At 49.3% G+C, this 144,179-nt stretch overlaps 1 protein-coding gene across 2 annotated transcripts; it reads right to left on the bottom strand.

Annotated features, from left to right (window-relative positions):
- Positions 1 to 51,215: 51,215 nt before the first annotated feature.
- PUF60 (poly(U) binding splicing factor 60) lies at positions 51,216 to 133,433 on the bottom strand. 2 transcript variants are annotated; one of them, XM_068238203.1, is made up of 11 exons: positions 133,302 to 133,433; positions 109,757 to 109,852; positions 93,533 to 93,622; positions 87,742 to 87,792; positions 66,249 to 66,410; positions 62,424 to 62,516; positions 62,132 to 62,345; positions 60,308 to 60,498; positions 56,720 to 56,855; positions 55,701 to 55,936; positions 51,216 to 51,626 (listed from the first exon to the last, which is right to left on the bottom strand). In XM_068238203.1, exons 1-11 carry the CDS (start codon positions 133,320 to 133,322, stop codon positions 51,327 to 51,329), a joined length of 1,590 nt encoding a protein of 529 aa, XP_068094304.1. In that variant the 5' UTR covers positions 133,323 to 133,433; the 3' UTR covers positions 51,216 to 51,326. The 2 variants fall into 2 exon arrangements, with proteins under 2 accessions (XP_068094304.1, XP_068094305.1); XM_068238204.1 differs by lacking the exon at positions 87,742 to 87,792 and having other exon boundaries at positions 133,302 to 133,432.
- Positions 133,434 to 144,179: the final 10,746 nt, after the last annotated feature.

The following is a 144,179-nucleotide window of genomic DNA, read 5'->3' as shown; positions in this document are numbered from 1 at the left end:
CCTCTGTAATAGTTCAGGCCTCTGGCTCTGTAATGGTTCAAGCCTGCCTCTGCAATGGTTCAGGCCTCTGTAATGGTTCAGGCCTCTGCCTCTGTAATGCTTCAGGCCTCTGCCTCTGTAATGGTTCAGGTCTCTATCTCTGTAATGGTTCAGGCCTCTGCCTCTGTAATGGTTCAGGCCTCTGCCTCTGCAATGGTTCAGGCCTCTGCCTCTGCAATGGTTCAGGCCTCTGTAATGGTCCAGGCCTCGGCCTCTGTAATGGTTCAGGCCTGCCTCTGCAATGGTTCAAGCCTGCCTCTGCAATGGTTCAGGCCTCTGTAATGGTTCAGGCCTCTGCCTCTGTAATGGTCCAGGTCTCTGTCTCTGTAATGGTTCTGGCCTCTGTAATGGTTCAGGCCTCTGTCTCTGTAATGGTTCTGGCCACTGTCTCTGTAATGGTTCTGGCCTCTGTAATGGTTCTGGCCTCTGCCTCTGTAATGGTTCGGGCCTCTGCCTCTGTAATGGTTCGGGCCTCTGCCTCTGTAATGGTTCGGGCCTCTACCTCTGTAATGGTTCGGGCCTTTACCTCTGTAATGGTTCAGGCCTCTGCCTCTGTAATGGTTCAGGCCTCTGCCATTGTAATGGTTCAGGCCTCTGCCATTGTAATGATTCAGGCCTCTGCCATTGTAATGGTTCGGGCCTCTGCCATTGTAATGGTTCAGGCCTCTGCCATTGTAATGGTTCAGGCCTCTGCCTCTGTAATGGTTCAGGCCTTTGTCTCTGTAATGGTTCAAGCCTCTGTAATGGTTCGAGTCTCTGCCTCTGTAATGGTACAGGCCTCTGTCTCTCTAATAGTTTAGGCCTCTGTAATGGTTCAGGCCTCTGCCTCTGTAAGGGTTCACACCTCTGCCTCTGTAATGGTTCAAGCCTCTGCCTCTGTAATGGTTCAGGCCTCTGCCTCTGTAATGGTTCGGGCCTCTGACTCTGCAATGGTTCGGGCCTCTGACTCTGCAATGGTTCGGGCCTCTGACTCTGTAATAGTCGGGCCTCTGACTCTGCAATGGTTCGGGCCTCTGCCTCTGTAATGGTTCTGGCCTCTGCCTCTGTAATGGTTCGGGTCTCTGACTCTGTAATGTTTCAGGCCTCTGCCTCTGTAATGGTTCGGGCCTCTGCCTCTGTAATGGTTTGGGCCTCTGCCTCTGTAATGGTTCAGGCCTCTGCCTCTGTAATGGTTCAGGCCTCTGCTATTGTAATGGTTCAGGCCTCTGCTATTGTAATGGTTCAGGCCTCTGTAATGGTTCAAGCCTCTGCCTCTGTAATGGTTCAGGCCTCTGCCATTGTAATGGTTCAGGCTTCTGCCATTGTAATGGTTCAGGCCTCTGCCTCTGTAATGGTTTAGGCCTCTGCCTCTGTAATGGTACAGGCATCTACCTCTGTAATGGTTCAGGTTTTTGTCTCTGTAATGGTTCAGGTCTTTGTCTCTGTAATGGTTCAGGCCTCTGCCTCTGTAATGGTTCAGGCCTCTGCCTCTGTAATGGTTCAGGCCTCTGTAATGATTCAGGCTTTTGCCTCTGTAATGGTCCAGGTCTCTATCTCTGTAATGGTTCAGGCCTCTGCCTCTGTAATAGTTCAGGCCTCTGCCTCTGTAATGATTCAGGCTTTTGCCTCTGTAATGGTCCAGGTCTCTATCTCTGTAATAGTTCAGGCCTCTGCCTCTGTAATAGTTCAGGCCTCTGGCTCTGTAATGGTTCAAGCCTGCCTCTGCAATGGTTCAGGCCTCTGTAATGGTTCAGGCCTCTGCCTCTGTAATGATTCAGGCCTCTGCCTCTGTAATGGTTCAGGTCTCTATCTCTGTAATGGTTCAGGCCTCTGTCTCTGTAATGGTTCAGGCCTCTGCCTCTGCAATGGTTCAGGCCTCTGCAATGGTTCAGGCCTCTGCCTCTGCAATGGTTCAGGCCTCTGCCTCTGCAATGGTTCAGGCCTCTGCCTCTGCAATGGTTCAGGCCTCTGTAATGGTCCAGGCCTCGGCCTCTGTAATGGTTCAGGCCTGCCTCTGCAATGGTTCAAGCCTGCCTCTGCAATGGTTCAAGCCTGCCTCTGCAATGGTTCAGGCCTCTGTAATGGTTCAGGCCTCTGCCTCTGTAATGGTCCAGGTCTCTGTCTCTGTAATGGTTCTGGCCTCTGTAATGGTTCAGGCCTCTGTCTCTGTAATGGTTCTGGCCTCTGTCTCTGTAATGGTTCAGGCCTCTGTAATGGTTCTGGCCTCTGCCTCTGCAATGGTTCAGGCCTCTGTAATGGTCCAGGCCTCGGCCTCTGTAATGGTTCAGGCCTGCCTCTGCAATGGTTCAAGCCTGCCTCTGCAATGGTTCAAGCCTGCCTCTGCAATGGTTCAGGCCTCTGTAATGGTTCAGGCCTCTGCCTCTGTAATGGTCCAGGTCTCTGTCTCTGTAATGGTTCTGGCCTCTGTAATGGTTCAGGCCTCTGTCTCTGTAATGGTTCTGGCCTCTGTCTCTGTAATGGTTCTGGCCTCTGTAATGGTTCTGGCCTCTGCCTCTGTAATGGTTCGGGCCTCTGCCTCTGTAATGGTTCGGGCCTCTGCCTCTGTAATGGTTCGGGCCTCTGCCTCTGTAATGGTTCGGGCCTTTACCTCTGTAATGGTTCAGGCCTCTGCCTCTGTAATGGTTCAGGCCTCTGCCATTGTAATGGTTCGGGCCTCTGCCATTGTAATGGTTCGGGCCTCTGCCATTGTAATAGTTCAGGCCTCTGCCATTGTAATGGTTCAGGCCTCTGCCTCTGTAATGGTTCAGGCCTTTGTCTCTGTAATGGTTCAAGCCTCTGTAATGGTTCGAGTCTCTGCCTCTGTAATGGTACAGGCCTCTGTCTCTCTAATAGTTTAGGCCTCTGTAATAGTTCAGGCCTCTGCCTCTGTAAGGGTTCACACCTCTGCCTCTGTAATGGTTCAAGCCTCTGCCTCTGTAATGGTTCAGGCCTCTGCCTCTGTAATGGTTCGGGCCTCTGACTCTGCAATGGTTCGGGCCTCTGACTCTGCAATGGTTCGGGCCTCTGACTCTGTAATAGTCGGGCCTCTGACTCTGTAATGGTTTGGGCCTTAACCTCTGTAATGGTTCAGGCCTCTGCCATTGTAATGGTTCAGGCCTCTGCCATTGTAATGATTCAGGCCTCTGCCATTGTAATGGTTCGGGCCTCTGCCATTGTAATGGTTCAGGCCTCTGCCTCTGTAATGGTTCAGGCCTTTGTCTCTGTAATGGTTCAAGCCTCTGTAATGGTTCGAGTCTCTGCCTCTGTAATGGTACAGGCCTCTGTCTCTCTAATAGTTTAGGCCTCTGTAATGGTTCACGCCTCTGCCTCTGTAATGGTTCGGGCCTCTGCCTCTGTAATGTTTCAGGCCTCTGCCTCTGTAATGGTTCGGGCCTCTGACTCTGCAATGGTTCGGGCCTCTGCCTCTGTAATGGTTCGGGTTTCTGACTCTGTAATGTTTCAGGCCTCTGCCTCTGTAATGGTTCGGGCCTCTGCCTCTGTAATGGTTTGGGCCTCTGCCTCTGTAATGGTTCAGGCCTCTGCCTCTGTAATGGTTCAGGCCTCTGCCTCTGTAATGGTTCAGGCCTCTGCTATTGTAATGGTTCAGGCCTCTGCTATTGTAATGGTTCAGGCCTCTGTAATGGTTCAAGCCTCTGCCTCTGTAATGGTTCAGGCCTCTGCCATTGTAATGGTTCAGGCTTCTGCCATTGTAATGGTTCAGGCCTCTGCCTCTGTAATGGTTTAGGCCTCTGCCTCTGCAATGGTACAGGCGTCTACCTCTGTAATGGTTCAGGTTTTTGTCTCTGTAATGGTTCAGGTCTTTGTCTCTGTAATGGTTCAGGCCTCTGTAATGGTTTGGGCCTCTGCCTCTGTAATGGTTCAGGCCTCTGCCTCTGTAATGGTTCAGGCCTCTGCCTCTGTAATGGTTCAGGCCTCTGTAATGATTCAGGCTTTTGCCTCTGTAATGGTCCAGGTCTCTATCTCTGTAATAGTTCAGGCCTCTGCCTCTGTAATAGTTCAGGCCTCTGGCTCTGTAATGGTTCAAGCCTGCCTCTGCAATGGTTCAGGCCTCTGTAATGGTTCAGGCCTCTGCCTCTGTAATGATTCAGGCCTCTGCCTCTGTAATGGTTCAGGTCTCTATCTCTGTAATGGTTCAGGCCTCTGCCTCTGTAATGGTTCAGGCCTCTGCCTCTGCAATGGTTCAGGCCTCTGCCTCTGCAATGGTTCAGGCCTCTGTAATGGTCCAGGCCTCGGCCTCTGTAATGGTTCAGGCCTGCCTCTGCAATGGTTCAAGCCTGCCTCTGCAATGGTTCAGGCCTCTGTAATGGTTCAGGCCTCTGCCTCTGTAATGGTCCAGGTCTCTGTCTCTGTAATGGTTCTGGCCTCTGTAATGGTTCAGGCCTCTGTCTCTGTAATGGTTCTGGCCTCTGTCTCTGTAATGGTTCTGGCCTCTGTCTCTGTAATGGTTCTGGCCTCTGTAATGGTTCTGGCCTCTGCCTCTGTAATGGTTCGGGCCTCTGCCTCTGTAATGGTTCGGGCCTCTGCCTCTGTAATGGTTCGGGCCTTTACCTCTGTAATGGTTCGGGCCTTTACCTCTGTAATGGTTCAGGCCTCTGCCTCTGTAATGGTTCAGGCCTCTGCCATTGTAATGGTTCAGGCCTCTGCCATTGTAATGATTCAGGCCTCTGCCATTGTAATGATTCAGGCCTCTGCCATTGTAATGGTTCGGGCCTCTGCCATTGTAATGGTTCAGGCCTCTGCCATTGTAATGGTTCAGGCCTCTGCCTCTGTAATGGTTCAGGCCTTTGTCTCTGTAATGGTTCAAGCCTCTGTAATGGTTCGAGTCTCTGCCTCTGTAATGGTACAGGCCTCTGTCTCTCTAATAGTTTAGGCCTCTGTAATGGTTCAGGCCTCTGCCTCTGTAAGGGTTCACACCTCTGCCTCTGTAATGGTTCAAGCCTCTGCCTCTGTAATGGTTCAGGCCTCTGCCTCTGTAATGGTTCGGGCCTCTGACTCTGCAATGGTTCGGGCCTCTGGATCTGCAATGGTTCGGGCCTCTGACTCTGTAATAGTCGGGCCTCTGACTCTGCAATGGTTCGGGCCTCTGCCTCTGTAATGGTTCTGGCCTCTGCCTCTGTAATGGTTCGGGTCTCTGACTCTGTAATGTTTCAGGCCTCTGCCTCTGTAATGGTTCGGGCCTCTGCCTCTGTAATGGTTTGGGCCTCTGCCTCTGTAATGGTTCAGGCCTCTGCCTCTGTAATGGTTCAGGCCTCTGCTATTGTAATGGTTCAGGCCTCTGCTATTGTAATGGTTCAGGCCTCTGTAATGGTTCAAGCCTCTGCCTCTGTAATGGTTCAGGCCTCTGCCATTGTAATGGTTCAGGCTTCTGCCATTGTAATGGTTCAGGCCTCTGCCATTGTAATGGTTCAGGCCTCTGCCTCTGTAATGGTTTAGGCCTCTGCCTCTGTAATGGTACAGGCGTCTACCTCTGTAATGGTTCAGGTTTTTGTCTCTGTAATGGTTCAGGTCTTTGTCTCTGTAATGGTTCAGGCCTCTGCCTCTGTAATGGTTCAGGCCTCTGCCTCTGTAATGGTTCAGGCCTCTGTAATGATTCAGGCTTTTGCCTCTGTAATGGTCCAGGTCTCTATCTCTGTAATGGTTCAGGCCTCTGCCTCTGTAATAGTTCAGGCCTCTGCCTCTGTAATGATTCAGGCTTTTGCCTCTGTAATGGTCCAGGTCTCTATCTCTGTAATAGTTCAGGCCTCTGCCTCTGTAATAGTTCAGGCCTCTGGCTCTGTAATGGTTCAAGCCTGCCTCTGCAATGGTTCAGGCCTCTGTAATGGTTCAGGCCTCTGCCTCTGTAATGATTCAGGCCTCTGCCTCTGTAATGGTTCAGGTCTCTATCTCTGTAATGGTTCAGGCCTCTGTCTCTGTAATGGTTCAGGCCTCTGCCTCTGCAATGGTTCAGGCCTCTGCCTCTGCAATGGTTCAGGCCTCTGCCTCTGCAATGGTTCAGGCCTCTGCCTCTGCAATGGTTCAGGCCTCTGCCTCTGCAATGGTTCAGGCCTCTGTAATGGTCCAGGCATTGGCCTCTGCAATGGTTCAAGCCTGCCTCTGCAATGGTTCAAGCCTGCCTCTGCAATGGTTCAGGCCTCTGTAATGGTTCAGGCCTCTGCCTCTGTAATGGTCCAGGTCTCTGTCTCTGTAATGGTTCTGGCCTCTGTAATGGTTCAGGCCTCTGTCTCTGTAATGGTTCTGGCCTCTGTCTCTGTAATGGTTCTGGCCTCTGTAATGGTTCTGGCCTCTGCCTCTGTAATGGTTCGGGCCTCTGCCTCTGTAATGGTTCGGGCCTCTGCCATGGTTCGGGCCTTTACCTCTGTAATGGTTCAGGCCTCTGCCTCTGTAATGGTTCAGGCCTCTGCCATTGTAATGGTTCAGGCCTCTGCCATTGTAATGGTTCAGGCCTCTGCCATTGTAATGATTCAGGCCTCTGCCATTGTAATGGTTCGGGCCTCTGCCATTGTAATGGTTCAGGCCTCTGCCATTGTAATGGTTCAGGCCTCTGCCTCTGTAATGGTTCAGGCCTTTGTCTCTGTAATGGTTCAAGCCTCTGTAATGGTTCGAGTCTCTGCCTCTGTAATGGTACAGGCCTCTGTCTCTCTAATAGTTTAGGCCTCTGTAATGGTTCAGGCCTCTGCCTCTGTAAGGGTTCACACCTCTGCCTCTGTAATGGTTCAAGCCTCTGCCTCTGTAATGGTTCAGGCCTCTGCCTCTGTAATGGTTCGGGCCTCTGACTCTGCAATGGTTCGGGCCTCTGACTCTGCAATGGTTCGGGCCTCTGACTCTGCAATGGTTCGGGCCTCTGACTCTGCAATGGTTCGGGCCTCTGACTCTGTAATAGTCGGGCCTCTGAATCTGTAATGGTTCGGGCCTTAACCTCTGTAATGGTTCAGGCCTCTGCCATTGTAATGGTTCAGGCCTCTGCCATTGTAATGATTCAGGCCTCTGCCATTGTAATGGTTCGGGCCTCTGCCATTGTAATGGTTCAGGCCTCTGCCTCTGTAATGGTTCAGGCCTTTGTCTCTGTAATGGTTCAAGCCTCTGTAATGGTTCGAGTCTCTGCCTCTGTAATGGTACAGGCCTCTGTCTCTCTAATAGTTTAGGCCTCTGTAATGGTTCACGCCTCTGCCTCTGTAATGGTTCGGGCCTCTGCCTCTGTAATGTTTCAGGCCTCTGCCTCTGTAATGGTTCGGGCCTCTGACTCTGAAATGGTTCGGGCCTCTGCCTCTGTAATGGTTCGGGTCTCTGACTCTGTAATGTTTCAGGCCTCTGCCTCTGTAATGGTTCGGGCCTCTGCCTCTGTAATGGTTTGGGCCTCTGCCTCTGTAATGGTTCAGGCCTCTGCCTCTGTAATGGTTCAGGCCTCTGCTATTGTAATGGTTCAGGCCTCTGCTATTGTAATGGTTCAGGCCTCTGTAATGGTTCAAGCCTCTGCCTCTGTAATGGTTCAGGCCTCTGCCATTGTAATGGTTCAGGCTTCTGCCATTGTAATGGTTCAGGCCTCTGCCTCTGTAATGGTTTAGGCCTCTGCCTCTGTAATGGTACAGGCGTCTACCTCTGTAATGGTTCAGGTTTTTGTCTCTGTAATGGTTCAGGTCTTTGTCTCTGTAATGGTTCAGGCCTCTGCCTCTGTAATGGTTCAGGCCTCTGCCTCTGTAATGGTTCAGGCCTCTGTAATGGTTCAGGCCTCTGCATCTGTAATGGTTCAGGCCTCTGTAATGGTTCGAGCCTCTGCCTCTGTAATGGTACAGGCCTCTGCCTCTGTAATGGTTCAGGCCTCTGTAATGGTTCAGGTCTCTGCCTCTGCAATGGTTCGGGCCTCTGCCTCTGTAATGGTTCGGGCCTCTGCCTCGGTAATGGTTCGGGCCTCTGCCTCGGTAATGGTTCGGGCCTCTGCCTCTGTAATGGTTCGAGCCTCTGCCTCTGTAATGGTTCGAGCCTCTGCCTCTGTAATGGTTCGAGCCTCTGCCTCTGTAATGGTTCAGGCCTCTGCCATTGTAATGGTTCAGGCTTCTGCCATTGTAATGGTTCAGGCCTCTGCCTCTGTAATGGTTTAGGCCTCTGCCTCTGTAATGGTACAGGCGTCTACCTCTGTAATGGTTCAGGTTTTTGTCTCTGTAATGGTTCAGGTCTTTGTCTCTGTAATGGTTCAGGCCTCTGCCTCTGTAATGGTTCAGGCCTCTGCCTCTGTAATGGTTCAGGCCTCTGTAATGGTTCAGGCCTCTGCATCTGTAATGGTTCAGGCCTCTGTAATGGTTCGAGCCTCTGCCTCTGTAATGGTACAGGCCTCTGCCTCTGTAATGGTTCAGGCCTCTGTAATGGTTCAGGTCTCTGCCTCTGCAATGGTTCGGGCCTCTGCCTCGGTAATGGTTCGGGCCTCTGCCTCGGTAATGGTTCGGGCCTCTGCCTCTGTAATGGTTCGAGCCTCTGCCTCTGTAATGGTTCGAGCCTCTGCCTCTGTAATGGTTCGAGCCTCTGCCTCTGTAATGGTTCGGGCCTCTGCCATTGTAATGGTTCAGGCCTCTGTAATGGTTCAGGACTCTGCCTCTGTAATGGTTCAGGCCTCTGCCTCTGTAGTGGTTCAGGCCTCTGCCTCTGTAATGGTTCAGGCCTCTGTAATGGTTCAAGCCTCTGCCTCTGTAATGGTACAGGACTCTGCCTCTGTAATGGTTCAGGCTCTGCCTATGTGTGAAGGATTGCAGAGAAGCCGCCGCTTGTGCCGACAGTGAGGCGGTGGTTTCCGCGCACAGAGCGGCGGTTTCCTCACAGCAACATGCGTCTGGGTTATTTGGACCAAGTAGTGCACACAGATGGAGAGCTACACGCGCGCGCGCCGCAAGACAGGCTCTTTATGCCAATAGGAGAAGGGTCAGCTGATCGGGACGGTCAGCTGACCCCAGCTCAGCAGATGATTGGTTGATGGGAGCTGGGCGGCGCTGAGGAGTAAACATTATTGTAAACATTTTATTTGGGTAGTTTTGGGAGGGTGGGAGGTAAACAATAGATTTATAATGTAAATGTGTGTTAATTTTAATTATTTTTTTTTTTACAGGTGTAGTATTATTTTTTGGCCACATGATGGCGGCCATAAGTTTGTTTACATGACGTCACTCTAAGCGTAACATACGCTTATAGTGACACATCGGGGAGGGAACGGCCAGAAAAGGCGCAGCTTCCGAGAGAAGCTGTCGCTTTTTCAGCGGGGGAGAGGAATCAATGATCGGGCACCATAGCCTGATACATTGATTCCCTGGCTACCGAATCCGCGGCCGGGAGTGCGCGTGCACGCGCGCGATCGGCCGCGGGAGCGCGCGGTAGCGCGCATGGTTCCTGGACGTAGAAACTACGTCCAGGAACCAAAATAGGTTAAGGGGTATTCAACCATCATCGCTCCTCTCACCAGCCTCACCAGGAAAGGGGCTGACACTCATCACTGGTCACCAGAGGCTCATGCGGCCTTTTCGAACCTAAAGAAACTGTTTTGTTCTTCCCCGATACTGAGGCATGTTGATGTCGCCTTCCCCTTCATTGTGGAGGTTGATGCCTCAGAGGTGGGGGTGGGAGCTGTGTTATCTCAGAAGTCAGGCTTCTCTGTAATGGTTCAGGCCACTGCCTCTGTAATGATTCAGGGCTCGTTCCCACTATCACGAATCCGCATGCGTCCAATGCATGCGGATTCGCACATGTAATGCAAGTGGATGGGCTTGTTTCCACTGTAGCGTTGTTGAGGTGCGTTTTTTTCAGCGGTAAAAAAACGCACAAAAGAGCCAACGAATTCGCCTGCGAGTGGAATGCATGCGATTCGCCGCTAATGTATTTAATAGTAAAAACGCATGCGTTTGTTACATGCGTTTTTACCCGCGATTTCGCACCTTTTTCAATTTTATTTTGCCCTGGCAGTGTCATGGTTAATTTCGCATGGCACCCTGCCATGCGAAATCGCACGCGAAATCGCGGGTAAAAACGCATGTGGAAACGCATCCGCATGCGTTTTTACAAGCGTCGGAATGCCGGCGAAATCACGTCGCAACAGTGGAAACAAGCCCTCAGGCTTTTGCCTCTGTAATGGTTCAGGCCTCTGTCTCTGTAATGGTTCAGGCCTCTGCCTCTGCAATGGTTCAGGCCTCTGCCTCTGCAATGGTTCAGGCCTCTGCCTCTGCAATGGTTCAGGCCTCTGCCTCTGCAATGGTTCAGGCCTCTGCCTCTGCAATGGTTCAGGCCTCTGCCTCTGTAATGGTCCAGGCCTCGACCTCTGTAATGGTTTAGGCCTGCCTCTGCAATGGTTCAGGCCTCTGCCTCTGTAATGGTTCAAGCCTCTGCCTCTGTAATGGTTCAGGCCTCTGCCTCTGCAATGGTTCAGGCCTCTGCAATGGTTCAGGCCTCTGCCTCTGTAATGGTTCAGGCCTCGGCCTCTGTAATGGTTCAGGCCTCTGGCTCTGTAATGGTTCAAGCCTGCCTCTGTAATGATTCAGGCCTCTGCCTCTGTAATGGTCCAGGTCTCTATCTCTGTAATGGTTCAGGCCTCTGCCTCTGCAATTGTTCAGGCCTCTGCAATGGTTCAGGCCTCTGCAATGGTTCAGGCCTCTGCCTCTGCAATGGTTCAGGCCTCTGCAATGGTTCAGGCCTCTGCCTCTGCAATGGTTCAGGCCTCTGTAATGGTCCAGGCCTCTGCCTCTGTAATGGTTCAGGCCTTTGCATCTGTAATGGTTCAGGCCTCTATCTCTGTAATGGTTCAGGCCTCTGTCTCTGTAATGGTTCAGGCCTCTGCCTCTGTAATGGTTCAGGCCTCTGCCTCTGTAATGGTTCAGGCCTCTGCCTCTGTAATGGTTCAGGCCTCTGTCTCTGTAATGGTTCAGGCCTCTGTCTCTGTAATGGCTCAGTCCTCTGACTGTGACACAGGAGACCGAGCATCGAAATTGCAGCTCTTCCTGTTCAGTAAGCCAGCACCTATTCAGTAGGAGACCGTGGGCAAGACTCCCTAACACGACTATTGCCTATAGAGTGCCCCTAGTGGCTGCAGCTCTGGCCTAACACTGCTACTGCCTATAGAGCGCCTACTAGTGGCTGCAGCTCTGGCCTAACACTGCTATTGCCTATAGAGTGCCCCTAGTGGCTGCAGCTCTGGCCTAACACTGCTACTGCCTATAGAGCGCACCTAGTGGCTGCAGCTCTGGCCTAACACTGCTACTGCCTATAGAGCACCCCCTAGTGGCTGCAGCTCTGGCCTAACACTGCTACTGCCTATAGAGCTCCCCCTAGTGTCTGCAGCTGTGGCCTAACACTGCTACTGCCTATAGAGCACCCCCTAGTGGCTGCAGCTCTGGCCTAACACTGCTACTGTCTATAGAGCGCCCCCTAGTGGCTGCAGCTCTGGCCTAACACTGCTACTGCCTATAGAGCGCCCCCTAGTGGCTGCAGCTCTGGCCTAACACTGCTACTGCCTATAGAGCGCCCCCTAGTGGCTGCAGCTCTGGCCTAACACTGCTACTGCCTATAGAGCGCCCCCTAGTGGCTGCAGCTCTGGCCTAACACTGCTACTGCCTATAGAGCGCCCCCTAGTGGCTGCAGCTCTGGCCTAACACTGCTACTGCCTATAGAGTGCACTCTAGTGGCTGCAGCTCTGGCCTAACACTGCTATTTCCTATAGAGCACCCCCTAGTGGCTGCAGCTCTGGCCTAACACTGCTACTGCCTATAGAACGCCCCCTAGAGGCTGCAGCTCTGGCCTAACACTGCTACTGCCTATAGAGCACCCCCTAGTGGCTGCAGCTCTGGCCTAACACTGCTACTGCCTATAGAGTGCCCCCTAGTGGCTGCAGCCCTGGCCTAACACTGCTACTACCTATAGAGCTCCCACTAGTGACTGCAGCTCTGGCCTAACACTGCTACTGCCTATAGAGCGCCCCCTACTGGCTGCAGCTCCAGCCTAACACTGCTACTGCCTATAGAGCTCCCCCTAGTGGCTGCAGCTCTGGCCTAACACTGCTACTGCCTATAGAGCGCCCCCTAGTGGCTGCAGCTCTGGCCTAACACTGCTACTGCCTATAGAGTGCACTCTAGTGGCTGCAGCTCTGGCCTAACACTGCTATTTCCTATAGAGCGCCCCCTAGTGGCTGCAGCTCTGGCCTAACACTGCTACTGCCTACAGAGCACCCCCTAGTGGCTGCAGCTCTGGCCTAACACTGCTACTGCCTATAGAGTGCCCCCTAGTGGCTGCAGCCCTGGCCTAACACTGCTACTACCTATAGAGCTCCCCCTAGTGGCTGCAGCTCTGGCCTAACACTGCTACTGCCTATAGAGCTCCCCCTAGTGGCTGCAGCTCTGGCCTAACACTGCTACTGCCTATAGAGTGCCCCCTAGTGGCTGCAGCCCTGGCCTAACACTGCTACTACCTATAGAGCTCCCCCTAGTGGCTGCAGCTCTGGCCTAACACTGCTACTGCCTATAGAGCGCCCCTAGTGGTTGCAGCTCCAGCCTAACACTGCTACTGCCTATAGAGTGCCCCCTAGTGGCTGCAGCTCTGGCCTAACACTGCTACTGCCTATAGAGCGCCCCCTAGTGGCTGCAGCTCTGGCCTAACACTGCTACTGCCTATAGAGCACCCCTAGTGGCTGCAGCTCTGTCCTAACACTGCTACTGCCTATAGAGCGCCCCCTAGTGGCTGCAGCTCTGGCCTAACACTGCTACTGCCTATAGAGCACCCCCTAGTGGCTGCAGCTCTGGCCTAACACTGCTACTGCCTATAGAGCGCCCCTAGTGGTTGCAGCTCCAGCCTAACACTGCTACTGCCTATAGAGTGCCCCCTAGTGGCTGCAGCTCTGGCCTAACACTGCTACTGCCTATAGAGCTCCCCCTAGTGGCTGCAGCTCTGGCGATTTGAGCCCACCAGGAGAAAAGCTCAATAGAAATGGTCTGTCTCTTCATTAGCATGTTAATCATGATACAAATCACTATAGAGGCGCCCAGGTATGTGAACTAAGAATGAACTCTACTTTGTTTTGGAATTGATCAGCACAGCTTGCGCCCTCTTGACATTGCCAGCAATTTGCAGATATCTAGAAGTGATAAGTTAATTTAGAAGCTCAGAACATCTTCAGCTGGGCACACAGGGAGGTTGGGGAAATTCAGGAAGGCCTATAACTGGAGCAGAGGATCATGGGTAGGCAGGCAGGCTGGTCACAACAGGATATAGAAAGCACTGAGTAGCAGTATCACTCCTTCCACCTCCTGTCTGTAGTATATTTATCTGTAGTGTACGGAGGAAGTGTTCCCCTGTATGATGGGAAAAGCTGTCCGGAGTCTGTTCTGAGATAAACATAATGTGAATTATTCATGAAGAAAAGTAACATTCTTTTGAATATTTTAGAAGCGGACAGCTGGTTAGGCAGGGAATGCAGGTACACGACGCCATTACCAGGAAAGAGTTCATCCAGTAACACAGATGCTGAAAGTATAATGATCAGATTAGCGGCAGTGAAAGTACTATAGAGCAGGGCAGAAAAAAATCTATTGTAATAAATGCAATCAACTCGAATCTATACAAAAAAATATCAAAAATGTATTGGATAATACATTCGAGGTAATGAGATGATAAAAGGCACATGGGACGGCCACCCCATCACAAAACGCCAGCTTCCAAAGCATGAGCGTAACAATAGGTCCTGCAGCTCCCATGGGGCCCGCTCAGGGGGGCTGGAGGGGACGCAACATGAGGGGAAAACCATGGCTACACTCGGCGGGGAGGGGGGACGGTCCCCCCCCCTCCCTCACCTTGGGCTCTCCCCTCCAGCTTAAATTCGTGTCTGGGCAGCAGTGGGCAGATACATACCTTCCTTGCGTTCCACTGGGAATGTTCCTCTTTCTAGCATCTGACGCGACTTCCTGTATAAACAGGAAGTAGCGTCAGAAGCTAGAGCGAGGAGTATCCGCGGTGGAATGCAAGGAAGGTATGTATCTGCCCACTGCTGCCCAGACACTAATTTAAGCTGGAGGGGAGCGCAGAGGGGAGAGCCCAAGGTGAGGGAGGGGGGGACCGCCCCCCCCTCCCTGCCGAGTGTGGCCATGGCTTTCCCCTCATGCTCCGTCCCCTCCAGCCCCCCCAAAATGGCCCTGAGCGTGCCCCGGGGAGCCATCTCTGCAGGGGGGCCCGGTGGCTCCTAGTTACGCCCCTGTTCCAAGGCCAAACAACAGAAAAATTGTTACTTACCTATCGGTAATTTTCTTTTCCCGATGCTTACATGTTATCAACACGTGGGTAGATGCCCCGCTCACTGTACCCCATAGGACCTCTTAATTATACATTTTAGCTGTTACCGCCCCCCTAAGTCTATGTAAGCCTCGAGCTCACCAAAGCCTACTATAAGAGAGGGAATCATGTGATAACATGTAAGCATCGGGAAAGGAAAATTACCGATAGGTAAGTAACAATTTTCTGTTTTCTCTATGCTTACATGTCATCAACACGTGGGAAATAACTAGGAAAGAATAAAGGGAGGGAATTGTAAACTGCACACAACACACTTTGTTACTAGATTACAGACTTCCAGTTAGCACAGTTTTGCCAAAAGCAAGACAACTTTGGGATGACAAGTCCACTCTGTAATGGCACATAAATGTATGTATATTAGGGTGGCCATACATGGTACAATTTTTCATTTTTTCGATTAGATAATTTAGTTTGATTATTCCGTTAGATCCAATATAAAGATTTTTCCAACATGTCTGATCGGATTTATAGAAAAAAACGGGATAATCGTTCGTTTTTACTTGGTTGAAAAAAAAAGGATTCTTTTCACCTTTCATTCGATTTGATCGTTTTGGTCTGAAAAACGGGAAAATCGAATGTTTTATTGTACCGTGTATGGGTACCATTAGACCAGTTGGCTGCCTGGCAAATCTTGTCCGCGGTACTTTGTTATAAGCAGCCCATGAGGCAGCCATACTACATGGAGAATACGCCAGTTTCCTGTAGCCTCCATGTCAGCACTAACAGTTGGGTTGATCCGCCCCTCAACCCCCATAGGACAGATTTTCTATATATGCTTTCCCTTTGACTCTGGCAGCCATTCTTTTTTCTGTCCTCCCTCAGGACAGCATTTTTCTATATTTTATAGTCCCTGCAAAAGCCCCCCAGGTTTACCCTTTCCTGGGGGAGGACACTCTGTTTGGGATGCTAAAAGCTCCCTATGAGTGTGCCCGGCCATTTAGTTCCCCGTGGTCGTGGTTTCTGCAATCTAAATCAGCTCACAATGTGGCTGTGTTGCAGTGCGCAGTAGTGGGTGTCTGTAGCGGCTTACTGTTTTTTGTTCCTGCTCGGAAGGAGTCTCCTCGACAGTTTAACGGCGGCGAAGTTTCAAAACGCCGACATCTCCGCAGTTCGCCTCTGCTCTCTCTCTTCCTAGGGGCGCGCGCGCGCACAGGCAAGTTATTTATTGTGGCTGAGTGCAGGGCGCGCCATCTGCTGGTGGGCGGTGGTAATGCCCTAAAGATTGTTCGTCCACCATCTTTGTTGTGGGCGAGCACGCTCAGTACGCGTGCGCCGGCGGCAGGGAGGGGACTGGGCTATTTAAAGTCAGTAGGAGCCGGGTCTGATCGAGGATGGACGTCTTTCAAGACCCGGCCCCACTCTCCCTGTCAAAACTACTGGAGTTATCTACCTTAAGTGTATAAGGTAGATAGAAGGCAGTACCAGTTTCTTTTGTTGGTGTATGTGTATATATGATTGCGGTAGTAATAGGTATGTATGCATACCTGAGGTTATGTAGGTATATGTGTGTATGTATGTGTATGTATATGTATATATATGTATATATGTGGATGTATATATATATATATATATATATATATATATATATATATATATATGTATATGTATGTATATGTAAAAAAAAAAAAAAAAAAACTTTTTTCTTTTTTTTTTTTTCTCTTTTCAGTCACCCACTATAGTGGTTTCACTATTTAAGTGAAATGGAGCGCAGTGAGAAGTCGCAGGGATATTATCAAAGGTATGGGGTCTAAAAAAAAAAAAAAAAAAGGAGGGTAAAGTGTTGATACTTACCTTTATTATTCTGAATATTTCAGTACTTCAAAAAAGAAGGACAAGAAGGACAAGGACAAAGACAAGGTGTATTACAGAAAGTCTCCTGAAAGATCAAGGAGTAGAGATCGAAATTCAAAGAGAAGATCAAGGTCAAAATCTAGGAGAAGATCCAGATCCAGGGATCGTTCAAAATCTTACTACAGTTATCGTTCATATTCACCCGGAACGTCTGCTCAAGATAAGCGTGCTCCTTATGATGCAGGACCTTCAACACAAAATCGACAACCGTCAAAACAATGTTGGGCCTGTGATAAGCCTGCATTGACCGACAAAAGACTTTGTCAAGATTGCTTCAAAGAGTCATCAAGGGAACGAGAACAGGAGTCCTCAGAGGCTTTAGAGCTAATTAGGCAAGCAGTAAGAGAGGAAATGAAAAAAGAGAAGCAGAGTAGTGCAGGGGAACTGTCACAAACACTGGTACAAGCAACGGATGAAGAGGAGGTACCAGCAGGTTTCGACTTTGCCATGATTCCAAGATTCATAGACGCGATCAAAGAAGCGATAGAGTGGGAGGAGAATGAGTCTGAAACACCAGCAGAAGATAAGCCTGGCAAGTATTACCCACATTTACTGAAGAAGGGCCCCACTTTTCCATTTATGTTGGAAATCAAAAGATTAATAAAGGATGAATGGGAGTCTCCTGAAAAGAAACCGTCATTATTAAACAAATGGGGTAAGCTATATCCGTTGTCCGAAAAGGAAGCTAGTTCCCTGATGTCAACCCCAGCAGTCGACGCCTCAATCTCAGACTTGGCTAAGCACGTAACATTGCCCATGGATGACTGTCTCCTTTAAAGACCCACTGGAAAGACGAATTGATGCAGATTTAAAAAAGATTTATATGAATGCAGATGGCTCTTGTCGGTCTGGGATTGCACTAACTTCATTAGCAAAAGCAATCAAGGTCTGGACACAAAATGTAGAAGAAGCTGTGCGGTCGGGAGTGGAGAAAGAGCAGATCATTTCAGCTTTGCAAGACTTCAAGATTACGGCAGATTTTGTGGGTGAAGTCGGAATCGACTCAGTAAGAGCATCAGCAAGGGCAATGCTTTTCTCCACTACGGCTAGAAGAGCGATGTGGTTGAGACCGTGGTCAGCCGATCTGGCGTCGAAACAAAATTGGGTTAAGATCCCATATGACGGGAAGTTGTTGTTCGGTCCAAAAATGGATGCAGCGATTGCAAAAAAGACGGGAGGCCGATCAGGTATGATACCACAAGACAGAAAATTCAGAACCCAAAGATTCAGTCAGAAGATACAACCACAAAATCGGTTCAGAGAATCAAAGTCCTATAGGCCAGGCAAACAGTACAGACGTAATTGGAAGAGTACTCAATCGAATTTGGCAAAAACGGTAAAATCATCAACTAACAGTCGGCAACAACAGGAGAAGTCTTTTTGAGGACACGTCCATCCATGCTCAAGTAGGTGCTCGCCTGAGAACATTCAGAGGGGTATGGATGGAAAAGATACAAGATCCCTGGACTTTAAACACCATAGCTCAGAGACATCGTTGGATTTTCAAAAAGGCACCGAAACCGCAATTCATAAAAACATTAATGCCAAAACTTCAAACGAAAAAGGATTGCATGTTTCAGTATCTAACATCACTAATAACTCAGAACGCAATCGAAGAAGTACCGAAAAATCAAAGGGGAAAAGGCCTGTATTCAAGGGTTTTCCTAGTTCTAAAAAAGACGAAAGACTGGAGGCCAGTTATAGATCTCAGAAGTCTCAACCAATACATACAACCTCAAAGATTCAAAATGGAGTCCTTACAGTCAATAATATCATTGGTACAGCCACAAGACTTCATGGTGTCCATAGACTTGAAGGACGCGTATCTGCACATCCCAATCCACGAACAATTCAAAAAGTACTTGAGGTTCCATTTTGCAGATCTTCATTTTCAGTTCAGAGTATTGCCGTTCGGCCTATCGACGTCTCCCAGAACATTTACAAAAGTGTTGCAAGCCTCGATAGCAATAATCAGACTTCGAGAAATACGAATCTTCTATTATCTCGACGATATCTTGCTGCTAGCCGATTCAGAGGTAAAACTAATCAAGCACAGAGAAATAGCCTTGGCCATACTACAGGAGATGGGTTGGCTGATAAATTGGCAAAAGAGTCAACTGGTACCCTCAAGACAAATGATTTTCTTGGGCGCAGAGTTCAACACAGTCAAAAACAAGGTGTTTTTTACGCAAGAGAAAGCATTGTCACTGACCAGTCTGATAATGCGAGTAATGCCAATGAGATGTTTGGAAGCGAGACAATTTCTCAGACTTTTAGGTCTTATGGCTTCAACGATTTCGACAGTAAAATGGAGTCGTTGGCATATGAGATATCTGCAATGGTACTTTCTGAACAGTTGGGACAAGAAACATCTGAACCAGCGGATAGCCTTGACGTTACAAGTGAAGGGCAGCTTACTGTGGTGGTCCAAAGTGGAGAATCTCCGCCAGGGAAGAACGTTGATACCTCAAACTTGGATCAGCATAACGACAGATGCGAGTGCGTGGGGCTGGGGAGCCCATTGCTTGGATCTCTCCTTGCAACGCCAGTGGCCAGCGATACAGGGGAGATTGACATCGAATCTTATGGAGCTCAGGGCAGTGAAGCTAGCCCTCCTAGAAATGGCTCCGATTTTGAAGGGTCAATCAGTGTTAGTACGCTCCGACAACAAAACCACAGTTGCCTTTATAAAGAAACAAGGAGGAACCCACAGTGGGACCCTCTTGAAAGAAGTCGAACCCATTATGCTCTGGGCAGAGAACAACTTACGAGATCTGACAGCTGCCTATATACCAGGAGTAGACAATGTGTTAGCCGACAGACTTTCCAGAGGAGCAGTGGACAACAACGAGTGGTCTCTATCACAGAAGGAATTCGAGAAAATAGTAAAGAAGTGGGGGAAACCACGTGTAGATCTCTTCGCATCCAGTTACAATGCAAAAGTAAAGACGTTCTTCAGCAGGACTGCTTGCAAAGGAACTTCAGGTGTAGATGCCCTGGCTCAACATTGGGGAGCAGGCTTGCTGTATGCCTTTCCCCCAGTTCCATTAATTCTGAAGTTTCTAATGAAGTTGAAGAGGGAGACAACAGTTGTAATTGCAATAATACCGAACTGGCCAAGGAGGATCTGGTATCCTCTACTCCTACAGCTGAACACCAGACCGCCACTGAAGTTGAAGATGTCCAAATTCCTGTTGACTCAACAAGAGAGGACACATCCAAACCCCAGCAGACTCCAATTAACAGCATGGAGGCTGAGAGGTCAAGGTTAAAAAATCTAGGCTATTCCGAGGAAGTGGTAAGAACCCTCTTAAAAGCACGCAAAAAGACGACTAACACAACCTACTCTAGAGTGTGGGCTAGATTCCATGAGTTCGCTGTGAAGAATTCATTCAACCCATATGAGCCTAAAGTACAACAAGTGTTGTCTTTCCTTCAATCTGGCTTAGATCTAGGTTTAGGATATAACACAATAAGGTCACAAATCTCGGCAATCTCGGCAGTAACAGGATCAATGTGGGCTAGGGATCCAATAATACAACAATTCCTTAGAGCTGTACTAAAATTAAAACCACCAAGAAAGAACCATTATCCGAAGTGGGACCTTTCATTAGTGTTGGACTTTCTTGCTAAAGAACCCTTTGTACCACTAGAGCAATGCTCGTTGGTAAACCTCACACAAAAGGCGGTGTTCCTCACAGCAATAGCGTCTGCCTCCAGAGCAGGGCCGGGCCGAGGCATAGGCTGGAGAGGCTCCAGCCTCAGGGCGCAGTGTAGGAGGGGGCGCAGAATTCATTCAGCTGTCATTCCTAATTGTGTTTGAAGCAGAAATAAATAAGAAAAAGGGATACATGGCAGTGACTGCATGCCAGATAAGTAGATATTAAGGTGTTGGGGAGGTTGTGGGCCCTGTGGCGCCTCTTAGTCTAATAGCAATCAGTGTGTGATAGCTGGAGTGGGAGGGATGGAGGGGCGCACTTTGGTGTCTCAGCCTTGGGTGCTGGAGGACCTTGTCCCGGCTCTGCTCCAGAGTGTCAGAGATACAGGCTATGGGGTATAAGGAACCTTTCTTAACCTTCTATTCAGACCGAATAGTATTGAGGCCTATACAGCGGTTCTTACCAAAAGTGGTTTCACCATTCCATATGAATGCAGAGTGGACTTTTCCAGTTTTGAGACAGGAAGGTCAAGAGGCTACTCCTCATCCGTTGTGTGTACCTACAGTGTTGGAATCGTATCTCAGAGCTACTGCAGAAATCAGGCACTCAGAACAATTATTTGTGATACCAACAGGTTGTTCAAAAGGGAAGCCAGCATCCTCTAGATCAATTGCCTCCTGGCTGTCCAAGTTGATTGTGAGAGCATACAAAGCTTCAGACAAAGTACCCCCTGCTGGTATAACAGCCCATACTACCAGGGGAATGTCCTCCTCACTCATGGGCATGTCTAGCAGGTGTTTCGGCTGACGCCATCTGCAGGTCTGCCAACTGGACTTCTAAAAATACTTTTATTAATAATTATAAAGTTGATTTAACAGCAGTTGCATCTGCTCAGTATGGCAATTCAGTTTTGAAAATGGCTTTTGCTGGAAAATAAAATATAATTTAAGCATCAATTGTGTCCCACCCTTATATTATCTGATAGTTAATACCCAACTGTTAGTGCTGACATGGAGGCTACAGGAATACAGGAAAATTGAATACTTACCTGTCGGTAATTTTCCTTTCCTGTTGCCTCCATGGCAGCACAACAGACCCTCCCAGGTCCTTCGGGAGGAATATAGTTATGAGAATGGCTGCCAGAGTCAAAGGGGAAGCATATATAGAAAATCTGTCCTATGGGGGTTGAGGGGCGGATCAACCCAACAGTTAGTGCTGCCATGGAGGCAACAGGAAAGGAAAATTACCGACAGGTAAGTATTCAATTTTCCTGTAATTTGTTGAGGGGGCTCTTGATTGAGAGTCCTGTACGGTGTTTAAATGGTCTTGACCAACCAGGAAGCTATTGTCCTTGCTGAAGCGACTTGACCCTTTCTGTAACCTGTAGGAACAACCCACAGTCTGTCATTTTTTCTGAAGTCTGATGTTACTTCCAGATAAATCATTAGAGCTTTGCCAACATCTAAAGAGTGAGATTCATTAGACTCTTCCATTCGAAAGCATGGTAGAGTCCCGTCCTGATTAAGATGAAACGTTGATGCTACCTTCGGAATAAACTCCTGTATTGGTCTCAAAACCGCTCTGTCCGGGTAGAAGGAGAAGGAGGAGTGTCTCTCCTACACCATAGTGAGGGCTGCGGATAGGTCAGAGGTGCCATATACAGACACAAAGTGGGCGGAGACTGATCGGATACTTTGTATTACTGACCTCAGCGGTGTTAGTATCTCTCCTACACCATAGTGAGGGCTGCGGATAGGTCAGGGGTGCCATATGCAGACACAAAGTGGGCGGAGACTGATCTGATACTTTGTATTACTGACCTCAGCGGTGTTACTGTCTCTCCTACGCCATAGTGAGGGCTGCGGATAGGTCAGAGGTGCCATATGCAGACACAAAGTGGGCGGAGACTGATCAATACTTTGTATTATTGACCTCAGCGGTGTTAGTGTCTCTCCTACACCATAGTGAGGGCTGCGGATAGAGGTGCCATATGCAGATACAAAGGGGGTGGAGCCTGATCTGATACTATGTATTACTGACCTCAGCGGTGTTACTGTCTCTCCTACGCCATAGTGAGGGCTGCGGATAGGTCAGAGGTGCCATATGCAGATACAAAGTGGGAGGAGACTGATCAGATACTTTGTATTATTGACCTCAGAGGTGTTAGTATCTCTCCTACGCCATAGTGAGGGTTATGGATAGGTCAGAGGTGCCATATGCAGACACAAAGTGGGCGGAGACTGATCGGATACTTTGTATTACTGACCTCAGCGGTGTTTGTATCTCTCCTACTATATAGTGAGGGCTGCGGATAGGTCAGAGGTGCCATATGCAGATACAAAGTGGGCGGAGACTGATCGGATACTTTGTATTACTGACCTCAGCGGTGTTAGTATCTCTCCTACGCCATAGTGAGGGCTGCGGATAGGTCAGGGGTGCCATATGCAGATACAAAGTGGGCGGAGACTGATCGGATACTTTGTATTACTGACCTCAGCAGTGTTAGTATCTCTCCTACGCCATAGTGAGGGCTGCGGATAGAGGTGCCGTATGCAAACACAAAGTGGGCGGAGACTGATCGGATACTTTGTATTACTGACCTCAGCGGTGTTAGTATCTCTCCTACGCCATAGTGAGGGCTGCGGATAGGTCAGAGGAGCCATATGCAGATACAAAGTGGGCGGAGACTGATCGGATACTTTGTATTACTGACCTCAGCGGTGTTAGTATCTCTCCTACGCCATAGTGAGGGCTGCGGATAGGTCAGAGGTGCCATATGCAGATACAAAGTGGGCGGAGACTGATCGGATACTTTGTATTACTGACCTCAGCGGTGTTAGTATCTCTCCTACGCCATAGTGAGGGCTGCGGATAGGCAGAGGTGCCATATGCAGATACAAAGTGGGCGGAGACTGATCAGATACTTTGTATTACTGACCTCAGCGGTGTTAGTATCTCTCCTACACCATAGTGAGGGCTGCGGATAGGTCAGAGGTGCCATATGCAGATACAAAGTGGGCGGAGACTGATCTGATACTTTGTATTATTGACCTCAGCGGTGTTAGTATCTCTCCTACACCATAGTGAGGGTTACGGATAGGTCATAGGTGTCATATACAGACACAAAGTGGGCGGAGACTGATCTGATACTTTGTATTATTGACCTCAGCGGTGTTCGTATCTCTCCTACGCCATAGTGAGGGCTGCGGATAGGTCAGAGGTGTCATATACAGACACAAAGTGGGCGGAGACTGATCGGATACTTTGTATTACTGACCTCAGCGGTGTTAGTATCTCTCCTACACCATAGTGAGGGCTGCGGATAGGTCAGAGGTGCCATATGCAGATACAAAGTGGGCGGAGACTGATCGGATACTTTGTATTATTGACCTCAGCGGTGTTAGTATCTCTCCTACGCCATAGTGAGGGTTACGGATAGGTCAGAGGTGCCATATGCAGATACAAAGTGGGCAAAGACTGATCAATACTTTGTATTATTGACCTCAGCGGTGTTCGTATCTCTCCTACGCCATAGTGAGGGCTGCGGATAGGTCAGAGGTGTCATATACAGACACAAAGTGGGCGGAGACTGATCTGATACTTTGTATTACTGACCTCAGCGGTGTTAGTGTCTCTCCTACGCCATAGTGAGGGCTGCGGATAGGTCAGAGGTGCCATATGCAGATACAAAGTGGGCGGAGACTGATCAATACTTTGTAATATTGACCTCAGCAGTGTTTGTATCTCTCCAACGCCATAGTGAGGGCTGCGGATAGGTCAGAGGTGTCCTTTGCAGATACAAAGTGGGCGGAGACTGATCGGATACTTTGTATTATTGACCTCAGCGGTGTTAGTATCTCTCCTACGCCATAGTGAGGGCTGCGGATAGGTCAGAGGTGTCATATACAGACACAAAGTGGGCGGAGACTGATCTGATACTTTGTATTATTGACCTCAGCGGTGTTAGTATCTCTCCTACACCATAGTGAGGGTTACGGATAGGTCAGAGGTGCCATATGCAGATACAAAGTGGGCGGAGACTGATCTGATACTTTGTATTATTGACCTCAGCGGTGTTAGTATCTCTCCTACACCATAGTGAGGGTTACGGATAGGTCATAGGTGCCATATGCAGACAAAAAGTGGGCGGAGACTGATTGGATACTGTGTATTATTGACCTCAGCGGTGTTAGTATCTCTCCTACACCATAGTGAGGGTTACGGATAGGTCAGAGGTGCCATATGCAGATACAAAGTGGGCGGAGACTGATCAATACTTTGTATTACTGACCTCAGCGGTGTTAGTGTCTCTCCTACACCATAGTGAGGGTTACGGATAGGTCAGAGGTGCCATATGCAGATACGAAGTGGGCGGAGACTGATCTGATACTTTGTATTATTGACCTCAGTGGTGTTAGTATCTCTCCTACGCCATAGTGAGGGCTGCGGATAGAGGTGCCATATGCAAACACAAAGTGGGCAGGGACTGATCGGATACTTTGTATTATTGACCTCAGCGGTGTTACTATCTCTGCTACGCCATAGTGAGGGCTGCGGATAGGTCAGGGGTGCCATATGCAGATACAAAGTGAGCGGAGACTGATCGGATACTTTGTATTATTGACCTCAGTGGTGTTTGTATCTCTCCTACGCCATAGTGAGGGTTGCGGATAGAGGTGTCGTTTGCAGATACAAAGTGGGCGGAGACTGATCGGATACTTTGTATTATTGACCTCAGCAGTGTTTGTATCTCTCCTACGCCATAGTGAGTGTAACGGATAGAGGTGCCATATGCAGATACAAAGTGGGCGGAGACTGATCGGATACTTTGTATTATTGACCTCAGCGGTGTTAGTGTCTCTCCTACACCATAGCACAGATGACTCACACAGACTTCTGTTCCCTGCACAGATGACTCACACAGACTTCGGCTCCCTGCACAGATGACTCACACAGACTTCTGCTCCCTACAAAGATGACTCACACAGACTTTCCCTGCACAGATGACTCACACAGACTTTCCCTGCCTGCACAGATGACTCACACAGACTTCTGTTCCCTGCACAGAGGACTCACACAGACTTCGGCTCCCTGCACAGATGACTCACAGAGACTTCGGCTCCTTGCACAGATGACACACACAGACTTCGGCTCCCTGCACAGATGACTCACACAGACTTCTGCTCCCTGCACAGATGACTCACACAGACTTCCCTGCACAGATGAATCACAGAGACTTCGGCTCCTTGCACAGATGACTCACACAGACTTCGTCTCCCTGCACAGATGACTCACACAGACTTCGTCTCCCTGCACAGATGACTCACACAGACTTCGGCTCCCTGCACAGATGACTCACACAGACTTCGGCTCCCTGCACAGATGATTCACACAGACTTCGGCTCCCTGCACAGATGATTCACAGAGACTTCGGCTCCCTGCACAGATGACTCACACAGACTTCCCTGCACAGATGACTCACACAGACTTCTGTTCCCTGCACAGATGACTCACACAGACTTTCCCGGCACAGATGACTCACACAGACTTTCCCTGCCTGCACAGATGACTCACACAGACTTCTGTTCCCTGCACAGAGGACTCACACAGACTTTGGCTCTCTGCACAGATGACTCACACAGACTTCCCTGCACAGATGACTCACACAGACGGCTCCCTGCACAGATAATTCACAGAGACTTCGGCTCCCTGCACAGATGACTCACACAGACTTCGGCTCCCTGCACAGATGACTCACACACACTTCCCTGCACAGATGACTCACAGAGACTTCGGCTCCCTGCACAGATGGCTCACACAGACTTCGGCTCCCTGCACAGATGACTCACACAGACTTCGGCTCCCTGCACAGATGACTCACACAGACGGCTCCCTGCACAGATGATTCACAGAGACTTCGGCTCCCTGCACAGATGACTCACACAGACTTCGGCTCTCTGCACAGATGACTCACACAGACTTCCCTGTACAGATGACTCACAGAGACTTCGGCTCCCTGCACAGATGACTCACACAGACTTCGGCTCCCTGCACAGATGACTCACACAGACTTCGGCTCCCTGCACAGATGACTCACACAGACTTCGGCTCCCTGCACAGATGACTCACACAGACTTCCCTGCACAGATGACTCACAGAGACTTCGGCCCCTTGCACAGATGACTCACACAGACTTCGGCTCCCTGCACAGATGACTCACACAGACTTCGGCTCCCTGCACAGATGACTCACAGAGACTTCGGCTCCCTGCACAGATGACTCACACAGACTTCGGCTCCCTGCACAGATGACTCACACAGACTTCGGCTCCCTGCACAGATGATTCACAGAGACTTCGGCTCCCTGCACAGATGACTCACACAGACTTCCCTGCACAGATGACTCACAGAGACTTCGGCTCCCTGCACAGATGGCTCACACAGACTTCGGCTCCCTGCACAGATGACTCACACAGACTTCCCTGCACAGATGACTCACAGAGACTTCCCTGCACAGATGACTCACAGAGACTTCCCTGCACAGATGACTCACAGAGACTTCGGCTCCCTGCACAGATGACTCACACAGACTTCGGCTCCCTGCACAGAGGACTCACACAGACTTCCCTGCACAGATGACTCACACAGACTTCGGCTCTCTGCACAGATGACTCACACAGACTTCGGCTCCCTGCACAGATGACTTACACAGACTTCCCTGCACAGATGACTCACACAGACTTTCCCTGCCTGCACAGATGACTCACACAGACTTCTGTTCCCTGCACAGAGGACTCACACAGACTTTGGCTCCCTGCACAGATGACTCACACAGACTTCCCTGCACAGATGACTCACACAGACGGCTCCCTGCACAGATAATTCAGAGACTTCGGCTCCCTGCACAGATGACTCACACAGACTTTCCCTGCACAGATGACTCACACAGACTTTCCCTGCCTGCACAGATGACTCACACAGACTTCTGTTCCCTGCACAGAGGACTCACACAGACTTTGGCTCTCTGCACAGATGACTCACACAGACTTCCCTGCACAGATGACTCACACAGACGGCTCCCTGCACAGATAATTCACAGAGACTTCGGCTCCCTGCACAGATGACTCACACAGACTTCGGCTCCCTGCACAGATGACTCACACACTTCCCTGCACAGATGACTCACAGAGACTTCGGCTCCCTGCACAGATGGCTCACACAGACTTCGGCTCCCTGCACAGATGACTCACACAGACTTCGGCTCCCTGCACAGATGACTCACACAGACGGCTCCCTGCACAGATGACTCACACAGACGGCTCCCTGCACAGATGATTCACAGAGACTTCGGCTCCCTGCACAGATGACTCACACAGACTTCGGCTCTCTGCACAGATGACTCACACAGACTTCCCTGTACAGATGACTCACAGAGACTTCGGCTCCCTGCACAGATGACTCACACAGACTTCGGCTCCCTGCACAGATGACTCACACAGACTTCGGCTCCCTGCACAGATGACTCACACAGACTTCGGCTCCCTGCACAGATGACTCACACAGACTTCCCTGCACAGATGACTCACAGAGACTTCGGCCCCTTGCACAGATGACTCACACAGACTTCGGCTCCCTGCACAGATGACTCACACAGACTTCGGCTCCCTGCACAGATGACTCACACAGACTTCGGCTCCCTGCACAGATGACTCACACAGACTTCGGCTCCCTGCACAGATGACTCACACAGACTTCGGCTCCCTGCACAGATGACTCACACAGACTTCGGCTCCCTGCACAGATGATTCACAGAGACTTCGGCTCCCTGCACAGATGACTCACACAGACTTCCCTGCACAGATGACTCACAGAGACTTCGGCTCCCTGCACAGATGGCTCACACAGACTTCGGCTCCCTGCACAGATGACTCACACAGACTTCCCTGCACAGATGACTCACAGAGACTTCCCTGCACAGATGACTCACAGAGACTTCGGCTCCCTGCACAGATGACTCACACAGACTTCGGCTCCCTGCACAGAGGACTCACACAGACTTCCCTGCACAGATGACTCACACAGACTTCGGCTCTCTGCACAGATGACTCACACAGACTTCGGCTCCCTGCACAGATGACTTACACAGACTTCCCTGCACAGATGACTCACACAGACTTTCCCTGCCTGCACAGATGACTCACACAGACTTCTGTTCCCTGCACAGAGGACTCACACAGACTTTGGCTCCCTGCACAGATGACTCACACAGACTTCCCTGCACAGATGACTCACACACACTTCCCTGCACAGATGACTCACAGAGACTTCGGCTCCCTGCACAGATGGCTCACACAGACTTTGGCTCCCTGCACAGATGGCTCACACAGACTTCGGCTCCCTGCACAGGTGACTCACACAGACTTCGGCTCCCTGCACAGATGATTCACAGAGACTTCGGCTCCCTGCACAGATGACTCACACAGACTTCGGCTCTCTGCACAGATGACTCACACAGACTTCCCTGTACAGATGACTCACAGAGACTTCGGCTCCCTGCACAGATGACTCACACAGACTTCGGCTCCCTGCACAGATGACTCACACAGACTTCGGCTCCCTGCACAGATGACTCACACAGACTTCGGCTCCCTGCACAGATGACTCACACAGACTTCCCTGCACAGATGACTCACAGAGACTTCGGCCCCTTGCACAGATGACTCACACAGACTTCGGCTCCCTGCACAGATGACTCACACAGACTTCGGCTCCCTGCACAGATGACTCACACAGACTTCGGCTCCCTGCACAGATGACTCACACAGACTTCGGCTCCCTGCACAGATGACTCACACAGACGGCTCCCTGCACAGATGATTCACAGAGACTTCGGGTCCCTGCACAGATGACTCACACAGACTTCGGCTCCCTGCACAGATGACTCACACAGACTTCCCTGCACCGATGACTCACAGAGACTTCTCTGCACAGATGACTCACAGAGACTTCCCTGCACAGATGACTCACAGGGACTTCGGCTCCCTGCACAGATCACTCACACAGACTTCGGCTCCCTGCACAGATGACTCACACAGACTTCCCTGCACAGAGGACTCACACAGACTTCCCTGCACAGATGACTCACAGAGACTTCCCTGCACAGATGACTCACAGAGACTTCCCTGCACAGATGACTCACAGGGACTTCGGCTCCCTGCACAGATCACTCACACATACTTCGGCTCCCTGCACAGATGACTCACACAGGGGGTCCCTGCACAGATGACTCACACAGACTTCCCTGCACAGATGACTCACACAGACTTCAGCTCCCTGCACAGATGACTCACACAGACTTTCCCTGCACAGATGACTCACACAAACTTCTGCTCCCTGCACAGATGACTCACACAGACTTTCCCTGCACAGATGACTCACACAAACTTCTGCTCCCTGCACAGATGACTCACACAGACTTCCCTGCACAGATGACTCACACTGACTTCTGCTCCCTGCACAGATGACTCACACAGACTTTCCCGTCCTGCACAGATGACTCACACAGACTTCTGTTCCCTGCACAGAGGACTCACACAGACTTCCCTGCACAGATGACTCACACAGACGGCTCCCTGCACAGATGACTCACACAGACTTCGGCTCCCTGCACAGATGACTCACACAGACTTCCCTGCACAGATGACTCACAGAGACTTCAGCTCCCTGCACAGATGGCTCACAGAGTTCGGCTCCCTGCACAGATGACTCACACAGACTTCCCTGCACAATGACTCACACAGACTTCGGCTCTCTGCACAGATGACTCACACAGACTTAGGCTCCCTGCACAGATGACTTACACAGACTTCCCTGCACAGATGACTCACACAGACTTTGGCTCCCTGCACAGATGACTCACACAGGGGGTCCCTGCACAGATTCAATATTCACCTTGGAAATTGAGTCGTAGCTACCTGGATTAGGTAGCACTTGCCGGTGCTCTTTTCCTGCAGGTCCACCACTCCTGCTGAATAGATACTGCAACACGATAGAAAAAGGCACTCCACAGGCTTCAAACTTTCGTTTGTGGTTTAATTGAGCATGGACACATACATGTTACGGGTCACCTGACCCTTCCTCAAGTGTACCATCCCACACACCTCCACCCTATATATAGGACTGCCCACCCAGGAAGTCCCACCCAAGTTTATGACCTAAATCATTAGCACACAGTAATAGACAATATATACAATCCTATACAGGGAACTACTATACCGTCTACCCTGCAATAAATTGTGGAAGGATCATCAATGTTTCCCGCAGCATATGTAATCCCACCAGTTATTCTTTATGGTGTTAGAGTCTGTCCCACCTCTGAGAAGAGGGGGAGACAGAGAAAAGGTATTGCTCCGTAAAGAAGTGGAGTGGATAAGGAAACTAGATTGTGTTAGCCCAAGGGGCTTGAATGAATATGTTAGTTATAAGTGTTTTCTGTGATTTTCTTACAGGAAAGAATAACTGGTGGGATTACATATGCTGCGGGAAACATTGATGATCCTTCCACAATTTATTGCAGGGTAGACGGTATAGTAGTTCCCTGTATAGGATTGTATATATTGTCTATTACTGTGTGCTAATGATTTAGGTCATAAACTTGGGTGGGACTTCCTGGGTGGGCAGTCCTATATATAGGGTGGAGGTGTGTGGGATGGTACACTTGAGGAAGGGTCAGGTGACCCGTAACATGTATGTGTCCATGCTCAATTAAACCACAAACGAAAGTTTGAAGCCTGTGGAGTGCCTTTTTCTACCGTGTTGCGGTCCCTGCACAGATGACTCACACAGACTTCAGCTCCCTGCACAGCTGACTCACACAGACTTTCCCTGCACAGATGACTCACACAAACTTATGCTCCCTGCACAGATGACTCACACAGACTTTCCCTGCACAGATGACTCACAGAGACTTCGGCTTCCTGCACAGATGACTCACACAGACTTCCCTGCACAGATGACTCACAGAGACTTCGGCTTCCTGCACAGATGACTCACACAGACTTCCCTGCACAGATGACTCACACAGACTTCTGCTCCCTGCACAGATGACTCACACAGACTAATGCTCCCTGCACAGATGACTCACACAGACTTCCCTGCACAGATGACTCACACAGACTTCTGCTCCCTGCACAGATGACTCACACAGACTTTCCCTGCACAATGACTCACACAGACTTTCCCTGCACAGAGGACTCACACAGACTTCTGCTCCCTGCACAGATGACTCACACAGACTTCGGCTCCCTGCACAGATGACTCACACAGACTTCCCTGCACAGATGACTCACAGAGACTTCGGCTCCTTGCACAGATGACTCACACAGACTTCGGCTCCCTGCACAGATGACTCACACAGACTTCGGCTCCCTGCACAGATGACTCACACAGACTTCCCTGCACAGATGACTCACAGAGACTTCGGCTCCTTGCACAGATGACTCACACAGACTTCGGCTCCCTGCACAGATGACTCACACAGACTTCGGCTCCCTGCATAGATGACTCACACAGACTTCGGCTCCCTGCACAGATGATTCACACAGACTTCTGCTCCCTGCACAGATGACTCACACAGACTTCCCTGCACAGATGACTCACAGAGACTTCGGCTCCTTGCACAGATGACTCACACAGACTTCGGCTCCCTGCACAGATGACTCACACAGACTTCGGCTCCCTGCATAGATGACTCACACAGACTTCGGCTCCTTGCACAGATGACTCACACAGACTTCCCTGCACAGATGACTCACACAGACTTCCCTGCACAGATGACTTACAGAGACTTTGGCTCCCTGCACAGATGGCTCACACAGACTTTGGCTCCCAGCACAGATGACTCACACAGACTTCCCTGCACAGATGACTCACACAGACTTCCTTGCACAGATGACACACACAGACTTCAGCTCTCTGCACAGATGACTCACACAGACTTCGGCTCCCTGCACAGATGACTTACACAGACTTCCCTGCACAGATGGCTCACAGAGACTTCGGCTCCCTGCACAGATGACTCACACAGGGGCTCCCTGCACAGATGACTCACACAGACTTCGGCTCCCTGCACAGATGACTCACACAGACTTTCCCTGCACAGATGACTCACACAAACTTCTGCTCCCTGCAGAGATGACTCACACAGACTTTCCCTGCACAGATGACTCACAGAGACTTCCCTGCACAGATGACTCACAGAGACTTCCCTGCACAGATGACTCACAGAGACTTCGGCTCCCTGCACAGATGACTCATACAGACTTCGGCTCCCTGCACAGATGACTCACACAGACTTCCCTGCACAGATGACTCACAGAGACTTCGGCTCTTTGCACAGATGACTCACAGAGACTTCGGCTCCCTGCACAGATGACTCACACAGGGGCTCCCTGCACAGATGACTCACACAGGGGCTCCCTGCACAGATGACTCACACAGGGGCTCCCTGCACAGATGACTCACATAGACTTCCCTGCACAGATGACTCACAGAGACTTCGGCTCCCTGCACAGATGACTCACACAGACTTTCCCTGCACAGATGACTCACAGAGACTTCGGCTTCCTGCACAGATGACTCACACAGACTTCCCTGCACAGATGACTCTCACAGACTTCTGCTCCCTGCACAGATGACTCACACAGACTTCGGCTCCCTGCACAGATGACTCACACAGACTTCCCTGCACAGATGACTCACACAGACTTCTGCTCCCTGCACAGATGACTCACACAGACTTTGGCTCCCTGCACAGATGACTCACACAGACTTCCCTGCACAGATGACTCACAGAGACTTCGGCTCCTTGCACAGATGACTCACACAGACTTCGGCTCCCTGCACAGATGACTCACACAGACTTTGGCTCCCTGCACAGATGACTCACACAGACTTCGGCTCCCTGCACAGATGACTCACACAGACTTCGGCTCCCTGCACAGAAGACTCACACAGACTTCGGCTCCCTGCACAGATGACTCACACAGACGGCTCCCTGCACAGATGATTCACAGAGACTTCGGCTCCCTGCACAGATGACTCACACAGACTTCGGCTCCCTGCACAGATGACTCACACAGACTTCCCTGCACAGATGACTCACAGAGACTTCGGCTCCCTGCACAGATGACTCACACAGACTTCCCTGCACAGATGACTCACAGAGACTTCAGCTCCCTGCACAGATGACTCACACAGACTTCGGCTCCCTGCACAGATGACTCACAGAGACTTCCCTGCACAAATGACTCACAGAGACTTCCCTGCACAGATGACTCACAGAGACTTCGGCTCCCTGCACAGATGACTCACACAGACTTCGGCTCCCTGCACAGATGACTCACACAGACTTCTCTGCACAGATTACTCACACAGACTTCCCTGCACAGATGACTCACACAGACTTCGGCTCTCTGCAGAGAGGACTCACACAGACTTCGGCTCCCTGCACAGATGACTCACACAGACTTCCCTGCACAGATGACTCACAGAGACTTCGGCTCCCTGCACAGATGACTCACACAGACTTCCCTGCACAGAGGACTCACAGAGACTTCGGCTTCCTGCACAGATGACTCACACAGACTTCGGCTCCCTGCACAGATGACTCACACAGACTTCCCTGCACAGATTACTCACACAGACGGCTCCCTGCACAGATGACTCACACAGACTTCCCTGCACAGAGGACTCACAGAGACTTTGGCTCCCTGCACAGATGACTCACAGAGACTTTGGCTCCCTGCACAGATGACTCACACAGACTTCTGCTCCCTGCACAGATGACTCACACAGACTTTCCCTGCACAGATGACTCACACAGACTTCTGCTCCCTGCACAGACTTCTCTGCACAGATGACTCACAGAGACTTTCCCCGCACAGATGACTCACACAGACTTTCCCCGCACAGTTGACTCACACAGACTTTCCCCGCACAGATGACTCACACAGACTTTCCCCGCACAGATGACTCACACAGACTTTCCCCGCACAGATGACTCACACAGACTTTCCCCGCACAGATGACTCACACAGACTTCGGCTCCCTGCACAGATGACTCACAGAGACTTCGGCTCCCTGCACAGATGACTCACACAGACTTCTGCTCCCTGCACAGATGACTCACACAGACTTTCCCTGCTTAGATGACTCACACAGACTTCGGCTCCCTGCACAGATGACTCACACAGACTTCTGCTCCCTGCACAGATGACTCACACAGACTTCTGCTCCCTGCACAGATGACTCACACAGACTTCTGCTCCCTGCACAGATGACTCACACAGACGGCTCCCTGCACAGATGACTCACAGAGACTTTGGCTCCCTGCACAGATGACTCACAGAGACTTTGGCTCCCCGCACAGATGACTCACACAGACTTTCCCGGCACAGATGACTCACACAGACTTTTCCCGCACAGATGACTCACACAGACTTTCCCCGCACAGATGACTCACACAGACTTTCCACCCACAGGTGACTCACACAGACTTTCCCTGCACAGATGACTCACACAGACTTTCCCCGCACAGATGACTCACACAGACTTTCCCCGCACAGATGACTCACACAGACTTTCCCCGCACAGATGACGCACACAGACTTTCCCTGCACAGATGACTCACACAGACTTTCCCTGCACAGATGACTCACACAGACTTTCCCTGCACAGATGACTCACACAGGGTTCCTGCTCAGACTTAACTCCCTGCACTTTGCATTGTTAAGACCTCACCAAAGTTGTCGGTAACTATCGTCAGGCTTACTGCTTGTTGAAGGCTTTATGAATTGACATTTGCTGACAATTTACTGACGTGTTGGAGGTAACTACAGCCAAGTCGGTAATTTATCTCACTGCTCTGTAATGTCAGCTTTTCATGCGGTAACAGCCTTTATGACTTGACACATTGCTAAGAGCTCAGGAAAGTCTGCTGTTTTCAGCATTACCGTATGTGGGAATGCTTTATGAATTTAGGCCTTGAAAGCATTCCCTGTGTGTAAAGGTGCACATTAAAGGTAAAATTTTTCACTAAATGCGATTTGAATGATCGTAACTAATCTGAAGGCAATTATGGATTGTTTACATTTACTGAACAATTCTTTCTTCAAATCCAATCAAAAAATCCATCTTTCAGATCAATTTTATCCTATTTAGCAATCGACTAAAGAATCGTTCAGTATCAATTGCCTTCATAAACAGTGAATTTTCTACACAATTTGATCATAAAAATTGCATCAAAAGATAACATTTGGTGAAAATATTGTATTGTTAATGGGCACTTTGAAACATTCCCTTTTAAGGTCCTTTCACACTAGATGGGTTGCTGGCAGTTGTAACTGAACGAACAACTGATGTGCAGCCCAGTGTCCCAGTTTCCCTGTGGCTCAGTTCACATAGATGCGTTTTAACTGAAAGCTATTCACAATATGGAATAACTGTTCAGTTTATTACGCATCCATTTTTCAGAAGCCCTTAATGCAGAAAGCAGCACTCTGCTAATCTCTCAGTACATGAGGATTCATAGGAATGGACAGCACTTTGTAAAAGTTGGTACCGACTTTTCCCGTCATTCACGCAAATGCTGCACTCTATCCCATCATCTCGATTCATCCTGGACATGGCATGTAGCACCCAGGATCAGCTCAATGTGTCTAAGTCCCCCTGCCCGGGTTCAAAACACAAAGCAACTATCAAACTATGGGAACCAATGCCAATTGTTTCTCTGCTCATTTGCAAAGGGTTTAGCCTCTGCTAAGTGCGACGTCCCCAACCTCCTGTCTGAACCGACCCCCTAAGCTCTCTGCCTGATCTCTTCACTCTGCTCCCCTCCTCCTCTGCTGCAGTGACACATCACTCTGGCAACAGCTGAGTCACTGCAGCAGAGGAAGAGGGGGAGCAGTGTGAAGAGTCTCAGCTGTTGCCAGGGTGATGTGTCACTGCAGCAGTGGAGAAGGGGGAGCAGTGTGAAGAGTCTCAGCTGTTGCCAGGGTGATGTGTCACTGCAGCAGTGGAGAAGGGGGAGCAGTGTGAAGAGACTCAGCTGTTGCCATGGTGATGCATCACTGCAGCAGAGGAGGAGGGGGAGCAGAGTGAAGATACTCAGCTGTTGCCAGGGTGAGGTTTCACTGCAGCAGTGGAGGGGGAGCAGTGTGAAGAGACACAGCTGTTGCCAGGGTGAAGTTTCACTGCAGCAGTGGAGGGGGAGCAGTGTGAAGAGACTCAGCTGTTGCCAGGGTGATGTGTCGCCGCAGCAGAGGAGGAGGGGGAGCAGAGTGAGGAGACTCAGCTGTTGCCAGGGTGATGTATCACTACAGCAGAGGAGGAGGGGGAGCAGAATGAAGACACTGTCACTGCAGCAGAGGAGGAGGGGGAGCAGAGTGAAGACACTGTCACTGCAGCAGAGGAGGAGGGGGAGCAGAGTGAAGACACTGTCACTGCAGCAGAGGAGGGGGGGGGGAGCAGAGTGAAGACACTGTCACTGCAGCAGAGGAGGGGGGAGCAGAGTGAAGACACTGTCACTGCAGCAGAGGAGGGGGGGAGCAGAGTGAAGACACTGTCACTGCAGCAGAGGAGAAGGGGGAGCAGACTGAAGACACTGTCACTGCAGCAGAGGAGGGGGGGAGCAGAGTGAAGACACTGTCACTGCAGCAGAGGAGGAGGGGGAGCAGAGTGAAGACACTGTCACTGCAGCAGAGGAGGAGGGGGAGCAGAGTGAAGACACTGTCACTGCAACAGATGAGGTGGGGAGCAGAGTGAAGACACTGTCACTGCAGCAGAGGAGGAGTGGGAGCAGAGTGAAGACACTGTCACTGCAGCAGAGGAGGGGGGGAGCAGAGAGCTTCTAGTCAACGATTGCATTTTCCAGTTAGCAGAAATAAGCAAGCTTGTACTGCCATCTGCATTGGAAGTAAATATTTTTACACACAGACAATGTCCTCAATTCACTAAGCTTTATCAAACACTTTAGCAAACGTTTGATAATTTACCTCATGGGTAAAATCTTATTTTGAATTCACTAAGGTGTTATATATTTATCGAATGCTTTATCGTTAAAACATTCAAGAAATCTGTAACACCTCAGTGAATTCAAAATGAGATTTTACTCATGAGGTAAATTATCAAACGTTTGATAAAGTGTTTGATAAAGCTCAGTGAATTGAGGCCAATGTGTCCAAATGTTCTAACCTAAAAGTAGTAACTGAAATGTTAGTTTTGTGAGTGTAATCCCACTTTTATACCCTGCGCTCAATAACACGGCCAGTCCCTGTCCAGCATCAGTTGTTTGTAAATTATTTTCATTGTTTTTTGGATGTGTCCATTGAATAAAGACTATTGCTGAAAAGAGACTGATCTGGGATTTCTTTCTTGATTTATTAGGAGGTGTATTTAGGGTTACATTTGTTTGCTCCATGTAGTTGCCCAACCCAATGTGAGAGTAATAATGTTGCCCAGTATGCATCACTAGTGCCCGCCTCCTTGATAGACTTGTGTTCGCAGGTATAATAGTTGACAGGCCGCAGTGTATCCTGAGCAGCGAATGCGCTGTTGTGCCCTTCTCTACCCAGAGACACCCCTAAATTACCACTTTTGTGGTCACTACAGGTACCTGTATGTGACAAACACCCGCTAATCCCACCTTACTATGCCACAGTTGCCATACAGGTCTCATCCACTGGAGGCGAATCCACTGTAACTAAAGTTAACGTTTGAGATTGGTGTGCCCATACATGATACAATCTCCATTGTGTGTACAATCGGTAAAATATAGTTATCAATTTGCACTGGAAACAAGGTAATTTTGCTGCCACCACTCTCCGGCTTAGAACAAGGTGAAAAGACCTCAGACTAACTATTCCTAAAAGAAAGCAGCAGATTTTGGCACGTGAGGCAAAAAGGGCTCTCCCACTGACTCTCAGGTTAAATAGAGTTTGATGGGTGCCCATCTGGAAATTTGGGCGCCTGGGGAATAACATTTACAAATATACTTACCATAGTTATCCTCTCTCTCCACGTAAAGTTTAACCACTTCCGGGTTTCGGGTGGTTTGGATGATCTGTGCTCTTCAACCCGCAGCACAGATCAGATAGCAGGCAGGGCGATCAGACTTCCCCCCCCCTTTTTCCCCCACTAGGGGGATGTCCTGCTGGGGGGGTCTGATCGCCGCCGGCTGTTTGCGCTTGCGGGGGGCTCTTCAAAGTCCCCCTCCGCAGCGCTTTCTGGCCTCCTTCCCCTTCCCTCCCCCTGTGAGCAGGCTTCAGCCTATCCGATGCCAGCGATCCCAGGCCAATCAGTGGCCGGGGATCGCCAATCTCCTCTACGGCGCTGCTGTATGTATGTAAACAGCGGGGAAGATCTTCCTCGCGTGTTTACATTTACCCTGCGAGCCGCGATTGGAGGCTCGCAGGGTGTTCACGGAGACGCCCTCCATGAACTGACATGGAACGGCCGCTCGTTTCCATGGAAACCGCTTCAGGGGCATACTTATGCGTACGCAGAATCCTGAAGTGGTTAATAACTAAAACAATATTTTCTGGAAAATACAAATACTCCTCAAATAACTAAATATATCGATTTAAAAAAATAATTTGATAAAGATGTGGGAGTTTTAGGGTTACATTCCTAGGGGAGTATCAAGGTTTAAAATTAAATTGTTATTTATCATACTGTTGTATTATTGCGGGGATTGGGCGGTCTTAAGGTTAGGCACCACCGGGGGAGGGGTTAGGCACCACCAGAGGGGTCTTAGGGTTAGGCTCCACCAGGGGTGTCTTAGTGTTAGCCACCGGAAGGGGGGGGGGGGGGTTAGGGTTAAGCACCACCAGGGTCAGGGTTAAGGATAGGTAAGGTTCTGTGTGAGAGTAGAGTAAGGTTTAGTTGTAGTAAAATGTTGGTAACATTTACTATAGTTATTACAAATGTACTTATATATTTTTTTCATTGTTATAAAAGATATGTTCTGATTTCTGAAATGATAAAAAAAGGTTATAGACAATATTATACATGTCTTGTTTTTAGTGTTATAAACAATATTTTCTGATTTTTATTTTAAAGAGAACCCGAGGAGGGGTTCTGAGAATAAAATCCCTATACAGAGGCTGGGTCTGTCTATAGAGCCCAGCCTCTGTTGCTATATAGATCGCCCCTTAGCCCCCCCTGCACTCTACAATACCCCATAAATCACAGCCGCGCTATGCGCGTTGTGTTTACCTCACTCCTGTCACTCTCGCCGCTCCCCCCGCCTCCTGCATCGCTCCGGTCCCTCCCGCGTCCCTTCCCTCCAATCAGCGGCGAGGGAAGGGACGCGGGCGGGACCGGAGCGATGCAGGAGGCGGGGGGAGCGGCGAGACTGACAGGAGAGAGGAAAACAGCGCGCTGCTACACGCTGCATGTCGCCAGCGCAGCTGTGTTTAGGGGGGTATTGCAGAGCGCAGGGGGGGGGGGGGCTTAGGGGCGAACTATATAGCAACAGAGGCTGGGCTCTATAGACAGACCCAGCCTCTGTATGGGCATTTTATTCTCAGAACCCCTCCTCGGGTTCTCTTTAAGAAGAAACGATAAAATATGATTATAGACAATATCATTACATTTCGGCTACGCCCTTTTTTCATGTACGCATTCCTAAAAAGGAAGAAATGGTTAATTGAAACCTATTTAACAAATGGACAATTTATAAAATAAGACATTGCGGTAGTGTCTCTTCTGAGGACAGAGAGCTCTAGCATGGATCAGAGATCAGACAATGCGGTAGTGTGTCTCTCCTGAGGACAGAGAGCTCTAGCATGGATCAGAGATCAGACAATGCGGTAGTGTCTCTTCTGAGGACAGAGTTCTAGCATGGATCAGAGATCAGACAATGCGGTAGTGCGTCTCTTCTGAGGACAGAGAGTTCTAGCATGGATCAGAGATCAGACAACGCGGTAGTGTCTCTTCTGAGGACAGAGAGCTCTAGCATGGATCAGAGATCAGACAATGCAGTAGTGTGTCTCTCCCGAGGACAGAGAGGTCTAGCATGGATCAGAGATCAGACAATGCAGTAGTGTGTCTCTCCCGAGGACAGAGAGTTCTAGCATGGATCAGAGATCAGACAATGCGGTAGTGCGTCTCTTCTGATGACAGAGAGTTCTAGCATGGATCAGAGATCAGACAATGCGGTAGTGTGTCTTCTGAGGACAGAGAGTTCTAGCATGGATCAGAGATCAGACAATGCAGTAGTGTGTCTCTCCCGAGGACAGAGAGCTCTAGCATGGATCAGAGATCAGACAATGTGGTAGTGTCTCTTCTGAGGACAGAGAGCTCTAGCATGGATCAGAAATCAGACAATGCAGTAGTGTGTCTCTCCCGAGGACAGAGAGCTCTAGCATGGATCAGAGATCAGACAATGTAGTAGTGTCTCTTCTGAGGACAGAGTTCTAGCATGGATCAGAGATCAGACAATGCGGTAGTGTGTCTCTCCTGAGGACAGAGAGCTCTAGCATGGATCAGAGATTAGACAATGCAGTAGTGTCTCTTCTGAGGACAGAGAGGTCTAGCATGGATCAGAGATCAGACAATGCGGTAGTGTGTCTCTTCTGAGGACAGAGTTCTAGCATGGATCAGAGATCAGACAATGCAGTAGTGTCTCTTCTGAGGACAGAGAGGTCTAGCATGGATCAGAGATCAGACAATGCGGTAGTGTGTCTCTTCTGAGGACAGAGCTCTAGCATGGATCAGATATCAGTCAATGCGGTAGTGTGTCTCTCCTGAGGACAGAGAGGTCTAGCATGGATCAGAGATCAGACAATGCGGTAGTGTGTCTTCTGAGGACAGAGAGTTCTAGCATGGATCAGAGATCAGACAATGCAGTACTGTGTCTCTTCTGAGGACAGAGAGTTCTAGCATGGATCAGAGATCAGACAATGCGGTAGTGTGTCTTCTGAGGACAGAGAGCTCTAGCATGGATCAGAGATCAGACAATGCAGTAGTGTGTCTCTTCTGAGGACAGAGAGCTCTAGCATGGATCAGAGATCACACAATGCGGTAGTGTCTCTTCTGAGGACAGAGAGATCTAGCATGGATCAGAGATCAGACAATGCGGTAGTGTCTCTTCTGAGGACAGAGAGGTCTAGCATAGATCAGACAATGTTGTAGTGTGTCTCTTCTGAGGACAGAGTTCCAGCATGGATCAGAGGTCAGACAATGCGGTAGTGTGTCTCTACTGAGGACAGAGAGCTCTAGCATGGATCAGAGATCAGACAATGCGGTAGTGTCTTCTGAGGACAGAGAGCTCTAGCATGGATCAGAGATCACACAATGCGGTAGTGTCTCTTCTGAGGACAGAGAGTTCTAGAATGGATCAGAGATCAGACAATGCGGTAGTGTGTCTCTTCTGAGGACAGAGAGTTCTAGCATGGATCAGAGATCAGACAATGCGGTAGTGTGTCTCTTCTGAGGACAGAGAGTTCTAGCATGGATCAGAGATCAGACAATGCAGTAGTGTGTCTCTTCGGAGGACAGAGAGCTCTAACATGGATCAGAGATCAGACCATTGCGGTAGTGTGTCTCTCCTGAGGACAGAGAGGTCCAGCATGGATCAGAGATCAGACAATGCAGTAGTGTGTCTCTCCTGAGGACAGAGAGCTCTGGCATGGATCAGAGATCAGACAATGCGGTAGTGTGTCTCTTCTGAGGACAGAGAGGTCTAACATGGAACAGTGATCAGACAATGCAGTAGTGTGTCTCTTCTGAGGACAGAGAGTTCTAGCATGGATCAGAGATCATACAATGCGGTAGTGTCTCTCCCGAGGACAGAGAGTTCTAGCATGGATCAGAGATTATACAATGCGGTAGTGCGTCTCTTCTGAGGATAGAGAGTTCCAGCATGGATCAGAGATCAGACAATGCGGTAGTGCGTCTCTTCTGAGGACAGAGAGGTCTAGCATGGATCAGAGATCAGACAATGCGGTAGTGTGTCTCTTCTGAGGACAGAGTTTTCCAGCATGGATCAGAGATCAGACAATGCGGTAGTGTATCTCTTCTGAGGACAGAGAGGTCTAACATGGATCAGAGATCAGACAATGCGGTAGTGTATCTCTTCTGAGGACAGAGTTCTAGCATGGATCAGAGATCAGACAATGCGGTAGTGTGTCTCTTCTGAGGACAGAGAGCTCTAACATGGATCAGAGATCAGACAATGCGGTTGTGTGTCTCTTCTGAGGACAGAGAGGTCCAGCATGGATCAGAGATCAGACAATGCAGTAGTGTGTCTCTCCTGAGGACAGAGAGCTCTGGCATGGATCAGAGATCAGACAATGCGGTAGTGTGTCTCTTCTGAGGACAGAGAGGTCTAACATGGATCAGAGATCAGACAATGCAGTAGTGTGTCTCTTCTGAGGACAGAGAGTTCTAGCATGGATCAGAGATCAGACAATGCGGTAGTGTATCTCTTCTGAGGACAGAGAGTTCCAGCATGGGTCAGAGATCAGACAATGCAGTAGTGTATCTCTTCTGAGGACAGAGAGTTCTAGCATGGATCAGAGATCAGACAATGCGGTAGTGTGTCTCTTCTGAGGACAGAGTTTTCCAGCATGGATCAGAGATCAGACAATGCGGTAGTGTCTCTTCTGAGGACAGAGAGTTCTAGCATGGATCAGAGATCAGACAATGCGGTAGTGTCTCTTCTGAGGACAGAGAGGTCCAGCATGGATCAGACAATGCAGTAGTGTGTCTCTCCTGAGGACAGAGAGGTCTGGCATGGATCAGAGATCAGACAAAGCGGTAGTGTGTCTCTTCTGAGGACAGAGAGGTCTAACATGGATCGGAGATCAGACAATGCAGTAGTGTGTCTCTTCTGAGGACAGAGAGTTCTAGCATGGATCAGAGATCATACAATGCGGTAGTGTCTCTCCCGAGGACAGAGAGTTCTAGCATGGATCAGAGATTATACAATGCGGTAGTGCGTCTCTTCTGAGGACAGAGAGTTCCAGCATGGATCAGAGATCAGACAATGCGGTAGTGCGTCTCTTCTGAGGACAGAGAGGTCTAACATGGATCAGAGATCAGACAATGCAGTAGTGTGTCTCTTCTGAGGACAGAGAGTTCTAGCATGGATCAGAGATCATACAATGCGGTAGTGTCTCTCCCGAGGACAGAGAGTTCTAGCATGGATCAGAGATTATACAATGTGGTAGTGCGTCTCTTCTGAGGACAGAGAGTTCCAGCATGGATCAGAGATCAGACAATGTGGTAGTGCATCTCTTCTGAGGACAGAGAGGTCTAACATGGAACAGTGATCAGACAATGCAGTAGTGTGTCTCTTCTGAGGACAGAGAGTTCTAGCATGGATCAGAGGTCATACAATGCGGTAGTGTCTCTCCCGAGGACAGAGAGTTCTAGCATGGATCAGAGATTATACAATGCGGTAGTGCGTCTCTTCTGAGGATAGAGAGTTCCAGCATGGATCAGAGATCAGACAATGCGGTAGTGCGTCTCTTCTGAGGACAGAGAGGTCTAGCATGGATCAGAGATCAGACAATGCGGTAGTGTGTCTCTTCTGAGGACAGAGTTTTCCAGCATGGATCAGAGATCAGACAATGCGGTAGTGTATCTCTTCTGAGGACAGAGAGGTCTAACATGGATCAGAGATCAGACAATGCGGTAGTGTATCTCTTCTGAGGACAGAGTTCTAGCATGGATCAGAGATCAGACAATGCGGTAGTGTGTCTCTTCTGAGGACAGAGAGCTCTAACATGGATCAGAGATCAGACAATGCGGTTGTGTGTCTCTTCTGAGGACAGAGAGGTCCAGCATGGATCAGAGATCAGACAATGCAGTAGTGTGTCTCTCCTGAGGACAGAGAGCTCTGGCATGGATCAGAGATCAGACAATGCGGTAGTGTGTCTCTTCTGAGGACAGAGAGGTCTAACATGGATCAGAGATCAGACAATGCAGTAGTGTGTCTCTTCTGAGGACAGAGAGTTCTAGCATGGATCAGAGATCAGACAATGCGGTAGTGTATCTCTTCTGAGGACAGAGAGTTCCAGCATGGGTCAGAGATCAGACAATGCAGTAGTGTATCTCTTCTGAGGACAGAGAGTTCTAGCATGGATCAGAGATCAGACAATGCGGTAGTGTGTCTCTTCTGAGGACAGAGTTTTCCAGCATGGATCAGAGATCAGACAATGCGGTAGTGTCTCTTCTGAGGACAGAGAGTTCTAGCATGGATCAGAGATCAGACAATGCGGTAGTGTCTCTTCTGAGGACAGAGAGGTCCAGCATGGATCAGACAATGCAGTAGTGTGTCTCTCCTGAGGACAGAGAGGTCTGGCATGGATCAGAGATCAGACAATGCGGTAGTGTGTCTCTTCTGAGGACAGAGAGGTCTAACATGGATCGGAGATCAGACAATGCAGTAGTGTGTCTCTTCTGAGGACAGAGAGTTCTAGCATGGATCAGAGATCATACAATGCGGTAGTGTCTCTCCCGAGGACAGAGAGTTCTAGCATGGATCAGAGATTATACAATGCGGTAGTGCGTCTCTTCTGAGGACAGAGAGTTCCAGCATGGATCAGAGATCAGACAATGCGGTAGTGCGTCTCTTCTGAGGACAGAGAGGTCTAACATGGATCAGAGATCAGACAATGCAGTAGTGTGTCTCTTCTGAGGACAGAGAGTTCTAGCATGGATCAGAGATCATACAATGCGGTAGTGTCTCTCCCGAGGACAGAGAGTTCTAGCATGGATCAGAGATTATACAATGTGGTAGTGCGTCTCTTCTGAGGACAGAGAGTTCCAGCATGGATCAGAGATCAGACAATGTGGTAGTGCATCTCTTCTGAGGACAGAGAGGTCTAGCATGGATCAGAGATCAGACAATGCGGTAGTGTATCTCTTCTGAGGACAGAGAGGTCTAACATGGATCAGAGATCAGACAATGCGGTAGTGTATCTCTTCTGAGGACAGAGAGTTCCAGCATGGATTAGAGATCAGACAATGCGGTAGTGTCTCTTCTGAGGACAGAGAGTTCTAGCATGGATCAGAGATCAGACAATGCGGTAGTGTCTCTTCTGAGGACAGAGAGTTCTAGCATGGATCAGAGATCAGACAATGCTGTAGTGTCTCTTCTGAGGACAGAGAGCTCTAGCATGGATCAGAGATCAGACAATGTGGTAGTGTGTATCTTCTGAGGACAGAGAGCTCTAACATGGATCAGAGATCAAACAATGCGGTAGTGTGTCTCTTCTGAGGACAGAGTTCTAGCATGGATCAGAGATCAGACAATGCGGTAGTGTCTCTTCTGAGGACAGAGAGTTCTAGCATGGATCAGAGATCAGACAATGCGGTAGTGTCTTTTCTGAGGACAGAGAGCTCTAGCATGGATCAGAGATCAGACAATGCGGTAGGGTGTCTCTTCTGAGGACAGAGAGTTCTAGCATGGATCAGAGATCAGACAATGCGGTAGTGCGTCTCTTCTGAGGACAGAGAGGTCTAGCATGGATCAGAGATCAGACAATGCGGTAGTGTATCTCTTCTGAGGACAGAGAGGTCTAGCATGGATCAGAGATCAGACAATGCGGTAGTGCCTCTTCTGAGGACAGAGAGTTCTAACATGGATCAGAGATCAGACAATGCGGTAGTGTGTCTCTTCTGAGGACAGAGAGCTCTAGCATGGATCAGAGATCAGACAATGCGGTTGTGTGTCCCTCCTGAGGACAGAGAGCTCTAGCATGGATCAGAGATCAGACAATGCAGTAGTGTGTCTCTTCTGAGGACAGAGAGGTCTAGCATGGATCAGAGATCAGACAATGCGGTAGAGTGTCTCTTCTGAGGACAGAGAGGTCTAGCATGGATCAGAGATCAGACAATGCAGTAGTGTGTCTCTACTGAGGACAGAGAGGTCTAGCATGGATCAGAGATCAGACAATGCGGTAGAGTGTCTTTTCTGAGGACAGAGAGGTCTAGCATGGATCAGAGATCAGACAATGCAGTAGTGTGTCTCTACTGAGGACAGAGAGGTCTAGCATGGATCAGAGATCAGACAATGCGGTAGTGTATCTCTTCTGAGGACAGAGTTCTAGCATGGATCAGAGATCAGACAATGCGGTAGTGTGTCTCTACTGAGGACAGAGAGTTCTAGCATGGATCAGAGATCAGACAATGCAGTAGTGTCTCTTCTGAGGACAGAGAGGTCTAGCATGGATCAGAGATCAGACAATGCGGTAGAGTGTCTCTTCTGAGGACAGAGTTCTAGCATGGATCAGAGATCAGACAATGCGGTAGCGTGTCTCTTCTGAGGACAGAGTTCTAGCATGGATCAGAGATCAGACAATGCGGTAGTGTGTCTCTTCTGAGGACAGAGAGTTCTAGCATTGATCAGAGATCAGACAATGCGGTAGTGTGTGTCTTCTGAGGACAGAGAGGTCTAGCATGGATCTGAGATCAGACAATGCGGTAGTGTCTCTTCTGAGGACAGAGTTCTAACATGGATCAGAATAATCCGGTAACAAAGGCAAAACTGGAACGATTAAATTGTTAGTTTTTTTATAAAAATACATTGGAGCTGGCAAACATATCTGACAGCTGAAAAGATTGGTTGGATAGAATAAGTAAGAGATAAGGAATGAGGTAAAATGTCTGAAACTTCAAAATCCCATGTCTGGAGTCCAATAAGCGATAAAGTCTTTGTTTTGAATAATTCAAAATGGCAATTTATGGCCGGTGCCCTGCTGGCGTATGTCACTAGATAGAATTCGACAAAAGAGCAAAGGACCCCAGATCAAGTGTGTCCCTGAGTTTTACTCACTCCTCCAGCTAGGAGTGGCAATGACATGCAAAGGTCCAGCCTTGTGTAACTGGAACAGGGGCAGTTCCCCCTTCACAGAGAGAGATTTTAGCAGAATTCCTGCTTTGCCAGTCTCTCAATGCCAGTAGGTTGTATGTAAATGGATTGCATATTTCCTTTCGGTAGGGCGTTACAAATCCATACATATCAAACATGAATATGAAACAGTGAATTATGGTTGAGAACTTGTTTTGCTCAGCAGTGGTGAATGTGCTTTATGTGAAAATCAGTCAATAAGTGCGTCAAGCTGATCTTCCTAACTTCTGTAAAAATTGTGCTGCTAGTATATACAGATCATCCTAAAAAGATTAGAAAACTATGAAAATATGAGGAGATATGGATGTGAAGGTGACTGGAAGTTCATTGTCCTCTTGTAAAACACAACTGTGTGGGGATAAGGATGTTTTTGAACCTGGTAAAGTTCTAGAGATGTTAGCATCCCTGGTGATTTGGAGCCCTTCAGGCTGGTAAGGGTCTGTCTTAACGAGTTTTGTCAATGTTAATTTATGACTTTTGTCAGGAGGGTGCTGATAAGAGCAGAGTTAATTAAGAGCTGTGTAAAGGTACCCATACACTACGACAATTTACCATCAAAATACAGCAGGTTCGATCACTGTGATCAAATCTGCTGTGAAATAGTTAACGCAGATGTTGACCGATTTCCATCTGAAATCAATCGATTTAGTCAAGCTGTCCAGGCAGAACATTTTACTTGGCCGTCGGCGGGTATGGAGTGCATCGTTAGCGGCATTCGAGACGGCGACGCAGCAATATTACCTGTCCGCTGGCGTGAGTCCCCGGGTTCCTGCTGTCTCACTTCTTACGGCAAGTATGAGAGGAATCTGCGCAGGAGACTAGGGTTCAGGATACAGCCGGTATATGGCTGATCCTGCTGCTGCACAAGTCCCGGCCGCGTTAAATACTTATCCCCCCTCCAGGCCGCCATGGATGGTGGGGAATGAAATAATTCGGCTTCCAGCAATTGGTGGAAGCCAAATTACTGTGTTTTAAAAGTAACTTCAGCTCTGTCTTCTGACGGCGCAGAAGTTACTCTCTGACGTATTCCATTATGAAATGTGGTGAGTGCGCCCCACTGCAGTCCTAGGGAAAAAAACGTTACCTCAGTAGAGGGAAACCTGTGGACAGTCCGGAGACGTCCCTGATCCAGCGCTAGATCCCTCTGATGTTTCCTGTCTGCGCTCTCTTCCATGTATGAGCACCAGTAATCCATGCATGTCCAGTACAGCAAGGCCTCTCGCACACTGCCGTTACCTGCATGCATGAGCGGGAATCACTCTACTGGGCGAAGAGAACCGGTGCAAATGCAGAGACGCATTCCTACTCAGAGGAGAGGGGTCCCGGGCTGGCAGCAGTGGGCTTCAGAAGGACCTAGGAAGCTCTGGAGAATCCTCTCATTCTGTAACTCCATGCCTACCCACCTGTGTGCGGCCAGCTCCTGTGCCCATCTTCCCCCATCTCACACCTGTCTGCCATTCTCCTGTGTGCCCGCCCATCCCACACACCCACGCCATTCTCCTGTGTGCACCCAGCTCCTGTGCCCACCCATCCCACACCTGTCTGCCATTCTCCTGTGTGCCCGCCCATCCCACACCTGTCTGCCATTCTCCTGTGTGCCTGCCCATCCCACACCTGTCTGCCATTCTCCTGTGTGCACCCCAGCTCCTGTGCCCGCCCATCCCACTCCTGTCTGCCATTCTCCTGTGTGCCCGCCCATCCCACACCTGTCTGCCATTCTCCTGTGTGCCTGCCCATCCCACACCTGTCTGCCATTCTCCTGTGTGCACCCCAGCTCCTGTGCCCGCCCATCCCACTCCTGTCTGCCATTCTCCTGTGTGCCCGCCCATCCCACACCTGTCTGCCATTCTCCTGTGTGCCTGCCCATCCCACACCTGTCTGCCATTCTCCTGTGTGCACCCAGCCCCTGTGCCCGCCCATCCCACTCCTGTCTGCCATTCTCCTGTGTGCACCCAGCCCCTGTGCCTGCCCATCCCACTCCTGTCTGCCATTCTCCTGTGTGCACGCCCATCCCACACCTGATTGCCATTCTCCTGTATGCGCACCCAGCCCCTGTGCCCACCCATCCCACACCTGTCTGCCATTCTCCTGTGTGCACCCAGCCCCTGTGCCCGCCCATCTCACTCCTGTCTGCCATACTCCTGGGTGCCCGCCCATCCCACTTCTGTACCCGCCCATCCCACACCTGTCTGCCATTCTCCTGTGTGCACCCAGCCCCTGTGCCCGCCCATCCCACAACTGTCTGCCATTCTCCTGTGTGTACACCCAGCTCCTGTGCCCACCCATCCCACACCTGTCTGCCATTCTCCTGTGTGCCCGCCCATCCCACACCTGTCTGCCATTCTCCTGTGTGCCTGCCCATCCCACTCCTGTCTGCCATTCTCCTGTGTGCACGCCCATCCCACACCTGATTGCCATTCTCCTGTATGCGCACCCAGCCCCTGTGCCCGCCCATCCCACACCTGTCTGCCATTCTCCTGTGTGCACCCAGCCCCTGTGCCCGCCCATCCCACTCCTGTCTGCCATACTCCTGGGTGCCCGCCCATCCCACTTCTGTACCCGCCCATCCCACACCTGTCTGCCATTCTCCTGTGTGCACCCAGCCCCTGTGCCCGCCCATCCCACTCCTGTCTGCCATTCTCCTGTGTGCCCGCCCATCCCACACCTGTCTGCCATTCTCCTGTGTGCCTGCCCATCCCACACCTGTCTGCCATTCTCCTGTGTGCACCCCAGCTCCTGTGCCCGCCCATCCCACACCTGTCTGCCATTCTCCTGTGTGCCTGCCCATCCCACACCTGTCTGCCATTCTCCTGTGTGCACCCCAGCTCCTGTGCCCGCCCATCCCACTCCTGTCTGCCATTCTCCTGTGTGCCCGCCCATTCCACACCTGTCTGCCATTCTCCTGTGTGCCTGCCCATCCCACACCTGTCTGCCATTCTCCTGTGTGCACCCCAGCTCCTGTGCCCGCCCATCCCACTCCTGTCTGCCATTCTCCTGTGTGCCCGCCCATCCCACACCTGTCTGCCATTCTCCTGTGTGCCTGCCCATCCCACACCTGTCTGCCATTCTCCTGTGTGCACCCAGCCCCTGTGCCCGCCCATCCCACTCCTGTCTGCCATTCTCCTGTGTGCACCCAGCCCCTTTGCCTGCCCATCCCACTCCTGTCTGCCATTCTCCTGTGTGCACGCCCATCCCACACCTGATTGCCATTCTCCTGTATGCGCACCCAGCCCCTGTGCCCGCCCATCCCACACCTGTCTGCCATTCTCCTGTGTGCACCCAGCCCCTGTGCCCGCCCATCCCACTCCTGTCTGCCACACTCCTGGGTGCCCGCCCATCCCACTTCTGTACCCGCCCATCCCACACCTGTCTGCCATTCTCCTGTGTGCACCCAGCCCCTGTGCCCGCCCATCCCACAACTGTCTGCCATTCTCCTGTGTGTACACCCAGCTCCTGTGCCCACCCATCCCACACCTGTCTGCCATTCTCCTGTGTGCCCGCCCATCCCACACCTGTCTGCCATTCTCCTGTGTGCCTGCCCATCCCACACCTGTCTGCCATTCTCCTGTGTACATCCAGCTCCTGTGCCCGCCCATCCCACAACTGTCTGCCATTCTCCTGTGTGTACACCCAGCTCCTGTGCCCGCCCATCCCACACCTGTCTGCCATTCTCCTGTGTACACCCAGTTCCTGTGCCTGCCCATCCCACACCTGTCTGCCATTCTCCTGTGTACACCCAGCTCCTGTGCCTGCCCATCCCACACCTGTCTGCCATTGTGTGCACACCCATCCCACACCTGTCTGCCATTCTCCTGTGTGCCCGCCCATCCCACACCTGTCTGCCATTCTCCTGTATGCACACCCATCCCACACCTGTCTGCCATTCTCCTGTATGTACACCCAGCTCCTGTTCCCGCCCATTACACACCTGTCTGCCATTCTCCTGTGTGTACACCCAGCTCCTGTTCCCGCCCATTACACACCTGTCTGCCCGCCCATCCCACACCTGTCTGCCATTCTCCTGTGTGCCCACCCAGCTCCTGTGCTAGCCTATACCATGCCTGTTTGCCCATCTCTCACCCTTCTCCTGTGCCACCCAGATCACCCTGACTCCCGTGCGTATGATCAGCACATGGCAGGAAGGGGCTGAAGCATACTTAGTATGCACCGGGGCGTAACTGGAAATCACTGGGCCTCACTGCTAAACTTTGGAAGAGGTGAGTTCCCCACCCGCTGCCATCATTTCTGGAGGGGAAGCCAGGATCGCTGAAGGGGGGGGCCGAGGTGAGGGGGAAGGGAGTTGGGCCCCCTCCCCACACAGGCCCCCCCTGCACCTGCATCTCTCACAGGGATGATTGTTACACCCCTGGACGGGAGTCATATGGTCAGGCTGACTTCCTGCTATCGTTACTGGTCGCCATAACAGAAAAGCCTGCAGACATCGTATAAAAAACAAACGAAGGCTTTATTTTCCATGGATCTATTGTGAGGACAATCCACAATGATATAAAATAAACAGTACAAGGACACGGGGGAGGGGTAAAAGTCCGAGAGGCTTCATGCCGACAGATCGCTGTTATCAAACCTCTCCTGGTCATAAACTTCTGCCACTACTTTCCGTCCCGCAAACCAGCGGCCGTTCAACGCCTGGATAGCTTTATGCGTCTCGCTCGCCATAGAGAATTCCACAAATATCTTCACAATGATTTCCGCATCTTCCTCCTCCCCCTGCTTCTCCTGGTAAATAATAACCCGATTCACTGCTCCGAACTTGCCACATTCCTCCGTCACTTCCCCTTCAAGGTCATCATCGATGTCTCTGGGGTCAACCATATTGCGCAAGACCATAACTGTGGACTGTGAGGAGAGAAGAGAGACAGTCAGTGAGACTGAGGAGAGAGAGAGAGAGCGCAGAGACCTGGAGAGAGAAGAAACAGTCAGCGTCACGGAGAGAGGAGAGACAGAGGAGAGACTGTGGGGAGGCGAGAAAGTCAGTGTCACAGAGAGAGGAGAGACTGAGGAGAGACAGGAGAGACTGTGGGGAGAGAGGGGAGACTGTCAGTGTCACAGAGAGAGAGAGGAGAGAGAGGAGACTGTCAGTGTCACAGAGAGAGAGGAGAGACTGAGGAGAGACTGTGAGGAGAGAGGAGAGACTGTCAGTGTCACAGAGAGAGGAGAGACTGAGGAGAGACTGTGAGGAGAGACTGTCAGTGTCACAAAGAGAGGAGAGACTGAGGAGAGACAGGAGAGACTGTGGGGAGAGAGAGGAGACTGTCAGTGTCACAGAGAGAAAGAGACTGAGGAGAGACTGTGGGGAGGCGAGAAAATCAGTGTCACCGAGAGAGGAGAGACAGAAAGGAGAGACTGAGGAGAGACTGTGAGGAGAGAGGAGAGACTGTCAGTGTCACAGAGAAAGGAGAGACTGAAGAGAGACTGTGGAGAGAGGAGAGACTGTCAGTGTCACAGAGAAAGGAGAGACTGAGGAGAGACTGTGAGGAGAGAGGAGAGACCGTCAGTGTCACAGAGAGAGGAGAGACTGAGGAGAGACTGTGGGGAGAGAGGAGAGACTGTGGGGAGAGACTGAGGAGAGACTTTGGGGAGAGAGGAGAGACTGTCAGTGTCACAGAGAGAGGAGAGACAGGAGAGACTGTGGGGAGAGAGAGGAGACTGTCAGTGTCACAGAGAGAGAGGAGAGATTGTGGGGAGAGAGGAGACTGTCAGTGTCACAGAGAGAAAGAGACTGAGGAGAGACTGTGGGGAGGCGAGAAAATCAGTGTCACCGAGAGAGGAGAGACAGAAAGGAGAGACTGAGGAGAGACTGTGAGGAGAGAGGAGAGACTGTCAGTGTCACAGAGAAAGGAGAGACTGAGGAGAGAGGAGAGACCGTCAGTGTCACAGAGAGAGGAGAGACTGAGGAGAGACCGTGGGGAGAGAGGAGAGACTGTGGGGAGAGACTGAGGAGAGACTTTGGGGAGAGAGGAGAGACTGTCAGTGTCACAGAGAGAGGAGAGACTGAGGAGAGACAGGAGAGACTGTGGGGAGAGAGGAGAGACTGTGGGGAGAGACTGTGGGGAGAGAGGAGAGACTGTCAGTGTCACAGAGAAAGGAGAGACTGAGGAGAGACTGTGGGGAGAGAGGAGAGACAGTCAGCGTCACTGTGAGAGGAGAGACTGTGGGGAGAAACTGAGGAGAGACTTTGGGGAGAGAGGAGAGACTGTCAGTGTCACAGAGAAAGGAGAGACTGAGGAGAGACTGTGGGGAGAGAGGAGAGACAGTCAGCGTCACCGTGAGAGGAGAGACTGTGGGGAGAGACTGAGGAGAGACTTTGGGGAGAGACTGTCAGTGTCACAGAGAGAGGAGAGACTGAGGAGAGACAGGAGAGACTGTGGGGAGAGAGGAGAGACTTTGGGGAGAGACTGAGGAGAGACTGTGGGGAGAGAGGAGAGACTGTCAGTGTCACAGAGAAAGGAGAGACTGAGGAGAGACAGGAGAGACTGTGGGGAGAGAGGAGAGACTGTGGGGAGAGACTTTGGGGAGAGACTGTGGGGAGAGACTTTGAGGAGAGACTGAGGAGAGACTTTGGGGAGAGACTGAGGAGAGACTGTCAGTGTCACAGATAGAGGAGAGACTGAGGAGAGACTGTCAGTGTCACAGAGAAAGGAGAGACTGAGGAGAGACAGGAGAGACTGAGGAGAGACTGAGGAGAGAGGAGAGACTGTCAGTGTCACAGAGAAAGGAGAGACTGAGGAGAGACAGGAGAGACTGTGGGGAGAGACTGAGGAGAGAGGAGAGACTGTCAGTGTCACAGAGAAAGGAGAGACTGAGGAGAGACAGGAGAGACTGTGGGGAGAGACTTTGGGGAGAGAGGAGAGACTGTCAGTGTCACAGAGAAAGGAGAGACTGTGGGGAGAGAGGAGAGACCGTCAGTGTCACAGAGAAAGGAGAGACTGAGGAGAGACAGGAGAGAGACTGAGGAGAGACTTTGGGGAGAGAGGAGAGACTGTCAGTGTCACAGAGAAAGGAGAGACTGAGGAGAGACAGGAGAGAGACTGAGGAGAGACTTTGGGGAGAGAGGAGAGACTGTCAGTGTCACAGAGAAAGGAGAGACTGAGGAGAGACAGGAGAGAGACTGAGGAGAGGCTTTGGGGAGAGAGGAGAGACTGTCAGTGTCACAGAGAAAGGAGAGACTGAGGAGAGCCAGGAGAGACTGTGGGGAGAGACTGAGAAGAGACTTTGGGGAGAGAGGAGAGACTGTCAGTGTCACAGAGAAAGGAGAGACTGAGGAGAGACAGGAGAGACTGTGAGGAGAGACTGAGGAGAGACTTTGGGGAGAGAGGAGAGACTGTCAGTGTCACAGAGAAAGGAGAGACTGTGGGGAGAGAGGAGAGACTGTGAGTGTCACAGAGAAAGGAGAGACTGAGGAGAGACAGGAGAGAGACTGAGGAGAGACTTTGGGGAGAGAGGAGAGACTGTCAGTGTCACAGAGAAAGGAGAGACTGAGGAGAGACAGGAGAGAGACTGAGGAGAGACTTTGGGGAGAGAGGAGAGACTGTCAGTGTCACAGAGAAAGGAGAGACTGAGGAGAGACAGGAGAGAGACTGAGGAGAGGCTTTGGGGAGAGAGGAGAGACTGTCAGTGTCACAGAGAAAGGAGAGACTGAGGAGAGACCGTGGGGAGAGAGGAGAGACTGTTCCTGGTGGAGAGAGAGAGGAGACATCACAGCAGTGAAATCTGCTGGGGAAATTGATTAGTGCTACATTAAAGGGATCCATAAAGAGAACCCGAGGTGGGTTTGAAGAATGCTATTAGGACACAGAGGCTGGTTCTGCTGCCTCTGTGTCTGTACTGTGCCCCCCCTGACCCACCTTGTCGCTAGCACGCCGTGTACTTTTGTGCTGCTTGTCGCCTCCTCTATAGAGCCGCTCCCCGCCTGTGTCCCTGTTTTCTGGGGGACAGCAGAGCGCAGGGGGGAGACTGGGGGGGGGGGGGGGGGCACAGTATAGTAACAGAGGCTGGAGATAGTATACAGAACCAGCCTCTGAGTCCTAATAGTGTTCTTCAAACCCACCTCGGGTTCTCTTTAAGTCAGCTGGGAAAAAAGGGTTTCACTTACCTGGGGCTTTTACCAGCCCCCCTATGCACGCTTAGCCACTCAAAGATGCTCCGGTTCCCTGCCGCGGATTAGTTTCATTATCGCTGACTCGGCAGGGCTGTGCAGCCCTGGCCATGAATATCTTTGCACGCATTTCCGTCCGCTATAGCGTCCTGCGCAGGCGAAAGCAAAACTAACCAGCGGCGGGGGACCGGAGCATTGGTGAGCGGCTACGCGAGCACAGGATGGCTGCAGGGGGCTGGTAGAAGACCCAGGTAAGAGAAACCCATTTTTTTTTCAGCTGACTTACGGATCCCTTTAAGTAGCCTTAAGTTTTTCCGCAGCCCCTCCTGTCCCAGGGTGGAAGTAACAGATCAGCAGCAGATTCCAAGTGACTGAAACAGCTGGGAAACTAATGTGGGACTCCAACTCCTGCTGCCCAGGAGATGTCATATAAACACAAACGCCCGATACCAGTGCTGAGACCCTAGCAACAGGGACAGCGTCAGCAACACAGAGCCAGTAGTAACCAATGTCACCGCAGGACGGAGGGCAGACACACACCTCAGAGCAGCGCCATGGACTATGAGGGCGCTATATCAATTAATAATCTGTATAAATATGTACAGCCTGGAACACCCCTTCAGTCTCACCACCTGCATGTGAGGGCCACTGATACTGAATATTATGGACAGATTGTGCAGGGCAGCTCTCATTGGCCAATTACAATGGAAGGTGTGTACCAGGCTCCACCCTATGAGATGCAGTCCTAGTGACAAGCCTGCAAATACAGAATATTCATGTAGTTACAGTCTTTCTCCCTGCAGAGCTATACTCACCTCCTGCTTGCGCATGAGTTTCTGCATGACCATGTGACGTGCGCTGCTGCCGGATATACTCATATGTTCCTGTTCACTCAGCATCTCCGGCCGCTCAGACTCTGGAGCCAACTCCTCCTCCTCCTTCTTCTCCTTCAGCTCCAGCTGAGCCAGAGCCGGGGGGCTGGAGAGGATGGGGTTTACCAGCCCCACCTGCGGCACGGTCACTGGCAGAGGCGGCCGCACCGGCGTCACTCCTGCACGGGAAACACAACGTTACTGGGAGGAGCTACAGCAATCATTCATTACAACATCACTTTATAGGGAAACCAACGTGTGAGCAGCTGGTGCGTCATTTAATGAAGGAAAGGAAAACTCGCTGACTAAATACTTACAACTCTATTCCTGTAACTACAGACAACCGAACAGCTGCATATAATTGGCATGATGTTTGCATACAATTGACATATTTGCATATAACTGACATGCTATCTGCATATAACTGACATGCTATCTGCATATAACTGGCATGCTATCTGCATATAACTGGCATGCTATCTGCATATAACTGGCATGCTATCTGCATATAACTGGCATGCTATCTGCATATAACTGGCATGCTATCTGCATATAACTGGCATGCTATCTGCATATAACTGGCATGCTATCTGCATATAACTGGCATGCTATCTGCATATAACTGACATGCTATCTGCATATAACTGACATGCTATCTGCATATAACTGGCATGCTATCTGCATATAACTGGCATGCTATCTGCATATAACTGGCATGCTATCTGCATATAACTGGCATGCTATCTGCATATAACTGACATGCTATCTACATATAACTGACATGCTATCTACATATAACTGACATGCTATCTGCATATAACTGACATGCTATCTGCATATAACCGACATGATATTTGCAATGTAGAAAACTTCTCTAGTAATGCTGTTATCTTAGACGGACGGTAAAGCCAGAGTCTACAGATAACAGAACAGGAAATGCACAGATCCGTCCCGGTACCCACCTGTGATAACGCCGGGGGCTTGTGCCGCCATTACCGCCTGTGGCAAGGCTCCCAGCGGCTGTGCCAGGGTTAATGCCGGGGTCACCAGACCGGGGGATGTCAGCGTGCCGAGGACCGCCGCTCCAGCCACCGCTTCCTGTACACACAAAGACGTGCATCAGTCACGGGATCTCTCGCTTGTAACAATTCACAGATTACTAGACCGTCTGCTTATTATGCTGGGCAGAGGACATTACAGTGGCTTTTACCCTGAAAGACTGTGTGTGGGCAGGCAGGGAATGTCTGACAATACTGACAGCCATAAATCAGCAGGGCTAATGCTTACTAGCTCAGTGCTGCCCTGCATCTTACAGCTTCCTGTAGGTATGGCAGTGTTCAGACTCCTCCCCCATTCACTAGAACGGTGGTGTAACTATTCCTGGTAGTCCCATTCATGAACACTAAGTCATGTGTGTATGTGCTGCCACCTAGTGTAAGTCTGTGGCCTAGCTCCTCGACATACAGCTCATTGGGCTTCATGAAGCTGGCTACAATCAGCACAAATAAAATATACATACAGTTTTTGAGATGGACTAAAGTTTTTTGATATATTCAAGTTTTTATAAACTTAGCACCAACCAAGCATGATGGAAGCTTTATTCGTGCTAATTGTAGGGGAGGCCAGCTTCATGGACACATTCCCTACACTGCAGAGTTCCCCAATCCTGTCCTCAAGGCCCACCAACAGTGCAGGTTTTGCAGGAAACCACAAGCATTTACAGGTGGGGTAATTAGTGTTGGAGCAGATCTGATTAACTACCTCTGTGGATTTCTATAAAACCTGCACTGTTGGTGGGCCTTGAAGACAGGGTTGGGGAACACTGCCCTACAGCCTAGATTCTCAACATGTGGTACATGTACTTCAGGGGTACTTCTGAGGGGTCCAGGGGGTACTCGCTCTTCATATTAAGTATAAACAATTTAGAGTTTAAAAAATATATATAAATCAAATCCTGTATAAAACACCACCACCAAATCAGTATTTTAGCTAATTAAATGCAATAGTAAACGCCTGAAAATGGTTCAGAAACAATGACCATGTACTGCTATGAAATATATGTGTGTCCAGGGACAAGAGAAGCCCTGGTCTAGAGGGGACGTGAATCCTAATAGGCTATAGTACATTCTCAAAATGAGCCACATATAAAACAAACATGTATTTATATCAAGGAATGTTCAGAAAACATGTATACACAGTTATGAGGCACTCCTGGCATACATACTTCTCAGGGGGTATGTGAGACAAGGTTACCCACAATAGGGTTATTTGGCCAACACAATCATTATTAATGGTGTACATGATATGATAAAGGTGAGAAGCTCTGCCCTATGGGGACCTCAGACTGACAGAAATAGGAATAAAGCTGCAGCCACATAAAGAGGCGGGGCCCGGCAGGGGCGGAGCATACACCTATTGGGCAGTAAGAGATGCAGGGTAGTAGGGAGTTAGTCAGCACTATTATGGCCATTTTTCTGATTTACAATTAGATGGATCTGAGGAGACCACTGGGGTGACTATGGCCATAACCAGACTCCCCTTCACCATTACCAGGCAGAGGGTAGGGGTCCTCTTTAAAGTCTCTGAGCTGATAACAGTGTTTACCGTGTCTCAAAAAAGGCATCGATCAATGAGGTAACATACTAACTGCATCCTCATTTTAGAATACTGGCATGGTACATGCCCATTAACAGTCATGTGTTTACTTATAGTGATAGCAGACTAGCTGCGGTGTGTGCTGATCCCTGCTAAATGCCACTTATTTCCACTGCTGGTAATATCTTCCTTGTGTGTCCTGCTTATCCCCTCTTACCAGAGTTTCCCCCAAAACAGGAGAGTGTCATATTCATTTTTGCACCAAAAGATGTGCTAGGGCTTATTTTCAGGGGATGTCATATATTTCTATGAACACTCAAGATCCTGTGCTGATTCTCTTCCTGTCTTTCCCACTATGCTGCCTCTTCCTCTGCTGGATCCTCCTCTTGTGTGCCCCTTGTACCTTTAGTGTCCCCCTCTGTACCCATGTTATCCTCTATCTGCTTTCCTCCTGTGTCCCCTCCTTTCCTGTGCAACACTGAAAGCACAACACTCCCTTCCTGTCCTGTGGAAGACTGAAGCTCAACACTCCCTTCCTGTCCTGTGGAAGACTGAAGCTCAACACTCCCTTCCTGTCCTGTGGAAGACTGAAGCTCAACACTCCCTTCCTGTCCTGTGGAAGACTGAAGCTCAACACTCACTGTCCTGTGTGAGACTGAAGCACAACACTCACTTTCCTGTGTGAGACTGAAGCACACCACTCCCTTTCCTGTGTGAGACTGAAGCACACCACTCCCTTTCCTGTGTGAGACTGAAGCACACCACTCCCTTTCCTGTGTGAGACTGAAGCACACCACTCCCTTTCCTGTGTGAGACTGAAGCACACCACTCCCTTTCCTGTGTGAGACTGAAGCACACCACTCCCTTTCCTGTGTGAGACTGAAGCACACCACTCCCTTTCCTGTGTGAGACTGAAGCACACCACTCCCTTTCCTGTGTGAGACTGAAGCACACCACTCCCTTTCCTGTGTGAGACTGAAGCACACCACTCCCTTTCCTGTGTGAGACTGAAGCACACCACTCCCTTTCCTGTGTGAGACTGAAGCACACCACTCCCTTTCCTGTGTGAGACTGAAGCACACCACTCCCTTTCCTGTGTGAGACTGAAGCACACCACTCCCTTTCCTGTGTGACACTGAAGCACACCACTCCCTTTCCTGTGGAAGACTGAAAGCACAACACTCCCTTCCTTTCCTGTGCAACACTGAAAGCACAACACTCCCTTTCCTGTGTGAGACTGAAGCACAACACTCCCTTTCCTGTGTGAGACTGAAGCACAACACTCTTTCCTGTGTGAGACTGAAGCACAACACTCCCATCCTGTGGAAGACTGAAAGCACAACACTCCCTTCCTTTCCTGTGCAACACTGAAAGCACAACACTCCCTTTCGGTCCTGTGGAAGACTGAAGCTCAACACTCCCCTCCTTTCCTGTGCGGTACTGTAACACAACACTCCCCTCCTTTCCTATGCAAGACTGAAGCACAACACTCACCTCCTTTCCTGTGCAAGTCTGGAGCACAACACTCACCACCTTTCTTGTGCAAGTCTGAAGCACAACACTCACCACCTTTCTTGTGCAAGTCTGAAGCACAAAACTCCCCTCCTTTCCTGTGCAAGACTGAAGCACAACACTACCCCTCCTTTCCTGTGCAAAGTATCAGGGGGCGAGGACATGGATCACACTACACCCACAGTTGTGGGAGGAGGGACAGGATAGATTAAGTGTAGAACCCCACACAGATCAGACAGCTGCACAAGAAGCAGAAAGGGGTGGCACTGCTCCACTGCACAGGGGTAAGGCCCAAAGATAGCAGTGGGGATAGGGGCACTTTTCATACAAACATTAGGTCTACCTCCATCTGACAAAAATCCCTACTTATTTACTTTGAGGCAAATTGGACCAAACTTAGTCCATATTTCAGGTAACACTCAGCAGGAAGCACTCATACTCACCTGAGCCGTGATCTTGGCAGTTGCAGCGGCAGCAGCAACTGCAGCAGCAGGAGGGAGACCTCCAGGGGTAGCGGGGGTGAGGAGAGGCATAGGCGGAGTAACAGCTTTCCCAACTCGAAGATACTGACCACCCAGATCAAATAGATTCATGGAGGAGACGGCATCTTGTGAGGACTGGGACTTCTCGTATTCTGTGAACAAAGACACTTCTCAGGACCACAAACCTCATGCCTGGATATGTATCTATAGCGAATGTATTAAGGCCAGAGAACCCCCACACACAACATCCAATTATTATCTGCAGAGAACTGACCGATTTTACTTACCACCTTCGTGTATGAGGGCCGACAGATTTTGAATAATAAAGCTGGGTACACATGATCAAAGATAAATCTGCAGATAATCTTTGTAAAGAAGTTCACAAAAGACCTCAAAAGATCCAGACAAAAGATATTTATTGTTCCGATGCAGCATGCGGTCCCATCTAACCTACTCCAGTTACCATCAGGGAATGGTCGCATCCGATGGCTTGAGAGGCTGCGAGCAAGCTGATGGTAAAGACCGGTTGCTGGATCACAAATGATGCGACGAAGCTTGCCAATCCTGTCTAATCTGCCACCATTACCATCAGGGAATAGTCGCATCCGATGGCTTGAAATACTGTAAACAGACTGGCGCCAAAGATTGGTCGCACCTCTGCCGACAATGTGACATCCACCCGCCAATCCCGTCTTACTAGGCCACTTGTTGCCATACAAGTCACATTCATTAGAGACTTCCGGAGGCCACTCCACTGTGAACTTCGCAAATATTTAAGAGGGTCCATACATGATACAATCTCGATTGTATGTAAAATCGATAGAATAAAATTATCAATTTCATGCTGGAAATTGATAGTAATGCTGCCACCAGTGTCCGGATGAAATGAGTGACGGACATACTACACCTAGCTACTCCTAAAAGGAAAAAATGGTTACTTCACAACCTAGCTAGCAAATCAACAATTTAAAATAAGAATTAGTTAGTGCGTCTCTTCTGAGGCAGAGATCTAAGCAAAAATCAGATAAGCAGAAACAGGTGCAAGTCCGAAACGATTAAATCATTTGTTTTATTATAAAACTGGTAAATATACCTGTCAGTCGGAACAGACTGGGTGGCCACTATATACAGAGGAGGAGCTTGCACATGCAATGCGAGGGGGCTATGGGAAACAGAAGGGGTGGCCACAATTTACAGAGGAGGGGCTTATGCATGCAATGGGAGGGACTATGGGACACAGAAGGGGTGGTCATTATATACAGAGAATATGTGTACACATGCAATGGGAGAAGACTATATACAGAGGAGGGGCTTGTGCATGCAATGGGAGGGACTATGGGACACAGAAGGGGTGGCCACTATACAGAGGAGGGGCTTGCACATGCAATGGGAGGGACTATGGGACACAGAAGGGTGGGCCACTACATACAGAGGAGGGGCTTGCACATGCAATGGGAGGGACTATGGGACACAGAAGGGGTGGTCATTATATACAGAGAATAGGTGTACACATGCAATGGGAGAAGACTATATACAGAGGAGGGGCTTGTGCATGCAATGGGAGGGACTATGGGACACAGAAGGGGTGGCCACTATACAGAGGAGGGGCTTGCACATGCAATGGGAGGGACTATGGGACACAGAAGGGTGGGCCACTACATACAGAGGAGGGGCTTGCACATGCAATGGGAGGGGACTATGGGACACAGAAAGGGTGGCCACAAGAAAGTTGGCCTAAGGGAGGAAGTTGTATAAATTCAGCCTTGGAAGGCCCAGTATTCTCACCTATAAAGCCATAGCCTTTGTGTTTGCCCGTTGTAGGGTCCCGTGCCAACATGCAAGACTTGATCTTTCCGAAGGCCTCAAATACGCTCTTTATATCTTCATCTGAGAGGTCTTGGTGGACTGAGGCCACGTAGATTCTGTTAAAAGAACGGGCCTCCTCTGCCAACTGGTCTATGATGGGCTGAGCTTGGCCAATATTGCTTGGTCTGCCCACCTGAAACAAGACAAGGGCAATGAGTGGTCTGAGAAGGTCACAAGTCAGGAAAATCCAGGACAAGGTATCAGGACTCACCTTAATGTTCCTCCCGCCCAACATGACCGAATTCATCTGTTCAAGAGCAAGCTGTGCCGCTTCCGGGACCTCGTATTCTACGAACGCAAAGCCCTGCGGGAGAGACCAGAGCTGATTACACAGCAGTGCCGATTATCAGACCCCAGCAAACACCCAGCTATGCCGATTATCAGATTCCTGCAAACACCCAGCTATGCCGATTATCAGACCCCAGCAAACACCCAGCTATGCCGGTTATCAGACTCCAGCAAACACCCAGCTATGCCGATTATCAGACTCCAGCAAACACCCAGCTATGCCGATTATCAGACCCCAGCAAACACCCACCTATGCCGGTTATCAGACTCCAGCAAACATCCAGCTATGCCGATTATCAGACTCCAGCAAACATCCAGCTATGCCGGTTATCAGACTCCAGCAAACACCCAGCTATGCCGGTTATCAGACTCCAGCAAACACCCAGCTATGCCGATTATCAGATTCCTGCAAACACCCAGCTATGCCGATTATCAGACCCCAGCAAACATCCAGCTATGCCGGTTATCAGATTCCTGCAAACACCCACCTATGCCGGTTATCAGACTCCAGCAAACACCCAGCTATGCCGATTATCAGATTCCTGCAAACACCCAGCTATGCCGATTATCAGACCCCAGCAAACACCCAGCTATGCCGATTATCAGACTCCAGCAAACATCCAGCTATGCCGATTATCAGACTCCAGCAAACACCCAGCTATGCCGATTATCAGACTCCAGCAAACATCCAGCTATGCCGATTATCAGACTCCAGCAAACACCCAGCTATGCCGGTTATCAGACTCCAGCAAACACCCAGCTATGCCGGTTATCAGACTCCAGCAAACATCCAGCTATGCCGATTATCAGACTCCAGCAAACACCCAGCTATGCCGGTTATCAGACTCCAGCAAACACCCAGCTATGCCGGTTATCAGACTCCAGCAAACATCCAGCTATGCCGATTATCGGACTCCAGCAAACACCCACCTATGCCGATTATCAGACTCCAGCAAACATCCAGCTATGCCGATTATCAGACTCCAGCAAACACCCAGCTATGCCGATTATCAGATTCCTGCAAACACCCAGCTATGCCGATTATCAGACCCCAGCAAACACCCAGCTATGCCGATTATCAGATTCCTGCAAACACCCAGCTATGCCGATTATCAGACCCCAGCAAACACCCAGCTATGCCGATTATCAGATTCCTGCAAACACCCAGCTATGCCGATTATCAGACCCCAGCAAACACCCAGCTATGCCGATTATCAGACCCCAGCAAACACCCAGCTATGCCGATTATCAGATTCCTGCAAACACCCAGCTATGCCGATTATCAGACCCCAGCAAACACCCAGCTATGCCGATTATCAGACCCCAGCAAACACCCAGCTATGCCGATTATCAGACTCCAGCAAACACCCAGCTATGCCGATTATCAGACCCCAGCAAACACCCAGCTATGCCGATTATCAGACCCCAGCAAACACCCAGCTATGCCGATTATCAGATTCCTGCAAACACCCAGCTATGCCGATTATCAGATTCCTGCAAACACCCAGCTATGCCGATTATCAGACCCCAGCAAACACCCAGCTATGCCGATTATCAGACTCCAGCAAACACCCAGCTATGCCGATTATCAGACCCCAGCAAACACCCAGCTATGCCGATTATCAGATTCCTGCAAACACCCAGCTATGCCGATTATCAGACCCCAGCAAACACCCAGCTATGCCGGTTATCAGACTCCAGCAAACATCCAGCTATGCCGATTATCAGACCCCAGCAAACACCCAGCTATGCCGATTATCAGACTCCAGCAAACACCCAGCTATGCCGATTATCAGACCCCAGCAAACACCCAGCTATGCCGGTTATCAGACTCCAGCAAACACCCAGCTATGCCGATTATCAGACTCCAGCAAACACCCAGCTATGCCGGTTATCAGACTCCAGCAAACACCCAGCTATGCCGATTATCAGACCCCAGCAAACACCCAGCTATGCCGATTATCAGATTCCTGCAAACACCCACCTATGCCGATTATCAGATTCCTGCAAACACCCACCTATGCCGATTATCAGACTCCAGCAAACACCCAGCTATGCCGGTTATCAGACTCCAGCAAACATCCAGCTATGCCGATTATCAGATTCCTGCAAACACCCACCTATGCCGATTATCAGATTCCTGCAAACACCCACCTATGCCGATTATCAGACTCCAGCAAACACCCAGCTATGCCGGTTATCAGACTCCAGCAAACATCCAGCTATGCCGATTATCAGATTCCTGCAAACACCCACCTATGCCGATTATCAGACTCCAGCAAACACCCAGCTATGCCGGTTATCAGACTCCAGCAAACATCCAGCTATGCCGATTATCAGATTCCTGCAAACACCCACCTATGCCGATTATCAGACTCCAGCAAACATCCAGCTATGCCGATTATCAGACTCCAGCAAACACCCACCTATGCCGATTATCAGACTCCAGCAAACACCCAGCTATGCCGATTATCAGACTCCAGCAAACATCCAGCTATGCCGATTATCAGACTCCAGCAAACACCCACCTATGCCGATTATCAGACTCCAGCAAACACCCAGCTATGCCGATTATCAGACTCCAGCAAACATCCAGCTATGCCGATTATCAGACCCCAGCAAACACCCAGCTATGCCGATTATCAGACTCCAGCAAACACCCAGCTATGCCGATTATCAGACTCCAGCAAACATCCAGCTATGCCGGTTATCAGACTCCAGCAAACATCCAGCTATGCCGGTTATCAGACTCCAGCAAACATCCAGCTATGCCGGTTATCAGACTCCAGCAAACATCCAGCTATGCCGGTTATCAGACTCCAGCAAACACCCAGCTATGCCGGTTATCAGACTCCAGCAAACACCCAGCTATGCCGGTTATCAGACTCCAGCAAACATCCAGCTATGCCGATTATCAGACTCCAGCAAACATCCAGCTATGCCGATTATCAGATTCCTGCAAACACCCACCTATGCCGATTATCAGACTCCAGCAAACACCCAGCTATGCCGGTTATCAGACTCCAGCAAACATCCAGCTATGCCGATTATCAGATTCCTGCAAACACCCACCTATGCCGATTATCAGACTCCAGCAAACATCCAGCTATGCCGATTATCAGACTCCAGCAAACACCCACCTATGCCGATTATCAGACTCCAGCAAACACCCAGCTATGCCGATTATCAGACTCCAGCAAACATCCAGCTATGCCGATTATCAGACTCCAGCAAACACCCACCTATGCCGATTATCAGACTCCAGCAAACACCCAGCTATGCCGATTATCAGACTCCAGCAAACATCCAGCTATGCCGATTATCAGACCCCAGCAAACACCCAGCTATGCCGATTATCAGACTCCAGCAAACACCCAGCTATGTCGATTATCAGACTCCAGCAAACATCCAGCTATGCCGGTTATCAGACTCCAGCAAACATCCAGCTATGCCGGTTATCAGACTCCAGCAAACATCCAGCTATGCCGATTATCAGACTCCAGCAAACATCCAGCTATGCCGGTTATCAGACTCCAGCAAACATCCAGCTATGCCGGTTATCAGACTCCAGCAAACATCCAGCTATGCCGATTATCAGACTCCAGCAAACACCCAGCTATGCCGATTATCGGACTCCAGCAAACACCCACCTATGCCGATGAATGTGGATGGACAGAGAATCGCAGCATTGGTTGGGGTGTAAACGCTACACCTCAGCGTTAAGAGTGGACAGATATGAAGTCCTCACCTTGTGTTTCATGGTAACCGAGTCCCAAGACATGTCTATGCTCTTGATTGGTCCAAACGGTGCGAAGGCTTGCCTGATTGTGTCCTCCCCCAGCTCATAGTAGATGGATCCGACATACACCCGGCACATTATGGCAAGAGCCCGCTGCCTCTGCGCTGCCATCTAGGGGAGGAAGAACAAAGAGGTCATAATGTCCGCCGTTTATCAATGTGTGCGACTCACGCAACAACAACAAGCACCGTATGTTACCTGACTGCACCTGCACTGCTCCTTTCCACCCCCCCAATCTACAGGACACCCCATTACCTGACCACCTGCCCACTCTGCCAGCCTCCAGCGGCCTTCTCCATATATATCGGCAGGACCCATTACCCAGAGGTCCTCCGCACACCATGACCTGCCCAGCCTCCAGCGGCCTTCTCCATATATAGCAGCAGGATTCATTACCCAGAGGTCCTCCACACACCATGACCTCACCACCTGCCCAGCCTCCAGCGGCCTTCTCCACCTCTCCATATATAACAGCAGGACCCATTACCCAGAGGTCCTCCGCACACCATGACAACCCCGGCTACACACACCCAATACCCAGCCTGAGAGAAAGGAAGATATGGAAGATCTCCACCCAACTGTCACCATCAAGTCCACAAATGGTTCCACCAGGAATCACTAAGCAGCTGGATGTATTCACCAGAGGGTAACCCCAGACTTCAGCCTCATCTGCAGGGTCGCGTCAGTTTGGGGGTTCTGCCGACCACGCACTGAGATTGTCTTTCAGTCAGAGGGGAGAAAAGTTAGATTGTTATGGATCACGTTTCGGCCCACAATCGTTCTGCTGAACTGTTGTCATTTTCCAACAGTTCTGATCGTTTTTCAGAGAAAGTCAAATCAATTAAGTTGATGCAAAGAAAATTAGCATTAGCTTGTATTACACAGCCAGTCAATACCCAATGGGGAGACTTACGCCGGGACGCACCATGCAATTTCCTGTCAGATGGACCGGTCGATATGATTATTTCTGACAGCTCCGATCAGATTTCTGATCATTTTTCTGATTGCTTTTCCAATCACTTCTATGCAAAATCAATCAGAAAAACAATCAAAATCAGATCGGACCTGTCGAAAACAATCGATTCAACCCGTCTGACAGGAAATTGCATGGTGTGTACTAGGCATTACACTTACCTCTCATCTTTGTGGAACAGGATTCCTACAAAGTACAGAGCACTCTTGTCACACGCCCCCTGCTGGCCAGCCAGCTTCAGCCTCCCAAGCAACTCTGGCCCACAGACAAGCCAATCCTGTGGATACAATCGTTGTGCCAGATAACTGTAATTGGGCTTACAGACAGACCAGGAGGGTTGAGCACACACATACAATGGCTACGCACAATTAACCAGTAAACTGCCACCAGCGATGCTATTCGGGAAAGAGGGAGCCGCCATCTAATCTGAGCTGGGGAAGAAAAGGTTAATACAACCTAACCTTTCTATTATTATGATTGATTTATAGAACGCTGGCCTCTTTCTAAGCAATAGAGATCTGGGTAACGGTCTCTTCTGAAGCAGGTGCATTCTGTGGTACTCAGAACAGGTCACACCCACAAAAAACGGTTTGTTGCTTCAGTGTTCTCCCCAGAATTTTTTTTCCAGCCGGGTGGCATGAAAAAGTAGCCGGTTGGGGTGCGAGGGGGAATGCAGGGCCAGTGCTTCTCTGCACAACTCTGCTTACAGCATAGGAGGAGGTGAGCCGGTGACGGCCGGGTGCTCACCAAAACTAGCCGGGTGAAGCTCCCGCCTAAAAGAGCCTGGGGAGAACACTGCGCTTATTAAAAAAGTGCAAATGGATTATTATAGAAAAAGAAATGTTATAACAAAATGTAGCAAACAGCATTAAAATAAAAGCGGAGAAAAATGAGGAAAATGTACGAGAGCGCGTCTGGGCATGCGCTAAGAAGTGCGACTCCGGCCGTGTACCGGTCAGTCCAGGGGGGAGACGGCGAGGGACCAAGTGGCCTCAAGGGGGCTGGAGGAAGCCCCAGGAAAGTATAAATTCTGAGACCCGTTTAGTCTCAGGTTTCCTTTAAGTTCCAGTAAGCGTCAATCCTGTTTTTGTGGCAATCAAAGCGAAACCGTCCATGAATTTACAAGTTCTAGCTGAGGCTCCGTTCACATTAGCGCTTTTTGCGGATCAGAAGCGGAATGTATACTGTACAAACGGAACGGATGTGAATGGATCCAATGTTAACCTATGGATCCATTGACATGCGCCCGTTGGTACGGATACGTTCCGGTCCACGGATCTAAAAATTGCTGCAGGCCCTAATGTTCCGGACCGTTCTGCCCAGAGGAACGGATCCAGACAAAAATGCTGCAGCATTGGGGGTAATGGGAAACTCAACCTTTCTTCACACTAGTGACACGCGGGGGATGGGGCATGGGCGACGCGATCCTGAGCGACGGGAGGGTGAGGGAGGGTGCAGCAGCCGGGCGGGAGGGTGAGGGAGGGTGCAGCAGCCGGGCGGGAGGGTGAGGGAGGGTTCATACATACCTAATTTTCAGTAGCAGCCGGCGGGAGAGGCTTCCGTCGTCTTCCGCTGTGCCTAGTCACATGACGCGCTGTGTAGTCACAGCGGAAGAAGTGGGAGCCCCTACCGCCGGCTGCTACGGAAAATTAGGTATGTATTTGCTGAGTGAAAACGGATCCGATCAATCATTGATCAGATCCGTTTTCACTATGTGAACCCGGGCCACGGACTGAGCCATCCGCATCGGTGAAGTAGAGACCAGATCCGCTCACCGGATGCTTTTGGGTCAGAATGCTAATGTGAAACGGGCCTTAAAGTGCACCTGAGGTGAAAAACTGATGAGATAAACAACTGTATTTATCTTCCTACTCTTAAAATTATTTTTTTTTAAAGACTACTGTAAGGAGTAGGAGAGAAAAAAAAGAAAGAAAAAAAAGAGTTGAACTTACCCGGGGCTTCTAATGGTCCCCCGCAGACATCCTGTGCCCGCGCAGCCACTCACCGATGCTCCACCCCCCGCAGACATCCTGTGCCCGCGCAGCCACTCACCGATGCTCCGCCCCCCGCAGACATCCTATGCCCGCGCAGCCGCTTACTGATGCTCCGCCCCCCCACAGACATCCTGTGCCCGCGCAGCCACTCACCGATGCTCCGCCCCCCGCAGACATCCTATGCCCGCGCAGCCACTCACCGATGCTCCACCCCCCGCAGACATCCTGTGCCCGCGCAGCCACTCACCGATGCTCCGCCCCCCGCAGACATCCTATGCCCGCGCAGCCGCTTACTGATGCTCCGCCCCCCCACAGACATCCTGTGCCCGCGCAGCCACTCACCGATGCTCCGCCCCCCGCAGACATCCTGTGCCCGTGCAGCCACTCACCGATGCTCCGCCCCCCGCAGACATCCTGTGCCCGTGCAGCCACTCACCGATGCTCGGCCCCCCGCAGACATCCTGTGCCCGCGCAGCCACTCACCGATGCTCCGCCCCCCGCAGACATCCTGTGCCCGTGCAGCCACTCACCGATGCTCAGCCCCCCGCAGACATCCTGTGCCCGCGCAGCCACTCACCGATGCTCCGCCCCCCGCAGACATCCTGTGCCCGTGCAGCCACTCACCGATGCTCCGCCCCCCGCAGACATCCTGTGCCCGTGCAGCCACTCACCGATGCTCCGCCCCCCGCAGACATCCTATGCCCGCGCAGCCGCTTACTGATGCTCCGCCCCCCCACAGACATCCTGTGCCCGCGCAGCCACTCACGGATGCTCGGCCCCCCGCAGACATCCTGTGCCCGCGCAGCCACTCACCGATGCTCCGCCCCCCGCAGACATCCTGTGCCCGTGCAGCCACTCACCGATGCTCAGCCCCCCGCAGACATCCTGTGCCCGCGCAGCCACTCACCGATGCTCCGCCCCCCGCAGACATCCTGTGCCCGTGCAGCCACTCACCGATGCTCCGCCCCCCGCAGACATCCTGTGCCCGTGCAGCCACTCACCGATGCTCGGCCCCCCGCAGACATCCTGTGCCCGCGCAGCCACTCACCGATGCTCCGCCCACCGCAGACATCCTGTGCCCGCGCAGCCACTCACCGATGCTCCGCCCACCGCAGACATCCTGTGCCCGTGCAGCCACTGTTAAAATACATAAACTATTGACTTTATGTTATCTCCTCCTGCTCTCAGAAGTTGTATTCTGTCAGGAAAACATTTATGGCTATAATCTGCTCGTCAGTGAGGTTTATTATATTCCCATCAAGCTACCAACACAGAAGCTCTGACTTGCATGCCTAGAAATACAGGCAGCAAAATACAATGAGCAAAACACCTGGTTATTGATATGTTTTGTACTGTACACACACATTTGTCTCATGTCATATCGCCTCCGGTACACTTTAAAGGACAACTGAAGTGAGAGGGATATGGAGGCTGCCATATTTACAGTGGGATGCAAATTTTTGGGCAAGCTTGTTAATCGTCATGATTTTCCTGTATAAATTGTTGGTTGTTACGATAAAAATGTCAGTTAAATATATCATATAGGAGACACACACAGCGATATCTGAGAAGTGAAATAAAGTTTATTGGATTTACAGAAAGTGTGTAATAATTGTCTAAATAAAATTAGGCAGATGCATAAATTTGGGCACTGTTATTTTATTGATTCCCAAACCTTTAGGACTAATTATTGAAACGCAAATTGGCTTGGTAAGCTCAGTGACCCCTGACCTACATACACAGGTGAAACAGATTATGAGAAAGGGTATTTAAGGGGGTCAATTGTAAGTTTCCATCCTCTTAATTTTTCTCTGAAGAGTAGCAACATGGGGGTCTCAAAACAACTCTCAAATGAACTGAAGACAAATATTTACCATCATGGTTTAGGGGAAGGATACAGAAAGCTGTCTCAGAGATTTCAGCTGTCTGTTTCCACAGTTAGGAACATATTGAGGAAATGGAAGACCATAGGCTTGGTTCACGTTAAGGCTCGAAGTGGCAGACCAAGAAAAATCTCAGACAAACAGAAGCGACGAATGGTGAGAACAGTCAGAGTCAACCCCACAGACCAACACCAAAGACCTACAACATCATCTTTCTGCAGATGGAGTCACTGTGCATCGTTCAACCATTCGGCGCCCCTTACACAAGGAGATGCTGTATGCGAGGGGGGTGCAGAGAAAGCCTTTTCTTCACCCACAGCACAAACAGAGCAGCCTGAGGTATGCTAAAGCACATTTGGACAAGTCAACTTCATTTTGGAATAAGGTGATGTGGACTGATGCAACAAACTTATTTGGGCATAACAAGGGGCGTTATGCATGGAGGAAAAACACTGCATTCCAATAAAAACACCTGCTACCTACAGTAAAATATGGTGGTGGTTCCATCATGCTTTGGGGCTGCGTGGCCAGTGCAGGGACTGGGAAACTTGGCAGAGTTGAGGGACGCATGGATTCCACTCAGTATCAGCAGATTCTGGAGACCAATGTCCAGGAATCAGTGACAAAGCTGAAGCTGCGCCGGGGCTGGATCTTTCAACAAGACAACAACCCTAAACACTGCTCAAAATCCACTAAGGCATTCATGCAGAGGAACAAGTACAACATTCTGGAATGGCCATCTCAGTCCCCAGACCTGAATAGAATTTAAAATCTGTGGTGTGCGTTACAGAGAGCTGTCCATGCTCGGAAGCCATCAGGCTAGATTCACAGTGGGACGTTGCGTTTTGATGCCACGTTAAAGTCGCACCGCAAGCTTACAACGCAACGCGCCCAAAAAGTGGCAATGCAGCGTTACCGTCGCATACAGCAGATACAGTAAAAAATACAGGCAATGAAAAGTATGCTTCCAAGTCATTACTGAGCATGTGCAAACAGTCCAACGCAGCTAATAACGTGTATAACGCACTGCATGCAGTACTTTTACTTAACGTGCAGCGTTAGTCACTAACGTAACGTGTGCACTGTGAATGGGGCATTGATTTTTCATTGCAGTGAGTTATTCTGCGTTAAATGCTGTTTTAACGTGCGACTTTAACGTCCCACTGTGAACTTAGCCTCAAACTTATTCAGGACTACAGATGTTTTGTAAAGAGGAATGGTCCAAAATACCTTCAGCCAGAATCCAGACCCTCATTGGAACCTACAGGAAGCGTTTAGAGGCTGTAATTTCTGCCAAAGGAGGATCTACTAAATATTGATTTGATTTCTTTTTGCCTAATTTTCATTAATTATTGTGCACTTTCTGTAAATCCAATAAACTTCATTTCACTTCTCAAATATCACTGCATGCGTCTTCCTGTATGATATATTTAACTGACATTTTTTATCGTAACTACCAACGATTTATACAGGAAAATCATGACATTTAACAAGGTTACCCAAACTTTCGCATCCCACTGTATTTATTCTGGGGGGGGGGGGGGGGGGGGGGGGGGAGGATAGTTTGGTTTGGTAATTAAAGTATTATTAGTCGATATTCCATGCATCACTCATCGCACACATAATAATAATAGCAGATTTATGACGCAAGAAAAAATATACGTCATTTTAAGACCAAACAGCATTTTTCTAACATGAATTATTACCGTCATATTTACTAACCAGGGTTTGTCTGCAGGTACCCAGAAGAGAGGGATATGCTCAGATTCCGCTTGATGCCACCAATTCACTGACAGAGATGGGCTTTCGAGTTCAGAAGGACTTCAAATAAAGTATAATTACTTCAGGTGTGACCACAGGCAACGGGAGTTTACTTACCCAGAAGTCTTCGGGGACGTCTGCGTTCTATTACGCGCCATAGGCATGGTTCCATGACTCACTATTGCTCTTCCTCTTCCAAGCCGGAACGTCTGGTGAAGCTCCACCTTGAGGCCTGCCCCTGCTGAATTTATGGTCCTCTGTAATTGATAATCCCATTGCAAATTATGGCTGGTGATTGGAGGTTTATATGACTGTGGCTTCGTTGGAGGCATAGAGACCCCAGAATCATGGCTGGCCAGAGGTTTTGTCAAGTCCTGGACAGGGTAATGTAACATACACTTTCCTCTGTACGCATCAGTGATGGATTTGTGTCAAGTAATCTTACAACACTTGGTATATAATTCTAGAATAAGAAATAAATAATTGGTGCCTGGACCCTCGTCAAGTAGTCCCAGGGAAGCTACAGCACTTCACCGACCTGGCCGGCCTAAATGTTGGATGTGACACATGGACCATGTCTCCCAAATAGAGATGTCAGGGAGACGAGAACCACACCTCCCCTGCATGCACCTAAAGTATATATATCACACACGACATGCAGGCACGCCATGCAGCTTATATACTTCTCACACACACCCCATGCAGCTTATATACACCAAATGTATATTTGGGAGGGGGACTGGAGGAAGCCCCAGGTATGTATATTTTAATGCTAATTTAAGAAAAGCGCAAATCCATTCCTAAACTGAAGCAGATTAAGAAGTGCTTAAAGGAAACATCAGGCAAAAAACATAATATCAGCTTTACTCACCTGGGGCTTTCTCCAGCCCCGTGCAGCCGACTGTCCCACGCTGATGGCTCCACTCTCCGTCGTCGTCCTTACTGCGGCTGCGTGAAGCCTCGCTGTCAATCATGGCCACGTTGTCCGCGGCGTACTGCGCAGGACTACTGTGTCTGCGCAGTACGCCGAAGACAACGTGGCCATGAGTGACAGTGGCGCTTCATGCAGCCGCAGTAAGGACGACCTTGAAGGTCAGCCTGAACAGCGTGCGTGGAGCCCAGGACGGCGGCGGGGAGCGGAGTGGTCGGCGTGGGACAGTCGGCTCCAAGGGGCTGGTGTTTTTTAAAGAGTCTGAAGCCATTCAAAATACTTCTTTTTACAGGCCATTTATGTTAAAGGGGCGTGTCAAAGACAGACGGGACTCCTAAAGCCACTAGGGCTTATTTTAGGGGTAGGTCTTATATTTCCAGCATGCTCGAAATATGCGATAGGTCTTATTTTAAGGGGATGTCCTACCTTCGGGGAAACCCGGTATGGCTAATCCTCCAGCTTTAAGCAATACGAGCAGTGCTGAAACGCTGCATTCCCGCAGCAAAACGAGGGCTTCATACGCCCCAAATCCCGGGGCAAAATTAAACAACTTTCCAGGTTGTGGATTTTGCTGCTGGGGAGGAAGCTTTGCGCGGTAGTTCTGCCTCTACTGGAGTCAATCTCAGCGGATCTCCACATCACTCCGCCCCTCTCAGTGAAAGAAGACAGAGGGGCGGAGAGAGCCAGCGATCAGCAGAGATTGACTCCAGTAGAGGAAGAGCACCAGTGCAAAGCTCTGCCTCTACCAGGAAGCACTACCCGATTTTTGCCCCAGGGATTTGGGGGGTATAAAAGCCTTATTCTGCCACGGGAATGCAGCATTTCAGTACTGCTCATATTGCTTAAAGAGACTCCGTAACAAAAATTGCATCCTGTTTTTTATCATACTACAAGTTCCAAAAGCTATTCTAATCTGTTCTGGCTTACTGCAGCACTTTGTACTATCACCATCTCTGTAATAAATCAATGTATCTTTCCCCTGTCAGACTTGTCAGGCCTGTGTCTGGAAGGTTGCCAAGTTCTTCAGTGTTGTGGTTCTGCTATGAACTCCCCCCTCCTGGCCCCTCTCTGCACACTGCCTGTGTATTATTTAGATTAGAGCAGCTTCTCTCTTCTCTCTTATCTTTTACAAGCTGGATAAATCCTCCTCTGAGCTGGCTGGGCTTTCACATACTGAGGAATTACATACAGGCACAGCTGTCTGCACTCTGCAGGAAGAAACAGCCTGACACTTCAGTGGAAGATAGCTGCAGGGGGAAAGAAACACACAAATGATCTCTTGAGATTCAAAAGGAATGCTGTATACAGCCTGCTTGTGTATGGATGTATTTTCTATGTGTGGACATACTGTACATCAACCTACTTCCTTTTTTGGTGGCCATTTTGTTTGTTTATAAACAAACTTTTAAAAACTGTTTTTAACCACTTTTAATGCGGCGGGGAGCGGCGAAATTGTGACAGAGGGTAATAGGAGATGTCCCCTAACGCACTGGTATGTTTACTTTTGTGCGATTTTAACAATACAGATTCTCTTTAACATAAATAGCCTGTAAAAAGAAGTATTTATTTTGGCTTCAGACACTATTTAATAGCACTTCTACAGATTATGCAATGCAGGCTAGACATGATTTGTGAAGTGCTCCTCCCCCTGCTGAATCGAGTGAAGATATTCTGTGCAGTGCAGGGCATTAATTCCTAAGCTTGATTTTTTTTTCAGCTCTAATACATTTGTATTATATATTTACTAGTAGACCTTAGCCCATTTAAAAACGAGCTCTAGGTCTTTCTTTACCGCCGCCACTGCGCATGCATGCAATCCGCCTCGCACACCAGTCCGCCTGGCTCCCTGGTCCCGTCCCAACGGCTGTCCGTACTGAGCACATGCGCAGTAGCAAAAACACGGACACAGGGACAATTGGAGGAAGCAACACAGGGGTTTTATCAGATAGGATTTACATTACATCTGGTCAGTTAGCCTAAAATATTCTACCGTAAATATATTTATACTATTATAACTTCTCTTTTCTGTACCAATACAGCAGATGTATTGGTCAGCAACAGCAATTTCCCTCACACACTGCACTGTCTGAGAAACTTTTCCTGTTTAAGAAGGAATCTTTCTTAAGATGTCAGACAGTTCTGCACGGATTTCTGAAAACCTACCAATATTTTGTCTCAGATTCTCTTGATACTGCTTATACTCGAATACAAGTCGACCTCGTGTATAAGTCGACTCAAATATTCATCCTTCTTAAAGGAACACTATCGATTCACATATTTTTTTCAATTGACACAGGAATTGTTTGGGAAGTGCTGCTAAGTACTGGTGTATACATTTCACTAGCAACCTCTTTGTTTACTGTTAGCAAAGTACTTTCAAACTTTACTGACGCCAAAACTGACGGCTGACTGAGCCATGAGGAGAGGGGAAATTCCCCACACATGTCATCTGTTAACCCTGTGTGTAACTGTGTGTGAGAGAGAGAGAGCTCCCAACAGCTGCAGCTTCTGTGTCCTGTGTCTCTGACTGAGGTGTCTGAAGAGAGCAGAGGAAACTTATGAACATTTGTAATTGTCACCTTTTCATACTGTATTTGCTTTCTGAGAAGAATACTCTGTGGTCTGATAAGCAACTCTGGCTGTGCATTGAAGCAGAGTCCCCTTCTGCAAGTGATTTGTCCCAATATAGCTAAATCTTACCCTCAATAAATTAAAGCTTTTGCCTCTGATATTTAACATGAAAAGTAGGAAAATGTTTACACAGCTACTTAGACGTTATTTGTACATACCATTTTAGAACACTTGGGTATTGATAGTATTCCTTTAAGCTGGATTTTTTTATTGACTCAAGTATAAGTCTACCCAGCAAAGTCAATGGCTGCACTTGGGGACCAGGAGGGGTTAATGACTGCACTGCATACAGTATTGCAGCTTTTAAAGAGAGTCTGAAACGGAAATATATTGCTAAATTGACCTTTCCATCCCCCCAAATCCCCGGGAGGGGACTAAGGACGGCGCTTCCTGGAAGGGGCAGAGCTCTCTGCTGTAGCTCTGCCTTTCCTGCCGTCAATCGCCGCCTCTCCCCGCCCCTCTCATTCCTTCTTCACAGAGAGGGGCGGGGAGAGGCAGCGTTCCGCGCGGCGATTGACGGCAGAAGAGGCAGCGCTACAGTTCATAGCTCCGCCTCTCAGGGCAGCACAATCCACGACCGTGGATGTTTGCCCGGGCATTTAGGGGGTCTGCAGTGCTTGTTTTTTGGCGAGGATGCGGCGGTTTAGCGCTGGTGAGACTTCTGAAGCGAATGGAAAGGTAAATTTAGCAAAAATTTGCTTCAAAGTCTCTTTAACCCCTCCTGTCCCTTAAGTGCAGCCAATACCTCCTCCAGGTCCCCAAGTGCAGCAATTATTCACTCCCTATTATGCAGCCCAGTAATCCCCCCCCCCTGCCCCTTTCCTTGGTAATTGTTGTGGCCAGGGCTTTCACACCTGTTGGTTTTGGCATTTCCTTTATCAAGACAGTATCACACTTACTCCAGGGTACATTGCTGCAGATGGGAATGTCACTATTAGTACACACATTACTCAGTGTGCTCAGTGCTGCCTGTGACTCATGTATAAGTCTACCCCCTATAATTTTATGAAGTGAATCAGACCTAAATTTCTAGACCTACACTCGAGTATATACAGTATTATTCATTTCTGGTGGTGCCGACCTTGACTGGTCCATCACACAGTCGATTGTTTGAGAAAGGTGTGTGTTCTAATAAACTCATATACTAGACGGGATCTATGGGCTTGGGGCCATTTTTGTGATTTTAAGTGTTTTTAATATATTGTGGTTTGCTCAATAAAGATGCGTTTATGGTAATGCTGTAGTGCCAGTCCTTGATTGACTATATTAGATGGAACTCCTTTCTCTTTTTTGGTATCCAGCTATGCATGTGAGGTTTTTCTCCAGTAGGGACACAGTGGCTACAGCATGCCTCACTGATAACACATTACTGATATAATGCACTTTCCTAAGCACATAACTGGGCTTTTTGGAAATAAAGCTGTACTTTTTCAATATTTTGATTTTTCTTTTCTTATCGCACCCTAGCAATAACTGCAAGCCCTTATTTGCAAAAATAGCCGTAATATACCCTCATGGCATATATATCTAATAAGCTGAGTCCCTGAGATAATAACTTATGTATACTAATTTAAATTCTGTCATTGTTTTCTTTTTACAATCTTTACATTTTGGTGCACAATATATGAAAAGAAAGTTTATAACTTTTGATAGTTTGTCACTAAAATGAATTCACAAGACATAGGCCTCAACACTAAAATACCCTAAAATATATTCTGCAACTTATCACGGTTAAAATAATAATCACATATCTCTCAGTTGATGGCTAGTTGGGCATCTAGCCGGCTGTTAACTCCTAAGTGTGCAACTGGCTTAGTACAGGCCAATTTTTTCCACAAAGTATTTTAATGCTATACTTTGTTTGCATGGCCCATGAGAGCCAGGACATCAGAAAAACGCCACAAATGTCACCATCATGGAAAGCTAAATGAGGTCACATACCCGGCATTTGATAACAAACTGGATGCACCACAATCCATTATTCTATGGCTGTTTTGCACTAATTGTTACAGCCTGTACAGGTCTGTATCACACAAGAAGAAATGCTTATCATGCCAGACTACGAATGATATCTGTTATTTCACATTACATGCACACGGATTCAGGGGACCTCTGGGAATGAACTCTGGTGAGCTCTGTGGACTGGCAGAGTCTTCTTCCTACAGCTCAGCACACACGTCTACACCCCAGGAAAGGCGAGGATGAATCGTGCTTGGTCATACACCTCCCAACCAAATGGAAAAGATCTGTTTGTAGATGCGGATTCCTATAATGGTGAGAGCTTGTGCAGACAAGATGCAGATGTATTGTGACATTCCAAAAACTAAACATTCTATTGTACTGCCTACAGCCGTGCTATAAATGTGCCACACCACACGTCGTGTACACTGACCACGGACATTCCAGCCACACCACACGTTGTGTACACTGGACACGGACATTCCAGCCACACCACACGTCGTGTACACTGGCCACGGACATTCCAGCCACACCACACGTCGTGTACACTGGCCACGGACATTCCAGCCACACCACACGTCGTGTACACTGACCACGGACATTCCAGCCACACCACACGTCGTGTACACTGGCTACAGACATTCCAGCCACACCACATGTCGTGTACACTGGCCACAGACATTCCAGCCACACCACACGTCGTGTACACTGGCCACGGACATTCCAGTCTCACCACACGTTGTGTACACTGGCCACAGACATTCCAGCCACACCACACGTCGTGTACACTGGCCACGGACATTCCAGCCTCACCACACGTCGTGTACACTGGCCACGGACATTCCAGCCACACCACACGTCGTGTACACTGACCACGGACATTCCAGCCACACCACACGCCGTGTACACTGGCCACGGACATTCCAGCCACACCACACGTCGTGTACACTGACCACGGACATTCCAGCCACACCACACGTCGTGTACACTGGCTACGGACATTCCAGCCACACCACACGTCGTGTACACTGGCCACGGACATTCCAGCCACACCACACGTCGTGTACACTGGCCACGGACATTCCAGCCACACCACACGTCGTGTACACTGGCCACGGACATTCCAGCCACACCACACGTTGTGTACACTTGGCCACGCACATTCCAGCCACACCACAGGACGTGTACACTGGCCACGAACATTCTAGCACCACCACATGTTGTGGAGGATTCCAGCCTCTCCACACATTGTGTACACTGGCCACGGACATCCCAGCCACACCACATGTCGTGTACACTGGCCACAAACATTGCAGCCACACCACACGTCGTCTACACTGGCCACGGACATTCCAGCCTCACCACACATGTACACTGGTCGCGGACATTACAGCCACACCACACGTCGTGTACACTGGCCACGGGCATTCCAGCCACACCATATGACGTGTACACTGGCCACGGACATTCCAGTCACACCAAACGTCATGCACACTGGCCACGAACATTCCAGCCTCACCACACGTCGTGTACACTGGCTACGGACATTCCAGCCACACCACACGTCGTGTACACTGGCTACGGACATTCCAGCCTCACTACACAACGTATACATTGGCCACGGACATTCCAGCCACACCACGCGACGTGTACACTGGCCACGCACATTCCAGCCACACCACACGTTGTGTACACTTGGCCACGCACATTCCAGCCACACCACAGGCCGTGTACACTGGCCACGAACATTCTAGCACCACCACATGTTGTGGAGGATTCCAGCCTCTCCACACATTGTGTACACTGGCCACGATCATTCCAGCCTCACCACACATTGTGTACACTGGCCACGGACATCCCAGCCACACCACACGTCGTGTACACTGGCCACAAACATTGCAGCCACACCACACGTCGTCTACACTGGCCACGGACATTCCAGCCTCACCACACATGTACACTGGCCGCGGACATTACAGCCACACCACACGTCGTGTACACTGGCCACGGGCATTCCAGCCACACCATATGACGTGTACACTGGCCACGGACATTCCAGTCACACCAAACGTCATGCACACTGGCCACGAACATTCCAGCCTCACCACACGTCGTGTACACTGGCCACGGACATTACAGCCACACCACACGACGTGTACACTGGCCATGGGCAATCCAGCCACACCACACGACGTGTACACTGGCCATGGGCAATCCAGCCACACCACACAATGTATACACTGGCCACGAACATTCCAGTCACACTAAATAAAGTGTACACTGGCAGCCACACCAGACGTCATGTACACTGGCCACGGACATACCAGCCACACCACACGACGTGTACACTGGCCAAGAACATTCCAGCCACACCACAGGACGTGTACACTGGCCACGGACATTCCAGCCACACCACAGGACGTGTACACTGGCCACGAACATTCCAGCCACACCACACGTCGTGTACACGAACATTCCAGCCACACCACATGTCGTGTACACTGGCCACGGACATTCCAGCCTCACCACAGGACGTGTACACTGGCCACAAACATTGCACCACACGTCGAGTACACTGGCCACGGACATTCCAGCCACACCACACGTCGTGTACACTGGCCACGGACATTCCAGCCTCACCACAGGACGTGTACACTGGCCACAAACTTTGCACCACACGTCGAGTACACTGGCCACGGACATTCCAGCCACACCACAGGACGTGTACACTGGCCACGCACATTCCAGCCACACCAAACGTCGTGTACACTGGCCACAAACATTGCAGCCACACCACACGTCGTCTACACTGGCTACGGACATTCCAGCCACACCACACGTCGTGTACACTGGCCACGAACATTCCAGCCACACCACACGTTGTGTACACTGGCCACGGACATTCCAGCCACACCACAGGACGTGTACACTGGCCACGGACATTCCAGCCAAACCACACGTCGTGTACACGAACATTCCAGCCACACCACACGTTGTGTACACTGGCCACGGACATTCCAGCCTCACCACAGGACGTGTACACTGGCCACAAACATTGCACCACACGTCGTGTACACTGTCCACGGACATTCAAGCCACACCACTGTTGTAATTTAAGTAGGCCTCGGTTATTTGGCCTGAGTTTTATGTAAAAGGCTTGTCCGCAGAGTATGCCCTTAAAATAAATATAGTTTCTTGTGATGCAGGCAGAAGCATCTCAGTGTCTGCGTGAAGCAGATGATACACGCAGATACCGAGAACATGTTCCTGAAAGAAGGCCACAGGCCTACACTGACCTCAACATGTACACCACAAGAACAATCAACACAGGCCATGTTTACCAAAATACCACATTCCAGTAAGTAAGGGAAAAGTGACATTAAATATTAATCGAGTAGGTGGGTATTATGACACCACGAGGGGGCTAAGCCAATAGTCGGGTCTGGGGGATGGCGAAGATGAGGGCACATTTAACTCTTTCCTAGTCGGTATTAAAGACCCGGGACGGGCGGACAGGGCGCTCTCTGATTCCTGCTCTGCTTCCTACTTTCCTGCTATGCTGACTGGGACCTCTAAGTATTTCCATTCTATATGTAATCTGATATGATGTATGCTGTACATAGGTAGTCTAGTGTAACGTAGGTTAGAAAGAAGGTAACTGACTAACATTCAGGAGGAAGGTTAGTCAAGAGCTGTACCGCCAAGTACTTAAACAATGAAGACTTTGCTTTGCTAGGATGATGAACTATATCTGTATATCGGTTTCCTGAATAAACTCCTTAAATATTGAAGAAGCCTGAGAAAAGTCTATCTCCTGCTTGCTGTGTTGAGAGTCAAGTTATCTCACAGTCCGTGAGACGCAACTATAAGAAGTTGCTGGTGTCGAAACAGTTAAGAATATTTATAACAACCACAGGACGTGTACACTGGCCACGAACATTACAGCCACCCCACACGCTGTGTACACTGGACACGGACATTCCAGCCACACCACACGTCGTCTACACTGGCCACGGACATTCTAGCCACACCACACGTCGTGTACACTGGCCACGAACATTCCAGCCACACCACACGTTGTGTACACTTGGCCACGGACATTCCAGCCACACCACAGGATGTGTACACTGGCCACGAACATTCCAGCCACACCACATGTTGTGGAGCATTCCAGCCTCACCACATTGTGTACACTGGCCACGAACATCCCAGCCGCACCACACGTCGTGTACACTGGCCACAAACATTGCAGCCGCACCACACGTCGTGTACACTGGCCACGGAAATTCCAGCCTCACCACACGTCGTGTACACTGGCCACAGAAATTCCAGCCACACCACAGGACGTGTACACCGGCCAGGAACATTCCAGCCACACTACATGTTGTAGAGCATTCCAGCCTCACCACACACTGTGTACACTGGCCACGGACATTCCAGCCACACCACAAGTGGAGCATTCCAGCCACACCATACTTCGTGTACACTGGCCAAGGACATCCCAGCCACACCACACGTCATGTACACTGGCCAAAAACATTGCAGCCGCACCACACGTGTACACTGGCCACGGACATTGCAGCCACACCACACGTAGTGTACACTGGCCACGGAAATTCCAGCCTCACCACACGTCATGTACACTGGCCATGAATATTCTAGCAGAGCTCCATGTGTGTTGTGTTCAGCACCCTGCATTCTGCCTCAGATGTGTGAATTTTACCACCTCACTTTATTGGGTAGCTTACAAATTTCTCAGTTTCTCTGAAGGGCTGCTATACCTGGTGTTTAGATCAGCATCATGGAATACATACCACTGGCCCACAAACACTATTCCATAGCAACCCATTACTAACTGCCTGCTGGGACATTGTTCAAAAAGCAGCAAACATTTCACTGCCTGCTGCAGATACTCCCTGCACGGCTACGCAGTCGTCTATCTCACTCTGTCTTTCCTGATCAAAGTAAATCTGAGAAAAGTCCTCCGCCACCGCTTCATTCTTCCACACTCTGGCCCGGTAACTTCAGGAGTCGGGGCTTACCGTGCATTCCTCAGCCCGCCCGCACACCGCTACGCGCTCCAGTCACCAGGAGGGTTCTGTGCCTGCGCAGTAATACTGCAAAGAAGCAGAACACTCCCGGCTGCTGGATCACGTATGGTTGTACTGCGCCTGCACCGGCAGTCCCGAATTACCGGGATAAATTGCGGAGGATGGCAAGAGACGGATGAGCGTGTAGGGGGCTGGAGGAAGCCCCAGCTATGTATAAAAGTGCTTTTATCATTAGTCTGAGGTACACTTTAACCAATATGGTTATCAAAGTCAATCGAGGCCCTAGACTTTAATCCGTAATAATTTAATAAGTTAGATTCATTCATCTAAATGTGTGTTTGATTACAAATGTCTGATCTACCTCTAGGAAGTGGTAGCCTGAAGGTGTAGGAGGAGCTCTGACTAGAGGAATGAGTAATCTGAAGGTGTAGTAGCAGTTCTGCCTGGAGTAATGGGTAACCTGAAGGTGTAGGAACCGCTCTGCCTAGAGGAATGAGTAATCTGAAGGTGTAGGAGCAGTTCTGCCTCCAGGAATGGGTAATCTGAAGGTGTAGGAGCACCTCTGCCTCGAGGAATGGGTAATCTGAAGGTGTAGGAGCAGCTCTGCCTCCAGGAATGGGTAATCTGAAGGTGTAGGAGCAGCTCTGCCTCGAGGAATGGGTAATCCGAAGGTGTAGGAGCAGTTATGCCTCCAGGAATGGGTAATCTGAAGGTGTAGGAGCAGTTCTGCCTCCAGGAATGGGTAATCTGAAGGTGTAGGAGCAGTTCTGCCTCCAGGAATGGGTAATCTGAAGGTGTAGGAGCAGTTCTGCCTCCAGGAATGGGTAATCTGAAGGTGTAGGAGCAGCTCTGACTCCAGGAATGAGTAATCTGAAGGTGTAGGAGCAGCTCTGACTCCAGGAATGAGTAATCTGAAGGTGTAGGAGGAGCTCTGCCTCCAGGAATGGGTAATCTGAAGGTCTAGGAGCAGCTCTGACTCCAGGAATGGGTAATCTGAAGGTGTAGGAGGAGCTCTGCCTCCAGGAATGGGTAATCTGAAGGTGTAGGAGGAGCTCTGCCTCCAGTAATGGGTAATCTGAAGGTGTAGGAGGAGCTCTGCCTCCAGGAATGGGTAATCTGAAGGTGTAGGAGCAGTTCTGCCTCCAGGAATGGGTAATCTGAAGATCTAGGAGCAGCTCTGACTCCAGGAATGGGTAATCTGAAAGTGTAGGAGGAGCTCTGCCTCCAGGAATGTCTAATCTGAAGGTGTAGGAGCAGTTCTGCCTCCAGAAATGTGTAGCCTGAAGGTGTAGGAGCAGTTCTGCCTCGAAGAATGGGTAATCTGAAGGTGTAGGAGGAGCTCTGCCTCCAGGAATGGGTAATCTGAAGGTGTAGGAGCAGTTCTGCCCCCAGGAATTGGGAATCTGAAGGTGTAGGAGGCGCTCTGCCTAGAGTAGAGATGCGGCGAACATCTCTGGAGCTCTTACTACTTCCGGGTCACACTGACCCGGAGTAGTACGCCTGCGCTGCCCGGCAGAGCGCGTCCTCGATCGCGCTCCTATAGCCGGGTACTCTCTGGGCATGAGCTTGACGTCGCTCATGACGCCACGCACACGCGCAGAAAGTGCCAGGCAACAGGAGCACGATCGAGGATGCACTCTGCCAGGCAGCGCAGGCGTACTACTCTGGGTCAGTGCAACCTGGAAGTAGTAAGAGCCCCAGGGATTTGGAGATGTTTCGCCAGCGAACGGTTCGGGAACCGTTCGCCACTTCTCTAGCCTATAGTAATGAGTAATCTGAAGGTGTAGGAGCAGCTCTGCCTCGAGGAATGGGTAATTTGAAGGTGTAGGAGCAGTTCTGCCTCCAGGAATGGGTAATCTGAAGGTGTAGGAGCAGCTCTGCCTCCAGGAATGGGTAATCTGAAGGTGTAGGAGCAGTTCTGCCTCAAGGAATCTGAATGTGTAGGAGCAGCTCAGCCTCAAGGAATGGGTAATCTGAAGGTGTAGGAGGAGATCTGCCTAAAGGAATGGGTAATCTGAAGGTGTAGGAGGAGCTCTGCCTCCAGGAATGGGTAATCTGAAGGTCTAGGAGCAGCTCTGCCTCCAGGAATGGGTAATCTGAAGGTGTAGGAGCAGCTCTGCCTCGAGGAACGGGTAATCTGAAGGTCTAGGAGCAGCTCTGCCTCCAGGAATGGGTAATCTGAAGATGTAGGAGCAGTTCTGCCTCGAGGAATCTGAATGTGTAGCAGCAGCTCAGCCTCAAGGAATGGGTAATCTGAAGGTCTAGGAGCAGCTCTGCCTCGAGGAATGGGTAATCTGAAGGTGTAGGAGGAGTTCTGCCTCGAGGAATCTGAAGGTGTAGGAGGCGCTCTGCCTAGAGTAATGAGTAATCTGAAGGTGTAGGAGGAGCTCTGCCTAAAGGAATGGGTAATCTGAAGGTGTAGTAGCAGTTCTGCCTCCAAGAATGGGTAATTTGAAGGTGTAGGAGCAGTTCTGCCTTCAGGAATGGGTAATCTGAAGGTGTAGGAGCAGCTCTGCCTCGAGGAATGGGTAATCTGAAGGTGTAGGAGCAGCTCAGCCTCGAGGAATCTGAAGGTGTAGGAGCAGCTCTGCCTCCAGGAATTGGTAATCTGAAGGTGTAGGAGCAGCTCTGCCTCCAGGAATGGGTAATCTGAAGGTGTAGGAGCAGCTCTGCCTAGAGTAATGAGTAATCTGAAGGTGTAGGAGCAGCTCTGCCTCGAGGAATGGGTAATCTGAAGGTGTAGGAGCAGTTTTGCCTCCAAGAATGGGTAATCTGAAGGTGTAGGAGGAGCTCTGCCTCCAGGAATGGGTAATCTGAAGGTGTAGGAGGAGCTCTGCCTTCATGAATGGGTAATCTGAAGGTGTAGGAGGAGCTCTGCCTCGAGGAATGTGTAATCTGGAAGGTGTAGGAGGAGCTCTGCCTCGAGGAATGTGTAATCTGAAGGTGTAGGAGGAGCTCTGCCTCCAGGAATGGGTAATCTGAATGTGTAGGAGCAGTTCTGCCTCCAGGAATGGGCAATCTGAAGGTGTAGGAGGAGTTCTGCCTCCACGAATGGGTAATCTGAAGGTTTAGGAGGAGCTCTGCCTCGAGGAATGGGTAATCTGAAGGTGTAGGAGGAGCTCTGCCTCAAGGAATGGGTAATCTGAAGGTGTAGGAGCAGTTCTGCCTTGAGGAATGAGTAATCTGAAGGTGTAGGAGGAGCTCTGCCTCCAAGAATGGGTAATCTGAAGGTCTAGGAGCAGCTGTCTCCAGGAATGGGTAATCTGAAGGTGTAGGAGCAGCTCTGCCTCCAGGAATGGGTAATCTGAAGGTGTAGGAGCAACTCTGCCTTGAGGAATGAGTAATCTGAAGGTGTAGGAGCAGCTCTGCCTCCAGGAATGGGTAATCTGAAGGTGTAGGAGCAGTTCTGCCTCCAGGAATGGGTAATCTGAAGGTGTAGGAGCAGTCCTGCCTCCAAGAATGGATAATCAGAAGGTGTAGGAGCAGCTCTGCCTCCAGGAATGGGTAGCCTGAAGGTGTAGGAGGAGCTCTGCCTCCAGGAATGGGTAATCTGAAGGTGTAGGAGCAGTCCTGCCTCCAAGAATGGATAATCAGAAGGTGTAGGAGCAGCTCTGCCTCCAGGAATGGGTAGCCTGAAGGTGTAGGAGGAGCTCTGCCTCCAGGAATGGGTAATCTGAAGGTGTAGGAGCAGTTCTGCCTCGTAAACTACACAGTTTAATTCTGGTTTACCCCCTGAAGTTCTGCTTTGGCCCAGTTCCATCTTGTTAAAGTTAATGAGTAGGATTACCTTTACAAAGGCTGAAGAGAGGATAACGGGTGGGCAGACACCCAACTTGCGACTCCCACCACTGTGTTACACCCAACACCACAAGATGAAAAACACCCACCGTGACCTTGGAGAGTAGCGAGAGTCCCCACCATCACCGAGCAGATTGTGTGACCCCATAATGTGCCCATATCATCAGATGTAATACACCAAACACTGGATGGAGGAGTCCTGCATGTCACCATACATGCAGTTGGTCATCAGGACATGATGTGACAGAGAGTGACCATCTTCCATACCCCCCCCCCCCCCTTTGGTAATCATGAGGCACTGTAATCACAAGTCATAAAATGATGGACAAATACTCCTCCTCACCCCACCGCCCCACCCTCCCACCGCAGTCCCTGCAAAACAACATGAGAAAAATAATCCAGCCTCCCTCCACCCACACAGAAAAAGATGTGCCCCAGAAGAAGTGAATATTTCTATTGACCGATTGTAAAGGTGAGAGAGGGTCTCCAAAGCTCATTGTCACTGCTGCCATCTGAAAGACAGTAAAGACAGAGTTCAGTCCGCTGCCGCCTTCTGTGTACAACGTTCTCTGCTCTAGATTCAAGTAGACACAAGTAACAGAGAACCTGCAGAAATACAGGGGCTTCCTGTTCTCCCCACTAGGGATGTGTGGTGACCCCCCCCCCCCCCCCCCCCCCCGGCTAATGACCACCCAGCGGCAGTGCACCGGTTACTGCTGATTCTTCCGGCAGGATCCAGAAACACACCTTGGATTGCAAAGCAAGGATAGGACCTCCTAGCTGCACATTGTGGCTAGTTCATGCTGGAAGCCGTTCCTGGCAAACAGAGTTACTACACAGCGAATTAACAGACAACGCAATGGCCGCTGGTATCGCTGAGGCCGGGTCCCACATTCTGCTGCCCACCTCCATACAAGTCAGTAGAATGTGGCTGCCAGCAGCGGGGGAAATCCCAGCACAAGTCAATGCTATGAAAGACCAACAACACTTGGCCATGTCAGGGCTTCCAGGGTGAACTGGCCCTAAAGGAGACTTGCAAATGAACACCTTGAAGTACACCTTCCTCACGCATCATGGAGTGGACACCTTACCTGTGACCTGACACAATGAGACAGAGGTACAGCCATTACACAGAGCTTCATCCACCTATGTACCTGAATGTTGGCATCGCCCATCATCTCAGCAATGGCTTGTCTCACATGAGGCCTATAGCTCTGGTCAACAAACAGCTCTCAAACTTGGGTGTAAATCATCTGTGAGAAAGTGAGCAGTTCACTTATGGCTGAAGATAAAAGCCCCCACGGATGGGCAAGTGCCATGCATAGTCACTTGTCAGGGGAACACCGAAAGCAAGCATTGAGGGCACCATCACAATCTACAAGGCGACAGTCTTCATCCGGCCAGCGCTGCACCATTACTCTCTCTTTAGTCATTGCTCTTCTGTTAATTTATTACTATGGTTTATTTTCAATACTCCACAACATGCTGAAGACACGTTTACAATGGACGAAAACTGAATATACAATGAAAATGAGACCAATTCTAAGGCTGCATTACAGACATGTCCACCTTCCATTCCATGGTGTCTGAACTCAACACTTGAGGAAGTGCTCCATAGTGAGGCTTGCAACGCCTCCATACGGACGCTTGCACCTCATTGAAACGCTGGGCGGAGAGCGGCATTACGGGTAATTAACCCCACCACATGTAGCCGCTCAGCTGCGGCAATTACAGCTCATTTGAATTATGAGTAACCACCGTTGTTACTCGTGATTAATCTGTGGAGAGCAAGCCTGCTCCCACTGCTCTATGCTCCACCCCTCTCCTAGCACTCCCACCTCTGTGCTCCACCCCTCTCCTAGCACTTCCACCGCTCTATGCTCCACCCCTCTCCTAGCACTCCCACCGCTCTGTGCTCCACCCCTCTCCTAGCACTCCCACCGCTCTGTGCTCCACCCCTCTCCTAGCACTCCCACCGCTCTGTGCTCCACCCCTCTCCTAGCACTCCCACCGCTCTGTGCGCCACCCTCCTGCTAGCACTTCCACTACTCTATGCTCCACCCCTCTCCTAGCACTCCCACCGCTCTGTGCTCCACCCCTCTCCTAGCACTCCCACCGCTCTATGCTCCACCCCTCTCCTAGCACTCCCACCGCTCTGTGCTCCACCCCTCTCCTAGCACTCCCAGCGCTCTGTGCTCCACCCCTCTCCTAGCACTCCCACCGCTCTGTGCTCCACCCCTCTCCTAGCACTCCCACCGCTCTGTGCTCCACCCCTCTCCTAGCACTCCCACCGCTCTGTGCGCCACCCTCCTGCTAGCACTTCCACTGCTCTATGCTCCACCCCTCTCCTAGCACTCCCACCGCTCTGTGCTCCACCCCTCTCCTAGCACTCCCACCGCTCTGTGCTCCACCCCTCTCCTTGCACTCCCACCACGCTGTGCTCCACCCCTCTTCTACCACTCCCACCGCGCTGTGCTCCACCCCTCTCCTAGCACTCCCACCGCTCTGTGCTCCACCCTCCTGCTAGCACTCCCACCATCCCATGTTTCTACCCTCCTATCTGTATTGTGTGAATGGTGTGAGCCCTAAAGGAGACTTGCAGATTAACACTTTGAAGTACACCTTTCTTTTTTTCACCCATTATGAAGTAGACCCTGTACTGCTAGCTACTAGGGATGGCCCTGATTAGGAGAACTCATAGAAAAGCATGTGATCAGTTTGATCAGCTGATAGATTTGTAAGGTCCTGATTTGCTGTGATGACTTCCTGGTTTAGCACAGGATCATGACCAGCAAATCAGAACCTTACAAATCTATCAGCTGATCAAACTGATCACATGCTTCTCCATGAGTTCTCCTAAGCAGGGTCATCTCTACTAGCTACATGGAAATGTAGTATAACATTATTACGCATGGAGAAGATCGGACGGCGCCTACCTCTACCCTGAAGATTGGGCAGTCCCCTTCGTCCCCTACCCTGAAGAGTTTCGTGTGACTGACAGCCCACTGGGCCAATCAAAGTGCAGGAATCTTGTACTTTGAAGCTACTGGACCCGCAGGGCTCCGAGCAGGCTCAGTGGAGCGCGGTCGTTAAAAGTAGCAAAGGCCCTTTACAATATCTAAGAGGCACAGACTAACCAGCAAGCTCATGGTGACCCAGAACTCATTGGGGTGTGTAAGGGACTACAATGGTCCTAAAAGCCCCCTTACTAAGATGTTAAGAAAAACAAAAGTTTGCTTTCCTAAAACAGAAAGAATTTGCGATAATTCAGGTTGGAGTGAGCTCGAGATGTCTCCCAGTGCATCACTGCTGAATATATGCAAATTAACCATTCTACCCTTAGAAGCTAAACACACCTCCAGAACTGCTGGAATGCAATGATGTGTCAGCTTGTTAATATGTACAGAGCCATAATAATCCAACATGCATACAGACTGTTCTGTATGCATGTTGGATTATTATGGCTCTGTACATATTAACAAGCTGACACATCATTGCATTCCAGCGGTTCTGGAGGTGTGTTTAGCTTCTAAGGGTAGAATGGTTAATTTGCATATATTCAGCAGTGGTGCCCTGGGAGACATCTCGAGCTCACTCCAACCTGAATTATCGCAAATTCTTTCTGTTTTACAATATCTAAGCACAGTGTAGTTTCACAGTGCACGGTATGGCTGCATAGCGTGCACAGGCCATTCTAACACTCTCTGCACTCCTTCACTTGTGCTGCTGTAGCCGCGCAGCTCAACAACTCAAGCCTTTACGGCAGGGGTCTCAAACTTGCGGCCCGCGGGCCATTTGCGGCCCTCGGTACAATATTATGTGGCCCGCGCCGGCAAAAGCGACACGGAAGTGAACTATTTTACCTTATAGTTCGCTTCAGTGTTCCCAAGTAATCCGCCGCATCCCCGCTGCTAAACGAGGGCTGCAGAGCCCCCAAATCCCCCGGGCAAACATCCACGACTGCGCTGAGGGGCAGAGCTTCCAGCTGTAGCTCTGCCCCTCCTGACGTCAATCACCGCACGGATCGCCGCCTCTGCCCGCCCCTCTCACTCTTCCTTCACAGAGAGGGGTGGGGAGAGGCGGCGATCAGCGGCAATTGACGTCAGGAGGGGCAGAGCTGAAGCTGAAAGCTCTGCCCCTTCCAGGAAATGCCGGATTGCCCCCCGGGCGATTTGGGGGCTCTGCAGCCCTCGTTTTGCGGAGGGGACACGGCGGATTAATTGTAATGGGAGCAGTGAAGTGAACTATAAGGTAGGACACTTCATGTTCAGAAGAAATAATTAAAACTGATAATAATGACATTTGAGGACTTTTTTGTGAAATCCCTTATGCGGCCCAGCCTCATCCTGACTTTGCCTTCTGCGGCCGCCAGGTAAATTGAGTTTGAGACCCCTGCTTTACGGTGTTACATTAAAGCACACTACAAACTGCGGACTTACCTACATAAAATCATTAGGGTTTGTGTGCACAGAACTTTTCAATCTTAAGTGCACCTCGATTGAAGAGGAACTCCAGTGAAAACAGTGTTTAATTTTTAAAATAATTCTGTATAAATGATTAAGTCAGTATTTGCCCATTGTAAAAGTTTTCCTCTCTCTGATTTAAATTCTGACATTTATCACATGGTGACTTTTTTACTGCTGGCAGGTGATGTCTGTGGAAGGAGATGCTGCTTGCTTTTTTGGCAGTTGGAAACAGCTGTAAACAGCTGTTATTTCCCACAATGCAACAAGGCTCCATCAGTGTGATGTCAGAACCATGGTCCTGACATCACACAGGGGAGGGGTTTCACCACAATATCAGTCATACAGCGCCCCCTGATGGTCTGTTTGTGAAAAGGTAAAGATTTCTCATAGGAATGGGGGTATCAGCTACTGACTGGGATAAAGTTCAATTCTTGGTTACGGTTTCTCTTTAAAACTATTACAATGACAACGAATGAAAAAGGTGCATGTATATGAATAGTGCTAATGCCATGTAGCTGGCGTGCCCAGTGCAGGGATCTGGTGCGTGAGTGTTCACACATGCGTCTGTGTGTGTGTCTGTGTGTGTGTCCGTGTATGTGTGTCCGTGTGTGTGCGTGTGTGTGTGTGTCCGTGTGTACAGTGTGTGTGTGTGTCCGTGTGTGTGTGTGTGTACAGAGTGTGTGTGTGTCCAGTGTGTGTGTCCGTGTGTGTGTGTGTACAGTGTGTGTGTGTGTGTGTGTGTGTGTCCGTGTGTGTGTCCATGTATGCGTGCGTGTGTCCATGTATGAGTGCGTGTGTTGGAAGTGCACAATGTGTTCTCTGTCCAGGAACATGCGCTGTGCGGGGGACGACACAGAAGTGTGACTGGCGTGTGAAACGGATCAGGCAGACGCTAGGATGTACAGTGAGGGAAAGCAGTATTTGATCCCCTGCTGGTTTTGCTCATTCATCCGCTGTCCAAGAAATGACCAGTCTGTAACTGCCAGGCCTGACCCACGCTGTTTGTGTTTTTCTATAAAGGAGCAGACACACTGACTTGCATTAGAATTGCAGCAAAATCACGGCAATCATTTTTGTAGCTATTTTGCCCCAGTTCTATTGCAAGTCAACGGGAGTGCTTTTTTTCAAAACACAAACGCAGCCCTACCGGATTGCAAAGCACTCAGCAGTGTGGTGCCGCCCTAATGGTGGGTTTGTTGTAGCTGCGAAACAGTGAACAGCAGCTGGATGCAGAGAATGCAGCGGCGGGAAGGGAGACCTGTGAGTTCAGTCAGTTTGCGCACACTACGAATCATTACAGGTTCACTTTGAGGTGTTAATTTGCAAGTTTCCTTTGCCAACGGCCAGAATGCTCTGAAAAATATAAGCATGACATTTGTGTTTATTTATGCTCCATACTAATAAAGCTTTACCCTCCTGAATCCAAGATGTCTTCCTGGCTGCTGACCTTCTGTTCCCGATAGCAGGTTTCCCTTACCAGATCCTCAGTACACGGGGGTCAGAAGGCCATGGACACACTAAAGTTACAAAGGAAGGTAAGCACCCCATAGCTGAGGGGGGGGGGGCTGGGTAAGGGGAGGGGAAGGGCGGGACCTAAGAGTATGAATATGGGGACAGGAAATGTAAGTTCTTTTAAATGGTGGCAACTTCCATTAACAAATAATCACATAACATTAAATCCACACAAAAATAAATAAATAAATACATGTTTATCTTTCCCCAATCACAGTCATACAGTGAATATATCGGCACGTGTCTGCTGACAGAAGAGACGGCGGGGTCATACCTGAAGGTTGGTGAGCTGCTGGTGTTGGTGGGCTATGGTTTGTTTCACTAGGACACTCTTGATGCTTTGTTCCATGGCATATTTCTTGGCCTAGGAGGAAGCAAAGTGACATGAGGAGAAGGAGAAACAAGACGCGTAGGCAAAGTTTCCTCACCAGACGATAGGTGATACCCTTCCCATCACACAGCATAGGCTTCAGCCCCTGGTGGCCACACTGTGCTATGAGCCCCCACCTTACCTCGCTATGACTGGGGCCAGGAGGGGCAGCCGCCTCCCAAGCCTGGTCACCTTTCCCACTCACTCACGGCGTTCGTCCAGAAGCGGGAGCTCTATAAAATAGAAGCGGGAGAAGCCCAGGAGGTTCTGCTAGTGTAGCTGCTTCAGTGACAATGAACTAACCAGCCTCTCATATGGATTTCTGATACCCAATACTCCACAAACATGAGACCTTCACAGAATATGACCACCAACACAACTCCACCATTCACTCACCAACATGACCGCCAACACATCAACACAACTCCACCATTCACTCACCAACATGACCACCAACACAACTCCACCATTCACTCACCAACATGACCACCAACACAACTCCACCATTCACAGAACATGACCACAAACACAACTCCACCATTCACTCACCAACATGACCACCAACACAACTCCACTGTTCACTCACCAACATGACCACCAACACAACTCCACCATTCACAGAACATAACCACCAACACAACTCCACCGTTCACTCACCAACATGACCACCAACACATCAACAAATCTCCACCATACACTCCCCAACATGACCAACCAACACAACTTCACCATTCACTCACCAACATGACCAACCAACACAACTCCACCATTCACTCACCAACATGATCACCAACACAACTCCACCATTCACAGAACATGACCACCAACACAACTCCACCGTTCACTCACCAACACATCTACAAATCTCCACCATACACGCCCCAACATGACCAACCAACATAACTCCACCATTCACTCACCAACATGACCGCCAACACATCAACAAATCTCCACCATACACTCACCAACATGACCACCAACACATCAACACAACTCCACCATTCACTCACCAACATGACCACCAACACATCAACAAATCTCCACCATACACTCCCCAACATGACCAACCAGCACAACTCCACCATTCACTCACCAACACAACTCCACCATTCACTCACCAACATGACCAACCAACACAACTCCACCATTCACTCACCAACATGACCACCAACACAACTCCACCATTCACTCACCAACATGACCACCAACACAACTCCACCATTCACACACCAACTTGACCACCAACACAACTCCACCATTCACTCACCAACATGACCACCAACACAACTCCACCATTCACTCACCAACATGACCACCAACACAACTCCACCATTCACACACCAACATGATCACCAACACATCAACACAACTCCACCATTCACTCACCAACATGACCACCAACAACTCCACCATTCACAGAACATGACCACCAACACAACTCCACCGTTCATTCACCAACATGACCGCCAACACATCAACACAACTCCACCATTCACTCACCAACATGACCACCAACACAACTCCACCGTTCATTCACCAACATGATCACCAACGCATCAACACAACTCCACCATTCACTCACCAACATGACCACCAACACAACTCCAACATTCACAGAACATGACCACCAACACAACTCCATCATTCACTCACCAACATGACCACCAACACAACTCCACCATTCACTCACCAACATGACCACCAACACAACTCCACCGTTCACTCACCAACATGACCACCAACACAACTCCACCATTCACAGAACATGACCACTAACACAACTCCACCATTCACAGAACATGACCACCAACACAACTCCACCGTTCACTCACCAACATGATCACCAACACAACTCCACCATTCATTCACCAACATGACCACCAACACAACTCCACCATTCATTCACCAACATGACCACCAACACAACTCCACCGTTCACTCACCAACTTGACCACCAACACAACTCCACCATTCACAGAACATGACCACCAACACAACTCCACCGTTCACTCACCAACACAACTCCACCATTCATTCACCAACATGACCACCAACACAACTCCACCATTCACACACCAACATGATCACCAACACATCAACACAACTCCACCATTCACTCACCAACATGACCACCAACACAACTCCACCATTCACAGAACATGACCACCAACACAACTCCACCGTTCATTCACCAACATGACCGCCAACACATCAACACAACTCCACCATTCACTCACCAACATGACCACCAACACAACTCCACCATTCACAGAACATGACCACCAACACAACTCCACCGTTCATTCACCAACATGATCACCAACACATCAACACAACTCCACCATTCACTCACCAACATGACCACCAACACAACTCCACCATTCACAGAACATGACCACCAACACAACTCCATCATTCACTCACCAACATGACCACCAACACAACTCCACCATTCACTCACCAACATGACCACCAACACAACTCCACCGTTCACTCACCAACATGACCACCAACACAACTCCACCATTCACAGAACATGACCACCAACACAACTCCACCATTCACAGAACATGACCACCAACACAACTCCACCGTTCACTCACCAACATGATCACCAACACAACTCCACCATTCATTCACCAACATGACCACCAACACAACTCCACCGTTCATTCACCAACATGACCACCAACACAACTCCACCATTCACTCACCAACATGACCACCAACACAACTCCACCATTCACTCACCAACATGACCACCAACACAACTCCACCGTTCACTCACCAACTTGACCACCAACACAACTCCACCATTCACAGAACATGACCACCAACACAACTCCACCGTTCACTCACCAACTTGACCACCAACACAACTCCACCATTCACAGAACATGACCACCAACACAACTCCACCGTTCACTCACCAACACAACTCCACCATTCATTCACCAACATGACCACCAACACAACTCCACCATTCACACACCAACATGATCACCAACACATCAACACAACTCCACCATTCACTCACCAACATGACCACCAACACAACTCCACCATTCACAGAACATGACCACCAACACAACTCCACCGTTCATTCACCAACATGATCACCAACACATCAACACAACTCCACCATTCACTCACCAACATGACCACCAACACAACTCCACCATTCACAGAACATGACCACCAACACAACTCCATCATTCACTCACCAACATGACCACCAACACAACTCCACCATTCACTCACCAACATGACCACCAACACAACTCCACCATTCACAGAACATGACCACCAACACAACTCCACCGTTCACTCACCAACATGATCACCAACACAACTCCACCATTCATTCACCAACATGACCACCAACACAACTCCACCGTTCATTCACCAACATGACCACCAACACAACTCCACCATTCACTCACCAACATGACCACCAACACAACTCCACCATTCACTCACCAACATGACCACCAACACAACTCCACCGTTCACTCACCAACTTGACCACCAACACAACTCCACCATTCACAGAACATGACCACCAACACAACTCCACCGTTCACTCACCAACATGATCACCAACACAACTCCACCATTCACAGAACATGACCACCAACACAACTCCACCGTTCACTCACCAACATGATCACCAACACAACTCCACCATTCATTCACCAACATGACCACCAACACAACTCCACCGTTCATTCACCAACATGACCACCAACACAACTCCACCATTCACTCACCAACATGACCACCAACACAACTCCACCATTCACTCACCAACATGACCACCAACACAACTCCACCGTTCACTCACCAACTTGACCACCAACACAACTCCACCATTCACAGAACATGACCACCAACACAACTCCACCGTTCACTCACCAACATGATCACCAACACAACTCCACCATTCATTCACCAACATGACCACCAACACAACTCCACCATTCATTCACCAACATGACCACCAACACAACTCCACCATTCACTCACCAACATGACCAACACATCAACACAACTCCACCATTCACTCACCAACATGCCAAACCGGAGACAAACAAAGGAATCAGTCCACCCAGATTCCAGTGACTGAGGACCTCTGATCTGCATAGTGTGGTGGCTGACAGAGGGGGCATAGCCTCCACACTTCTACAATGACTGGGCATCTTGGTGGACTAACCCTTCTTACAATTTGGGTACCATAGAAAACTTGGTAGGAGCCAGCATACATATGCTTACTGACAGTGGGGAAAAGCTGGAATCCAGCTCCAGTTTTTCAGGTACATTGGAATCCTGGCTCCAGGGATTTGTCCAATCCCAACTCCATGCTAGTGATCAAACCTGCAATGTAAAAGCTGTGCACACCACTCAATCTATACATATTATTAAACAATCAGCCTACTCTATACATATAATAGCTAGTCAATGCATTGTGCCAGGCATGCTGTGCTCAAAGGGGCCAGCCTGAACTATACATACCATCTATACCGTGTGTTGTGCCAGGCATGCTGTGCTCAAAGGGGCCAGCCTGAACTATACATACCATCTATACCGTGTGTTGTGCCAGGCATGCTGTGCTCAGGAAGTGAGAGGGGGGCTTCTGACATATGCAAGACTGGGCGGACCCCCACAGAGTCAAACGCAGAATACAAGGGGCAGTACTTGGGATAGTTTCATCGGCCATTAACTGTCACCAGTGTTATCTAGCAACAAATATGGACAAGCATGATGTCACAACACAACCACGGCTATCTCATTTTTTCCGACATTGTTTCACTGCTATTCCTCCTTTTCCCCTCACGTTTTCTCACTGCTATTCCTCCTTTTCCCCTCACGTTTTCTCACTGCTATTCCTCCTTTCTCTCCTCACGTTTTCTCACTGCTATTCCTCCTTTTCCCCTCACGTCTACTCACTGCTACTCCTCCTTTTCCCCTCACGTTTTCTCACTGCTATTCCTCCTTTTCCCCTCAAGTCTACTCACTGCTATTCCTCCTTTCTCTCCTCACGTTTTCTCACTGCTATTCCTCCTTTCTCTCCTCACGTTTTCTCACTGCTATTCCTCCTTTTCCCCTAACGTTTTCTCACTGCTATTCCTCCTTTCCCCCTCACGTCTTCTCACTGCTATTCCTCCTTTCTCTCCTCACGTCTACTCACTGCTATTCCTCCTTTCTCTCCTCACGTCTACTCACTGCTATTCCTCCTTTTCCCCTCACGTTTTCTCACTGCTATTCCTCCTTTTCCCCCTCACGTTTTCTCACTGCTATTCCTCCTTTCCCCCTCACGTCTTCTCACTGCTATTCCTCCTTTCCCCCCCCTCACATTTTCTCACTGCTATTCCTCCTTTCTCTCCTCACGTTTTCTCACTGCTATTCCTCCTTTCTCTCCTCACGTTTTCTCACTGCTATTCCTCCTTTTCCCCTCACGTTTTCTCACTGCTATTCCTCCTTTCCCCCTCACGTCTTCTCACTGCTATTCCTCCTTTCTCTCCTCACGTTTTCTCACTGCTATTCCTCCTTTTCCCCTCACGTTTTCTCACTGCTATTCCTCCTTTCCCCCTCACGTCTTCTCACTGCTATTCCTCCTTTCTCTCCTCACGTTTTCTCACTGCTATTCCTCCTTTTCCCCCTCACGTTTTCTCACTGCTATTCCTCCTTTCTCTCCTCACGTCTATTCACTGCTATTCCTCCTTTTCCCCTCATGTCTACTCACTGCTATTCTTCCTTTTCCCCTCACGTTTTCTTACTGCTATTCCTCCTTTTCCCCTCACGTTTTCTCACTGCTATTCCTCCTTTCTCTCCTCACGTTTTCTCACTGCTATTCCTCCTTTTCCCCCTCACGTTTTCTCACTGCTATTCCTCCTTTTCCCCCTCACGTTTTCTCACTGCTATTCCTCCTTTTCCCCTCACGTTTTCTCACTGCTATTCCTCCTTTTCCCCTCACGTTTTCTCACTGCTATTCCTCCTTTTCCCCCTCACGTTTTCTCACTGCTATTCCTCCTTTTCCCCTCACGTTTTCTCACTGCTATTCCTCCTTTTCCCCTCATGTTTTCTCACTGCTATTCCTCCTTTCTCTCCTCACGTTTTCTCACTGCTATTCCTCCTTTCTCTCCTCACGTTTTCTCACTGCTATTCCTCCTTTCTCTCCTCACGTTTTCTCACTGCTATTCCTCCTTTTCCCCCTCACGTTTTCTCACTGCTATTCCTCCTTTCCCCCTCACGTTTTCTCACTGCTATTCCTCCTTTTCCCCCTCACGTCTTCTCACTGCTATTCCTCCTTTCTCTCCTCACGTTTTCTCACTGCTATTCCTCCTTTTCCCCTCACGTTTTCTCACTGCTATTCCTCCTTTTCCCCCTCACGTTTTCTCACGGCTATTCCTCCTTTTCCCCCTCACGTTTTCTCACTGCTATTCCTCCTTTTCCCCTCACGTTTTCTCACTGCTATTCCTCCTTTCTCTCCTCACGTTTTCTCACTGCTATTCCTCCTTTCCCCCTCACGTCTTCTCACTGCTATTCCTCCTTTTCCCCTCCCGTTTTCTCACTGCTATTCCTCCTTTCCCCCTCACGTCTTCTCACTGCTATTCCTCCTTTCTCTCCTCACGTTTTCTCACTGCTATTCCTCCTTTTCCCCTAACGTTTTCTCACTGCTATTCCTCCTTTCCCCCTCACGTCTTCTCACTGCTATTCCTCCTTTCTCTCCTCACGTTTTCTCACTGCTATTCCTCCTTTTCCCCCTCACGTTTTCTCACTGCTATTCCTCCTTTCTCTCCTCACGTCTACTCACTGCTATTCCTCCTTTTCCCCTCACGTCTACTCACTGCTATTCCTCCTTTCCCCCCCCTCACATTTTCTCACTGCTATTCCTCCTTTCTCTCCTCACGTTTTCTCACTGTTATTCCTCCTTTCTCTCCTCACGTTTTCTCACTGCTATTCCTCCTTTTCCCCTCACGTTTTCTCACTGCTATTCCTCCTTTTCCCCTCACGTTTTCTCACTGCTATTCCTCCTTTTCCCCCTCACGTTTTCTCACTGCTATTCCTCCTTTTCCCCTCACGTTTTCTCACTGCTATTCCTCCTTTTCCCCTAATGTTTTCTCACTGCTATTCCTCCTTTCTCTCCTCACGTTTTCTCACTGCTATTCCTCCTTTCTCTCCTCACGTTTTCTCACTGCTATTCCTCCTTTCTCTCCTCACGTTTTCTCACTGCTATTCCTCCTTTTCCCCCTCACGTTTTCTCACTGCTATTCCTCCTTTTCCCCTCACGTTTTCTCACTGCTATTCCTCCTTTCTCTCCTCACGTTTTCTCACTGCTATTCCTCCTTTTCCCCTCACGTTTTCTCACTGCTATTCCTCCTTTTCCCCCTCACGTTTTCTCACGGCTATTCCTCCTTTTCCCCCTCACGTTTTCTCACTGCTATTCCTCCTTTTCCCCTCACGTTTTCTCACTGCTATTCCTCCTTTCTCTCCTCACGTTTTCTCACTGCTATTCCTCCTTTTCCCCTCACGTTTTCTCACTGCTATTCCTCCTTTCTCTCCTCACGTTTTCTCACTGCTATTCCTCCTTTCCCCCTCACGTCTTCTCACTGCTATTCCTCCTTTTCCCCTCCCGTTTTCTCACTGCTATTCCTCCTTTCCCCCTCACGTCTTCTCACTGCTATTCCTCCTTTCCCCCTCACGTCTTCTCACTGCTATTCCTCCTTTTCCCCTCCCGTTTTCTCACTGCTATTCCTCCTTTCTCTCCTCACGTTTCCTCAATGCTATTCCTCCTTTCTCTCCTCACGTTTCCTCACTGCTATTCCTCCTTTTTCCCCTCACGTTTTCTCACTGCTATTCCTCCTTTCTCTCCTCACGTTTTCTCACTGCTATTCCTCCTTTTCCCCTCACATTTTCTCACTGCTATTCCTCCTTTTCCCCCTCACGTTTTCTCACTGCTATTCCTCCTTTTCCCCTCAAGTTTTCTCACTGCTATTCCTCCTTTTCCCCCTCGCGTTTTCTCACTGCTATTCCTCCTTTTCCCCCTCACGTTTTCTCACTGCTATTCCTCCTTTTCCCCCTCACGTTTTGTCACTGCTATTCCTCCTTTTCCCATCACGTTTTCTCACTGCTATTCCTCCTTTCTCTCCTCACGTCTTCTCACTGCTATTCCTCCTTTTCCCCCTCACGTTTTGTCACTGCTATTCCTCCTTTCTCTCCTCACGTTTTCTCACTGCTATTCCTCCTTTCCCCCCTCACGTTTTCTCACTGCTATTCCTCCTTTTCCCCTCACGTTTTCTCACTGCTATTCCTCCTTTTCCCCTCACGTTTTCTCACTGCTATTCCTCCTTTCTCTCCTCACGTTTTCACACTGCTATTCCTCCTTTTCCCCTCACGTTTTCTCACGGCTATTCCTCCTTTTCCCCCTCACGTTTTCTCACTGCTATTCCTCCTTTCTCTCCTCACGTTTTCTCACTGCTATTCCTCCTTTCTCTCCTCACGTTTTCTCACTGCTATTCCTCCTTTCTCTCCTCACGTTTTCTCACTGCTATTCCTCCTTTCTCTCCTCACGTTTTCTCACTGCTATTCCTCCTTTCTCTCCTCACGTTTTCTCACTGCTATTCCTCCTTTTCCCCTAACGTTTTCTCACTGCTATTCCTCCTTTCTCTCCTCACGTTTTCTCACTGCTATTTCTCCTTTTCCCTCTCACGTTTTCTCACTGCTATTCCTCCTTTTCCCCTCACGTTTTCTCACTGCTATTCCTCCTTTTCCCCTCACGTTTTCTCACTGCTATTCCTCCTTTCTCTCCTCACGTTTTCTCACTGCTATTCCTCCTTTCTCTCCTCACGTTTTCTCACTGCTATTCCTCCTTTCTCTCCTCACGTTTTCTCACTGCTATTCCTCCTTTCTCTCCTCACGTTTTCTCACTGCTATTCCACCTTTTTCCCTCACGTTTTCTCACTGCTATTCCTCCTTTCTCTCCACGTTTTCTCACTGCTATTCCTCCTTTTCCCCTCACGTTTCCTCACTGCTATTCCTCCTTTTTCCCCTCACCTTTTCTCACTGCAATTCCTCCTTTTCCCCCTCACGTTTTCTCACTGCGATTCCTCCTTTCTCTCCTCACGTTTTCTCACTGCTATTCCTCCTTTTTCTCCTCACGTTTTCTCACTGCTATTCCTCCTTTTCCCCCTCACGTTTTCTCACTGCTATTCCTCCTTTCTCTCCTCACGTTTTCTCACTGCTATTCCTCCTTTTCCCCCTCACGTTTTCTCACTGCTATTCCTCCTTTTCCCCTCACGTTTTCTCACTGCTATTCCTCCTTTTCCCCCTCACGTTTTCTCACTGCTATTCCTCCTTTTTCCCATCATGTTTTCTCACTGCTATTCCTCCTTTTTCCCCTCACGTTTTCTCACTGCTATTCCTCCTTTCTCTCCTCACGTTTTCTCACTGCTATTCCTCCTTTTCCCCCTCACGTTTTCTCACTGCTATTCCTCCTTTTCCCCTCACGTTTTCTCACTGCTATTCCTCCTTTTCCCCTCACGTTTTCTCACTGCTATTCCTCCTTTCTCTCCTCACGTTTTCTCACTGCTATTCCTTCTTTTCCCCTCACGTTTTCTCACTGCTATTCCTCCTTTTTCCCGCTCTATTATTACAGAAAGCCACACCCCATTTTACCTAGAGGAAGCTACACTCCACACTCTTACAGGAAGCCGCCCCCAACTATCATAGGAAATCAACCCAGCCTGTCATAGGAAGCGCCCCCCACCTTCTCCCCATCATAGGAAGGTGGCTATCGTAGAAATATACTATACATCCCCATCAGAGGAAGCCACACCCCATCGTAGAAATATACTATACATCCCATCAGAGGAAGCCACACCCCATCGTAGAAATATACTATACATCCCATCAGAGGAAGCCACACCCCATCGTAGAAATATACTATACATCCCATCAGAGGAAGCCACAACCCATCATAGAAATATACTATACATCCAATCAGAGGAAGCCACACCCCATCGTAGAAATATACTATATATCCCATCAGAGGAAGCCACAACCCACACTATTACAGGAAGCCACGTCCCACATTTATTACAGGAGACCCCAACTATCATAAGAATACCCCCCTACACACCTTGTCACAGGAAGCGTCCCCACACCATCATAGGAAGCCACTCCCCAAACTATTACAGGAAGCCACTCCCCATTCTATCATAGGAAGCCACGCTCCACCCCAAGCTATCATAGGAATCCACACCCCATCATAGAAATATACCCCCCATGCCATCAGAGGAAGCCACAACCAAACCTATTAAATGAATCCGCCCCACACCCCATCATAGGAAGTCACGTCCCACATTATTACAGGAGACCACAACTTATCAAAAGAATACCGCCCCACACACTGTCACGGGAAGCATCCCACACCATCATAGGAAGCCACTCCCCAAATTATTACCACTCCATCATAGGAAGCCACACCCCACCCCATCCTAGGAGCCCAAAGCCTCACCGTATCATAGGAAGCCCCACCTCCCATAGGAAGTCCCACCCCATTGTAGGAAACCACAAGCCACCCTATTATAGGAAGCCCCACCTTGCCCTATTATAGGAAGCCCCACCCCATTATAGAAAGCCACACCCCACATTATTACAGCGAGCAAGCTTCATAGAATCTTGGGGAAGCAGCCCCTACCAGGAAGCACCAGGTATACTTGTGGATATTGCATTTTCATGACGTAACAGAACATATTTTAACATTTCACTACATACATCACAGCACACATAAAACTGCATGTCTTTTATGGGGTTCAGTTCCCCCAGAAATGTCTATCAGTGTCTGGAAGAGGCTTCAGGTTTCCTGGGGTATCACTCACCATTCTGCACGTCTGCTTGTCCCGCAGCTGCGTCTGGGCCAGACTCCCTATACACTAACATTTCCCTAACACCATTCTGCACGTCTGCTTGTCCCGCAGCTGTGTCTGGGCCAGACTCACTATACACTAACATTTCCCTAACACCATTCTGCACGTCTGCTTGTCCCGCAGCTGCGTCTGGGCCAGACTCACTATACACTAACATTTCCCTAACACCATTCTGCACGTCTGCTTGTCCCGCAGCTGCGTCTGGGCCAGACTCACTATACACTAACATTTCCCTAACACCATTCTGCACGTCTGCTTGTCCCGCAGCTGCATCTGGGCCAGACTCACTATACACTAACATTTCCCTAACACCATTCTCCACGTCTGCTTGTCCCGCAGCTGCGTCTGGGCCAGACTCACTACACACTAACATTTCCCTAACACCATTCTGCACGTCTGCTTGTCCCGCAGCTGCGTCTGGGCCAGACTCACTATACACTAACATTTCCCTAACACCATTCTGCACTTCTGCTTGTCCCGCAGCTGCGTCAGGGAAATGTTTGTGTGTAGTGAGTCTGGCCCAGACGCAGCTGCGGGACAAGCAGACGTGCAGAATGGTGTTAGGGAAATGTTAGTGTGTAGTGAGTCTGGCCCAAACACCATTCTGCACGTCTGCTTGTCCCGCAGCTGCGTCTGGGCCAGACTCACTACACACTAACATTTCCCTAACACCATTCTGCACGTCTGCTTGTCCCGCAGCTGCGTCTGGGCCAGACTCCCTATACACTAACATTTCCCCTAACACCATTCTGCACGTCTGCTTGTCCCGCAGCTGCGTCTGGGCCAGACTCACTATACACTAACATTTCCCTAACATCATTCTGCACGTCTGCTTGTCCCGCAGCTGCGTCTGGGCCAGACTCACTACACACTAACATTTCCCTAACACCATTCTGCACTTCTGCTTGTCCCGCAGCTGCGTCTGGGCCAGACTCACTATACACTAACATTTCCCTAACACCATTCTGCACGTCTGCTTGTCCCGCAGCTGCGTCTGGGCCAGACTCACTACACACTAACATTTCCCTAACACCATTCTGCACGTCTGCTTGTCCCGCAGCTGCGTCTGGGCCAGACTCACTATACACTAACATTTCCCTAACACCATTCTGCACGTCTGCTTGTCCCGCAGCTGCGTCTGGGCCAGACTCACTATACACTAACATTTCCCTAACACCATTCTGCACGTCTGCTTGTCCCGCAGCTGCGTCTGGGCCAGACTCACTACACACTAACATTTCCCTAACACCATTCTGCACGTCTGCTTGTCCCGCAGCTGCGTCTGGGCCAGACTCACTACACACTAACATTTCCCTAACACCATTCTGCACGTCTGCTTGTCCCGCAGCTGCGTCTGGGCCAGACTCCCTATACACTAACATTTCCCTAACACCATTCTGCACGTCTGCTTGTCCCGCAGCTGCGTCTGGGCCAGACTCCCTATACACTAACATTTCCCTAACACCATTCTGCACGTCTGCTTGTCCCGCAGCTGCGTCTGGGCCAGACTCACTACACATTAACATTTCCCTAACACCATTCTGCACGTCTGCTTGTCCCGCAGCTGCGTCTGGGCCAGACTCCCTATACACTAACATTTCCCCTAACACCATTCTGCACGTCTGCTTGTCCCGCAGCTGCGTCTGGGCCAGACTCACTATACACTAACATTTCCCCTAACACCATTCTGCACGTCTGCTTGTCCGCAGCTGCGTCTGGGCCAGACTCACTATACACTAACATTTCCCTAACATCATTCTGCACGTCTGCTTGTCCCGCAGCTGCGTCTGGGCCAGACTCACTACACACTAACATTTCCCTAACACCATTCTGCACGTCTGCTTGTCCCGCAGCTGCGTCTGGGCCAGACTCACTATACACTAACATTTCCCTAACACCATTCTGCACGTCTGCTTGTCCCGCAGCTGCGTCTGGGCCAGACTCACTATACACTAACATTTCCCTAACACCATTCTGCACGTCTGCTTGTCCCGCAGCTGCGTCTGGGCCAGACTCACTATATACTAACATTTCCCTAACACCATTCTGCACGTTTGCATGTCCCGCAGCTGCGTCTGGGCCAGACTCACTATACACTAACATTTCCCTGACACCATTCTGCACGTCTACTTGTCCCGCAGCTGCGTCTGGGCCAGACTCACTATACACTAACATTTCCCTAACACCATTCTGCACGTCTGCTTGTCCCGCCGCTGCGTCTGGGCCAGACTCACTACACACTAACATTTCCCTAACACCATTCTGCATGTCTGCATGTCCCGCCGCTGCGTCTGGGCCAGACTCACTATACACTAACATTTCCCTAACACCATTCTGCACGTCTGCTTGTCCCGCAGCTGCGTCTGGGCCAGACTCACTATACACTAACATTTCCCTAACACCATTCTGCACGTCTGCTTGTCCCGCAGCTGCGTCTGGGCCAGACTCACTATACACTAACATTTCCCTAACATCATTCTGCACGTCTGCTTGTCCCGCAGCTGCGTCTGGGCCAGACTCACTACACACTAACATTTCCCTAACACCATTCTGCACGTCTGCATGTCCCGCAGCTGCGTCTGGGCCAGACTCACTATACACTAACATTTCCCTAACATCATTCTGCACGTCTGCTTGTCCCGCAGCTGCGTCTGGGCCAGACTCCCTATACACTAACATTTCCCTAACACCATTCTGCACGTCTGCTTGTCCCGCAGCTGCGTCTGGGCCAGACTCACTACACACTAACATTTCCCTAACACCATTCTGCACGTCTGCTTGTCCCGCAGCTGCGTCTGGGCCAGACTCACTACACACTAACATTTCCCTAACACCATTCTGCACGTCTGCTTGTCCCGCAGCTGCGTCTGGGCCAGACTCACTACACACTAACATTTCCCTAACACCATTCTGCACGTCTGCTTGTCCCGCAGCTGCGTCTGGGCCAGACTCACTATACACTAACATTTCCCTAACATCATTCTCCACGTCTGCTTGTCCCGCAGCTGCGTCTGGGCCAGACTCACTATATACTAACATTTCCCTAACACCATTCTGCACGTCTGCTTGTCCCGCAGCTGCGTCTGGGCCAGACTCACTACACACTAACATTTCCCTAACACCATTCTGCACGTCTGCTTGTCCCGCAGCTGCGTCTGGGCCAGACTCACTATACACTAACATTTCCCTAACACCATTCTGCACGTCTGCTTGTCCCGCAGCTGCGTCTGGGCCAGACTCACTACACACTAACATTTCCCTAACACCATTCTGCACGTCTGCTTGTCCTGCAGCTGCGTCTGGGCCAGACTCACTACACACTAACATTTCCCTAACACCATTCTGCACGTCTGCATGTCCCGCAGCTGCGTCTGGGCCAGACTCACTACACACTAACATTTCCCTAACACCATTCTGCACGTCTGCTTGTCCCGCAGCTGCGTCTGGGCCAGACTCACTACACATTAACATTTCCCTAACACCATTCTGCACGTCTAAATATCCCGCAGCTGCGTCTGGGCCAGACTCACTATACACTAACATTTCCCTAACATCATTCTCCACGTCTGCTTGTCCCACAGCTGCGTCTGGGCCAGACTCACTACACACTAACATTTCCCTAACACCATTCTGCACGTCTGCTTGTCCTGCAGCTGCGTCTGGGCCAGACTCACTACACACTAACATTTCCCTAACACCATTCTGCACGTCTGCATGTCCCGCAGCTGCGTCTGGGCCAGACTCACTACACACTAACATTTCCCTAACACCATTCTCCACGTCTGCTTGTCCCATAGCTGCGTCTGGGCCAGACTCCCTATACACTAACATTTCCCTAACACCATTCTGCACGTCTGCTTGTCCTGCAGCTGCGTCTGGGCCAGACTCACTACACACTAACATTTCCCTAACACCATTCTGCACGTCTAAATGTCTCGCAGCTGCGTCTGGGCCATTGGATTTATACACTAACATTTTCCTAACACCATTCTGCACGTCTGCTTGTCCCGCAGCTGCGTCTGGGCCAGACTCCCTATACACTAACATTTCCCTAACACCATTCTGCACGTCTGCTTGTCCCGCAGCTGCGTCTGGGCCAGACTCACTATACACTAACATTTCCCTAACACCATTCTGCACGTCTGCTTGTCCCGCAGCTGCGTCTGGGCCAGACTCACTACACACTAACATTTCCCTAACACCATTCTGCACGTCTGCTTGTCCCGCAGCTGCGTCTGGGCCAGACTCACTACACACTAACATTTCCCTAACACCATTCTGCACGTCTGCTTGTCCCGCAGCTGCGTCTGGGCCAGACTCACTACACACTAACATTTCCCTAACACCATTCTGCACGTCTGCTTGTCCCGCAGCTGCGTCTGGGCCATTGGATTTATACACTAACATTTTCCTAACACGTCTGAATACATTATGCTGCATGTAATAACACACCACATAAAGCAGCTTTAACACCTCCGTGTAGCATGGGGGCCGACGCCGTGAGCAGACTGCCAACACTATGAGCAGCCAGTGCAGGTAAGCTTTCACTCTAGAAGTGGTAAGGCTGGATGCGTTTACGCACCTTATGACTCCTAACACAATGGTGACACATCTGCACAAAGCCTAGTACACATTTTCAATTTTGATTGGCCAATCACTGGCCAATTCTACCTTCTCCGTGTAGTATAAGGGTTTACCTACTATTTGCTCATAGTATTGAATATCTGTTGGCCCTCCTACCACAGCAGTGATTGGCCAGTGATAAGGGATAGTGTGTGCCAGGCTTTCCTCTCATAGACAGGACAGTAGAAAGGGTTAGGTCAGTCTTGGCTGAGGACACAGTAGAGCCCCTATCATGCCTCCTCATGGTGAGAGTCTTATCTATGGTTACAACACTCTGTTCCATCATAAATCAGAATCAGCACACAATGTGAGGGTCTGCGGGGTCTTGTGGGCTGGGCTGCTCCTCTGCTGGACTAGGGGATTCTCCATGTCATGCTGCAGAGCATCCTCTAGGGGGCAGTACAATGCTGGTCCTGTATGGCTGGTGTATAAAGGCTGGGGGCGGGGGGAACCCTTCTGCACTCACACAAGTTGTGATAAATGCAGGTGAATACAGCTGAATAATGAGGCAGTGAATGCGCGCCTGGCTGCATGTTACACGCATGTAGCCATGTCATGGTGCGGTGCTGTGGCTTACCTTCTGTAAGGCCTCCTGCTGCTCCGGGGTGAGAGGGGGGAGACCCAGCTTAGACGAGGTGCTCTGCCCATTCTCTAGCTTGATAGAGTCACCACCCTGCAGAAGAATAACATTGTAGGTCAGCCGCTGTTCCACGGGAAAGCTCGCTTACAGCACACAGGAAATGGTTACACGTATGCAGCAGTTCATCCATAGAGCTCACTGACAGCATACAGGAAATGGTTACACGTATGCAGCAGTTCATCCATAGAGCTCGCTTACAGCATACAGGAAATGGTTACACGTAGGCAGCAGTTCATCCATAGAGCTCGCTTACAGCATACAGGAAATGGTTACACGTAGGCAGCAGCTCATCCATAGAGCTCGCTTACAGCACACAGGAAATGGTTACACGTATGCAGCAGTTCATCCATAGAGCTCGCTTACAGCACACAGGAAATGGTTACACGTATGCAGCAGCTCATCCATAGAGCTCGCTTACAGCACACAGGAAATGGTTACACGTATGCAGCAGCTCATCCATAGAGCTCGCTTACAGCACACAGGAAATGGTTACACGTATGCAGCAGCTCATCCATAGAGCTCGCTTACAGCACACAGGAAATGGTTACACGTATGCAGCAGCTCATCCATAGAGCTCGCTTACAGCACACAGGAAATGGTTACACGTATGCAGCAGCTCATCCATAGAGCTCGCTTACAGCATACAGGAAATGGTTACACGTAGGCAGCAGTTCATCCATAGAGCTCGCTTACAGCACACAGGAAATGATTACATGTAGGCAGCAGCTCATCCATAGAGCTCGCTTACAGCATACAGGAAATGGTTACACGTAGGCAGCAGTTCATCCATAAAGCTCGCTTACAGCACACAGGAAATGGTTACACGTAGGCAGCAGCTCATCCATAGAGCTCGCTTACAGCACACAGGAAATGGTTACATGTAGGCAGCAGCTCATCCATAGAGCTCGCTTACAGCACACAGGAAATGGTTACACGTAGGCAGCAGTTCATCCATAAAGCTCGCTTACAGCACACAGGAAATGGTTACACGTATGCAGCAGCTCATCCATAGAGCTCGCTTACAGCACACAGGAAATGGTTACACGTATGCAGCAGTTCATCCATAGAGCTCGCTTACAGCACACAGGAAATGGTTACATGTAGGCAGCAGCTCACCCATAGAGCTCGCTTACAGCATACAGGAAATGGTTACACGTATGCAGCAGCTCATCCATAGAGCTCGCTTACAGCACACAGGAAATGGTTACATGTAGGCAGCAGCTCATCCATAGAGCTCACTGACAGCATACAGGAAATGGTTACACGTATGCAACAGTTCATCCATAGAGCTCGCTTACAGCATACAGGAAATGGTTACACGTATGCAGCAGTTCATCAATAGAGCTCGCTTACAGCACACAGGAAATGGTTACACATAGGCAGCAGTTCATCCATAGAGCTCGCTTACAGCACACAGGAAATGGTTACACGTATGCAACAGTTCATCCATAGAGCTCGCTTACAGCATACAGGAAATGGTTACACGTATGCAACAGTTCATCCATAGAGCTCGCTTACAGCATACAGGAAATGGTTTCACGTATGCAGCAGTTCATCAATAGAGCTCGCTTACAGCACACAGGAAATGGTTACACGTATGCAACAGTTCATCCATAGAGCTCGCTTACAGCATACAGGAAATGGTTACACGTATGCAACAGTTCATCCATAGAGCTCGCTTACAGCATACAGGAAATGGTTACACGTATGCAGCAGCTCATCCATAGAGCTCGCTTACAGCACACAGGAAATGGTTACATGTAGGCAGCAGCTCATCCATAGAGCTCGCTTACAGCACACAGGAAATGGTTACACGTAGGCAGCAGTTCATCCATAAAGCTCGCTTACAGCACACAGGAAATGGTTACACGTATGCAGCAGCTCATCCATAGAGCTCGCTTACAGCACACAGGAAATGGTTACACGTATGCAGCAGTTCATCCATAGAGCTCGCTTACAGCACACAGGAAATGGTTACATGTAGGCAGCAGCTCACCCATAGAGCTCGCTTACAGCATACAGGAAATGGTTACACGTATGCAGCAGCTCATCCATAGAGCTCGCTTACAGCACACAGGAAATGGTTACATGTAGGCAGCAGCTCATCCATAGAGCTCACTGACAGCATACAGGAAATGGTTACACGTATGCAACAGTTCATCCATAGAGCTCGCTTACAGCATACAGGAAATGGTTACACGTATGCAGCAGTTCATCAATAGAGCTCGCTTACAGCACACAGGAAATGGTTACACATAGGCAGCAGTTCATCCATAGAGCTCGCTTACAGCACACAGGAAATGGTTACACGTATGCAACAGTTCATCCATAGAGCTCGCTTACAGCATACAGGAAATGGTTACACGTATGCAACAGTTCATCCATAGAGCTCGCTTACAGCATACAGGAAATGGTTACACGTATGCAGCAGTTCATCAATAGAGCTCGCTTACAGCACACAGGAAATGGTTACACATAGGCAGCAGTTCATCCATAGAGCTCGCTTACAGCACACAGGAAATGGTTACACGTATGCAACAGTTCATCCATAGAGCTCGCTTACAGCATACAGGAAATGGTTACACGTATGCAGCAGGTCATCCATAGAGCTCGCTTACAGCACACAGGAAATGGTTACACGTATGCAACAGTTCATCCATAGAGCTCGCTTACAGCATACAGGAAATGGTTACACGGATGCAGCAGGTCATCCATAGAGCTCGCTTACAGCACACAGGAAATGGTTACACGTATGCAGCAGCTCATCCATAGAGCTCGCTTACAGCACACAGGAAATGGTTACACGTAGGCAGCAGTTCATCAATAGAGCTCGCTTACAGCACACAGGAAATGGTTACACATAGGCAGCAGTTCATCCATAGAGCTCGCTTACAGCATACAGGAAATGGTTACACGTATGCAGCAGTTCATCCATAGAGCTCGCTTACAGCACACAGGAAATGGTTACATGTAGGCAGCAGCTCACCCATAGAGCTCGCTTACAGCATACAGGAAATGGTTACACGTATGCAGCAGGTCATCCATAGAGCTGGCTTACAGCACACAGGAAATGGTTACACGTATGCAGCAGGTCATCCATAGAGCTCGCTTACAGCACACAGGAAATGGTTACACGCATGAAGCAGCTCATCCATAGAGCTCGCTTACAGCACACAGGAAATGGTTACATGTAGGCAGCAGCTCATCCATAGAGCTCGCTTACAGCACACAGGAAATGGTTACATATAGGCAGCAGCTCATCCATAGAGCTCGCTTACAGCATACAGGAAATGGTTACACGTATGCAGCAGTTCATCCATAGAGCTCGCTTACAGCACACAGGAAATGGTTACACGTATGCAGCAGTTCATCCATAGAGCTCGCTTACAGCACACAGGAAATGGTTACACGTATGCAGCAGTTCATCCATAGAGCTCGCTTACAGCATACAGGAAATGGTTACACGTAGGCAGCAGTTCATCCATAGAGCTCGCTTACAGCACACAGGAAATGGTTACACGTATGCAGCAGTTCTTCCATAGAGCTCGCTTACAGCACACAGGAAATGGTTACACGTATGCAGCAGTTCATCCATAGAGCTCGCTTACAGCACACAGGAAATGGTTACACGTATGCAGCAGTTCATCCATAGAGCTCGCTTACAGCATACAGGAAATGGTTACACGTAGGCAGCAGTTCATCAATAGAGCTGGCTTACAGCACACAGGAAATGGTTACACGTATGCAGCAGTTCATCCATAGAGCTCGCTTACAGCACACAGGAAATGGTTACACATAGGCAGCAGTTCATCCATAGAGCTCGCTTACAGCATACAGGAAATGGTTACACGTATGCAGCAGCTCATCCATAGAGCTCGCTTACAGCACACAGGAAATGGTTACACGTATGCAGCAGTTCATCCATAGAGCTCGCTTACAGCACACAGGAAATGGTTACACATAGGCAGCAGCTCATCCATAGAGCTCGCTTACAGCACACAGGAAATGGTTACACGCATGCAGCAGCTCATCCATAGAGCTCGCTTACAGCACACAGGAAATGGTTACACGCATGAAGCAGTTCATCCATAGAGCTCGCTTACAGCACACAGGAAATGGTTACACGCATGAAGCAGTTCATCCATAGAGCTCGCTTACAGCACACAGGAAATGGTTACACATAGGCAGCAGCTCATCCATAGAGCTCGCTTACAGCACACAGGAAATGGTTACACGCATGCAGCAGCTCATCCATAGAGCTCGCTTACAGCACACAGGAAATGGTTACACGTAGGCAGCAGCTCATCCATAGAGCTCGCTTACAGCACACAGGAAATGGTTACACGTATGCAACAGTTCATCCATAGAGCTCGCTTACAGCACACAGGAAATGGTTACACATAGGCAGCAGCTCATCCATAGAGCTCGCTTACAGCACACAGGAAATGGTTACACGCATGCAGCAGCTCATCCATAGAGCTCGCTTACAGCACACAGGAAATGGTTACACGCATGAAGCAGTTCATCCATAGAGCTCGCTTACAGCACACAGGAAATGGTTACACGCATGAAGCAGCTCATCCATAGAGCTCGCTTACAGCACACAGGAAATGGTTACACGCATGAAGCAGTTCATCCATAGAGTACTACAATGCAGCTGGGGAGCTCCCCTCTGAAATCTGAGCGACCAGTAGCGGGGTAGTGTGCCTTATCATGCTCCCCTAGTAAGGAGCATTTCAGTGCATGTGTGGCCACGAGAGTGCAACTGATGCTGGCTCAGGGCCAGCCGCTGGAGGGAGAAGAGCAGAAAGACAGGGACCAGGACGGCTACAGGGACCAGGACGAAGCCCTGAGGAAGTGACACTGGTTCCCTTGAAGAGAGAGTCTAAACTAGATCCTGGCCTCTGTGCAGAGAACGGCTCACCTAACAAGTGTATTAGTGGATAAACAAGACTCAGAACATTTACCGTGCATCCGGAAAGTATTCACAGCTCATCACCTTTCCCACATTTTATTATGTTACAGCCTTATTCCAAAATGGTTGAAATTCATCTTTATCCCCCAGAATTCTACACACGACACCCATGATGACAATGTGAAAAAAAGTTTCCTTGAGGTTTTGGCAAAATTATTAAAAATAAACAAAAAATTCAGAAAGCACTTCCTAGAGCTGGCCCACCATCTAAACTGAGCGATTGGGGAGAAGGGCCTTATAAAAAGGTGACCAGGAACCCGATTGTCACTGTCAGAGCTCCAGAGGTCCACTGTGTAGAGAGAGGAGAACCTTCCAGAAGGACAACCATCTCTGCAGCAATCCACCAATCAGGCCTGTATAGTAGAGTGGCCAGACAGAAGCACATGGCAGCCAGCCTGGAGTTTGCCAAAAAGGAACCTGAAAGACTATCGGACCATGAGAAACAAAATTCTCTGGTCTGATGAGACAAAGATTGAACTCTTAGGTATGAATGCCAGGCGTCATGTTTGGAGGTAACTAGGCACCGGTGGTCACCAGGCCAAGACCATCCCTACAGTGAAGCATGGTGGTGGCAGCATCATCACCAGGCCAATACCATCCCTACAATGAAGCATGGTGGTGGCAGCATCATCACCAGGCAATACCATCCCTACAGTGAAGCATGGTGGTGGCAGCATCATCACCAGGCCAAGACCATCCCTACAGTGAAGCATGGAGGTGGCAGCATCATCACCAGGCCAAGACCATCCCTACAGTGAAGCATGGTGGTGGAAGCATCATCACCAGGCCAAGACCATCCCTACAGTGAAGCATGGTGGTGGCAGCATCATCACCAGGCCAAGACCATCCCTACAGTGAAGCATGGTGGTGGCAGCATCATCACCAGGCCAAGACCATCCCTACAGTGAAGCATGGTGGTGGCAGCATCATCACCAGGCCAAGACCATCCCTACAATGAAGCATGGTGGTGGCAGCATCATCACCAGGCCAAGACCATCCCTACAGTGAAGCATGGTGGTGGCAGCATCATCACCAGGCCAAGACCATCCCTACAGTGAAGCATGGTGGTGGCAGCATCATCACCAGGCCTATACCATCCCTACAGTGAAGCATGGTGATGGCAGCATCATCACCAGGCCAAGACCATCCCTACAATGAAGCATGGTGGTGGCAGCATCATCACCAGGCCTATACCATCCCTACAGTGAAGCATGGTGGTGGCAGCATCATCACCAGGCCTATACCATCTCTACAGTGAAGCATGGTGGTGGCAGCATCATCACCAGGCAATACCATCCCTACAGTGAAGCATGGTGGTGGCATCATCATCACCAGGCAATACCATCCCTACAATAAAGCATGGTGGTGGCAGCATCATCACCAGGCCAAGACCATCCCTACAGTGAAGCATGGTGGTGGCAGCATCATCACCAGGCCAAGACCATCCCTACAGTGAAGCATGGTGGTGGCAGCATCATCACCAGGCCAAGACCATCCCTACAGTGAAGCATGGTGGTGGCAGCATCATCACCAGGCAATACCATCCCTACAGTGAAGCATGGTGGTGGCAGCATCATCACCAGGCAATACCATCCCTACAGTGAAGCATGGTGGTGGCAGCATCATCACCAGGCCAAGACCGTCCCTACAGTGAAGCATGGTGGTGGCAGCATCATCACCAGGCAATACCATCCCTACAGTGAAGCATGGTGGTGGCAGCATCATCACCAGGCCAATACCATCCCTACAGTGAAGCATGGTGGTGGCAGCATCATCACCAGGCCTATACCATCTCTACAGTGAAGCATGGTGGTGGCAGCATCATCACCAGGCAATACCATCCCTACAGTGAAGCATGGTGGTGGCAGCATCATCACCAGGCAATACCATCCCTACAATAAAGCATGGTGGTGGCAGCATCATCACCAGGCCAAGACCATCCCTACAGTGAAGCATGGTGGTGGCAGCATCATCACCAGGCCAAGACCATCCCTACAGTGAAGCATGGTGGTGGCAGCATCATCACCAGGCCAAGACCATCCCTACAGTGAAGCATGGTGGTGGCAGCATCATCACCAGGCCAATCCCATCCCTACAATGAAGAATGGTGGTGGCAGCATCATCACCAGGCCAAGACCATCCCTACAGTGAAGCATGGTGGTGGCAGCATCATCACCAGGCAATACCATCCCTACAGTGAAGCATGGTGGTGGCAGCATCATCACCAGGCCAAGACCATCCCTACAATGAAGCATGGTGGTGGCAGCATCATCACCAGGCCAAGACCATCCCTACAGTGAAGCATGGTGGTGGCAGCATCATCACCAGGCCAAGACCATCCCTACAGTGAAGCATGGTGGTGGCAGCATCACCAGGCCAAGACCATCCCTACAGTGAAGCATGGTGGTGGCAGCATCATCACCAGGCCTATACCATCCCTACAGTGAAGCATGGTGGTGGCAGCATCATCACCAGGCAATACCATCCCTACAGTGAAGCATGGTGGTGGCAGCATCATCACCAGGCCAAGACCATCCCTACAGTGAAGCATGGTGGTGGCAGCATCATCACCAGGCCAAGACCATCCCTACAGTGAAGCATGGTGGTGGCAGCATCATCACCAGGCCAAGACCATCCCTACAGTGAAGCATGGTGGTGGCAGCATCATCACCAGGCCAAGACCATCCCTACAATGAAGCATGGTGGTGGCAGCATCATCACCAGGCCAAGACCATCCCTACAGTGAAGCATGGTGGTGGCAGCATCATCACCAGGCCTATACCATCCCTACAGTGAAGCATGGTGGTGGCAGCATCATCACCAGGCCAAGACCATCCCTACAATGAAGCATGGTGGTGGCAGCATCATCACCAGGCCTATACCATCCCTACAGTGAAGCATGGTGGTGGCAGCATCATCACCAGGCCAATACCATCCCTACAGTGAAGCATGGTGGTGGCAGCATCATCACCAGGCCTATACCATCCCTACAGTGAAGCATGGTGGTGGCAGCATCATCACCAGGCCAAGACCATCCCTAGAGTGAAGTGTGGTGGTGGCAGCATCATCACCAGGCCAAGACCATCCCTACAGTGAAGCATGGTGGTGGCAGCATCATCACCAGGCAATACCATCCCTACAGTGAAGCATGCTGGTGGCAGCATCATCACCAGGCCAAGACCATCCCTACAATGAAGCATGGTGGTGGTGGCAGCAGCATCACCAGGCCAAGACCATCCCTACAGTGAAGCATGGTGGTGGCAGCATCATCACCAGGCCAAGACTATCCTTACAGTGAAGCATGGTGGTGGCAGCATCATCACCAGGCCAAGACCATCCCTACAATGAAGCATGGTGGTGGCAGCATCATCACCAGGCCAAGACCATCCCTACAATGAAGCATGGTGGTGGCAGCACCATCTCCAGGCCTATACCATCCCTACAGTGAAGCATGGTGGTGGCAGCATCATCACCAGGCCAATACCATCCCTACAGTGAAGCATGGTGGTGGCAGCATCATCACCAGGCCTATACCATCCCTACAGTGAAGCATGGTGGTGGCAGCATCATCACCAGGCAATACCATCCCTACAATGATGCATGGTGGTGGCAGCATCATCACCAGGCAATACCATCCCTACAATGATGCATGGTGGTGGCAGCATCATCACCAGACCAAGACCATCCCTACAGTGAAGCATGGTGGTGGCAGCATCATCACCAGGCCAAGACCATCCCTACAGTGAAGCATGGTGGTGGCAGCATCATCACCAGGCCATACCATCCCTACAGTGAAGCATGGTGGTGGCAGCATCATCACCAGCCAAGACCATCCCTACAGTGAAGCATGGTGGTGGCAGCATCATCACCAGGCCAAGACCATCCCTACAGTGAAGCATAGTGGTGGCAGCATCATCACCAGGCAATACCATCCCTACAGTGAAGCATGGTGGTGGCAGCATCATCACCAGGCAATACCATCCCTACAGTGAAGCATGGTGGTGGCAGCATCATCACCAGGCCAATACCATCCCTACAGTGAAGCATGGTGGTGGCAGCATCATCACCAGGCCAATACCATCCCTACAGTGAAGCATGGTGGTGGCAGCATCATCACCAGGCCAAGACCATCCCTACAGTGAAGCATGGTGGTGGCAGCATCATCACCAGGCAATACCATCCCTACAGTGAAGCATGGTGGTGGCAGCATCATCACCAGGCCAAGACCATCCCTACAGTGAAGCATGGTGGTGGCAGCATCATCACCAGGCCAATACCATCCCTACAGTGAAGCATGGTGGTGGCAGCATCATCACCAGGTAATACCATCCCTAGAGTGAAGTGTGGTGGTGGCAGCATCATCACCAGGCAATACCATCCCTACAGTGAAGCATGGTGGTGGCAGCATCATCACCAGGCCAATACCATCCCTACAGTGAAGCATGGTGGTGGCAGCATCATCACCAGGCCAATACCATCCCTACAGTGAAGCATGGTGGTGGCAGCATCATCACCAGGCCAATACCATCCCTACAGTGAAGCATGGTGGTGGCAGCATCATCACCAGGTAATACCATCCCTAGAGTGAAGTGTGGTGGTGGCAGCATCATCACCAGGCAATACCATCCCTACAGTGAAGCATGGTGGTGGCAGCATCATCACCAGGCCTATACCATCCCTACAGTGAAGCATGGTGGTGGCAGCATCATCACCAGGCAAATACCCTCCCTACAGTGAAGCATGGTGATGGCAGCATCATCACCAGGCCAAGACCATCCCTACAGTGAAGCATGGTGGTGGCAGCATCATCACCAGGCCTATACCATCCCTACAGTGAAGCATGGTGGTGGCAGCATCATCACCAGGCAATACCATCCCTACAGTGAAGTGTGGTGGTGGCAGCATCATCACCAGGCCAAGACCATCCCTACAGTGAAGCATGGTGGTGGCAGCATCATCACCAGGCAAAGACCATCCCTACAGTGAAGCATGGTGGTGGCAGCATCATCACCAGGTAATACCATCCCTACAGTGAAGTGTGGTGGTGGCATCATCATCACCAGGCCAAGACCATCCCTACAGTGAAGCATGGTGGTGGCAGCATCATCACCAGGCAAAGACCATCCCTACAGTGAAGCATGGTGGTGGCAGCATCATCATTAGGCAATACCATCCCTACAGTGAAGCATGGTGGTGGCAGCATCATCACCAGGCAAAGACCATCCCTACAGTGAAGCATGGTGGTGGCAGCATCATCACCAGGCCAATACCATCCCTACAGTGAAGCATGGTGGTGGCAGCATCATCACCAGGCCAAGACCATCCCTACAATGAAGCATGGTGGTGGCAGCATCATCACCAGGCAATACCATCCCTAGAGTGAAGTGTGGTGGTGGCAACATCATCACCAGGCAATACCATCCCTACAATGAAGCATGGTGGTGGCAGCATAATCACCAGGCAATACCATCCCTACAGTGAAGCATGGTGGTGGCAGCATCATCACCAGGCCTATGCTGTGGGGATGTTTTTCAGTGTTAGGAACTGGGAGGTTAGTCAGGATAAAGGGAAAGATGACTGCAGCAATGTACAGAGACATCCTGGATGAACACCTGCTCTAGAGAGCTCTTGTACTCAGACTGGGGTGACGGTTCATCTTTCAGCAGGACAACAACCCTAAGCACACAGCCAAGATATCAAAGGAGTGGCTTCAGGACAACTCTGAGTGTCCTTGAGTGGTCCAGCCAGAGCCCAGACTTGAATCTGATTGAACATCTCTGGAGAGGTCTTGCAATGGCCGTGCACCGACACTTGCATCCAACCTGGTGGAGCTTGAGAGGTGCTGCAAAGAGGAATGGGCGACACTGGTCAAGGATACATGTGCCAGGCTTGTGGCATCAGATTCTGGAAGACTTGAGGCTGTAATTGCTGCCAAAAGGTGCATCCACAAAGTATTGAGCAGAGTCTGGGAATTCTTATGCGATTCCTCAGGTTTTTTCGTTTTTACAAAATTTGCCAAAACCTCAAGCAAACTTTTTTCCACGTTGTTATTATGGGGTGTTGTGTGTAGAGTTCTGAGGAAAACAATGCATTAAATCAATTTTGGAATAAGGCTGTAACATAAAATGTGGAAAAAGTGATCTGCTGTGAATACTTTCCGGATGTACCAGGGCTGTGGATCTGGAGTCTGAGCAATTTTGGGTACCAGGAGTCGGAGGTTTCATAAACTGAGGAGTTGGATGATTTTTGTACAAAATACACAGCCCTGGTAAGTGTTAGACTAAGGAGTAGGAGTGGTTTCATAAACTGAGGAGTCAGAGGTTTCTGTGACATACACACGGTTCCCGAGAGTCACAAATGCAAATTCCATGGCAAATAAAAAAAAAAAATTTTAAACCAACTTTTTTCCCCTCTGCCTGGCTCAAATGTTAGCAACTGCATGCTAATGACCCTTGGGCAAGTCAGATATCCCTGTAATCACTAGGTACATCACATGACTTTCTTTCCCAAAGCAAGAATCTTGAGATATGGCTAGGGTCCAGGACAACCAACCATGCAGGGAGAGAAACTTCACGGCTAGACTGCTCTCCCTGAGATAGTGAGGCACCTTAGCCCCAAAACCTCTCTGTCCAAGGGGGCACTGCCCCAGTCAAATTTCACAAGGCTGGACTTGTACGTGTCATAACCCCTCCCAACTACAATAAGGATTAAAAACAAAATGACACTGAGCCCAATTGGTTCTACATCTTTGTCGAATACCATGCTAACAAGCCAGCTGGACACTGGCAGACTGCTTCTCACAAAGGCCTCTGGCCTAAAAGGGTTACCTACCGCACACTGAGACCTGGGTTTAATTCCCAGCCACGGTATGTAAGCTGGCTTTTGATATAGTACAATTCCGTGGATTAAGCAAGCTAATTTTTCTCTTGGATTGATCATAATGGTACATGCTAGGCTGGCTTCAGCGTGTAGTGTTGTTGGCGGTATAGTGGTTAAACGAGTTACCTACCGCACACTAAAGGTGCGTACACACATGCGACTATAGTCGTTTGTAACGATCGTTCCCCGATCTTTACCAACGACGATCGTTACAAAAAACGAACCAACGACTATTAAGGCAAACGACGAACGAGGCAAATCGCTACAAAACAAAGTTCTGTCTTGGCGGATTTTTACCACCGACGATCGTTAGCAAAAGTGGTACATCGTTGGAAACGATCGTTCATACCAGGCTGGACATGCGCATTTCACTTTTTCTCCAAGGAACTTTACAATTTTATGCGCAGGCGCATTAAGTGCTTTTACGTGGTGTAACGTTCGTTCTAACGATGTGATCGTTACACACTTTTTACAACTAACTTTACTTCGGTCGTTCGTCAATTAAAAGATCGTTCGTCGTTGACAACGAACGATCGTTGTCGCATTTGTGTACGTAGCATGAGACCTGGGTTCAAATTCCCAGCCCAGCCTGGGTTCAATTCCCAGCCACGGTATGTAAGCTAGCTTTTGAAATACTACAATTCCCTGGAAGATGAGACCCTCTTCCCTCCGGAAGGAGGGAGGATAAGGAATAACAATCCGCTAGGAACAAATCTACAAGATCCTAACTAAACTCTCCCTAGCAGAGCCTGTCAGCAGCTGTCCCTTAAAGGGAACCAGAGGCCCCAGAAAGAATACATATCTGGGGCTTCCTCCAGCCCCATACGCACGGATCGCTCGCACGCCGCCCTCCTCCGCTTCCTGCATCCGGCGGTACCGGGTCCCGTAGTTTCGGCCAGTCGGCGGCATCACAGGGGCTCCCGGCATACCCGTACGCGTGCAGCTGTGTACTGCGCAGCCGCACGCGTAAGGGTATGGAGGGAGCCCCTGTGATGCGGACAATTGGCCGCGTCCGCCGGAAGTGACGGAACCCAGTACCGCCGATACAGGAAGCGGAGGATGGCGGCGTGGTAGCAATGCAGGCTTATGGGGCTGGAAGAAGCCCCAGGTATGTATAAAATCTTGTTTTCTTTTTAGGATTTCGGCGTCTCTGGTTCCCTTTAACTAATTACTGGAGGCAGACGAGTGAGTAAAACGGCACAAGGACCTTGCCTTTTATAAGGGGGGGTGGGGCTCCAGGAGTGAGTGTAGTCTGATTGGCTACAATGTGCCTGCTGACTGTGACTGACTCGCCGGCGAACGCGAACCACGTAAAGTTCGCCTGGAACAGTTCCGATCTCTAATCCTGAACAGTCAGTATCAGCATTTTCAGCTCTGTAATAAGGTGAAACGCTTTCAGCATAGAGGGGAGGATCTAGTTTATAAACACAAGGAGCACTTCCTTATCTGTTTCTACAGTTTCCCAGCAGCAGAGTGACACTTCCACACAACCTATACCCACATACACTTATACGTGGATATAATCCGAACATTTGTATAGCGCTTTTCTCCTGTCGGACTCAAAGCGCTCAAGAGCTGCAGCCACTGGGACGCGCTCAGGAGGCCACCCTGCAGTGTTAGGGAGTCTTGCCTTGAACTCCTTACTGAATAGGTACTTGACCTAGCCAGGATTCGAACCCTGGTCTCCCATGTCAAAGGCGGAACCCTTAACCAGTACACTATCCAGCCACTACTAATATGTATACATAGGTTATGGAGTAAGGATATACATAGGTTATGGAGTAAGGAATTACATAGAGTACAGATTATCTGAATCATTCTACCAGTATGAAATACCCCCCATGGTAATCCCAGATCCATGTGCAGAAGCTCCAGTATTAGATTTTATTCTGTTTAGCAGGTTGATATTTTATTGTTTTCCTGCAGTGATATTTCTGGAATGTTATTGGTGGGATCAGTTTCCTCTCATTCTTTGGTAGCAAATGTGAGATGTTTCAGCCAGCAGGGGGAGCCGTGCTCCCATTCACACGCTGACCCAGTTCCCCAGCTTCTTGTCAGCTATCTGGGGACAGGAGCAGAATATAAACAACACACCGCCCCACACGCAAGCATTGCAAACCACTGAGAAACATGCTGGCAGAAACATGACATTTCTGTGCAGGGACTGGCCATTCCCACAGTGAGAAAACCTTCAGCAGCAAGAAACCCCCCAGCAGCAAGAAACACGCATATACTCCCCTTCACATGCAAAACAGCAGCTACTCACAGCAAGAAACGCCAAGCAGCAAGAAACCCCCAGCAGCATGAAACACCACTATCCTCCCCCTTCACATGCAAAACAGCAGCTACTCACAGCAAGAAACCCCCCGCAGCAAGAGACCCCTCTATCCTCCCCTTCACATGCTTAACAGCAGCTACTCACAGCAAGAAACCCCCCGCAGCAAGAAACACCACTATCCTCCCCCTTCACATGCTAAACAGCAGCTACTCACAGCAAGAAACCCCCCGCAGCAAGAAACACCACTATCCTCCCCTTCACATGCTAAACAGCAGCTACTCACAGCAAGAACCCCCCCCAGCAGCAAGAGACCACTATCCACCCCTTTCACATGCAAAACAGCAGCTACTCACCGCAAGAAATCACCAGCAACAAGAAACCCCTAGCAGCAAGAAACACCACTATCCTCCCCTTCACATGCAAAACAGCAGCTACTCACAGCAAGAAATCACCAGCAGCAAGAAATCACCAGCAGCAAGAAACCCCCAGCAGCAAGAGACCCCCAGCAGCAAGAGACCCCCAGCAGCAAGAAACACCACTATCCTTCTCCTTCACATGCAAAACAGCAGCTACTCACAGCAAGAAATCACCAGCAGCAATAAACCCCCAGCAGCAAGAGACCCCTCTATACTCCCCCTTCACATGCAAAACAGCAGGTACTCACAGCAAGAAACCCCCCAGGAGCAAGAAACACCACTATCCTCCCCTTCACATGCTAAACAGCAGCTACTCACAGCAAGAACACCCCAGCAGCAAGAAACACCACTATCCTCCCCTTCACATGCAAAACAGCAGCTACTCACCGCAAGAACCTCCCAGCAGCAAGAAACCACTATCCACCCCTTTCACATGCAAAACAGCAGCTACTCACCGCAAGAAATCACCAGCAACAAGAAACCCCTAGCAGCAAGAAACACCACTATCCTCCCCTTCACATGCAAAACAGCAGCTACTCACAGCAAGAAATCACCAGCAGCAAGAAATCACCAGCAGCAAGAAACCCCCAGCAGCAAGAAACCCCCAGCAGCAAGAAACCCCCAGCAGCAAGAAACCCCCAGCAGCAAGAAACCCCCAGCAGCAAGAAACCCCCAGCAGCAAGAAATCATTAGCAACAAGAAACCCCTAGCAGCAAGAAACACCACCATCTTCCCCCTTCACATGCAAAACAGCAGCTACTCACCGCAAGAAACCACCAGCAGCAAGAAACACCACTATTCTCCCCCTTCACAAGCAAAACAGCAGCTATTCACCGCAAGAACCTCCCAGCAGCAAGAAACCACTATCCACCCCTTTCACATGCAAAACAGCAGCTACTCACCGCAAGAAATCACCAGCAACAAGAAACCCCTAGCAGCAAGAAACACCACTATCCTCCCCTTCACATGCAAAACAGCAGCTACTCACAGCAAGAAATCACCAGCAGCAAGAAATCACCAGCAGGAAGAAACCCCCAGCAGCAAGAAACACCACTATCCTTCTCCTTCACATGCAAAACAGCAGCTACTCACAGCAAGAAACCACCAGCAGCAATAAACCCCCAGCAGCAAGAGACCCCTCTATATAGCTACACTACACAGTGTTCTCCCCAGAATTTTTTTCCAGCTGGGTGGCATGAAAAAGTAGGCGGGTGGGGCAAGATCAGAGAATGCAGGGCCGGTGCTTTTCTGCACAACTCTGATTACAGCAGAGGAGGAAGTGAGCCGATGACAGCCGGGTGCTCACCAAAACTAGCCGGGTGGAGCACTCGGCTAAAAGAGCCTGGGGAGGACACTGCTACATATAATACACTATCAGCCTATAATATAGTGCAGCTCCCCCTGGTGGTTACGCCTGGACTCCACAAGACCTGTGATGGTGCCCTGTGGTATCTGACTATAAAGCTATAATACATATAATACACTATCAGCCTATAATATAGTGCAGCTCCCCCCAGTGGTCAGGCCTGGACTCCACAAGACCTGTGATGGTGCCCTGTGGTATCTGACTATAAAGCTATAATACATATAATACACTATCAGCCTATAATATAGTGCAGCTCCCCCCAGTGGTCAGGCCTGGACTCCACAAGACCTGCACAGGTGTCCTATGGTATCTGACTATAAAGCTATAATACATATAATACACTATCAGCCTATAATATAGTGCTGCACCCCCTGGTGGTCAGGCCTGGACTCCACAAGACCTGCACAGGTGTCCTATGGTATCTGACTATAAAGCTATAATACATATAATACACTATCAGCCTATAATATAGTGCTGCACCCCCTGGTGGTCAGGCCTGGACTCCACAAGACCTGTGATGGTGCCCTGTGGTATCTGACTATAAAGCTATAATACATATAATACACTATCAGCCTATAATATAGTGCAGCACCCCCTGGTGGTTACGCCTGGACTCCACAAGACCTGTGATGGTGCCCTGTGGTATCTGACTATAAAGCTATAATACATATAATACACTATCAGCCTATAATATAGTGCAGCTCCCCCCAGTGGTCAGGCCTGGACTCCACAAGACCTGTGATGGTGCCCTGTGGTATCTGACTATAAAGCTATAATACATATAATACACTATCAGCCTATAATATAGTGCAGCTCCCCCCAGTGGTCAGGCCTGGACTCCACAAGACCTGCACAGGTGTCCTATGGTATCTGACTATAAAGCTATAATACATATAATACACTATCAGCCTATAATATAGTGCTGCACCCCCTGGTGGTCAGGCCTGGACTCCACAAGACCTGTGATGGTGCCCTGTGGTATCTGACTATAAAGCTATAATACATATAATACACTATCAGCCTATAATATAGTGCAGCACCCCCTGGTGGTTACGCCTGGACTCCACAAGACCTGTGATGGTGCCCTGTGGTATCTGACTATAAAGCTATAATACATATAATACACTATCAGCCTATAATATAGTGCAGCTCCCCCCAGTGGTCAGGCCTGGACTCCACAAGACCTGTGATGGTGCCCTGTGGTATCTGACTATAAAGCTATAATACATATAATACACTATCAGCCTATAATATAGTGCAGCTCCCCCTGGTGGTCAGGCCTGGACTCCACAAGACCTGTGATGGTGCCCTGTGGTATCTGACTATAAAGCTATAATACATATAATACACTATCAGCCTATAATATAGTGCAGCACCCCCTGGTGGTTACGCCTGGACTCCACAAGACCTGTGATGGTGCCCTGTGGTATCTGACTATAAAGCTATAATACATATAATACACTATCAGCCTATAATATAGTGCAGCTCCCCCTGGTGGTTACGCCTGGACTCCACAAGACCTGTGATGGTGCCCTGTGGTATCTGACTATAAAGCTATAATACATATAATACACTATCAGCCTATACTATAGTGCAGCTCCCCCCAGTGGTCAGGCCTGGACTCCACAAGACCTGCACAGGTGTCCTATGGTATCTGACTATAAAGCTATAATACATATAATACACTATCAGCCTATAATATAGTGCTGCACCCCCTGGTGGTCAGGCCTGGACTCCACAAGACCTGTGATGGTGCCCTGTGGTATCTGACTATAAAGCTATAATACATATAATACACTATCAGCCTATAATATAGTGCAGCTCCCCCCAGTGGTCAGGCCTGGACTCCACAAGACCTGTGATGGTGCCCTGTGGTATCTGACTATAAAGCTATAATACATATAATACACTATCAGCCTATAATACAGTGCAGCTCCCCCTGGTGGTCAAGCCTGGACTCCACAAGACCTGTGATGGTGCCCTGTGGTATCTGACTATATATCTATAATATATATAATACACTATCAGCCTATAATATAGTGCAGCTCCCCCTGGTGGCCAGGCCTGGACTGCACAAGACATGTGAAGGTGTCCTGTAGTATCTGACTATATATCTATAATACATATAATACACTATCAGCCTATAATACAGTGCAGCACCCCCCAGTGGTCAGGCCTGGACTCCACAAGACATGTGAAGGTGTCCTGTAGTATCTGACTATATATCTATAATACATATAATACACTATCAGCCTATAATATAGTGCAGCTCCCCCTGGTGGCCAGGCCTGGACTCCACAAGACATGTGATGGTGCCCTGTGGTATCTGACTATATATCTATAATACATATAATACACTATCAGCCTATAATATAGTGCAGCACCCCCTGGTGGTTACGCCTGGACTCCACAAGACATGTGATGGTGCCCTGTGGTATCTGACTATATATCTATAATACATATAATACACTATCAGCCTATAATACAGTGCAGCTCCCCCTGGTGGCCAGGCCTGGACTCCACAAGACATGTGAAGGTGTCCTGTAGTATCTGACTATATATCTATAATATATATAATACACTATCAGCCTATAATATAGTGCAGCTCCCCCTGGTGGCCAGGCCTGGACTCCACAAGACATGTGAAGGTGTCCTGTAGTATCTGACTATATATCTATAATACATATAATACACTATCAGCCTATAATACAGTGCAGCTCCCCCTGGTGGCCAGGCCTGGACTCCACAAGACATGTGAAGGTGTCCTGTAGTATCTGACTATATATCTATAATATATATAATACACTATCAGCCTATAATATAGTGCAGCTCCCCCTGGTGGCCAGGCCTGGACTCCACAAGACATGTGAAGGTGTCCTGTGGTATCTGACTATATATCTATAATATATATAATACACTATCAGCCTATAATATAGTGCAGCTCCCCCTGGTGGCCAGGCCTGGACTCCACAAGACATGTGAAGGTGTCCTGTGGTATCTGACTATATATCTATAATATATATAATACACTATCAGCCTATAATATAGTGCAGCTCCCCCTGGTGGCCAGGCCTGGACTCCACAAGACATGTGAAGGTGTCCTGTGGTATCTGACTATATATCTATAATATATATAATACACTATCAGCCTATAATATAGTGCAGCTCCCCCTGGTGGCCAGGCCTGGACTCCACAAGACATGTGAAGGTGTCCTGTGGTATCTGACTATATATCTATAATATATATAATACACTATCAGCCTATAATATAGTGCAGCTCCCCCTGGTGGCCAGGCCTGGACTCCACAAGACATGTGATGGTGCCCTGTGGTATCTGACTATATATCTATAATACATATAATACACTATCAGCCTATAATATAGTGCAGCACCCCCTGGTGGTTACGCCTGGACTCCACAAGACATGTGATGGTGCCCTGTGGTATCTGACTATATATCTATAATACATATAATACACTATCAGCCTATAATACAGTGCAGCTCCCCCTGGTGGCCAGGCCTGGACTGCACAAGACATGTGAAGGTGTCCTGTAGTATCTGACTATATATCTATAATACATATAATACACTATCAGCCTATAATACAGTGCAGCTCCCCCCAGTGGTCAGGCCTGGACTGCACAAGACATGTGAAGGTGTCCTGTAGTATCTGACTATATATCTATAATATATATAATACACTATCAGCCTATAATATAGTGTAGCTCCCCCTGGTGGCCAGGCCTGGACTGCACAAGACATGTGAGGGTGTCCTGTGGTATCTGACTATATATCTATAATACATATAATACACTATCAGCCTATAATACAGTGCAGCTCCTCCAAATAGGGAAGTCAATGAGCTGCAGATAATTCTGTGATGATGCAGAATTCTAAAAAATGTATGCAGGCTGGAAAGAGACTCATTGAGTTCCAGCTCATGTTCACGCAGCCTAAATTTGCATGTGTTTGCATCAGCTTGATATGATTTGCATGTCACTGACCATCCCTTATCTGCTGGAGCAGCTGGTTCCAGGTGGCCGTACGTCGGCATATACGCACAAAGGGCAGAGGGGAAATGTGGGCGTGTCTTACAGCCGCTAGTAAACCTCCTACAATTGTGACAATAATTTACAACTGGGCACCTGTCTTTTCAAACTAAAGCCAGCCATACATCAGGCGATGATGGGCAGATTCCACCAAGAGAAAAATCTCTCTCTGATCAGCTGCCCATATACCACAGGCCGATCAAGGTCATGCTGAACTCAATCCAGAATCAGCCTTGTGTGACGCCTCTGACCACCTCGCCACCCAGGTGATTTCCCCTAATGTGTCCCCCCTCCCAGCGCCCAGTGTATGTTATACATTACCTGTTCGTGACCTCCGCTTGTCCCCGTAGGCTCCGGGCGTTCTCTGATCTGCATACACATGCATGCCACGTGGTTGCCTAGTAACGTGGCTATGTGTGTCTGTTGTCATACGTGTGCCCCTTATTAGGCAATCACGTAGGGTGCGCATGTATGGAGAGTGGAGTGCGCCCGGAGCCTGCGGGGACAAGGGGGGACAGCGCCGGGGGTTTTGTCCCGTTTGTCAATAGGCCATAAATTTCACGCCGTTACCACTGCGCACCCGAACGAGCAAGTCGGCCCAACATCTTGCAGCATGCGCGATTGACTTATGCAACCAATTTTATCCTGAAACTGGTCGCATTGTTGGTCGGGCATGCACTTGGCGGCACAGATTTTCGATTATAGTAATCGAATCAGATGGTCGATCGGCCGCCAAGTCACCTGATGTATGGGTTCCTTAACTCTCCCTCTATCAACTCCTAACGCCAACAAATATAAATACGCCAACCTACCGCTATCACATGTAATTACGTCACCCTACCGCTATCAAGGTCTCCAGTTTTCCTGGACCGGTAGGCTGGACAATTTGAGCCAAGCTGCCATGTTTGCCAGATTTTGGTGGATGGGAGATGATTAGGGATGGTGAATGTGATAGAAATAATTTCAAGTTGAAACCCTCTAGGCTCCTCCCCACTCCCCTCTAGATTGTAAGCTGGCAAGGATAGGCTCCTCCCCACTCCCCTCTAGATGGTAAGCTGGCAAGGTCAGGTTTCTCCCACTAATGTCTCCACCCCACTACCTTCAGTCGGAGACATTTTGGATACCTGGAATCAGTGGTTTCAATTAACTGAGGATTATTTTTGAACCAAATCTATATCCTTTGTAAAAGTTAGACTAAGGAGTCGGAGCCATTTTGGGTACCTGGAGTCAGAGTCGTGGTTTCATAAACCGAGGCGTTGGAGCTGGAGTCGGATGATTTTTGTACTGACTCCACAGCCCTGATCAGAGTCAAACTCAATCACATAAGCGGCCAAAATCTTAAACCTCGTAGTCACGGGCCAATTGGTTTATTAAGATGTAACATTTATTGAACAGTCTCAAGCTAAGTGCTGTGACTATAGGGAACAGGGGAGGCATCCCACCCGCCTTCTTCAGAGTAGCGCAGTTTTATGTTTCCCTGCCCCAGTGCTGCTTCGGCATGAAATAAAGCCCAAGGCAGGATGCCAAGCGTCTCTTCCCCATAGTCTTGTTGGTAAGCTGCCACACAATGGGGTTTGGATGCCAAGAGGGGGCCCCATGGCTCGTTGCTGCACTCTACCCAGGGCTGTGGAGTCGGAACCATTTTGGATACCTGGAGTCAGAGTTGGTAGTTTGATAAACTGAGGGGTTGAAGTCGGATGATTTTTGTACAGACTCCACAGCCCTGACTCTAGGGACCTCCTCCTAGAGTTTCTTGTCTTGCAGTAATGTATCACATAAACATACACCAGTATTGGGGAGGTCTCAGGCACACATCAGCTATGTCTGTATCTGTATTGCTGGATGTCCGGATTCAATGTGTAAACATGTTTCCAAATATGTTTTGTTTGTACAGAACTACAGACAATGTAGGTGCTATATAAATAATAAAGTTGATGCAAGATTATGCTAATTTTGTATGTAAGCTTATGCAGCTTGAAAAACTGATCGGTTGAATCCTAACTCAAAAGGACTTGATTCAGCCATTGTGAAGCTGCATGTATCCGTAGAGAAAATGTGTGTAAACCTGCATCAACTTGGAGTTATTTGCATATCACTGACAACATTGCTAATGTTGTTCATTGTTTATAAATGATGGCGTGATGGGAATAGTGTTGCTTTTACTGAGTAGCTACTTGGAATTAAAATGTAAATGAGACAGCTGTGGCAGCGGGAGAGGGGGGTTAACTTACCCATGCAACCATCGGATGCACCCGTCGTGCTCCATGACACCCCTACACTTCCTCTTTCTGGGTTGAAGGAGGAAGTATCAGCAGTGTTCTCCCCAGGCTCTTTTAGCTGGGTGCTCCACCCGGCTAGATTTGGTGACCACCCGGCTGTCATCGGCTCACCTCCTCACCTCCTCCTATGCTGTAAGCAGAGTTGCCCTGCATTTTCAACTTGCCCCACCCGGCTACTTTTTCATGCCACCCGGCTAATATTTCATGCCACCCGGCTGGAAAAAAATTCTGGGGAGAACACTGATCAGAGTGATGTGAATGCGACGCAGGGTGCAATGGATCAGAAGGCTGCATGGGTACGTTAAACCCCCTCTCCCGCTGCCACAGCTGTCTCATTTACATTCCAAGTAGCTACGATTATGGAGCTACTCAGTAGAAGCAACAATAGATGGGAAGTGGTTGAGGGATTGGAGCTATTGGTTGCAGCAATTAGATACTTCAGGGAAGCCAGCAGGAAACCTCATAGGGAAATTCAGCTGATGAGAACCTGAGACGGAGCCTCTGCTATAAATTATACATACCTGGGGCTTCCTCCGATCGCTCCCACGCCGTCCTCTTCTGACTGCTCACCTGCAACTGCCCCGATAATTCCTACAGTTGGTCCAGGCAGTGCAGTCCGGCCAGGTGCGCCTGAGCAGTAGTACAGCACGGGAGCGCTCCAGGGGATGTGAACGCAGTGGAAGAGCGTGCGGCCGGGCTGAGGTGAGCTGATGACAGCCGGGTGATCACCAAAACTAGCCGGGTGGAGCACCCGCCTCAAAGAGCCCGGGGAGAGCACGGTTTCCAGGGCGAATTGCAGAGAAATGGAGAGGGAGAAGAGGAAGTAGTGGCAGTGATGAGGCTGGAGGAAGCCCCAGGTATGTATAACTTATGGTGAGGAAGTAAACCCCACCCCCACTATGCAGCCAATCACAAGGCTCCCTGCTGTGGGGGTGCTGAGGCTGGAGGGGGCCCTGCCTCTTTCTGTACTGTGTGTGTGGGGGGGGGGGTGCAGCTGCGAGCAGAGGGGAGATCCTGCGGGGCTTCCATGATGGGGGAGGCGGCTATATCACGGGGAGGAGGTCCCATAATGATGGGGGGGGGGGGGATAGACACACACGATGTGGGGGGAGTATGATGATAATAATGGACACAGACACACAATGATACACGCAGCCAGAGCAATGCCCCGCCCATTCCTCCTCTCCCGGTACCGGGGTGGGCGGGGCTCCGGGCCCACAATACCGGCCTCCTCACTCACCAACATGACTGCGGTCGCCATCCGTCTCCTCCGGCTCCTCTGCGCCTTCACACCGCCGCAACTCCCGCGAGATCTCCCCTTCACCACAGCATCCAAGCCTCGCGAGATCTCCCCCTCACCACACTATTCAAGCCTCGCGAGATCTCCTCCTCACCACACTATCCAAGCCTCACCATCCAACTCTCGCTAGATCTTACCACAGCATGCAAGCCTCGCGAGATCTCCCCCTCACCTCACCATCCAAGCCTCGCGAGATCTCCACTCACCACACCATCCAACTCTCGCGAGATCTCTCCCTCACCTCACCATCCAACTCTCGCGAGATCTCCCCTCACCACAGCATGCAAGCCTCCCGAGATCTCCTCCTCACCACACCATCCAAGCCTCACCATCCAACTCTTGCGAGATCTCCCTTTGGCCTCAAACGCCTCTCCTACTGTGAGACTTCCGCTTCTTTCTTCTCCACTCTCAACAAGCTTTATTGTTCCGCACAAGAAAGACGTTGTGATTCAGGAGGATCCCTTTCATAGGCTGTGAAGACAGCTTGTGCCTCTATTAGGCCTCATTCTCATCTAAGGGCCCTTTTCCACTACCAATCGCACATCACAAACGCCAGCGACTGCGATTTTTCATTTGCATTGCCTTATCCCTCTTCACATCCCCCAGAAAGCGATGTCCACTTACAGATCACATCACTAGAGTGGGAAATACTCCTCATGATTTCTATCATAAATTAGCAACCCTATCGATTTAAAAATCACTAGCAATTTGCGATTCAGCTGTGCAGTACAAAAAGGCCCTTAAATCCAAATCCCCGACCGCAGCAATTTTCAATTTTTGTGGGCGATTTTTTTTCTCCTGGCGCTCGGGCGAGCGCTGCAGTTTTTCTAAGATGTTTTGTACAGTGATTGCGTTTTTACACTTCCGGACGTTAGTCAGGAACTGAACTCTTTCATCTGGAAAAGCATAACTACACTATATTTATTCTTAACACACTCACCCAATCGCTGCACCAAGCAGTTTTGTGAGCGTTTCCGTTTTTCCTATACCTTCCATTGAGGCAAAATTACCTCAAAATTAGTACAGCTTTTCTGAGCGAATCGGAAACGAACCACTCAGATGTGAACTCTCTCATAGGGAATTTTTTATTATTATTATTATTTAGTATTTATATAGCGCTGACATATTACGCAGCACTGTACAGTGTATATATATATATATCTTGTCACTAACTGTCCCTCAAAGGAGCTCACAATCTAATCCCTACCATTGCCATATGTCTATATTATGTAGTGTAAGTACTGTAGTCTAGGGCCAATTTTAGGGGGAGCCGATTAACTTATCCGTATGTTTTTGGCATGTGGGAGGAAACCGGAGTGCCCGGAGGAAACCCACGCAGACACGGAGAGAACATACAAACTCTTTGCAGATAGTACCCTGGCTGGGATTCGAACCAGGGACCCAGCGCTGCAAGGCGAGAGAGCTAACCACTACGCCACCGTGCTGCCCTTAATCATGGCACAAGCGCTTTTAGAGCTATCTTACAAATCGCCTACGCTTGAAAAAAAAGGGCAGATCTGTGGAAATGGAGATATTTGTAGTTTTCTATGAAAGTCTGTTTAACTGACTCTAAACTTTATTCTCATTTATTAATACAGCGGACCTGAACTCAAGAACTTCCTCTCTGCTCTACAAGATAAGCAACAGCATAATAACCTTTAAAGAAAAACATTTCCTTGTTACAGCTGATGCAAATCCTACAATAAATCTGCAGTGTGTCTACTTCCTGCTGTCATGGAAGCAGACATTGGGCTCGATTCACAAAGCGGTGATAACCCAGTTAAAGACTTTAGGCGTGATAACCATTTTTATCATGCCTAAACTCAGTTTAGGCATGATAAGTTTAGGCGTGATAAGTTTAGGCGTGATAAGTTTAGGCGTGATAAGTTTAGATCGCGCACAAAGTCCCGCACGCAAAGCAGCGCCATTAAACTCTATGGGCTCGATTCACAAAGCGGTGCAAAGTGTTAGCACCATGGTGAAAAGGCCCTTATCACGCCTAAAGTCACTTTAGGCATGATAAGAAGAAACTCGCGCGAAGTTGCCGCGCGTACGCGCGTTCGCGCGTACGCGCGTAAGTGCGCGCGCAACAGCCGACGCTTCGCGCGAAGCTCCCATTAAGCCCTATGGGACTTTGCGCGCGCTCCCACGCGCGCTTACGCGCGGTAACTTCGCGCGAAGAGCAGGAAAAATCGGTGATAACTCAGTGGTGAAAAGGTCATCACGCCTAAAGTCTTTTAGGCGTGATAACTGGGTTAGCACCGCTTTGTGAATCGAGCCCTATGTGAAGTGCACCAGACTTTGCTAGCGCAAAACTTTTGATCAGCTGTGCACTGCGGTGCTAACCCAGTTGGTGCTTAAACTTATCACACCTAAAAACTTATCACACCTAAACTTATCACACCTAAACGTATCACACCTAAACTTATCACACCTAAACGTATCACGCCTAAACTTATCATGCCTAAACGTATCACACCTAGGGCTTGATTCACAAAAGAGTGCTAACTGTTAGCACAGCCGTTTTCGCGTGAATTTTTGCATTGCGCGCGATCACGAATTTTCGCCCTAAACGATAACGTTTTCGCGCGCAATCGCGAATTTTCGCGAAAAAACAATATCGATTTTGCGGTAAAATTCGCGTTTGCGCGCGAAAACGTTATTGTTTCACGCGAAAATTCGCGATCGCGCGCAATGCGAAAATTCGCGCGAAAACGGCCGTGCTAACAGTTAGCACTCTTTTGTGAATCAAGCCCCTAGGGCTCGATTCACAAAGCGGTGCTAACCCAGTTAGAGACTTTAGGGGCCTGATTCACAAAGCGGTGCTAACAGTTAGCACGCTGGTGAAAAGCCCTTTATCATGCCTAAACTCAGTTTAGGCATGATAAGTTTAGGTGTGATAAGTTTAGGTGTGATAAGTTTAGGCATGATAAGTTTAGGGGCTCGATTCACCAAGCGGTGCAAAGTGTTAGCACCGTGGTGAAAAGGCCCTCTTCACGCCTAAAGTCACTTTAGGCATGATAAGAAGGGCTTCGCGCGAAGTTTCCGCGCGTAAAGTTTTGCGCGCGCTCCCGCGTGCGTGCGCGCGAAGCGCCCCGCACTTCGCGCGATGCGCCCATTAAACCCTATGGGACTTTGCGCGCGCGCCTGTGCGGGTGCGCGCGCAAAACTTTGCGCGCGATAACTTCGCGCGAAGTGCAGGCAAAAACGGTGCTAACTCAGTGGTGAAGAGGTCATCACGCCTAAAGTCCTTTAGGCGTGATAACTGGGTTAGCACCGCTTGGTGAATCGAGCCCCAGGTGTAATAAGTTTAAGCACCAACTGCGTTAGCACCGTAGTGCACAGCTGATCAAAAGTTTTGCGCTAGCAAAGTCTGGTGCACTTCGCATAGAGTTTAATGGCGCTGCTTTGCGTGCGGGACTTTGCACGCTATCTACACTTATCTAAACTTAGCATGCCTAAACTTATCACACCTAAACTTATCACACCTAAACTTATCACGCCTAAACTGGCTTTTCACCAGTGTGGTGCAAAGGTTATCATGCCTAAAGTCTTTTAGGTGTGATAACTGAGTTATCACCGCTTTGTGAATCAGGCCCCTAGGGCTCGATTCACAAAGCGGTGCTTACCCAGTTAGAGACTTTAGGCATGATAACCATTGCACCACTCTGGTGAAAAGCCAGTTTAGGGGCTCGATTCACAAAGCGGTGCTAACCCAGTTAGCACGCCTAAAAGACTTTAGGCATGATAACCATTGCACCATGCTGGTGAAAAGCCAGTTTAGGCATGATAAGTTTAGGCGTGATAAGTTTAGGTGTGATAAGTTTAGGCATGATAAGTTTAGATAAGTTTAGATCGAGCGCAAAGTCCCGCACGCAAAGCAGCGCCATTAAACTTTATACGAAGTGCACCAGACTTTGCTAGCGTAAAACTTTTGATCAGCTGTGCACTGCGGTGCTAACGCAGTTGGCGCTTAAACTTATCATGCCTAAACTTATCACACCTAAACTTATCATGCCTAAACTTATCACACCTAAACTTATCACACCTAAACTTATCATGCCTAAACTGAGTTTAGGCATGATAAAGGGCTTTTCACCAGGGTGCTAACTGTTAGCACCGCTTTGTGAATCAAGCCCTAGGTGTGATAAGTTTAGGCATGATAAGTTTAGGTGTGATAAGTTTAGGCATGCTAAGTTTAGATAAGTTTAGATCGCTTGCAAAGTCCCGCACGCAAAGCAGCGCCATTAAACTTTATACGAAGTGCACCAGTCTTTGCTAGCGTAAAACTTTTGATCAGCTGTGCACTGCGGTGCTAACGCAGTTGGCGCTTAAACTTATCACACCTAAACTTATCACACCTAAACTTATCATGCCTAGACTTATCACACCTAAACTTATCACACCTAAACTTATCATGCCTAAACTGAGTTTAGGCATGATAAAGGGCTTTTCACCAGGGTGCTAACTGTTAGCACCGCTTTGTGAATCAGGCCCATCATGCCTAAACTTATCACACCTAAACTTATCATGCCTAAACTTATCACACCTAAACTTATCACGCCTAAACGTATCACGCCTAAACTTATCACGCCTAAACTTATCACACCTAAACTTATCACGCCTAAACTTATCACACCTAAACTTATCACACCTAAACGTATCACGCCTAAACTTATCATGCCTAAACTTATCACGCCTAAACTTTTCACGCCTAAACTTATCACACCTTGGGCTCGATTCACAAAGCGGTGCTAACCCAGTTAGCATGCCTAAAAGACTTTAGGCATGATAACCATTGCACCATGCTGGTGAAAAGCCAGTTTAGGCGTGATAAGTTTAGGTGTGATAAGTTTAGGTGTGATAAGTTTAGGCATGCTAAGTTTAGATAAGTTTAGATCGCTTGCAAAGTCCCGCACGCAAAGCAGCGCCATTAAACTTTATACAAAGTGCACCAGTCTTTGCTAGCGTAAAACTTTTGATCAGCTGTGCACTGCGGTGCTAACGCAGTTGGCGCTTAAACTTAGCATGCCTAAACTTATCACACCTAAACTTATCATGCCTAAACTTATCACACCTAAACTTATCACACCTAAACTTATCATGCCTAAACTGAGTTTAGGCATGATAAAGGGCTTTTCACCAGCGTGCTAACTGTTAGCACCGCTTTGTGAATCAAGCCCTTTGGGCTCGATTCACAAAGCGGTGCTAACCCAGTTAGAGACTTTAGGCGTGATAACCATTGCACCATGCTGGTGAAAAGCCAGTTTAGGCGTGATAAGTTTAGGTGTGATAAGTTTAGGTGTGATAAGTTTAGGCATGCTAAGTTTAGATAAGTTTAGATCGCTTGCAAAGTCCCGCACGCAAAGCAGCGCCATTAAACTTTATACAAAGTGCACCAGTCTTTGCTAGCGTAAAACTTTTGATCAGCTGTGCACTGCGGTGCTAACGCAGTTGGCGCTTAAACTTAGCATGCCTAAACTTATCACACCTAAACTTATCATGCCTAAACTTATCACACCTAAACTTATCACACCTAAACTTATCATGCCTAAACTGAGTTTAGGCATGATAAAGGGCTTTTCACCAGCGTGCTAACTGTTAGCACCGCTTTGTGAATCAAGCCCCTTGGGCCTGATTCACAAAGCGGTGCTAACAGCACGCTGGTGAAAAGCCCTTTATCACGCCTAAACTCAGTTTAGGCATGATAAGTTTAGGTGTGATAAGTTTAGGCATGATAAGTTAAGGTGTGATAAGTTTAGGCATGATAAGTTTAAGCACCAACTGCGTTAGCACCGCAGTGCACAGCTGATCAAAAGTTTTGCGCTAGCAAAGTCTTGTGCACTTTGCATAGAGTTTAATGGCGCTGCTTTGCGTGTGGGACTTTGCACGATATCTACACTTATCTAAACTTAGCATGCCTAAACTTATCACGCCTAAACTGGCTTTTCACCAGCGTGGTGCAATGGTTATCACGCCTAGGGCTCGATTCACAAAGCGGTGCTAACCCAGTTAGCATGCCTAAAAGACTTTAGGCATGATAACCATTGCACCATGCTGGTGAAAAGCCAGTTTAGGCGTGATAAGTTTAGGTGTGATAAGTTTAGGTGTGATAAGTTTAGGCATGCTAAGTTTAGATAAGTTTAGATCGCTTGCAAAGTCCCGCACGCAAAGCAGCGCCATTAAACTTTATACAAAGTGCACCAGTCTTTGCTAGCGTAAAACTTTTAATCAGCTGTGCACTGCGGTGCTAACGCAGTTGGCGCTTAAACTTATCATGCCTAAACTTATCACACCTAAACTTATCATGCCTAAACTTATCACACCTAAACTTATCACACCTAAACTTATCATGCCTAAACTGAGTTTAGGCATGATAAAGGGCTTTTCACCAGGGTGCTAACTGTTAGCACCGCTTTGTGAATCAAGCCCCTAAAGTCTCTAACTGGGTTAGCACCGCTTTGTGAATCGAGCCCCTAAAATTATCACATTTAGGGCTCGATTCACAAAGCGGTGCTAACCCAGTTAGAGACTTTGGGCCTGATTCACAAAGCGGTGCTAACAGTTAGCACGCTAGTGAAAAGCCCTTTATCACACCTGGGGCTTGATTCACAAAGCGGTGCTAACAGTTAGCACCCTGGTGAAAAGCCCTTTATCATGCCTAAACTCAGTTTAGGCATGATAAGTTTAGGTGTGATAAGTTTAGGTGTGATAAGTTTAGGCATGATAAGTTTAGGTGTGATAAGTTTAGGCATGCTAAGTTTAAGCGCCAACTGCGTTAGCACCGCAGTGCACAGCTGATCAAAAGTTTTACTCTAGCAAAGACTGGTGCACTTCGTATAAAGTTTAATGGCGCTGCTTTGCGTGCGGGACTTTGCAAGCGATCTAAACTTATCTAAACTTAGCATGCCTAAACTTATCACACCTAAACTTATCACACCTAAACTTATCACGCCCAAACTGGCTTTTCACCAGCATGGTGCAATGGTTATCATGCCTAAAGTCTTTTAGGCATGCTAACTGGGTTAGCACCGCTTTGTGAATCGAGCCCCTAAACTCTGTTTAGGCATGATAAGTTTAGGTGTGATAAGTTTAGGTGTGATAAGTTTAGGCATGATAAGTTTAGGTGTGATAAGTTTAGGCATGATAAGTTTAAGCGCCAACTGCGTTAGCACCGCAGTGCACAGCTGATCAAAAGTTTTACGCTAGCAAAGTCTGGTGCACTTCGTATAAAGTTTAATGGCGCTGCTTTGCGTGCGGGACTTTGCAAGCGATCTAAACTTATCTAAACTTAGCATGCCTAAACTTATCACACCTAAACTTATCACACCTAAACTTATCACGCCTAAACTGGCTTTTCACCAGAGTGGTGCAATGGTTATCATGCCTTAAGTCTCTAACTGGGTTAGCACCGCTTTGTGAATCGAGCCCGATAAGTTTAGGTGTGATAAGTTTTTAGGTGTGATAAGTTTAAGCACCAACTGGGTTAGCACCGCAGTGCACAGCTGATCAAAAGTTTTGCGCTAGCAAAGTCTGGTGCACTTTGCATAGAGTTTAATGGCGCTGCTTTGCGTGCGGGACTTTGCATGCGATCTAAAATTATCTAAACTTATCATGCCTAAACTTATCATGCCTAAACTTATCATGCCTAAACTTATCACACCTAAACTTATCATGCCTAAACTTATCACACCTAAACTTATCACGCCTAAACTTATCATGCCTAAACTGAGTTTAGGCATGATAAAGGGCTTTTCACCACGGTGCTAACTGTTAGCACCGCTTTGTGAATCAGGCCCCTAAAGTCTTTAGCTGGGTTATCACCGCTTTGTGAATCGAGCCCTTTAGGCGTGATAACCATTTTTATCATGCCTAAACTCAGTTTAGGCATGATAAGTTTAGGCATGATAAGTTTAGGCATGCTAAGTTTAGATAAGTTTAGATCGCATGCAAAGTCCCGCACGCAAAGCAGCGCCATTAAACTCTATGCAAAGTGCACCAGACTTTGCTAGCGCAAAACTTTTGATCAGCTGTGCACTACGGTGCTAAGCAAGTTGGTTCTTAAACTTATCACGCCTAAAAACTTATCACACCTAAACTTATCATGCCTAAACTTATCACACCTAAACTTATCACACCTAAACTTATCATGCCTAAACTTATCACACCTAAACTTATCACGCCTAAACTTATCATGCCTAAACTGAGTTTAGGCATGATAAAGGGCTTTTCACCACGGTGCTAACTGTTAGCACCGCTTTGTGAATCAGGCCCTTTGGGCTTGATTCACAAAAGAGTGCTAACTGTTAGCACGGCTGTTTCCGCGCGAATTTTCGCATTGCACGCGATCGCGAATTTTCGTGCGAACCGATAACGTTTTCGCGTGCAAACGCAAATTTTCGCGCGAAAACATTATCGATTTCGCGGTAAAATGCGCGTTTGCGTGCGAAAACGTTATCGTTTCGCACGAAAATTCGCGATCGCGCGCAATGCGAAAATTCGCGCGAAAACGGCCGTGCTAACAGTTAGCACTCTTTTGTGAATCAAGCCCCTTAGGCGTGATAACCATTGCACCACGCTGGTGAAAAGCCAGTTTACCTAAACTTATCATGCCTAAACTTATCACACCTAAACTTATCACACCTAAACTTATCATGCCTAAACTGAGTTTAGGCATGATAAAGGGCTTTTCACTAGCGTGCTAACTGTTAGCACCGCTTTGTGAATCATGCCCATAGGGTTAACATCCTGTGCTTTCAAATGAGCTTATCTGTAGTGACAGGTGGCACAGGGGAGAGATCAAATTACAACTTGTGATTAGTCACAGATGAGGAGGAATTAGGGCTCGTTTCCACTATTGCAGTACGTAATCGCCTGGATTCCACCGCTGATGAAATCGCATGCGAATGCGATTGCCCGTGTGTTTTTTTTGCCACGAATTCGCATGCGATTTCGCATAGGTGAGGGTATATGTGATTTTAAGCATGTCACTGCCTGTGTGAATTTACATTGGTACCTATGCAAATTCGCATGCGAATTCGCGGCAAAAAACGCATAGGGGAAAACGCATGCGATTTCCCTATTAAATACATTGCATGCGATTCGCATGCATTCCACTCGCAGGCGAATTCTGCCGCTCTTTTGTGCGTTTTTTTCACCGCTGAAAAAACGCACCTCAACAACGCTACAGTGGAAACAGGCCCATCCACTTGCATTACATGTGCGTTGGACGCATGCGGATTCGCAATAGTGGAAACGAGCCCTTAGACAGGCTGAACTCTCTAAATACATACAGGGAGCATTACTCCCTGTTTTCCTTCTGTCCTGTGCAAGAGTTCAGGTCCACTTTGAAGAGACTGTAACTCCTCTTCGGGAGGGGTAAGCTTCCCCTGTCCTCCTAAGCCTCAGGGATCCAGCTCTGGAAGCCCCCGAAACCACAGCTGACAAGGATGTGAACTGTAGCGCCTGCAATATTTCCCTACTGCAATCCTGCGCAGCAGAGTGGACCTGATCGGGTGTTGCTATTTCCGTCAAAGCCCATCGGAAAGCTGATACTGCGAATGCGCTGGAAAACTTAGAAAGTGTCCCCAAGTGCAGTCTCAAAAACCTTCAAACGCTACAAAGAAACTGGCTCACATGCGGACCGGCCCAGGAAAGGAAGACCAAGAGTCACCTCTGCTGCGGAGGATAAGTTCATCCGAGTCACCAGCCTCAGAAATCGCAGGTTAACAGCAGCTCAGATTAGAGACCAGGTCAATGCCACACAGAGTTCTAGCAGCAGACACATCTCTAGAACAACTGATAAGAGGAGACTGTGTGAGTCAGGCCTTCATGGTAGAATATCTGCTAGGAAACCACTGCTAAGGACCGGCAACAAGCAGAAGAGACTTGTTTGGGCTAAAGAACACAAGGAATTGATATTAGACCAGTGGGAATCAGTGCTTTGGTCTAATGAGTCCAAATTTAAGATTTTTGGTTCCAACCACCGTGTCTTTGTGCGACGCAGAGAAAGTGAACAAATGGTCTCTACATGCCTGGTTCCCACATGAAGCATGGAGGAGGAGGTGTGATGGTGTGGGGGTGCTTTGCTGGTGACACTGTTGGAGATGTATTCAAAATTGAAGGCATACTGAACCAGCATGGCTACCACAGCATCTTGCAGCGGCATGCTATTCCATCCGGTTTGCATTTAGTTGAACCATCATTTATTTTTTCAACAGGACAATGACCCCAAACACTCCTCCAGGCTGTGTAAGGGCTATTTGACCAGGAAGGAGAGTGATGGGGTGCTGCGCCAGATGACTTGGCCTCCACAGTCACCAGACCTAAACCCAATCGAGATGGTTTGGGGTGAGCTGGACCGCAGAGTGAAGGCAAAAGGGCCAACAAGTGCTAGGCATCTCTGGGAACTCCTTCAAGACTGTTGGAAGACCATTTCAGGTGGCTACCTCTTGAAGCTCATCAAGAGAATGCTAAGAGTGCGCAAAGCTGTAATCAAAGCAAAAGGTGGCTACTTTGCAGAACCTAGAATATGACATATTTTCAGTTGTTTCACACTTTTTGGTTATGTACTATACTTCCACATGTGCTAATTCATAGTTTGGATGCCTTCAGTGTAAATCTACAAAGTTCATCAGGGATGCTCATCCGGGTAACCCGGATATCCGACCATTTTTAGGCTATCCGGCCGGATCCCGGATACCTGGGGCCAAATCCTGATAGCTCTATGCGGATATCTGGCCGCATACCACAGATATCCGCGGATATCCGGATCCGGGTACTGTAACTAAGGAGATGATGTAATTGAGCCAATCAGAG

This window comes from Hyperolius riggenbachi, chromosome 5, assembly GCF_040937935.1.
Source record: "Hyperolius riggenbachi isolate aHypRig1 chromosome 5, aHypRig1.pri, whole genome shotgun sequence".
Lineage (NCBI taxonomy): Eukaryota > Metazoa > Chordata > Amphibia > Anura > Hyperoliidae > Hyperolius > Hyperolius riggenbachi.
Note: the sequence above shows the minus strand (reverse complement) of the source record. Positions and strands in the feature narration are given on the sequence as shown.

Bases quoted from the DNA above. Each gene is read 5' to 3' on its own strand.
- PUF60 (XM_068238203.1), bottom strand. From the start codon at position 133,322: ATGGCGACCGCAGTCATGTTG. The intron at 66,411-87,741 runs GTCAATAGAAAT...TTCCTCCCCTAG, and splicing joins CTCTCTCACCTTTACAATCG to ATGGCAGCGCAGAGGCAGCG. The intron at 62,517-66,248 runs GTGAGGACTTCA...TCTCTCCCGCAG, and splicing joins CGGTTACCATGAAACACAAG to GGCTTTGCGTTCGTAGAATA.